At 39.2% G+C, this 119,158-nt stretch overlaps 1 protein-coding gene across 7 annotated transcripts; it reads right to left on the bottom strand.

Moving 5' to 3' along the window:
* Positions 1-26,696: 26,696 nt before the first annotated feature.
* PHF6 (PHD finger protein 6) lies at positions 26,697-82,315 on the bottom strand. 7 transcript variants are annotated; one of them, XM_003317700.6, is made up of 11 exons: positions 82,085-82,315; positions 77,799-77,982; positions 77,449-77,550; positions 61,849-61,982; positions 61,530-61,573; positions 41,804-41,970; positions 41,495-41,638; positions 40,344-40,448; positions 38,161-38,294; positions 30,163-30,292; positions 26,697-29,832 (listed from the first exon to the last, which is right to left on the bottom strand). In XM_003317700.6, exons 2-10 carry the CDS (start codon positions 77,934-77,936, stop codon positions 30,163-30,165), a joined length of 1,098 nt encoding a protein of 365 aa, XP_003317748.1. In that variant the 5' UTR covers positions 77,937-77,982; positions 82,085-82,315; the 3' UTR covers positions 26,697-29,832. The 7 variants fall into 7 exon arrangements, with proteins under 7 accessions (XP_003317748.1, XP_009437928.1, XP_063660378.1 ...); XM_009439653.5 differs by having other exon boundaries at positions 41,804-41,973; positions 82,085-82,295; XM_063804308.1 differs by having other exon boundaries at positions 81,874-82,136.
* Between the last annotated feature and the right edge of the window lie 36,843 nt (positions 82,316-119,158).

Here is a 119,158-nt window from a genome sequence, read left to right as displayed (position 1 = left end):
TCTTCAGACCGCAGGCCTACACCTTCAGATTTTGGACTCAACAAGCCTCCACAATTGCGTGAGCCAATTCCTTAAAATAAATGAATCTCTCCCAACCTCGCATATAGACATATAGATAGATCGAGATAGATCCAGGTACATCCTGTTGCTTCTGTTTTTGTGGAGAACCCCGACTAATACAACTGATTTTCTATTGGAACCATCTAAAGATATCAACATTAAACTGGCATCATTTAACTGTGAAGTTCTGCTAATAGAGCTACGCATTACAAGTAGTGCTTCACTTTTCATCATGTACAAGGCAACATAAAATGGAAAATGAGCCAATGAATTTTGATCTAAATAAGTCATTTGATCTAAACAAAAGTCCTTCACAGAGCAGTATGTAAATACCTCTCTGCAGCTGTACCTCTTTGGCCACAGTCTTAAAATAACTACAAACCGGCCTGGCGCGGTGGCTCACGCCTGAAATCCCAGCACTTTGGGAGGCCAAGGCGGGTGAATCACGAGGTCAGGAGTTCGAGACCAGCCTGGCCAACATGGCGAAACCCTGTCTCTAACTAAAAATACAAAAAATTAGCTGGGCGTGGTGGCGGGCGCCTGTAATCCCAGGTACTTGGGAAGCTGGGGCAGGAGAATTGCTTGAACCCGGGAGGCAGAGGTTGCAGTGAGCCGGGATTGCGCCATTGCACTCCAGCCTGGGCGACAGTGCGAGACTCTGTCTCAAAAAAACAAAACAAAACAAAAAAAAACGACAAACTTTTGAGGTAGATGCTGATGCTTTCTCTGCAGATTTATGTCTTCTGATTTTCATGTGGTCAGTGACATCATTGTGCCCTGTGATAAATGCGGACAAATGATTTATGCATGTTATACATTTATCATCAACTTTCTTGAGAAAGAGATTCAGTATTTACTTTTTCATTAATTATGCACTTTAGTTTTTGAACTTATATGCTGGAAAAGTTGTTTCCAAAATTTAAAAAAGCATTATCAAACAATAAAATAGGCCAGGCACAGTGGCTCACACCTGTAATCCCAGTGTTGGGAGGCCAAGGCAGTAGGATCGCTTGAGGCCAGGAGTTCAAGACCAGCCTGGGCAACAATGTGATACTCTGTTTCTAGAAAAAAAAATTATTATAAACGTGAGTTGGGCCAGGTGTGGTGGCTCACTCCTATAATCCCAGCACTTTGGGAGGCCGAGGTGGGTGGATCATCTGAGGTCAGGAGTTTGAGACCAGCCTGGCCAACATGGTGAAACCCCATCTCTACTAAAAATATGAAAATTAACTGGGCGTGGTGGCGGGCACCTGTAATCTCAGCTACTCGGGAGGCTGAGACAGGAGAATAACTTGAACCCAGGAGGCAGAGGTTGCAGTGAGTCGAGATGATACCACTGCACTCCAGCCTGGGTGGAGAGTGAAATCCCATCTCAGAAAAAAAAAATAAAAATAAAAAAATAAAAACATGAGTTGTAGATACACATTGTATAATGAATAACTGTTATACCAAAAGTATTCAGACTACTCGATATATGTTCTATGGCAGGACTCCTCTGCCTTTATTTCCTGAATATATTTTACATACATGTAAATCTATAATTTCCTGCATCCACTGACTTACCAACTGGTGGCCTGGCAGCTTCCTGTATCTTGCAGGCTTTGGCATGGGGACAGCTGGCTGGTACACCACATATTCAGCAAGGCGCACAATGGTGAATACTCCTCTCACTCCCACCTGGGAATAAAATGAGTTCGTTGTCCCTAACCCCTAGTGCCTGATTGCACTTGCTTTGTTATCAGTGAACCCCCTACATGCTATCCTTGAGCGGGAGGTGTTAGTTATATTGTATTTGGAAAAGATTAGAGAAAGGGAGAAGGGTTATCACTGGTTGTCTTTTAGGTTTAACCCTGTGTTAAAGTGAGAACTTGGTTCTCTGTATATGCATCTCACAAACTAGTAGATGAGACCAAGGCAGAAGTTGGAATTAAAAAGTTGTGGTCCTAGGCTGGGCAAGGTGGCTCACCCCTGTAATCCCAACACTTTGGGAGGCTGTGGTGAGAGGATCGTTTGAGGCCAGGAATTCCAGACCAGAGTGGGCAACATGGCGAGACCTTGTCTCTACAAAAAATTTAAAAAATAGCCATGCATGGTGGTGCGCGCCTGTAGTCTTAGCTGCTTGGGAGGTTGAGGTGGGAGGATCGCTTGAGCCCAGGAATTCTAGGTTACAGTGATTGCACCACTGCACTCTAGCTTGGGTGATAGAGCGAGACGCTGTCTCTAAAAATAAAAATATGGTGGCCCAATAGACTCATCCTGGCTTATTTAAATGCAACTATTAATACTTAAACTTTGTTAGAAAATGAAGTTTGGGACAAATGCTAAATTAGACAAAATGTTAGAATAACATGTAAACTGGGACTGTCTCAGGGAAACTAGAATGTATAGCCTCCTACAGTGGTATAAGGTATGGGGACGCTTTCCAGTGCTGCTCATGGCAGCCCTTAAACTGTAGTATCCTAATCTCTGACTGCGAATTGCTTCCTCTCCGGTTCTCTCTAGCCACCCTAATTGTGCTTCAGATTCATGGAGATCTCCAATTCTACGGTCTCCCACCCTGTTCCTGACTTCCTTTACTTACCAGTTCTGTTTGGATCCCACCTGAATCACTCTCCCTGACTCCTGGAAGCCCTTTGTACCCTATGATTCAGCTCTGCCAAGATGGCTAAGCCACACCCTGGCTCAAAACACACCCCATTTTCTCTGTCCATATACTAGGCTGCTGAGTACTGCTGGAGAAAACCCCACAACCATGGAGACTGGTACAGATTCATGGGCTCAGATCTCAACTTGGCTCTAAACACCCCTCCACGGTCCTGTATAAATCCTCGGTCAGCTCCCTTTGTTATTCCCACCAGTAACGTTCTGAATAGTCTAAGGCCATACCTCCCTGAAGGAAAAAAAAAAGATTAAAAAAGGCAAAAATGTTTTGAGACAGGGTCTTGCTCTGTTACCTAGGCTGGAGTGCAGTGGGCATAATGATAGCTCACTTCACTGCAGCCTTGACATCCTGGGCTCAAGTGATCCTGCTTAGCCTGGCTATTTTTTTTTTTTTAGAGACAGGGTCTTGCTATGTTGCCCAGGCTGGTCTTGTACTCCTGGCCTCAATGGATCCTCCCACCTTGGCCTCCCAGTGTGTTGGGATTACCAGGTGTGAATCACCATGCCTGGACCAAACCATGACCTTCCCTCCCTCCCTCCCTTCTTGCCTTCCTTCCTTCCTTCTTTCCTCCCTCCCTCCCTCTTTCCTTTCTTCCCTCTCTCCCTCCCTTTTTCCTCTTCCTCCCTCCCTCCCCCTCTTCTCTCTCTCTCTCTCTCCCCCCTTTCTCTTTCTTTCAAGACATGGTCTTGCTCTGTCGCCCAGGCTGGAGTACAGTGGCACAATCATAGCTCACTGCAGCCTCGACCTCCTGGGCTCAGGTGCCTCCCACCTCAGCCTCCTGAGTGGCTGAAACTATAGGCGTGTGCCACCATGCCTGGCTAATTTTTTAAAAAAATTTTATAGAGGGCCAGGCGCAGTGGCTCATGCCTGTAATCCCAGCACTTTGGGAGGCCAAGCATGGAGAAACCCTGTCTCTACTAAAAATACAAAATTAGCCGGGTGTGATGGCATATGCCTGTAATCCCAGCTACTCGGGAGGCTGAGGCAGGAGAATTGCTTGAACCCGGGAGGCGGAGGTTGCAGTGAGCCGAGATTGCACCATTGCACTCCAGCCTGGGCAACAAGAGGGAAATTCCGTCTCAAAAAAAAAAAAAAATTATAGAGACGGAATCTCACTGTGTTGCCCAAGCTGGTCTTGAACTCCTGGGCTCAAGTGATCCTCCTGCCTCAGCCTCCCAAAGTGCTGGCATTACAGGTGTGAAGACTTTTTAAAAAGTAATGTAAACATGCATCCCCATTCAACCTCCACCATCCTCACTGTAGAAAAATAGACTCAACCCATTAGTTTATGAAGAGATTGAAGGATTCAAGTGTGAACCACATCCATTTCTTTCCATCCACATCTACACTGCTTCTTCCCCGCTTTCCTCCAGGCCCAGGGGTGAGGTGTCCCTTCTCTGGCCAGCAGATCCATCTGTGCCCTGCATTCCATCACCTTTGGTACTTGCCTCTATCAAATGCTGATTTTATTCTCCCATAGCTTTTGTTTATCCTTCCTTCTAGTTTTTCCCCTTAGGTTTGTAAACACTCAAGTTTTTCCTATCCTAAAAATAAGGTAAGTAAACAAATAATTGAATGAATGAACATGTTTAAAGCCCTCTCTTGACGATGCATCTTCCTCTGGTTACAGCTGGCTTTTTGAGTTGTCCTTACTTGCTCTATCCAATTCCTCATTTTCCATTTTCTCCTCAAACTCTTTGTGATCTGTCTTCTGCACCCACCATTGTACAAAAACTGTTGGCAAAAGACATCATTGACTGCGTGACTGCTTTCTTGCCAAATCCAGTGGACACTTTTTTGGCCTTATATAACTGTCCTTTCTATTGCATTTGATAAAATTTACCACTTTGATCTTGAATCTGTTTCTTTGGCTTCTGGAATGCCACCTTCCTGATCCTCCTTCTGTACTTCCCTATTTCTTCCTGCTCATGAGTTCTCACGCTCACTCGCTCTCAGACTTTTCAGTTTATCCTTCTTCAGTGTTGTTAACATCCAGTGTAAACGGGCCGGGTGCAGTGGCTCACACCTGTAATCCCAGCACTTTGGGAGGCCGAGGCAGGAAGATAATCTGAGGTCAGGAGTTCGAGACCAGCCTGGCCAACATGGTAAAGCCCCATCTCTACTAAAAATACAAAAAATTAGCCAGGCATGGTGGCACATGTCTGTAATCCCAGCTACTCGGGAGGCTGAGGCAGGAGAATTGCTTGAACCCAGGAGACAGAGGCTGCAGTGAGCCAAGATTGTGCGACTGCACTCCAGCCTGGGCGACAGAGAGATACTCCATCTAAAAAACAAAACAAAACAAATAAAACAACAAAATTTCATGTGTTCCATTTTGGGCCAGAAATACAACAGTAGTAATAGTGTGCCTGTCCTTCACAGTGCTTCATATTAGGAGGCCCGAGATGTCAATTTGTTTCATTAACGATGATGTTAATCTGGATTACTTTGTCAAGGCAGCCTCTGCCAGATATCTTCAGTATAAACATACTATTTTTCCCTTTGTAATTAATATGAGGAATGATAGTTTGAGACTGTGTAAATATTCTGTTCCTCATCAAACTTTGACCCACTAATTTTAGCATCCATTGATGATTCTTCTTGTGTGTGTACTTTTCAATTTAGGAAGTGAATTATAGGCCGGGCACAGTGGCTCATTCCTGTAATCCTAGCACTTTGGGAGGCCAAGGCAGGCAGATCATCTGAGGTCAGGAGTTTGAGATCAGCCTGGCCAACATGATAAGGCCCCGTCTCTACTAAAAATACAAAAAATTAGCCAGGCATTGTGGCACATGTCTGTAATCCCAGCTACTCGGGAGGCTGAGGCAGGAGAATCGCTTGAACCCGGGAGGCAGAGGTTGCAGTGAGCTGATCTTGCGCCACTGCACCACTGCACTCCAGCCTGGGCAACAGAGTGAGACTCTGTCTAAAAAAAAAAGAAGAAGTGAATTATAAGAAAGTTGAATTCTGAAGCTGTGGTCATGCATTTGAGAGGAGAAATTGAGAAACAATGGAATGGACCTTTTTTGTTTTTGTTGTTTTGTTTTTTTGGAACGCACCCTTAATCATTACATTTAGAATCCTTTGGGATCACACACCTGTAATCCCAATTACATGTAGAATCCTTTCTGCATTTAGAACTCTACTGTGTACCAGGTAGTTTACTAGAAAGTATTTTAAATATTTTATTTTTACTTTTATTTTTTATTTTCCCATAAGTCTTTTGCACTTGTATTTTTAATATTTGAAGCCAGAAGTTATCCCCTAATCTTTATATCTATGCTCACTGTTATTTTCCATGAAAATTCATTTTTTTCAATTTTATTTTGACAAATAATTGTATATATATTTATGGGGTGCAATGTGATGTTTTGGTATATGTTGTGGAATGATTAAACCAGTCTAACAAATCCATCAACTCACATACTTAACATTTCCATTGATGATTCTTGCCTGAAATAACTATTACCAAAGTGTTGAATGTTGATTTTTCCATTATCATCATTCTTTCTTCATTTATTAGATGGAATGTTACTGCAATGAAGCAAATTCCCTTCTCCCCGTGTATTTATTTATTTATTCATTTTTCAGATGGAGTCTCGTTCTTGTTGTCCAGGCTCGAGTGCAGTGGTGCAATCTCGGCTCACTGCAATCTCTGCCTCCTGGGTTCAAGCAATTCTTCTGCCTCAGCCTCCCGAGTAGCTGCGATTACAGGCACGCACCACCATGCCTGGCTAATTTTTATATTTTTAGCAGAGATAGGGTCTCACCATGTTGGCCAGGCTGGTCTCGAACTCCTGACCTCGTGATCTGCCCCACCTCGGCCTCCCAAAGTGCTGGTATTACAGGCCTTTTTTTTTTTTTTTTTTTTTTAGTTTTAGTAGAGACAGGGTTTCACCATGTTAGCCAGGATGGTCTCGATCTCCTTACCTCGTGATCCACCTGCCTCGGCCTCCCAAAGTGCTGGGATTACATGCGTGAGCCACCGCGCCCGGCCAACAGGCCTCATTTTTTTAAATGAAATTATTTACATCATCATGAACTCAGGGATTCTGATTTTATCCTATAGGGAATGATCCATTAGTAGTACTTAATACTTTGTTGCCCAGGTTGTCCAAGATTTGGCTACTGGGCGTCCCTCCATGTTGGCTCCTGTGTCCTTTCAATATGTCCTCATCACTCTTTGAGCACTTACTTAATTTCTGGCACCACAAGATATTCCAGTCTCATCTTTTACTTTTCCTGCCTTAGCCTTGGAGTCAGCCATTTTTACAAAGAGCTCTGTTTTTTTTTTTTTCTGTTTTTGTTGTTGTTGTTGTTGTTGTTTTTGTTTAAATTATAAACGCTGATGCTATTATAAAAAATGGTGGCACGGCACTTTTTATTTTCTTTAATCAGAAAAATAAGCCCTGAGCTTCTGGGATGGAGGCCCCAGGTGAGCTCCGGAGGAAGGGGCCTGGGTGGGTGGGGAGTGAGGGGACCAGGGGCCAGAGCAGATGCTGCACCAGGAGCTCTGGTTTCTTATATTGGAAAATGGTATTATTAGAAACCAAGCTCTGGGCAGTAGTTATAACATTTAAATTATGATGTAAAAAAAAATTTTTTTTTGAGATGGAGTCTTGCTCAGTCGCCCAGTCTGGAGTGCAGTGGCGCGATCTCGGCTCACTGCAAGCTCCGCCTCCCGGGTTCACGCCATTCTCCTGCCTCAGCCTCCTGAGTAGCTGGGACTACAGGCGCCAGCCACCACGCCCGGCTAATCGTTTTTTGTATTTTTAGTAGAGACGGGGTTTCACCGTGTTAGCCAGGATGGTCTCCATCTCCTGACCTCGTGATCCACCTGCCTCAGCCACCGCGCCCAGCTATGATGTAAAAATTAACAGTGTCTTATAATAAGCTTTTTAAGAGTAACTGTATTTTAAAACTAAGGTTTAAAGCTTAAATAATGCACCCTATCATTATTTAGTATATGTATGTTGAAATTCGTATATTTAAATATGTATATATTGAGGTATATTAAATTCATTTAGAAAAAGAGAAACATATGTACAATAAAGAAAACTAGTAGCTCATCAATAAAAATATTGAGACTGCATTGAATACACAGTTTTTTCTCAATGTAAGACAATAAAGAATTTACTTTCTAAGGTGGTGGATATACCAATTACACTGATTTGATCTTTACAAATTATATGAATGGGCTGGGCACCGTGGCTCACGCCTGTAATCCCAGCACTTTGGGAGGCTGAGGCGGGTGGATCACCTGAGGTCAGGAGTTCGAGACCAGCTTGGCGAACATGGTGAAACCCCGTCTCAAAATACAAAAAATTAGCTGGGCGTGGTGGCGGGCACCTGTAATCCCAGCTACTCGGGAAGCTGAGGCACGAGAATCGCTTGAACCTGGGAGGCAGAGGTTGCAGAGAGCCGAGATTGCGCCATTGCACTCCAGCCTGGGCAACAAGAGCGAAAACTCCATCAATCAAAACAAAACAAACAAACAAAAAACAAAAAACAAAAAAAAAAACACTCCAAAGAAAACAAATTATATGAATATATTAAATTATCACATGAAGGCCAGGCACAGTGGCTCACACCTGTAATCCCAGCACTTTGGAAGGCTGAGGTGGGAGGATTGCTTGAGCCCAGGAGTTTGAGACCAGCCTGGGAAACATAGCAAGACATCATCTCTGCAGAAAATAACAAATTAGCCAGGCGTGGTGGTGGGCACCTGTGGTCCTAGCTGCTTGGGTGGCTCAGGCATAAAGATCACTTGAACTCAAGAGGCTGAGGCTGCAGTGAGCTATGATCCTGCCACTGTACTCCAGCCTGGGCAACAGAGTGAGATCCTATCTCAAAAAGAAAAAAAAAATTATGACATGTATCCTGAAAATATGTACCTCTATTATGTATCAATTTTTAAAATTCCTGGTCAGGTGCAGTGGCTCGCGCTTGTAATCCTTTTTGGACTTTGGGAGGCTGAGGACAGAAGATTGCTTGAGGTCAGGAGTTCCAGACCAGCCTGGGCAACATAGAGAGACCCTGTCTTTACAAAACAATTTTTTTTTAAATTAGTGGAGCATGGTGGTGCACGCCTATAGTCCCAGTTACTTGGTAGGCTGAGTCAGGAAAATCGCTTGAGTCCAGGATGTCGAGGCTGCAGTGAGTTATGACTACGCCACTGCACTCCAGCCTCGGTGACAGAGTGGGACTCCGTCAATCAGGCAATCAATTACTGTCTTTTTTTTTTTTTTCCTTTGGAGGCAGGGCCTCGCTGTGTTGCCCATGCTGGTCTCAAACTCCTTGGCTCAAGCCATCCTCCCACCTCAGCCTTCTAAGTAGCTTGGACTACAGGGGCACACCACCCACCCCCAACAGAATTCACTTTCCACATAGAAAGCAAAGAGGTTTTACCTCCCCTAACTTAAACGTGTACTCTTTAAAAGGTCTGCATTCTGCTGAGAAGTCTAGGGAAAAAGAAAAATCTAAAACCTTAAAAAATAAAAAATAAAAATAAAAAAATATATATATATCTGCTAGTTTTCATGTTTACATGCTGCATTTGAATGCTTCTGCTATAGAAAACTATACAAAAATCAGCAAACAAAACAATAGTAAGGGTTCCTAACTTCTAGAGGAGCTAAAATCCTTAAGGTTATGTTACCTTCTCTTGTGGTTTTCAGAAAGCATCGTCACTTTGGTTATTAATATAGATAAGGCTGTGGCTACTTGGAGTTTTCAGGTATCTGTATTCTGACCAGACATCTCTTTAGAATGTTGCTCTTTTTCAGGATCAGGCCCCAAATTCAGAATAAAACTGACAAGGTATCTGTAGTATGATAAATATATTTGGTCTTTGTCCCTGGTTCCTGACAGAGTACCCAAAACCCTTAGGATTTCCTAGTGATAGGAATGACTTTTGTTATTCATGAGCCCCGCCCCCTCCCCGCACCCCTTTTTTGAGACAGTCTCCCTCTGTCACCCAGGCTGGAGTGCAGTGGTGCGATCTTGGCTCACTGCAACCTCCGCTTCCTGGACTCATGCGATTCTCCTGCCTCAGCCTCCCAACTATGGGACTACAGGCGTGCGCCAGCATGCTGGGCTAATTTTTGTATTTCTAGTGGAGACAGGGTTTCATCATGTTGTCCAGGCTGGTCTCGAACTCCTGACCTCAGGTGATCTGCCAGCCTTGGCCTCCCAAAGTGCTGAGATTACAGGCTTGAGCCACTGTGCCTGGCCTCATGAGCCCCTTTTGATCATACCTGAGTTTAGGCTAAAAGATGACTTTGGATAGAGCTCCTAGATAATCTCAGGATGAGGCTGGTCACCTGAAAGACCAAGTGATTAGAGGGTTGGAATTTTCAGCCCCACCCCTGGCAGGTGCAGAGGGGTGGGCTAGAGATCAAGCTCTACAAAAACTGAAAGATTTGATAAGCTTCTGGGTTGCTGAACATGTGGAGGTACTGGAGGATAGCACCAGTTGAAGGCATGGGGCTTCCATGCCCTTCCCCGACACCTTGCCCTGACACTCTTCCATCTGGCTGTTCATTTGTATCCTTTGAAATATCCTGGTAAATGTTAAGTAATGCTTCCCTGAGTTCTGTAAGCTGTCCTAGCAAATTAATTGAATGGGAACCCCCAGTTTACAGCTGGTTGGTCAGAAGTAAAGGTCACAACCTGGGACTTGCAATTGGCGTCTGAAGTGGGGTGGGGGCAGTCTTGTGGGACTGAGCCCTTACCTTGTGGCATCTGATGCTATCTCCAGGTAGTGTTAGAATTGAACTGAACTGAATTATAGGGCATCTATCTGGTGTTTGCTGGAGAATAGCTTGGTGTGTGGGGAAAACCCCAACACATCTTGTCACAGATGTGTTCTGTGCTGAGTAAGAGTAGAGAGTAGGAAAACAGGTTTTTTTGTTTTTTTGTTTTTTCCTATTACAGTATCTTACGCCCAAACCATCTTTTGCATTCTCCTAGACGGCTGCTTGCTTCCTCATCCTGTGACCCACAATGGCATCACAAGCAAAAATGGGGGTAGGACATGTATTAGAAATAATTAGGGGCCAGGTCAGTGGCTCACGCCTGTAATCCCAGCACTTTGGGAGGGCGAGGTGGGCAGATCACTTGAGGGCAGGAGTTTGAGACCAGCCTGGCTAACACGGTGAAACCCCGTCTCTACTAAAAATACAAAAATTAGCTGGGCATGGTCGCACGCGCCTGTAATCGCAGCTACTTGGCGGACTAAGGCAGAATAATTGCTTGAACCCAGGAGGCGGAGGTTGCAGTGAACTGAGATTGTGCCACTGCACTCCAGCCTGAGTGACAGAGTGAGACTCCATCTCAAAATAAATAAGTAAATAAATAGGTATGATAGGTCCGCATATATATATAGATAGATAGATAGAGAGAGACAGAGAGAGAGAGACAGGGTCTTGCTCTGTCACCCAGGCTGGGATGCAGTCGCGTGATCATGGCTCACTGCAGCCTCCACCTCCTGGGCTCAGGTGATCCTCCCACCTCAGCCTTCTGGGTAGCTAGGACTAAAGGCATGCCCTACCACACCCAGGTACTTTTAAAAAGATTTTTTTTTTGTAGAGACAGGGTCTTGCTTTGTTGCCCAGGCTGGTCTCAAGCTCCTGGACTCAAGCAATCCTCCTGCCTTGGCCTCCCAAATTGTTAGGATTACAGGTGTGAGCCACCTCGCCTGGCCGCTTCATTTTCTTTATGAACTCTATAGTAAACTTTTATATTTCAGGCTCACAATATAGGGAAAGCCATCAAATTAAAAAAAAGGTTCAACTTTCTTTAGGTTAATTTTGTGTAGGTAAAATATTATAATGAAATTATATCTTTTCAAGCAGGGTAGGACAAACTCACGTTCACATGTCAGGGCTAACAAAGTAACTTAACAAATCAACTTGTAAACATGTGATTGCTAAGTTTAAAATACTTCTATTGTTTGCTACTAATCATAGTACACTCTGTACAGGACAGATTCTAACACCCTGAAGATTTCACTAGGCCTTCTCTGTTCCCGTGTTCTTGCCCCCATGGTTATCACAGACTAAATAGTTACAGGTAGGCCCATTCATTGCTTCCATTTGGATACTTTTGGTTACTATAAGCAAGAAGCCAGAACAATCTGGCCTTTCAGTAGGCGGTCTCTGCTTTCCCTTCACAATGGCCTAAATGTCCTTGCTAGAAAATTAGAGCTGTGCTGCCCAATATAGCAGCCACTAGCCACACACATGGCTATTTAAATCTAGGTTTAAATTAATTAAAATTAAAATGTTACATTTGGTTCCTCAATCCTACTGGCCACATTTCAAATGTTCAATAGCCACTTATAGCTAGTGGTTACTGCATCGGACAGTGCAGACATAGAGCATTTTCATCATTGTGGAAAATCCTGTGCAGCAGCCCTGGGCCAGAGAGTCAGTCTTCTGGAAAGAATGACAAAGAATAGTCTCAGAACCTCAGGAGGAAGGACTATACTAGAAACAGGCTTCTCAGTGTAAGCTGATACTGCTACCAGGTGCATAAAACTGACAGACTGCTCCAGTGCACCTAAGACTCAGGATTTCCAGAACTATTTTAGCCTAGAGGCAGATGGCTTCATGAAGGTAGACTGCTACTAAAATTGGAAGACGAAGTAGGGCTGAGTAAATCAGTAACAGAAATCTAGTTGTGGTTGCCTGGGAATTGGTTTTTATGTTCTATTTTCTGACAGGCATAGACAAAGCCCCTTTCTTTCTTGCTCCGCTTCTTTGTTGTTGTTGTTGTTGTTGTTTTGAGAGGGTCTCATTCTGTCACCCAGGCTGGAGTGCAGCTGTACAATCATGGTTCACTGCAGTCTCTACCTCCTGGGCTCAAGCAATCCTCCCACCTCAGCCCCCCAAGTAGCTGGGACTACAGGTGTGCACCACTATGCCCAGCTAATTTTTCTAATTTTTGTAGAGACAGAGTTTCACCACGTTACCCAGGCTGTTCTTTCTCAATTTCTAACGCTCAGTTTTATAGTCTGTAACAATGCCATTGGGACGAACACATTCTCTCAAAAGTTCATTACCAGTAGACCTCCAACCAAAACTTAAACTTCTAAACTAAAAGCACAATTCCTTCCTTGGTTGGTATGATATTTCGGTTATCTGATTTTTGGAAGGGGTGCACTTAAAGAAAACTTATGAGGGAGGACGCGAAGTGGGATAGGGAACGGTAGAGAACTGAGAAAGGACATGGTCTTAGATACAGTTTAGCCTTGGCGTCCACAGCGGGAAACATTTGCAGTAGTCCTGCTTGAGGCAGGGGCCAGGGATTTTGTATCCCAGAATCATTCATTGGCTATAAGGGGAGTATAGCTTCCTAGGTTCCCATCAGGCAAGGGCAGATAATCAGAGGTCGCAGAAGTAAGCTGCACTTGAAACAGATGTGGGATGGGGTGCTAGCTGGTGAAGAGAGCCGGGCAGGGCACCAATAGCATCTACTACACCCAGGTCCACAGGCTACATCAAATGGATACTACTGAACATAAGTCACCATGGATATATTTGGAAATACCTTCATAATATAAGAAACCAGTTTAAAGGAATAATATCTGCATGAATATAATGCTAATAAAGACTATGTGTACTGTATAATTAAGACTACGCCTATTTTCCACCATTTGTTAGAAATTTATTTATTTATTTATTTTGAGATGGAGTTTCACTCTTGTCACCCAGGCTGGAGTGCAGTGGCGCAAATTCGGCTTGCTGCAACCTATGCGTCCTGGGTTCAAGTGATTCTCCTGCCTCAGCCTCTCAAGTAGCTGGGATTACAAGTGTGCACCACCATGGCCAGCTAATTTTTGTATTTTTAGTAGAGACGGGGTTTCACCATGTTGGCCAGGCTGGTCTCGAACTCCTGACCTCAGTTGATCTGCCCACCTTGGCCTCCCAAAGTGCTGGGATTACAGGCGTGAGCCACAGCGCCTGGCCCATTTGTTAGAAATTTTAAAAGCCTTGGCTGGGCTCAGTGGCTCATGCCTGTAATCTCAGCACTTTGGAAGGCTGAGGCTGGTGGATCATTTGAGGTCAGGAGTTCGACACCAGCCTGGCCACCATGGTGAAACCCCGTCTCCACTAGAAATACAAAAATTTGCCAGGCATGGTGGTGGGCACCTGTTATCCCAGCTACTTGGGAGGCTGAGGCAGAAGAATCACTTGAATCTGGGAGGCAGAGGTTTCAATGAGCCAAGATCACGCCACTGCACTCTAGCATGGGCAACAGAGCAAGACTCCATCTCAAAAAAAAAAAAAAAGGGAATTTAAAAAGCCTTTTAAAATAGCTTATTTTAATAGGTGAATCTAGATAAAACTATAAAAACTACATGATATAGAAATGTTTCTACTTCCACTTTGTGGGTGGACTTTTAAAGACTTAATACCTGACATCTTTTTCTTTTTCTTTTTTGGAGATGGAGTCTCACTCTGTTGCCCAGGCTGGAGTGCAGTAGCACAACCTCAGCTCACTGCAACCTCCGCCTCCTGGGTTCAAGCGATTCTCCTGCCTCAGCCTCCTGAGTAGCTGGGACTACAGGCATGCGCCACCATGCCTGGCTAATTTTTGTATTTTTAGTAGAGATGGGGTTTCACCATGGTGGCCAGGCTGGTCACGAACTCCTGACCTCAAGTGATCCACCTGCCTTGGCCTCCCAAAGTGCTGGGATTACAGCCATGAGCCACTCCACCCGGCCTCCTGACACCTTTTTCTAATAATTATTTAGCAATTGTCTTTTATCTGTTATTTTGATTGCATCTCCTAATATTCTTAAGTGTCTTTGGGAAGTTTAAATTAGTATAAAACTAGAATAATGAGCATTTGATTTGATACAGTCTACCAGAATTGCCTGTAGTATATGCCTATATTCATACATATCTTTACATATATAAATTGTAATATATATGACAAATAATATGTAGATAGTAAATATAATGTGAATTTTCACCTCGATTTCAAAGAAAACTCCAAGAACATGCATTTGCTCCTCCCACCATCTGCAGGGATTTCCATAACAATGGCAAACACTTAATAGCATTCACCATTGGAGAAATTTAAACACCGGATGTTTGAAGACAACCAGAGATGATTGTTAAAAATTGGTGGGGAAGGGGTGTTCAATAATAGTATTGTGATTGCATTTTTTAAAAGTATGCATCTTAGAGACATATAATGATATATATGAGGATGAAATGATGTCTTTGGAATTTGCTTCAAAATAAACCATGGTGTGTGGGGACAGGGAATTGGGAGGAATATATATGAAACCAGATGGGAAATTAGTTCATAATTGTTGAAGCTGGGTAATGTGTTCATGGCAAAAACTTTCTGCAGGGCATTTAGTGATATGAATCAATGGACTTTAAAAAATATGTATAAAACTTTGGTGGCCAGCCGCAGTGGCTCAGGCCTGTAATCCCAGCACTTTGGGAGGCTGAGGCGGGTGGATCATTTGAAGTCAGGAGTTCGAGACCAGCCTGACCAACATGGTGAAACCCCGTCTCTACTAAAAATACAAAAATTAGCCGGGCTTGGTGGTGCATGCCTGTAGTCCCAACTACTCAGGAGGCTGAGGCAGGAGAATCGCTTCGACCCAGGAGGCGGAGGCTGCAGTGAGCCGAGATCATGACACTGCACTCCAGCCTGGGTGACAGAGTGAGACTCCATCTCAAAACAACAACAACAACAAAAACTCTTTGACTTGGGAATTTCTGTTCTAGAAATTTATCTTAAGGGAAAAATCAGACAAGGGCAGAAAGCTCTATGTACAAGAATGTTCATCTCGGCATTGTTTATTTTTAGATGTTTATTACCCATGTGTCCTATAAGGAAAAAAGAAGTGTTACTTCAGCAAAATGAAAAAGGAATCTAAGATAGATGAGGACAGGAGATACAAACAAAACAAAACAGTCACAAGTTAAGGGTGAAAACAGTGCAGAAGGTCAATTTCCTCTATTTTGAGTGCACTTCAGTGGAAAAGGTTGAGAATCATTCTGAGTACTGGGGAAGAAGAATGTTCCCTCTAGCTCATCTGAACCAAATAGTTTGTACTCTTTCCTTCAGATGGCTCTTTAGTTAAATATCCTGATGACCTCCTCAAGGCTTATTCCTGTTCCTTGAGTTTGCTGACCCTAGTTTTGAACTTCTTCAGACTCCCTTGGAAAGAGCTGCTGTTTCTGCTGGTGTGTTTAACTTTTAAGCAAAATTGAAAAATTATAGAAAAGGTGCTGGGCGTGGTGGCTCATGCCTGTAATCTGAGCACTTCTGGAGGCTGAGGGAGGAGGATTGCTTGAGCTCAGGAGTTCGAGACCAGCCTTGGCAACATGGTAAAACCCCATCTCTACAAATAATACAAAAATTAGCGGGGTGTGGTGGTGCGTGCCTGTGGTTCCAGCTACTCGGGAGGCTGAGGTGGAAGGATGGCTTGAGCCCAGGTAGTTGAGGCTGTAGTGAGCCACAATCATGCCACTGCACTCCAGGCTGGGTGACAGTGCAAGACACTGTCTCAATCAATCAATCAATCAATAAAATAAAATTTTAAAAAGAAAATTATAGAAAAGTTGCAAGAAAAGCACAAATAATTCCTGTATATCCTTCACGAAGGTTCACCAACTTGTGACATTTTGCCCCATTTGCTTTATCTTTTCGTATATACACACACATTTTTTTCCTGAACCAGTTAAATTGTAGACATGACACTTCATTACTCCTAAATACTTCAGTATGCATTTTCTAAGAATAAGGATATTCTCTTATATAACTACAGTACAATGATTAGAATCAGGAAACTAACATTGACACAATATTATGTAATATTCAATTCATATTTACATTTAGCCAATAGTCCCCAAAATGTCCTTCAGAGCAAGGGTTCCCCCAATCCCGAATTGGCATCCAATTCAGGATGAAGCATTACTTTTAGTTGTCATGTGTCTTTAGTCACCTTTAGTCTGGAACAGTTCCTCAGCCTTTGTTTCTCAGGACTTTTTTTTTTTTTTTTTTTTTTGAGGAGTACAGGCCAGTCGTTCTGTGGAACATCTTTCAATCTGGGAGTCTCGGCTATTTCTTGGTGATTAGATCAGCACTATTTGCAACAACAAAATGGCAACCATAAAACCTGGAAACAACTGTCCAATGATAGGGAAATGGTTAAGTAAACTATGATACGTCCACAAAATGGACTATTATGCAGCCAATAAGAATGACAGAGTATACTGACCTGGTAAGATACTTCCAATTTTTAAGTGAAAAAAGATTATAACTTAATAGGTATGAACCTATTTTTTGTAGAAATGTCTGAAAGATTTTACAAAACATACAATTGTGGCCTACGGGTACTAGAATTACGGGATATTTAAATTTTTTATTTTTACTTATCTGTATAATTTATGTGTAATAAACATCAATTCACCTGTTAATAGTAAAAAAAAATACACTTAAAATGAGGCTAGCTTCTTGATTTTATATGTGAAGGATCACGGTGTGGAAAAGGGAATACAAATTACTTTTCTGTTAAAAAAAGAATAAAAACGACTTACTATTACGAACCAGCTAATTTCACTTACAATCACTTTATCTTCTATATTCCTTAAGACAATGCAGTGGTTTAAGGGATATCACCCCCATTTTGACAGACGGGGTGGTGGCTGAGGCTGAGAGAAGGGGAATGGTACCTTGCTTAGAGTTATCAGTTATGAGTGGCCAATCTAGTTTTCAAACCCAGGTCTTTCAGACCATAAAACCCTTATTTTTCTCCACCTCACATTGCTCCTGTGTAGCCTCCTGAAAGGCAGGGCTAGGAGAATCAACAGGTGGAAGTTGCAAGAAGTTGATTTTTTTTTTGAGACAGGGTCTTGCTCTGTTGTCCAGGCTGGAGTGCAGTGGCGTGATCATGGCTTATTGCAGCCTTGACCTCCTGGGCTTAAGCGATTGTCCCGCCTCAGCCTCCCCAGTAGATGAGACTACAGGCACGTGCTGCCATTCTCGACTAATTTTTTCTTTTTTTGAGATAGGGTCTCGCTTTGTTTTCCAGGCTGGAATGCAGTGGCATGGTCTCAGCTTACTGCAGCCTCACTCCTGGGCTTAAACAATCCTCCCACCTCAGCCTCCCGAGTAGCTGGGGCCGCAGGTGCATGCCACCATGCCTTGCTAATTTTTGTATTCCTTGTAGAGACATGGTTTTGCCATGTTGCCCAGGCTAATTTTTAAATTTTTTGTAGAGATGAGGCCTCACTATGTTGCCCATGTTGGTCTCAAATTCCTGGGCTCAAATGATCCTCCTGCCTCAGCCTCCCAAAGTGCTGGGATGACAGGCATAAGGAGGCGATTTTTTGAACAGCAGAATTGAAGAATTGTGAAATGGGCTGAACTCTCTGTACCTAGAAATGTTGCAGTAGAAGGCAGATGTCATTGAGGGATGTGGCAGAAAGGGCTCCTGGAGAAGAATGGCAGCACCATTTTTCAGCTGTCTGCTGCCTGACTCCATCTGGATATGGGGCTTGGAATCTTGACTAAAATTCTCCATATTTTGGTCTCACAACCTTTCATCTGGTGATTTTCACAGTTTCATAAGAAGGTATGTGTTTCAACGGTTCTTTTCTTGACTAGACAAGAATTACATATGTCTACATATGTACACAAATGCATTTTGGTTTCCCAATGCACCTCGAGCTTTGAGTTGTCTCTGCCATGTGGCATTTTTCATAAGCAAATTGGTTAATCACCTCCATTACCCCTGGATATTACTGGCCCCAACCTCCCACTTTTCTCAATTCTCTTCTACCCTTTCACCTCCCTGTATAGTTCACCCCACCCTTCATCTAGACATTTTACCTTTGCCAAGGAAATAGCAGAATTTATGTAGAGTCCTATTAAATTTCTGCAAGCAGGGAAGCGGGTGGGTAGATAGTTCAGGGAGGGTCCCAGCCAGTGAACTTTGCAACGTTGGTTTTATTATTAAATGTGTTACTTCTATTCTTGGGTCATCTGCAAGAGCAGATTAGCAGAGGACCAAACGACAGCACTTGGATTGTCAGCGACATCAAGTAGAGTCAAGATGTAAGATAACTGGCTGGGCGCAGTAGCTCATGCCTGTAAACCCAGCACTTTGGGAGGCTGAGGTGAGAGGATTGCTTGAGCTCAAGAGTTTGAGACCAGTCGGGGCAACATACCAGAACCTCATCTCTACAAAAATTTAAAAAAAAAAAAAAAAAGCAGGCTGGGCGCGGTGGTTCACGCCTGTAATCTCAGCACTTTGGGAGGCTGAGGTGGGAGGATCACAAGGTCAGGGGTTCAAGACTAGCCTGGCCAATATGGTGAAACCTCGCCTCTACTAAAAATACAAAAATTAGCCAGGTGTGGTGGCACGCGCCTGTAATCCCAGCTACTCAGGAGGCTGAGGCAGGAGAATCACTTGAACCCAGGACGTAGAGGTTGCAGTGAGCCAAGATCACACCATTACACTCCAGCCTGGACGACAAGAGCGAGACTCTGTCTTGAAAAAAAAAAGGGCTAGGCGTGGTGGTACATGCCTGTAGTCCTAGCTACTTGGGAGGCTGAATCAGGAGGATTGCTTGAGCCCAGGAAGTTAAGACTGCAGTGAGCTGTGATTGTACACTGCACTCCAGCCTGGGTGACAAAGCAAAACCCTGTCTCAAAAAAAAAAAAAAAAAAAAAAGAACTGGAAAAACACCTATTGGTTTTCGCAACAGTCATTGGTAAACTTTGCTGGGGCAGTTTTTGTGTAGTTGAGAGAAGTGAAGGTGGGGAGACAGAAGTGAGTGCAGTGGGTTGATGAACAAATAATAAAAATAGAGAAATGGAGATATCAAGTGGTAACTTGACTTTCAAGAAAATTATATGAGGAGAGAAATGGGAATTATATAAGAGGAGAAAAGCTAGACTTGGGAACACAGGTACAAAGGCCAATGTATTGGGGGATGGGAGAGTCTTGGGTCTATGCTCACTCCGTTAATCCTCACAAGTCTATGAGTGAAATATGATTTCTATCTGCATTTTATTTATTTAGAGTTATTTATTTATTATTTTGAGCTCTGTCGCCCAGGTTGGAGTGCAGTGTTGCAGCGTCCGCCTCCCTGGTTCAAGCAATTCTCCTGCCTCTGCCTCCGCCTCCCGAGTAGCTGGGATAACAGGCACTCACCACCACGCCTGGCTAATTTTTGTATTTTTAGTAGAGACAGGGTTTCACCACGTGGCCCTGGCTAGTCTCAAACTCCTGACCTCAAGTGATCCGCCCACCTCAGCCTCCCAAAGTGCTTCGATTACAGGCGTGAGCCACCGCACCTGGCCCCCTGAATTATTTAAGGAAATCTCAGCTATCCCACCACTTTACAATAAGTATTTCAGTATGTATATCTAAAAGATACACTCTTATTTCTAGTGTTTTCCTCATGATCTTTAAAATCTCTACTACATCTATAGTAATGTTCTGTTTTATTTTTAATATTGTTTATGCCTTCTCTTATTTCCTTTTTAAACTTTAAATTTTGATGTAAGGTCAAACTTACAGAAATGTTGCAACAATAGTACAAAGAATTCCTGAATACCCTTTGCTCAGATTCACCAGTTTTAAAAAATCTTGTCCCACTTGCTTTATCATTTGCCTTCTCGCTCTGTCTCTCTACCGGTATGTGTCTGTATATATATATTTTCAGAACCGTTTGTAAATTGGAGCTATTGTTCTCCTTGACCTGTGAGTATTTCAGTGTGTATTTTCTAACAAAGACATTCTTTTACACACCAGAGAACAATCAGAAAATTTAGCCTTGATGTTACTACTGTACTCCAATCTTGACAACTGTTTCAATACCATCCTTTATAGTTACTTTTTTCACAGTCCAGGATCACACATTAAATTGTCTCCTGAATCAGGAAGAGTTCCCCAGACTTTGCCTTTCATGACATTGGCATTTTTGACGCATATAGGCCAGTTGTTTTGTAGAATGTCCCTCAATTTGGGTTTGTCTGATGCTTCCCCACGAACAGACTCAGGTTATGCATTTTTGGAGGACTACCACAGAAATTATATTTGTTCTCAGAGCAGCATAGCAGGAGGTAAATAGCATCATTTTTTTCCCATTATTGTTGATGTTCTTTCATTATCCATTTACAGTGGTGTCTTGCCATTGTAAAATTACTACTTTTCACTTTGTAATTAACAATTTGTGGCTTAGTTTGGGGGTAAGTATCCTATTCCTCATCGAGCCTTCACCCACTACTTTTAGCACCCATTGATGACTCTTGCCCAAATCAGTTATTACTACGACTACATGTGTGAGCCACCGTGCCTTGCCTCTATCTGCATTTTAAAGATGAGATCATGGAAGTGGAGAGAGGCTTAATAAATTAAGCAAGCTTCCATGGAATTTGAATCCGGGCCACCAAAATCTAGAGTCTGCACGCTTATGTTTGTAATAGTTTCTAGGTACTATAATGGGAAAGACAACTAGGTAAAAAGGACAGAAGACTGATGTGGAGAACCTGAGACCAAATGCCAAATGTCTGCGGTGGCATCAGTCTGCATTGTTGTGGTTTTCTTTAGCAGGTCATCTTCCCCAGATATAAGAGTGGGGTGAATTCTAGGCATGGGGAGGTAAAATGAGAGAAGTGGGGAAGCTGAGGTCAGTAGTATCAAGAAGTAATTAATGGACGGCTGGGTGCGGTGGCTCACGTCTGTAATCCCAGCACTTTGGGAGGCCGAGGCGGGTGGATCACCTGAGGTCAGGAGTTTGAGACCAGCCTGGCCAACATGGTGAAATCCTGCCTCGACTAAAAATAAAAAATTAGCTGGGCGTGGTGGTGCACGCCTGTAATCTCAGCTACTCGGGAGGCTGAGGGAGGAGAATGGCTTGAACCTGGGAGGTGGAGGTTGCAGTGAGCTGAGATGGCACCATTGCACTGCAGCCTCGGCAACAAGAGTGAGACGCCGTCTCAAAAAAAAAAAAAAAAAAAAAAAAAGTAGAAACCACACTAGCTTATCAGCAATAAGAATGGAGAGGATGGATCCAAAAGGCAGAGTGGTAGATTTTGTGGAACTTAGCAAGTGGATGTGGAAATCCAAGTAGACCAATTGTAACCCTACTGACTGATGGTGTCATTAACAAATAGATAAAATTCAGCTCAGGACAACTTAGTTTGGGACTCACATTTGGGTAGCCACCAGATTGGGTAGACATGTCCAGAAGAAGTGTTGAGACTTAGCCTGAAGCTGCAGTGAGTGGAAGATAATCATGTGGAACACACAGGTGGCAACTGTAAGCAGATCGTGGTGATAGGGAAGAATAATCCAAGATGGCAAAGACCAGAACCAGGTGACACTTATGTTAGGGGTAGGGAGAAGAGTCAGAAAAGGAGTGGTCTTGAAGGGGTGGTACAGATACGGGAACTAAGGAAAGAGAGTTTCCCGGAAGGCATCAAAGGAAAAAAAGAATAAAGTTGTGACTGAAGTTTTGCATCAATCTTTCTAGGAAGTGGCCTATAAACTGTAGGGTGCATTTCCAAGTTCCATGCAATGGTGTGTCCCCAGTTATTAAATGCTCCAAAGACCACAGTAAAAGCTGCCTAAAGTTTTTCTCTCCTACCCTGCCTCTTTGCTAAGCAACATACGTTTTCTTTAATGCTTTTTTCCCCCCCTGCATCCCCAGCACACTGGCTAGCTGCCCTAAGCTGTTTGGGCACATGGAATAGGTTGAAGCGCTTAATAACAATTCTTCTAAGGGACGTCCAGAAAGAATGTTGTATTTAAGGATAATGCCAAAATACCAGCTCTTTGATCTGGAACTTTCAGAAACTGCTTATCTTTTGTGCTTGCTCTCTAACCAGGAACATATGAGAACAGGGTCCAAATAATTATTGCTTCCTGGTAATACTAAATCAATACTAAATATAGAACATAAGCCTATTGGGCTTAAGGATCAGGAACGTTTGAAAATAAGCCTTTGTGTTAAATTGTCTGGCTAGCCTCTGAAATAAAAATAACAGCAGTCTCCATGACTGCTACAGTTCTAAGTTACAAACCTTTTTCAATAAAATTGTTGCTTGGCTAATGTTATAAATACTAATTAGCGCCAAATGTGATTTTGAGAATTTTAAAACTAATTTTCATGTAGCATTAATTCATCCTTCACTACATTCAATTTATTCTTTATTTTAAAACTTCCATGCTGACTGACCAGCATAATTCAGTACCCATGTTATTTTTACCAATTTATTTTCAGACATGCAGGTGACTGTTGCTTGAAATTGCTAAATGACAAAAATAATAGCTCATTTTTGGCAAATGAGCTGAAAGTATCTTGACAATTTTTCTGATTAGGCTTAGATTTTATTCATAAAAGGACAAAACAACTACTTGAAGTGAAAACTTCAGATGATTTCATCTTGTTTCATGTAACTGACCATTTGTTAGGCACAGTCATAATTTTGGGAATAAGAACCATCATATGACAGATAAAGGTCATAGGAGTTCTTCAACAAAACAGTACACAGCCCCTTCAGGTGTCCTGAACTGAGCTACATATGACTCTGGACACCGGGCAGGTCCATCTGGAAACAACAGACAGTGATGAGCAATCTGTTACTTTTCAGAAAGCAGGAAGGGAAGTGATTCACCAGCTACTGCTGTTAATACATACGAAATAAACCTTTCAATTTAGCCTTTTCACAAATGAAATGTAGTGCCCCATTTCTCAATGATGATTCATATGTCACTTTCAGATATAGTCTATATGGGTTTTACAATACAATCAAACCCCATAGAATTTTCTGGAGTGTGTGTGTTTTTTCCTAAAGGCACCACACTTAAAAGCACTCTTCTGGAATGGAGAAGTGGGCAAGCTTAATCCCTGGAATGGATGGGTAATTTTTTTTTTTTTTGAGGTAGAGTCTTGCTCTGTTGCCCAGGCTGGAATGCCGTGGAGCCAACACGGCTCACTGCAACTGTGACTTCCCAGGCTTAAGCGATCCTCCCACCTCAGCCTCCTGAACAGCTGGGACTACAAGCGCATGCCACCACGTGTGGCTATTTTTTCTGGTTTTTTTTTTTTTTTTTTGTAGAGATGGGGTTCTCACTATGTTGCCCAGGCTGGTCTTGAACTCCTGGGCAATCCTCCTGCCTCAGCCTCCCAAAGTGCTGGGATTACAGATGTGAGCCAAAAATGGACGGCTGGCAATTTTTATCAAAACTTTAAATGTACATACCCTTGACTTAGCAGTTCTACTTCTGGAAGTTTATCCTAAGAAATTACTTGCATAAAGGATATATGTAAGGCTGGAGAGAACAATTTCAGTTCATCCATACACTGAAATACCATGGAGCTATTTAAAAAAAAAATTGAGAAATCTAGAGGTACTGACACCTTGTAATGTTGTTCAAGTAAAAAAGACGAGGTGCAGAACTGTATGTATGATTCTATTTATGGTAAAAATATTCTATTTTTTATGCATGATTCTATTTATGTTATGCATGATTCTGTTTATGTAAAAAAAGTGTTTATGTTATATATGTACAGAAGCATTTAGAAGAATATGTATCAAATACTTCTAGGGAGTAGACTTGTACAGAAGGGGGGGTTTTCACATTTTGCTTTATATACCTTTGTATTTTAATTTTGTAAAATGGCTACATAGCACTTTAAAAATTGAGATAAAATTAATATAAAATCCACTCTTGCCGGATGTGGTGGCTCACGACTGTAATCCCACCACTTTGGGAGGCCGAGGCAGGTGGATCACCTGAGGTCGGGAGTTCGAGACCAGCCTGACCAACATGGAGAAACCCCCGTCTCTACTAAAAAAAAAAGAAAATTCGCCGGGCACGTAATCCCAGCTGCCTGTAATCCCAGCTACCTGGGAGGCTGAGGTAGGAGAATCGCTTGAACCCGGGAGGCGGAGGTTGTGGTGAGCGGAGATCGGGCCATTGCACTCCAGCCTGGGCAACAAGAGCGAAACTCCATCTCAAAAATAAATAAATAAATAAATAAATAAATAAATCCACTCTTTTAAAGGGTATAATTTATGATTTTTAGTATATTCACAAAGTCGTGCAACCATCAACCAGTACCTAATTCCAGACATTTCACCACCCCCAAAAAGAAACAGTATAACCAATAAAAGTCATTTCTCATTCCCCCATGTTTGCAGTCCCTGGGAACCATTAATCTGTATTCCATTTCTATGGATTTGCCTCTCTGAACAATTCGTATAAATGGAATCATACAATATGTGACCTCTGTGCCTGGCTTCTTAGCATAATGTTTTCAAGGCTCATACACACTGGCATATGTATCAGTAATTCATTCCTTTTTATGACCATATATTACTTTAATACAAAATCTGTAAACAGGTCTGATTTTTAAAACACTCAGAAACAACTTACCCTTCTGTACCAATTACTTTATAGAAACTCAACAACAACTCTAAATCCAGTCTCATATAAAAGCATAGTTTCTGTCTCCCAATTCCTAATACTGTCTTCAATATCTGGTTTCTCAGGTTCCATTTAAAAGGCTACCCTCTCAAACAGTACTCTTGTTTTCATTGGAATATTATCGTTCACACAGTAGAGCTAGCTAGCTCTTTGCCCAGCTACATTTTATTTTCCCTATCTCCCCACCACTGCCCCACAACCAGCATAAAAACCCACTTACAGCCACTGAGAGGTATAGGCAAAGGTATAATTTGGATGTTTACGGATCTGCTGTCTTTTGACAAGGATGCAGGTCTGGCTGACTGACTTCAGTACACTGACCGTATGTAGAGCATGTCTGCTATCGTGTAACACTTTCCAAATGCCACCATTAACTTGTACAGTAATTGGTTATTTTATAGTTTTCATCTTCTGAATAAAAATCACAAATACATTTTTGCTTTACATCATTAATATTCAGTTACCTCACTATCTGAACAAGGCAGTATTATGTAACATTGGTTGATGTATAAAGCACCATTTTGCCTACACAACTGAGGACTTAGTCTAATATGTAAATGTAAAAGGGATTGGGTTTTTCTCTTAAAAAGATAAACTAGCCATCTGCTGGCCATAGAATTTTCCTAAGAAATTCTACCAGGTCCATCCTTTGGAGTAACCTTAGCAATTGCTGGTGACTGCAGCTGGAAAAAAAAACAAAAACAAAAACAAAACCCAGCTTAAATAGTTTCAATTAGCTAAAGAATAGCACATAACTCCCCATCTCCATATTTTTATGGCAATTAAAATGAGACTTTAAAAATTGGTGGCAATTAAAATGAGACTTAATAATGGATTTTAAACACACACAGGCACATATGTGCCAGGCACTACTAGCTAACATTTGCAGTGAAGTACACTATCCTATGTTCCTGAGTTAATTAGAACATGTTACTTGATTTTTTCCCCCACTCTGCAGGTTAGGAATTGTGTGTATGGAATCAGCATATCCTACTAATTACAACTTGATTTCTGCCCTGGATGTGACAAACCTCAATATATGAGCACTGTACTAGAAGCACACTGTCCATGGTAATGGGAGTACATTTAAAGATATAAGGTAAAATCCCTTTATGACAAGGATATTAATCCTGCACCCATATTACCAATCTGATAAATAGTACTAGGAGTTTTGGTTTATTTTCAAAATAACCTTCTAACTAGGTTTCAGAGGATCTGATTTAAACGATGGGCATCTGAACCATGTAATAAAAAAACCAAGATGTAATGCAGTTCGATTGTACTTACAAGATTGCAGTTTCTCTCCATGATAAAACTTTTATATTGTGAAACTTTGAACTGAATTCAAATTCACACTTTTTTTCCTCCCATACTTGTTTAATGAAAAGTTATTAAGGCATTTTACTCTGAAATAAAGCAAGACTAAAAGGAACACAATACTATTGCTGTTATCAAATAAGCTTCAGTATACACTTTCACAAAAAAGACAAACAAATATGAAAGTCATAAGTCATTTATTGAATGAATAGTATATGCAAGAATACCAATAAAAGGAAACTAATACTACAAACTACAATTTTGAAAATAAAGCCAATATAACAGGAACAAAATATACATAACATGAGAGGAATGTTTGATTTTTGACCCATAATGCATTCCTTATCTTTACAATTAACCTAAATGTCTGTTAGAACAAAACTGTATACCTTGGTCTAACTTCAGCGCTTTTTTTAAAAAAAGCAACAACACTCTAGAACACTTTTTCTTTTGCTTTGAGATATTTGAGATTCACACATTTGTTCAAGTACACAGATTCTGATTCAATAGCAGATCTACAGATCTTGTTATCTCTTAATATCTTGAGTAGCATGTACTTCTGAGCAAGTACTATCTGAAATTCTAAAACTGCTGATTCTTGAAATAAAATTTACTTCAGTTGTGGGTTTTTAATAACTTGAGATGAAAGTGAAATTCACCCCCTGCCCCCCTCCCCCAGGAACAAAGAGCTCTTCTTAAAAGTATAGAAACTCAAGTCTATCTTTCTACTCTAAAGAACATTTCCTACTAACATTTCTGGTAAGGCAATAAATGCTCCAGAATAATCTTCAATATACGCTTGCAAAGATTACACTGTTTAATATCAATAACAAAAAACAAAACAAAAAAAGAAAAAAGAAAGAAAAAAGACGCTTCAAAATTTCAGGCTAAAATATGCATAAAAGACAGTAACGGCAGTATTTTTTGAAATGATGTAAATGTTATATACTTATCAAATAATGTCATGCTTATTAAAACTACAGTTAAGGACTTAAGAGATGTACAGTAAATACACTGCTGAGGTCCATTTTTCTAAATATTAATACCACAATGTAATTACTACCCAGAAGATGATGATGCTACTTGGGAACATAAGTACTGTACAATTTTTACATTGTAAGGCACTTTTACTCAGCATGTGACGAAAACATGATTAGAGAATCAAAACATTGGAGGTTTACAACCAAACATGATTTTTCATGTGAATTCAATTTACATTTGAATTTTTAATGCAAGATTGTTTAGCCAATCACACCACAGTGAGAAAAACAGGTAGTTAGCCACTTATCTAGCCAACCAAAAGGTAAAGTGCTATTCTGGTTGCTAGTGGCAGAAAAAGGGCTGAAGAAACCCATACAAAGTCATACATTTTACTACATAACAAATTTATCAACTGACAGCTATAGTATTTGAACTACTTTATATAATTATTGACTGGCCATGATTACCCCCCGGCACCTTCCATTTTTCCTAAAAAAAAAAAAATGATTACAGTAGTTGTCCAAAAATGAAGGAGCTCTGTTGTCCCATGGGTAAGTCTATGGCACACAATGTAAAAAATGATCTAGACACAGTGATTTAAGGATTTTAAAATAATGATTTTCAAGCTGTTGTAAGGAAAGAAAGTACAGATCCTTTGGGAGAAGTCACATAGCTTGGTAAACAAACATCTAGATCTGTCCTTGCACTTCAAGTCATGAATTTTGAAAATCACGTACACACAAAAACCCAATGGCATATTAAGAGCAAAAAGAGAAAACATATAGGGCAACCCACTACTAAAGCTAGTTTCCTTCTAAAAATAGTAAAAGATGGTTAAAATAAAAGCAAGCATTGAGTCCCTTGATTTAAGTAAATGTGTGAATACACACTTGACAAACGTGATCTTAAGGGACTCGCAGTTTAAAAAAAAATCAGTCATTAAGCACAGTGTAATTTTCCACCTGTTACATTTTTTAAATGCTGCTCTATCAGCTGCAGAATATCTCAATGTACAGTCAAGTTAACATTATTATTTCTTATTTAAAAATCTGCTTTATTGTGGTGGCTTAATAATTCAACTAGTCAAAATCCCTCCCCTTGGTACTGAGGTGCTATGGTAGTATCAGGCAGACCACAACTAAAGTTATTTGGTTTTGCCATAAAGAAATGCATAAATGTGCTTCAGCAGGTAAGTGGAAGAAAATATCACTACCTAGAAATGCCAGTGTGAAAATCCTTTCTAAAAAGCTGGGTTCTTAGGCTTTCAAAAACAATTCTGACAATCGATAAAACACCACCAAGCCCTACAAGAAGAAAAGTAGGGCACAAAAGCCTATTTTATAGATAACCAAAGCAATGACTGAAAACATTAAAATATTAAATAAAGTTTCTAAAATAGTGGTCACAAAAGTAAAAATAAATACTGTTTTATGCAAAGACTTTTTTACTCCTACAGCACATGAGACCTCCTTACGTACTTTGCGCCAATATGTGAAGTGTTCCACACAACAGGGCACTTGAGAGGAACAGGTTTCGGACATGGTGTCTGAAGTCCTTAGCAAGCGGTAACCCTTTCTTTACATCTTAAAAACGTTTAATTTGCTGTTGCCAAATGTTAGTTTAAACTTGAAGGACTCAATCATTTTGCCAGAAGTCCTTTGTATAACATGGAAAGAGAGGAGGTGTGCTGTCAAGAGAATTTTGGCAAAAGCACTGGAGCTCATAGCTTATCATTACCAGTTGCCTGAGTCCATGCTGGTCAGTGATAACAACTTTAACAGGAACCAAATGAAAAGCTTTAGCATACTTCTTGGAAGAGATTTTTAGCATGTGCTGTCAAAGTCAAGAGAAAAAGAAGGTTCTCTTCATTTCTAGCCTCCATTACTTGAGTATGAAAAAAAAAATCCACAAATTACCATGTGCTGCCACCAGTGGCATGTTTGCATTGTAAAGGAAAATTTGCTTATGCTTTCCTTTGAGTATGGATCCACTAAACAAACTTAAATGCTCTAAACAGCAGAGCTTTGTTCAGTCCAGAAATATAGCTTACTTCGTTTCGTCTGCTTTAACTGTTGACACTATACACAGGGTTAATAGTGTTTCAATTGCTTCCCAGAAACTGCAAACTATAGCTACGTAATACCAACATGTCAAACTCAGCCTTCTAGTGAGGGCTCATAAAACAAACAAGACATTTTTAGGCAGTTCAATGAAGGATCTAAGAGTTGGGCAGTAAAAAGTTACAAACCCTTTTTGATTTTAGAAAACAGTGAAAAAAGAATAGTAGTTATGGATGTCTTATTCATTCCCAGTTTTCTAACTCTGTCCCATGAACCTGTTTAAAAGATGATAAAAAAATGTAAAATACGATGCTTGAGGGGAACACAATCAATATAATGTTATTGAGGAGTGTGAATATCTTATTGATTTGACATTACAACTACACTTATTGATAAAGCAGATAGCTTGTTTTTATGGTTACAAAATCAGCTAGTTAAAAAACAACTACTATGCAAGCCTACAAAATCCTCAGCATTTTAGTAACATGCTCTTAACTAAACATAATAGGATTAAAAAAAATCTTACTGCATACCATTACTTCAACATGTATATATCAGTGTGTATTGTATCCTGACAACAGATCCCATATAATTAACTTTCATACCTAGTTTCCATTAAGTTGCTGCTGAGTTAGTTGTTGCTGATCAATTTCTACTTTTCCTCGGCTTTTACTCTCTCGTTCCTCATCTTCTTCATCTCTCTCATCATTTCCACTATGATTTTTACAGTATAGTCTACAATGATGAAAGACAAAAATCTCAAAATGCTTTGTCACTGCTGATGAACATTCCTGCCAACATTAGTGGATGAGGCTAGTGCCCATTTAAAACATGGGTTTCCTCATCCACACTTTAAAAAATACTCCCCAATTAGTTACAGACCCATTTTTATCTAACAGATAGGAAAACACACTATTATTGAGGTAATACAAGTTCATCTGAAACAAAATCTCTGGTTTAGGATGACAGTTATCATAAAGCAATTCCTCATTTTGCCCAATGAGATTAAAAGCAAAGTTTTGGCCAACTTAAAAATACCAACCTTCAGGTATATTGATGAAATAATCAAATTCTATAAATTTGTTTCATATATTTAATTTAAAATCACATTTCAGGAAATATATATTCTATCTATACTGCTGCCTTCTGCTCACATTTGATGAAACAATTTTACTCAAACTCTTCAAATGGTTTTTCATTATTAGCATCCTAGCCTTCACTGGAATACCTACATGAGCCATCCAACAGTTTTCCGGCACTGCATTTGGCTATGTCTCTTTTAATCTAGACTGGTCCTTCCAACTTCTTGTTTTTACACAACACTGACTTTTTAGGATGAGATTAGACCAGACAGTCTGTCAACTGTAGCAAATTCTGGACTTGTCTAATTGTGGTACTGTTTTATTTGGTTCTCTCTCGCCCTGTATTTCCTATACACTGGGAATAAGGTCTAAAGGCTTGGTTAGCTTCAGGTTCAGCTTTTCTTTTTCAGTCAAGACACTCTGTAGGTAATCCTGCATATTTCAGGAGGCATCCAATTTCAAAATGTCCTGCTACTGGGTGACACTATGTTTGATCATTTGGTTAAAGTAGTGGTGATGACCAGCTATCTCCATTGTAAAGGGAGGTTTTCCCCTTTAAATCTGGAAAGTTATCTCTGGAGTGCTAATTTGATATCATGCTTGGTTCTAACCTTTTATTTGGGTATACAGATTGTATATTTAAAATTCATTAGGTTTTAAATAAAAATCGTAATATAGGTGATTTGGACAATCAAACAAGGGCAGGCTGATTTGAGCTCAGTTTTTTTTTTCTTTTTTTTTTTATTATACTTTTAAGTTCTAGGGTACATGTGCACAACGTGCAGGTCTGTTACATATGTATACATGTGCCATGTTGGTGTGCTGCACCCGTTAACTCATCATTTATATTAGGTATATCTCCTAATGCTATCCCTCCCCCGTCCCCCCATCCCACGACCGGCCCTGGTATGTGATGTTCCCCACCCTGTGTCCAAGTGTTCTCATTGTTCAATTCCCACCTATGAGTGTAAGGCGATTCCTCAGTTTTATGTCTATTATACATAAGACGACAATGAAAGAATGCTTAGAACATGTTCACTGGATGCCCTCTTGTGGTCAGCAATAGATGAAAAAAATCATCTAGGAATTCACATGTTACAAATAGATTAACTAAACTAGGTCTATTATTTGAGTAGAATAAAAGGCAGGGGTGGGGTTCAGGACACAGTGGACAACAATAACAACTGACTTTAATCTAGTTTTGTTCATTATTTCTCTTTTTAGTCTTAAAACATTTTCAATAACTTTCAAAAAGCTAGGGAGAATTTGTACACTTCAAATACTACACATTGGGAACTACCTCTTTTTAAATTTTTAAATCATGAGTTTAAATATCAAGAGTGAGATTCCTACACAATGGCACCTACGAAGAATCTTCCCATAAAATATAACCTGAATCTAATTAAACTTCTGAACCAACCTCTAGTTTACAAGAAATGGGAGAGAGGGATAGACACACAAGTTAAATGGCATCATGAAATGGCAAAGAGACAAATCTAGAATGTGGGACTTAGGACAATTTATCGAGGCTCTTCAATAAGTAAGGGGACAAGTATGTCCGTATTTAGACTTAAGAGACATATCAAATGCAATGGATGGACCTTGCATGTATCCACATTTCAACAAATTAAGTCTAAAATGAGATTTTTTTTATACAACTGGGCAAATGTGAAAATGGATTGGGTATAAGATGATGCTAAGAAATAATTGTTAATTTTACAAAGTGTGATAATGGAATAATAATTATATAATGACAAGACATCTGGGATTTTGCTTTAATATATATACTTCAGGAAAATAAACAATATACTTTAGGAAAATAAACAATAGATAAAGCAAGTGTGGCAATAACTTGCTAACTGCTGATATGAGGACTTGTTATACTATTCTGTTTTTGCTTACATTTGAAAATCGTCTTTTTAATAGGAAGTTCCCTCTAACAGGACAAGTGCTTTGTTGTTGGAGCAACTTTTAATTATTTTATGGGATTATTTTTTACTTGCAGAATATTTCCCATAGGCCCTTATATGGCCTTCACTAGTCTAGGTGCTAAGGTTACAGGTGTCAACTGGTCAAACAAGGTCCCTGCTGTCACAGAACTCCATTTTTTATGGTGGGAGGCTGACATTTTAAAAAAATCCATATTGAAATAGTTAAAAATACAATAAAGACAATAAAACAGGATAAATATAAATAAAAATTATTATCTATCCCTCCCTAGTCTTTCGAATAGGAATACAGTCAGGACCCAGAAAGGGCTGGTAAGGAAGAAAAGCCATAGTTAGGAGACAGGGAAGCCACTTCATTCAGAAATATTCCTCCCTGCATTTCCTCTTATTTGTCCCTTCTTCTCTCCCCAAACTACCCACCTATGGGCTCTCATTTGAACTCAGTTGTGTCTATCTGGAATCCACATTACAAATGGATTGCAGAAACACATCTCAATGGGAGAAAAGAAAAAGAGCAATTCAAATCATTACGGATCCAAGTACAAATATTTTTGTTTTGTCACTGAAATATGGTTGTCTAATAGCTAAAAAGCAAAAACAACCTAGATGTCTGAAAAAGGAACCAACAGAATAAACTGATATACCTATATGATGGAATATTATGCAATCATTAAAATGGATGTAGGCTGGGCACAATGGCTCATGCTGTAATCCCAGCATTTTGGGAGGCTGGGGCGGGTGGATCGCTTGAGCCCAGGAATTTGAGACCAGACTGGGCAACATGGTGAAATCTCGTCTGCACAAAAAAAATTAGCCGGGTATAATGGGGTGCCCCTGAGGTCCCAGCTACTTGGGAGGCTGAGGTGAGAGGATCACATGAGCCTGGGAGGTTGAGGCTGCAATGGGTTGTGATCGCACCATTGCACTCCAGCCTAGGCAACAGAGTGAGACTGTCTCAAAAACAAACAAACAAACAAACAAAAAACAAGATGTAAAATTGTTTAATGTCACACAAAAATGTCTCTGATATAGTAAGTGGAAAAGAGATTATAAAACAGCATAGATAAGAAAATCTTTTTTTTTTTTAAAGAAAGCAAACGAATAAAAGAATGGCTACCCCATAGACAGAGCAGCAGAAAATCTTGTTTTTATAAATACACACACATAATCACATAAACGTCTAAGAGAAAACATTCCAAAAGATTTAAAATTATTACCTCTGCATGGTAGAGTTAAAGTTGACATTAAGTATTTTTTCTCATCTATATTTCCATTTTTCTTCCAAAATGAAAATGGAAATATTTAAATGTTTTCCATTTAAAACTATTATAATAAAATCATCTAAAAGTTACATTTTTAAATACAATAATTCTCCATACAATCTGATTTTGGATATTTAAAATCAGCCTGTTATTTTAAAATGTTAAGGGCTACTTTAATAATAATATACTTCTCATGAAGATATTCAAACACCACAGAATCCTATCATGGAGAATATAAACTTGCCTCTTCTCCTCCATCCTTATGCAACTAACGAGAAGTAATATAACCATTAAGCTTGTTGAATATGTTTCTAGAGATTTTTCTGCATACACAAAAACATACACACACATATGTGGAAGGAGACCTTAAGGAGGGGTGAGCAGAAGGATGGTGATGTGGGTCTTTGATGACACTGAAAAATTGCCTACCACATCTGTATTGCTTTCCTCTGCATGTCTTTTAGGTGAGAAAGCAACCCTCTATCCTGTTAAGCTGCTATTTTTTTTTCTGTTATATAAGGTAAACACAACCATTAAAAGTGAAAATTATATCACATTTAGCCTTCTAAATAAAACTGCCAAAAAATTTGGATTTGATCAAAATTATACTAAATTTATACATTTGGTGAGAATAGGTGTCTTTTGATGCTGAGTTTTCTATCAAGGAACATAATATATTTCACCACTCATTTCAGTCCTTTGTAAAATGTAATTTTTGGCCAGGCATGGTGGCTCACAGCTGTAATCCCAGCACTTTGGGAGGCTCAGGTGGGTGGATCACTTGTGTCCAGGAGTTTGAGACCAGCCTGGACAACAAGGTGAAATCTTGTCTCTACAAAAAAAAGCAAAAATTAGCCAGGCATGGTCACGTGTGCCTGTAGTCCCAGCTACTTGGGAAGCTGAAGTGGGAAGATCACCTGAGCCCAGGAGGTCGAGGCTGCAGTGAGCCGTGATCATGCCGCTGCACTCCAGCCTGGGTGACAGAGTGAGACCCTGTCTCCCCAACCACACCCCAAAACAAAGCTTTGTGTGTGTTTTTTTTAAATGGAAAAAATTCATCTTTAGTGTATGTGTGTTTGGCAGGGTATGGCAGGTGGTTTTCCTTTACATTTTCTAACTAGTTATTACTGGAATTGTTTTTTAAAAGTCATCTCATATTCAGCAATCTTACTGAGCTCTTACTAATTTTAATAAATTCAAAGTTGATTCCTTTGAATTTTCTTGGTAGACAATGATATGAATAACAAATATTGATCATTTTATTATACACTTTTATTTCTTTCTTTCTTTTTTTTTTTTTTTTTTGAGACAGAGTTTCGCTCTGTCGCCCAGGCTGGAGTGCAGTGGGGCGATCTCGAAGCTGGTCTCAAACTCCTGACCTCGTGATCTGCCAGCCTCGGCCTCCCAAAGTGTTGAGATTACAGGCGTGAGTCACTGCGCCCGGCCTTCTTTTATTTTTAAATTGAGACAGGGTCTCACTATGTTGCCCAGGCTGGTCTCTACTTCCAGGGCTCAGGCAATCCTCCAGTCTGGGCCTCCTGTATAGCTGGGGCTACAGGCGTGTGCCACTTTGCCTGGCTAATTTTTAAATGTTGTGTAGAGATGGGGTCTCACTATGTTGCCCAGGTTGGTCTCGAATTCCTGGCCTCAAGCAATCCTCTTGCTTTGGCCTCCCAAGTGTGGGATTATAGACGTGAGTCAATGCACTGGGCCTCTTTCTTTTTGTCTTGCATCAGCTTAACCCTCTAGAAGAATGTTAAAAGTCATGCTAGTAGTTGGCATCCTTGTCTTCTTCCTAATCTGAATTAAAGTATAGTCTAATGGTTCTCAATTAGAGGGGAACGTAAGAATCACCTGGGGAGTCAGAAAAGTGCATGGTTTGGGCCCCAACCCAGACCTACTAAATTTAAATCTCTACAGGTAGGGCTTAGACATGAACATTTTAAAAGAGGGCCTTATCCACCCCACAGTGATTCTGAGGCTCACTCCTGGTTAAGAACCATTGCTCCTTCACTTTAATAATAAATAAGTTATTTGCTGTTGTTTTTCTCATAAACACCTATTAAGATTCCTAGCTTACCAAGAGCACTTGTTACTTTAAAATTCAGAAATTGATGTTGAATGTTATCAAATGTCTTTTCACCATCTATAAGGAAGGTGATAAGATTATTTACTCTACTAATTCTAATAAATTATATTAATATATTTCCTAATTTTGAACAGTCTTTTTTCTTTCTATTTTTAAAATTATATAGAGATGAGAGTCTCGCTTTGTTGCCCACACTGATCTGGAACTCCTGGCCTCAAGCAATCCTCCCACCTAAGCCTCCCAAAGTGTTGAGATTATAAGTGTGAGCCACTGTGCCCAGCCTGAACAGTCTTTCAATTCTTAGAATACAGAGCTGGATTTGATTTACTAATATTTTATTTAGAATTTTTATATTTATAAAAGTGAGATAGTGGCTGGGCATGGCTCATGCCTGTAATCCTAGCACTTTAGAAGACTGAGGCAGGGAGAAGGCTTGAGCCCAGGAGTTTGAGACCAGTCTGGGCAACATAACAAAACCCCTCCTCCTCCTCAAAAAACAAAACAAAAAAAATTAGCTGGGCATGATGGCATGTGCCTATAGTCCCAGCTACTCGGGAGGCTGAGTTGGGAGGATCACGTGAAGGCAGAAGGTCAAGGCTGCAGTGAGTCATGATCACACTACTGCACTCCAGCCTGGACAACAGAGTCAGATCCTGTCTCAAAGCAAAAAAAAAAAAAAAAAAAGGGAGATTGGTCTACAGTTTGTTTGTTTTTCTTTTAACGTATCTTTGTTAGGTTTGGTACCACAGTTATGTAAGCTTTACAGAATGAATCAATAAGTTTTCCATCTCTTGCTATGTGCTGGACCTCTTAAATAACATTGGGATTATTTGTTCCTTAAAGGCTTTATAGAACTCACTTGAAAACATTTGTGCCTTTATTATTAAACAGAATTTGGCAAATTTTATTATACAGCATAGCGCCTTATGTAGGCACCCAAATGACTTGGTGACTGCTTGTGTACATTGTCTTTTACACAGAATACTAGACCCGGAAGTCATTGGTTTATTGCATTCTAGGCATGTGAGAGTAAGGAAGTGCTTTACAACTCTGGATGGCAAATCAAAACTTCAAGAGTCCCTACCAACTTATACTCCAGTCGATTAAACACATGGAACCATTACAGATATACATTAACACCACCTAGCCCAAGGCAGCACAGGTAAGTGGAAGACCCATAAAAAAGAGGGTGACCCCCAATCCCAAATCTTCATACTTTCCTTTTTCACCATCTTCTCAAGAGAATCTTTTGCCTTCTGTCTACCATATCCTATTCTAAGCTACCAATAATTCTCACCTGGACCACCAGCACTAGCCTCCTAACACATCTCCCCATGTCCACCTCTGCTTCTGTCTCACCCGGGGCTCTTGCATATGCTCTTCTCTCTGCCCAGAATACCTCCCCCCACCAAGGCTCACCTTTGTCCTTAACATCTCAGCTTAAAGCTGAGCACTATTTCCTTCAGAACATTCTTAAATACTCCCCACTACAGACTAGGTTAGCTCTTCCTTCTTATACGCTCTCATAACACTTTGTAACTTCTTTAGAACACTTACGCTGCTATGTTGTAATTGCATATTTGGCCACTTAAATAATAGGTCTCTCCCAATAGACTGTAAGCTTCATGAGGAGAGTATATGTAGTGGTTTTTTTTTGTTTGTTTGAGATGGAATTTCACTCTTGTTGCTCAGGCTGGAGTTCAATGGCACAATCTTGGCTCACTGCAACCTCTGCCTCCTGGGTTCAAGCGATTCTCCTGCCTCAGCCTCCCGAGTAGCTGGGATTACAGGTGCCTGCCACCACGCCTGGGTAATTTTTGTATTTTAGTAGAGACGGGGTTTCACCATGTTGGTCAGGCTGGTCTCGAACTTCTGACCTCAGGTGATTCACCCGCCTCAGCCTCCCAAAGTGCTGGGATTACAGATGTGAGCCACCGCACCCGGCCCAGTGTATGTAGTTTTGATCACTGGCATATGCCCAGCTTCAAGCACAATGGCTGGCACATAGGAAGCCTAACTAATATTGGATGGATGAATGCTAATCCAGGGATATGTAGTCAGAGGAAAATGCCAATTGTAGTACTCATTCCTTACATAATGTGCTCAGTATTCTATACTTAACTAAACACCACTTAAGAACAGAGATTGAGTAAACTAATGTCATCTATTTAAGGACGGTTACTAACATCTTTAGGGAAATAGACAACTGTTGTTTTCTTACTTGTAAATTCCTCGTGACATATTTTCAATGTATTTAGCTTTGTCTTGTACTCCACAGTGGTAATGGTAAGTCTTAACACAGGCTTTTATTTCACATCCAATAGTAGCACCAGGCTGACTGCAAAGTGTACATTTCTGTATAAGGAAAGAGAAATAATCGTAAGCAGTATTTCAAGAAAACAGCAGCTATTTTCTATTGAAAAAGAGTACACTGAAATTATCACATAGCATATAACTGAAATAATGCTGCAACTTAAACCATACTTTGATAAGCCCTCTAATATTGTCATCCCCTGATGTTTCCCTTATTTAACATTTATAAACTGCCGGCTTATTAGAAAAACTACTGACCATCCCAGGTCTGACATCTAAATGTAGATAAGATTCTCCTCAATGCTGCCAAATACACAAAAAGAATGATGTTGTATATCTTAGTGGTTGGCTTCTTTTCTTCCCTAAGATCAGATCCTTTCCTATTATGATTAGGGGAAAGAATAAGAAACCAGAAAAGCAATCCTCCCACAGAGGAATCGCTACCAGTAGACAAAAGTACAGAGGGAGACTAAAGGGGCTGAAATCTTTTCAAGACTTCTCAGTTTGGCCTAGATAAACCTTGCCTGAAGAATGTTCGGAGATTAAAAGGTACCTGTTGAAAAGGGGGTTTCAAGTCAAATAAGTTTGAAAAAGGATAGGTTAAGCAGATCACTTTATTGCAGGACTTCTCACAGCCTTTTCTCCAAGGGAGGGGGCACAGAGTAAACAGTTTTCAAGTTTATTGAAATCTAGATGCCCTTTTATCTCTGGAGGGGTGGGGGAACATCTTGATGGACTAACTTCCTTTGGAGCACACTTGGGGGAAATGCTAGGTTAGTGTTTACCCCAATCCTCAATGGTACAGAGGTAAACAATAAGTTGGCAAGATAATTGAATTGTTATCTTAGTCACCTGTTTGGACTTTAGCTGTATTATACAACACTGCTCTGAATAATATGATGAAGTGGTTTTTCCTTTTTTCAGTACTACAGGCTCTGTTACGAAAGTTTCATTTTTAGCCGGGTGCTCACGCCTGTAATCCCAGCACTTTGGGAAGCCGAGGTGGGTGGATCACATGAGGTCAGGAGTTCATGACAAGCCTGGCCAACATAATGAAACCCTGTCTCTACTAAAAATACAAAAATTATCCAGGCGTGTTGGTGCATGTCTGTAATCCCAGCTACTTTGGAAACTGAGGCACGGGAATCACTTGAACCCGGGAGGCAGAGGTTACAGTGAGCCGAGATTGCGCCACTGCACCCCAGCCTGGGCGACAGAGTGAGACTCTGTCTCAAAAAAATAAAAAAATAAAAAATAAACAAAAAAATTGTAAGGTATAATGACATTGTGGTTAGGTAAGAAAATGTCCAATTATTAAGAGATACATACTCAACTACATGGAGGTATGGTGATATGAAGTCTGAGGTCTGCTTTAAAATACTTCAAGCAACAAGAATAAAAGGCCTATATGAAACAAGCGCCACAAATTTAGGTAACTGATGAAGCAAGATGATGGATAGATACATGTTACTAGGCTTTCCAATTGCGGTATGTTTGAAAATTTTCCCAACAAAAAAATTTAAAAATTAATTTCTAGAAATAACTGACATAGCATTCATTAAGTGTTAAAGGAGTAAGCGATCAATAAAGATGCCAACATTTCTTAGAGCTACTTGTTGGTAATTCAGTATGTTTAACAACATGAGACTAAGGCGTATTTTATATTATTTTATTTAAAAAACCTTAAAGCTATGACAAACATTTTAAGAGGCAGCCCTGTGTATGTGTACTTTAAACAGAAAGCCCTGAAAAAAATTTCCTTTAAGCAAGCTTACACAATGTAACATTTTAAACTTAATGAAGTTTGTCACATTCATATCTTCATTTATTTTATTAAACGGCTTGCAAATGCCTTGAAATGTATATAAATCTTCTCAGTATAATTCTCTTAAAGTAATGAAGTTACATAGAGAAATAAGTTTCAGTAACATCAGCATCCTTTATTATATTACAAATAAGTCAAATATATACTTTGCTTTAACATACGAACTACTTTAAATTTTCTGATGACTGGATAAATTTGGGATGTACTCTAAATTTAAAGCAGCAAATCAAGTGTAATGTTGCATAACAAATATAAAAACTACAGACCATTCTTTTTCCTCGTTTAATCTCCTGAAGTACAGTTTTAATATCAAAGTCTCCAAATTCTGCTCTTGATGTTGTTGTGAGCTGGACTGTGCCAGAAGAAAACAACTAGAGAAGAAAAATGCAGGAACATTAACATTCAGAATCCTTATGAGAGAAACATTAAATGTGATAACAAGTGTGTTATATTTAATTTCCAAAGAAAGATAATCTTTCCTTAATAATCAAGTATCTGCTCAAATATTTTTAATATATTTACATGTCTGATTAAAATATAACCAAAATTATGGACATTGAAATAAAATGAGGACTGCCAGTGTGGAGCCAAGATTAAATAGCCTGCTTTAAGCAATGAAAATTTCAACAATGTCACTCTATTCTCAACTATTTTACATTTCCACAAAGTTTTAAAAAATAGTTTAAATTGGCAAATTTCAACCATAGATGCAGATTAGAATCACTCGCGGATTTTTTTTTTTCAAACTAGACATATACGAGATCTATTCCACAGGGTGCCTAGATGCACATATTTTGGAAAAAGCTCACCAGGTAAATCTGACATGCACTCTGGTTAAGAATCTCTGACATAAATAATGTAATTTTAAAAACCTTATCAATGGGATGAGTCATTCAATACAATCTAAGTCAAAGATATTTATGTGTACTGTAAGTCAGGCATGGACCTAAGGATGTCAAGATAAAAACTTATTCTTATCTTCAAGGAATTTAAGAGTCTGTTAGGGAAGATAAGTTCATAAATGAATAATTGTAATATAGAGTGTTAAGTACAACAGAGATAATTATTAGGTTATAGTGAAAGTCTAAAATATATTTCATGACATGCTTATAAAGACAAAATTTTTATAGTTATGAAATAATTAATTACAGATTATCCTAACTACAGTAACTATAATCAGAATTACTTCAAATCCTACTAAAACATAAAGGCTATAATTTAACAAAATCTAAACTTAAGATTTGGGATTATAAGATATACTGTTTATAACTCTAAAATACTAATGCTGGTGGGGGGAAATTTTTTGGTTACTAGCTAAATGATTTAAAAAAAAATCATTTGGGCTTTAGATCACAGGGGAAACAAAGAAAAACAAACAACAAAAAAACAAAATTGGGCTTAAAAGAACCATGCTTACCATGCACTTATAATGGGCAGCTGCCTTCTTGGCATTAAATATATGCAGTTTTCCTCGTGCTTCATTTTCTTCCTCCCCTACATGGCAAAATCCACATTTAGGCCTGGTGTCACTAGGGCTGCTTCTGTGTGGAGACCTATCTCTCTGCAAATGTAAAAGAAAAAACGAACTTAAAAAAAATCATGAAAATATGCTATCGGTATTTCAAGCTTACTTAACATTTCAAATGATGAACTTTACCTATAGATAGTTTAAATGAAATATTCATGGTGCAACAAAAGTAAGAATCCAACAGTTTTTTTTACTTACATAGGAACTACTTTCCATTTCATCTGTTCCATGGGAGGATGTGGACCTGGTATCTTCTGACAGCCCTTTAAAATTAGTTTTTCTTGGCCTTCCTTTGCGACTTTTCTTTTTACTTTTAGGTGATGAGGGCTCCAGTTCATGTTCATTAAAACTTTCTTCTAAATCAGCTGCTTAAAAATGAACAAAAACTTTTTATGGACCAATCTCAAAATAAGTATTAGTTCATGGGTCTTTAGGACATATGTTTCTCCTTAGAATGAAACTGTCTCCAGAAATGAGGAGAAATGGTCTGTGGTATGTTCAATAAAGCCACCCAATGTTTCAGATAAATGCAATAAAAATCAAATACAAATAGTTTAGTAAATTAATTTTTAGAGTTTGCTTTTGCATTATTATTTTTTTTTACCATAGGTTTCAAAGAGTTTGTAAAATTAGAACACTTACCTAGAAAATACACTTACTGTAACTTGGAAAACTAAATGAAAATAAAGTAGATATATCTGTGCTATTCAATGTAGTAGCCACTAGCAACATGTGGCTTTAAAAACTTTAAGTCAGTTATAATTAAATAAAATTAAAACTTCAGTTTCTTAGTCACACTGACCGCACTGCAAGAGCTTATTGGCTACATGTGGCTAGTTGCAACTGTATTAGACAGCACATATACAGGACTGTTGCCACTGTCACAGGAAAGTTTTATTGGATAACACTGGTCTAGATTACTCTTCAAACGATCATGAAAACTGAATGAACAAATTCAACAAGGAAGTCATTTACAATTGAACTAATGGATCAAGTAATTAAACAAATATTAAGTACAAAAAGAATTTCTAATACAAGCAGTAAAAAAAGTATGTTGCAAGTTAGTTGCATATGCTTTAATGAATTAAGCAAAACTTACAGAAATTTGAGAACTGCATTTCTCAGTAATCTGAAAAGAATTTCTACCATAATGAAAGGTGTTTCATCAGTAGTTTACTATAAATATTTTATTTATTGAAGGCCTCTGTATAAGATAATGTATTAATATTTAGTGTTTAAAAGGGTAATAAAAACCAAATGTTCACTTGCCATAGGCTCAAACTATGGAAAGTTTTAGGCACAGCTCTAATATTTTTGCCATTTTTTCCTTTACCATGTTATTGATTATAATTCTAGAGACTAATTTCTCAATGAGAAAGCATATCAACTCCTATGCTCAGATGTTAATATCTTTCCTACTACTTTGAAGGTTGTTTATTAGAAATGAAAGCACATTTATTACAAGAAAAGGGCAATTCAGTTGGTATACTTGAATATATACATAAATTAAGGGAACTACAAGTATTAGGTTGTTTGCAAAACAGTTAATAACAATTTACATGAGTGCAACTTCACATAGCTCTGGTGGGACTTGAGGGAGTTAAAGGGAAAAGGTAAAAGTTATTGCATAGTGTTTTATAGGCAACAAAATAAATTCACGTGAATAACTTCCTGTGAAGACAGAGAAGTCAATTAAAGATGTTGTCTCTCCTTAACACGATAGCAAACTTCATGTCAGAATATACTACTTAATTTAAATATTCAAACTGACAATTTTTAAGACATGGAATTTCACTAAAAGCTGTTAGAATTACTTGCACTTGGCTGGGCGTGGTGGCTCACGCCTGTAATCCCAGCACTTTGGGAGGCCGAGGTGAACAGATCATGAGGTCAGGAGTTCGAGACCAGTCTGGCCAATATGGTGAAACCCCATCTCTACTAAAAATACAAAAAATTAGCCGGGTGTGGTGGCGCACACCTGTAGTCCCAGCTAATCGGGAGGCTGAGGCAGAAGAATTGCTTGAACCCGGGAGGCGGAGGTTGCAGAGAGCCGAGATTGTGCCACTGCACTCCAGCCTGGGTGACAGAGCAAGATTCCATCTCAAAAAAGAATTACTTGCACTTGCCAAATATTAAAAATTCTCAAAATGAAAAATCATAACTGTTTCAATCATTCTAAGACATCTATGTGTATGTATATATAAAACATTGTTTTATACGTATGTATACACATAATATATTCAGTTATCTATTATGAAAATAAGCATCACTAACACCATACATAACACTATTAAATAACATTTAATAGTTGTTTAATAAATAATAAACAAATAAGATGTTTAATAAATAACATTATTAAACATCTATAACATTTAATAATGTTATTTATTAAACATCTATAAAAATTACTTAAGAACTGATTCCATTATCAAGCCAACATGATTAGTTTCCCACATGGCATATTTGTTCTAAATATGAAATCATTCCACAAAAATTTTTAACAACTTTAACATCAATAGTAAAAGTCACGAAAGATTCATATATTTAACTATATTAGACTTTCAAACTGAAAAGTACAAATTAAAAAGTGGTAAATTTGAGCTGGGTGTGGTGGCTCACACCTGTAATCCCAGTACTTTGGGAGGCCAACATGGGCAGATCACCTGAGGTCGGGAATTCGAGACCAACCTGACTAACATGGAAAAACCCCATCTCTACTAAAAATACAAAACTAGCTGGGCGTGGTGGCGCATGCCTGTAATCCCAGCTACTCGGGAGGCTGAGGCAGGAGAATGGTGTGAACCCAGGAGGCGGAGCTTGCAGTAAGCCCAGATCGCGCCACTGCACTCCAGCCTGGGCGACAGAGCAAGACTCCATCTCAAAAAAAAAAAAAAAAAAAAAAGTGGTAAGTTAAAAGGCGAACAATAAACTGGAAAAAGGCCGGGCGCAGTGGCTGAGGCAGTTGGATCACTTGAGGTCACAAGTTCGAGACCAGCCTGGCCAACAAGATGAAAACCTGTCTCTACTAAAACTTCAAAAAAAATTAGCTGGGTATGGTGTCGCATGCCTGTTAACCCAGCTACTAGGGAGGCTGAGGCAGGAGAATCACTTGAACTCGGGAGGCAGAGGTTGCAGTGAGCCGAGATCATGCCACTGTACTCCAGCCTGGGTGACAGAGCAAGACTCTGTCTCAAAAATAAAATAAAATAAAATAAAACAAAATAAAATAAACTGGAAAAATATCTGCTTCTGCTGTACCTCTGACAAAGAATTAGTATCATTATGATATGATAAGCTCATGCAAGATTAAGACCCAAATGGAAAAATAGATCAAGGATATAATCAGATAATTCTCAGAATATAAGTAGTTAATAAGTATAGTTTAAAAATATTTAACTTCTCCAGCATCAAAGTGCAAATTAAGTGATATATCATTTTCACCTATCAAAACAGCAGACTTTAAATAGTTATTAAAAGCTAAAATAAAAACCACAATGAGATACCATCTCACATCAGTCAGAATGGCTATTATTAAAGAGTCAAAAAACAATAGATGCTAGTGAGGCTGTGGAGAAAAGGGAATGTTTATACACTGTTGGTGGGAATGTAAATTAGCTCAGCCACTGTGGAAAGCAGTTTGGAAATTTCTCAAACAACATAAAACGGAACTACTATTTGACCCAGCAATACCATTACTGGGTATATATTCAAAAGGAAACAAATCGTTCCACCAAAAAGACACATGCACTGTTATGTTCACTGCAGCACTATTCATTATAGCAAAGACAAGGAATCAACCTAGGTGTGCGTCAACGGTGGACTGGATAAAGAAAATGTGGTTTGGTGTGGAATACCCTGCTACATGGAATATCCTGTAGCCATAAAAAAGAATGAAATCATGTCCTTTGTGGCAATAAGGATATGGCAGGAACAGAAAACCAAATACAACATGCTCTCACTTATAAGTGGGAGCTAAACACTGGGTTCTCATGAACATGGAGATGGCAGTAATAGAAACTGGGGACTACTAGAGGGAGGAGAGAGGGAGAAGGGCAAGGGTTGAAAAACTAACTATTGGGTATTATGCCCAGTACCTGGGTAATGGCATCATTCATACTCCAACCTCAGTATCATATCGTATACTCAGGTAACAAACCTGCACGTGCACCCCCCTGAATCTGAAGTTAAAAAAAAAAAGGTACAATAAACCCAACAAAATATGTGTTAGAAAGAAAATATAAAACAAGTGCCCCTAAATGGAGAGATAGACTATGTTTCTGAATGAACATGATACACAGAAAATCAGCTCTCACTAATCTGACTTAATGAAATGAAATTTAAAGTTGATTCTGTGGTTTTCTGGAAAATGGACGAGAATACACAAGATGAAAAAAAGAATACACAAGAGTATCCTTTTGAAAAGAAGATATCAAAATATACTATAAAGCAATAGCAGTTAAACCACTGGCACAAGAATAGACATATATCAGTGGAAGAGAATCTCCAAGTTTGAAAACAGACCCACGTGCACATGAAAATTGAAAATATGATAATGGTGGCATTTCAGATGAGTGGAAAAGACATAATGGCACAACTGGATATCCATTTTTTAAAAATGGATACCTCATACTATATGAAAAAGTTAGGAGATGTATTAAAAATCTAATTGTAAAGTAAACTATGAATATAATAGGAGAAAATAGCGGAGAATTTTAAAAAATAATCTTGGATCAGGACATATAAGAAGCCCTAAAGGAAAAGACTGGGAGATTTGACTAAAAATTAGTAACTTTTGTACAGCTAAAGGCACCATAAACTAAGTTAAAAGAAATAAATTGGGCCCGGTGCGGTAGCTCAGGCCTGTAATCCCAGCACTTTGGGAGGCCGAGGCGGGCAGATCACCTGAAGTCAGGAGTTCGAGGCCAGGCTGGCCAACATGGCAAAACCCCGTCTCTACCAAAAATACAAAAATTAGCCGGGCATGGTGGCAGGGCGCCTGTAATCCCAGTTACTAGGGAGGCTGAGGCAGGAAAATCGCTTGAACTTGGGAGGTGGAGGTTGCAGTGAGCCAAGATCGCACCTCTGCACTCCAACCTGGTGACAAGAGTGAAACTCTGTTTCAAAATAAATAAATAAATAAATTGGAAGATCATTTGCATATAGTGGCAGAATATCTACATTATAGAGAACACCTGTATATCAATTTTAAAAAGACAAACCCCAAGAGAAAAATGCACAAAGCAAAGGAAAAGGCAATTCACAAAAGAAGTATAAATGACAAAAAAACATGAACAGAGGCCCAACCTCACCAGTGATAATGGAAATTAAAATTAAATGAAATAATCAGACAAAAATTAAAGACATAATACCTAGCACAGGTATGGGAATTAGACACTGTTGGTGGGAACGTAAACTGGGTAAACAGTTTCAGAAGCCACGTGACAGTACTCATTCCCTGTGTTAAATGCATAGACCCTTTGACTTGGCAACCCCATTTCTAAGACTTTTATCTTACAGAGTCACTCGTATAAGTACATAAGTATATTATGTACAAGGGAAATTGTTGCAGTATTATTTGTAATGATGAAAAAGCAGATATAACCAATTTTATTAATAGATAAATCCTTAGGCCTGGACACAGTGGCTCACGCCTGTAATCCCAGCACTTTGGGAGGCCAAGGCGGGTGGATTGTTTGAGGTCAGGAGTTCAAGACCAGCCTGACCAACATGGTGAAACCCCGTCTCTACTAAAAATACAAAAATTAGCCGGGTGTGGTGGTACATGCCTGCAATCCCAGCTACTCGGGAGGGTGAGGCAGGAGAATCACTTGAACCCGGGAGGCGGAGGTTACAGTGAGCCGAGATCACGCCACAGCACTCCAGCCTGGGAGACAGAGCGAGTCTCAAAATAAAAATTTAAAAAAAGTGAAAATCTTCCTTTCACCTTCTACTTCCACCTGCTCTGTGCTCCTGGTTGGCTCCTCAGTCTCCCTAACCTGCCTCCCTCCCTGACCTCCTGACCTCCCACCCAGAAAAGCACTGTTAACTGCTTCTTTTCTCAACCTCAGTGTATAAGAGCCTCAGTTTGAATCTTGGATCTTCCACATACTGTGTATCTTTGGACCTGAAACCTACGTCAGGGGGTTCTTAAATGAATTACATGAATTAGTGCATGTAAAATACTTAAAACAGTGCCTGGCACATAAGATGCTTTCAATAAATGCTATTATTTTCTCTGCATATGCACGTTTTTTAAAATGATATACACACAAATGGCATTCTAAGCACACTATTCTGCATCTTGCTTTTTCCACTTAATATAGCTTGACAACTTTCCATGTCAGTATATAGGAATTTACCTCCTTCCATATAAGAGCTAATAGTAATCCATCGTATTTAACCAGCCCCCTATGGTTATGACTTGTAAGTTTTCAGTGTTTTTGCTGTTACAAATGTGATGAACACTTTCTCCATTTATCTTTGCTCACTTGTACAGTATCTTAACAGCTTTCATTTGTAAATATGTGTGTATAAGTTGGAAATAGAATAGTAAGAGCTAACATTTGAGCTTTTAAGTTTTCACTATACCAGATATGCTATGTGGTTTATATGCATTATCTCATTTGAGCCTCACAATCATTCCACAAAGTTGTAACGGTCATCTTCCCAACACCCCCTCCACCCACCACCACCCTGTTTTACAGATAAGGAAGTTTAGAAAGGTTAAGTAATTTTGCCCAAGGTCACAAAGCTAGAGAATGGCAGAGCTGGGACAAATATATATGTCAGTGAATAACTACAAGTATGCTCTTAAAATAGTAATATTCATTGTCATGGAAATACACATTTCCATATGCTCCTGGATGTTAGAAAAAGAACAGTTATGCTTATGTATGCACATAATTGGTCTGGAAGGATACACAAGAAACTCACAGATAGTAGTGTTTGCTTTTAGCAAAAGAATTCAGAAACAGATACAAGGGCACGGGTGACAGGAAAGCCTGATTTTTGTACAATGTTCATGTATCTATTCAAAATAAATACGATAAAAAGTAAAACTTTACACTTATATTCACAGCTGCAATTTCTAAAAATCCAGGCTGATAAGGCAGGCGACAAAATAGGGTTGTCCTCCTTCCCGAGCCACCAAACATTCCCAGCCTCTTATCAGCACAGCTTGCAGATGTCTGTGTCACGTTAGAATGGCCAGGCCCCTTTCTATTACCCTTCTGTTCTCCTCTGGTATGGCCTCTATGGGGAGGGGAATGCCCAACGTACCAGGACACCAACTCTCTTCCTAGTATTGTAAAGCCCTGTCTGTCCCTTTCCTGATTCTCTTCTCTTAGTAACCAATGTTTTCCTCATCTTACAACTTCCTGGTTTATGCTCCACCTTCCTCCTCCTAAGTTCTCACATCAGTTAACAGTGTGAAGTAGAAAGGATATCTGGACAGAACATCTGAAATTGCCACTTACTAGGTCTTAACTTGGTTAAGTTACTTACCATTCACAAGTGTCTTCATGTGTCAAATGGGACTAATGTTAATACCTTTCTTACAAGGCTGCTTTAAGAAATTACTTGTGAAAAATGCTTTGTAAACTATAAAATTCTATTTAATTGTTAGTTAATACTCTTGGCATATCTTGTGTAGACTGTAAGCTCTTTGTCCACATGGGGACTTTAATTCTCCAAGGTGCTCACACCTTGTAGGTACTCAATAAATGTTTGTCAGAGTTAAAAAAAAAAAAGAAAGAAAGAAAGAAAGAAAGAAAGAAAGAAAGAAAGAAAGAAAGAGGACAGGCATTAAGATTGAGGCAAGCATCACCACCTCTGCTTTGAATCTTCATGGTTGCTGCAAAAGGAAAACTGGAGGATATTCGCCCTGCCTTTTCCAGTGTAAATGTGATGTGCATTTACTCTGTATGTGCGGAGTCATTTGTGAACTCAGCTTCCTGCTTTTTCAGGAAAGGTATCAAGTAAATGATTTATATATATATAAATCATTTATATATATATAAATCATTTATATATATAAATGATTTATATATATATAAATCATTTATATATATAAATCATTTACTTGATATACTTGATATATATATATATACATACACATGCACATACAAACATGCATATATACATACACATGAATATACAAATTTGTAACATACACCCAAAATATATTATTACTAAAGTGTGCTAAAATGAAATCTGATGTCTGGGATTACTTCGAAATAATCCAAATGAAGAAAGTGAGTGGGGGGTAAAGATGAAACATTATGCTGTTATTTCTACTTTTGCCTAAGTTTGAAATTTCCTATAATGAAAGCTTGTACAGTGTGCTAAATCACAGATGAGCATACACAATGCCTAACACAGTACTCTGCACATGGGTGAATCAGAAAGAATATGGAGTCGGCCGGGCGCGGTGGCTCATGCCTGTAATCCCAGTACTTTGAGAGGCTGAGGTGGGTAGATCACCTGAGGTCAGGAGTTCGAGACCAGCCTGGCCAACGTGGCAAATCCCTGTCTCTACTAAAAATACAAAAATTATCTGGGCGTGGTGGCAGGCACCTGTAATCCCAGCTACTTGGCTGAGGTGGGAGGATCGCTTGAACCCGGGAGGTGGAGGCTGCAGTGAGCCGAGATCGCACCACTGCACTCCAGTCTGGGCGACAGAACGAGACAGACAAACAAAAAAAGAATATGGAGTCAGTTTTACATGGTGCGAAGACCACAATATGAATACACTACTAAAATTTTCCAAGTTAAAGTACAAAGAATTTAAATTCCATTGTCATCTAAGGAAGTGCACATGAAAAAATGGTGATAAATGCAGGTGGAAGTTTAAAGGAATAATAATGATATAGAACACAGTATTTACAGACATCTTCAAGATATCGTGGGTTTGGTTCCGGACTACCACAGTAAAGCAAGTTATCGCAATAAAGCAAATCACATGAATCTTTTCATTTCCCAGTGCATTTAAAAGTTATGTTTACACTATATTGTAGTCTACTAAGTGTATAATAGCATTATGTATAAAAAAAGGGTATGTACCTTCATTAAAAATACTTTATTGCTAAAAAATGCTAACAATCATCTGGGCTTTCCAGTAAGCTGTAATCTTTTCACTGGTGAAGGGTCTTGCCTTGATGCTGTTGGCTGCTAACTGATCAAGGTGGTGGATGGCTGAAGGATGGGGTGGCATGACAATTTCTTAAATTAAGACAACACTGAAGTTTGCCGCATTGATGGACTCTTTCTTTTGTGAAAGATTTCTCTATAGAATGAGATGCTGTTTGATAGCATTTTACCCACAGGAAAACTTCTTTCAAAATTAGAATGAATCCTCTCAAACCCTGCCACTGCTTTATCAACCATGTTTACGGAATATTCTAAATCCTTTGTTGTCGTTTCAACAATGTTCACAGCATCTTCACCAGAAGTACACTCTATCTCAAGAAACTACTTTCTTTGTTCATCCATAAGAAGCAACTCCTCATCTGTTAAAGTTTGATCATGAGATTGCAGCAATCCAGTCCCATCTTCAGGCTCCACTTCTAATTCTAGTTCTCTTGCTATTTCTACCACATCTGCAGTGACTTCCTCCACCGAAGTCTTGAACCTCTCAAAGTAATCCGTGAGGGTTGGAATAAACTTCTTCCAAATTCCCGTTAACATCGATATGTTGACCTCTGCCCTTGAATCACAGATGTTCTCAATGGCATCCAGAATTATGAATCCGTTCCAGAAGGTTTTTAATTACCTTGCCCAGATTCATCACAGAAATCACTATGTATGGCAGCTACAGCCTCATGAAATGTATTTCTTAAATAATAAGACTTGAAAGTCCAAAGTACTCCTTGATCCATGGGCTCTACGAACTGCGGAATGAATGCTGTACTAGCATGCATGAAGACAACATTCATCTCCTTCTAGATCTCCATCAGAGCTCTTGGGTGACCAGATGCATTGTCAATAAGCAGTAATATTTTGAAAGGAATCTTTTTCTCTGAGCAGTAGGTGTCAAGAGTGGGCTTAAAATATTCAGTAAACCATGCTATAAACAGATGTGCTATCATTCATTTATAGAGCATAAACAGAGTAGATTTATTGTAATTCTTAAGGGCCCTAGGATTTTTAAAATGGTAAATGAGGATTGGTTTTAAAGTCACCAGCTGCACTAGCCCCTAACAAGACTCAGACTGTCTTTTGAAGCTTTGAGGCCAGGCATTGACATCTCTCTAGCTATGAATGTCCTAAATGGCATCTTCTTCCAATACAAGGCTGTTTCATTGATATTAAAAATCTGTTGTTTTGTGTAGGCAACTTCATCAATGATCTTAGCTAGATCCTCTGTATAACTCAGTATAGTTTCTACATCAGCACTTGCTGCTTTCACCTTGCACCTTTATTGTTATGGAGACTTCTTTCCTTAAATCTAATGAACCAACCTCTGCTAGCTTCAAACTTTTCTTCTGTAGATTCCTCACCTCTCTCAGCCTTCATAGAATTGAAGAATTAGAGGCTTGCTCTGGATTAGGCTTTGGCTTAAGGGAATGTTGTGGCTGGTTTGATCTTCTATCCAGACTACTAAAACTTTCCCCATATCAGCAATAGGGCTGTTTCACTTTCTTATCATTTGTGTGTTCCCTGGAATAGCACTTTTAACTTCCTCCAAGAACTTTTCTTTTGCATTCACAACTTGGCTGTTTGGTACAAGAGGCCTAGCTTTTGGCCTGTCTCAGCTTTCGACATGCCTTCCTCACTAAGCTTAATAATTTCAGCTTTGGATTTAAAGTGAGAAAGGTACAACTCTTCCTTTTACTTAAACACTTAAGAGGCCATTAGAGGGTTATTAATTGGTCTAATTTCAATACTGTTATGTCTTAGAGAATAGGGAAGCCCAAAAAGAGGGAGACAGATGGAGAATGGCTGGTTGGGGAAGCAGCCAGAACACACACCACATTTATCAATTAAGTTCACTGTCTTACATGGGCACGGTTCATGATGTCCCTAAACAATCTGCAATAGTAATATCAAAGATCATTGATCACAGATCACCATAACGGATAAAAAAATGAAAAGGTTTGAAATATTGTGAGAATTACCAAAATGTGACAGAAACAAAGTGAGCATATCCTGTCGGAAAAAATGATGCTGAAAGACTTGCTCAATGCAAGGTTGCCACAAACCTTCAATTTGTAAAAAATGCAGTTATCTGTGAAGCACAATAAACTGAAGTGCAATAAAATAAGGTATGCCTGTACTGAGCCATTGTTTAGAGTTGTACACGCATTATTTTTCATTTAATCCTTAGAATAATCCTATGAGGTAGGTTTTTAAAAAAATCCCCCAAATTTTACAGATGCAATATCTAAGGCTCTCCTCTGAGAGCGATCAAATAATTTGCCCCAGATCATGTGCCTAGGATGTGGCAGAGCTAAGATTCAAATACAGACCTTATTTCAAAGCCCATACTCTTAACCAGTGTATAATACTGCCTTCCCAGTACTTCATAAGTCTATTCAATGCTACTCAACTTAAAGGTTTTTAAAGAGCTTAATACCAACATCAGAATCTCCCTATATTTCCATTTAATAAAAGTAATGCAAACTGTGGCCAGGTGCGGTGGCTCACGCCTGTAATCCCAGCACTTTGGGAGGCCAAGGTGGGCGGATCACGAGGTCAGGAGATGGAGACCATCTTGGCCAACATGGTGAAATGCTGTCTCTACTAAAAACACAAAAATTAGCTGGGCGTGGTGGCGCTTGCCTATAATCCCAGCTACTCGGGAGGCTGAGGCAGGAAAATCACTTGAACCAGGGAGGCAGAGGTTGCAGTGAGCTGAGATCGTGCCACTGCACTCCAGCCCGGGCAACAGAATGAGACTCTGTCTCAACCAAAAAAACAAACAAACAAACAAACAAAAACAACCAATAAATGAATATTAAAGCAGGTAAAGGCTTCAAATCTACATAAATTATAACATTTTTAAGATACTTTTAATATAATTATGGTGACCCTATTTCCTGAAACATAAACTGAGTTATATCATTTGACAAGCAATTTCTAATATAAAGTTTCAGAACTGTTCATTAGGGAATCCACCAGGTCCTTGAATAAAATACAGACTATAGCCTCCAAGGTTAGGCACAAAAGATTCCTTTACACCATCTCAGAAAGCATGGGATTTTGTGGTCACTGTAATTCTAACACTTATCACCACTTTATCTTTTTAAGTAATTTCAGACTTATAGAAAAAGTTGTCATAAAAATTCCTGTATACCCTTCACCCAGATTCTAAAAATAATATTTTACCACACTTGCTTTATCATTCATTCTCTCTCAATATCCATACACATTTTTTCCTGAAAGGTTTAAGAGTAAGATGCAGCCATGATGTCACCACTGTATTTTAATGTTTGTCACATATCTGTCACTTAATTATGTCCTCCCCCACTCCCCCTAAACAAAAATTATATATATATTAGTCTCATTTGATACATGAGGACACTTTGCCTTGTGAATAAGTTAACCAAGTTAAGACCTAGTGGGTGGCAGTTTCAGACTTTCTGTCCAGATACCCTTTCTACTTCACACTGTTAAATGATGTGAGAACTTAGGAGGAGGAAGATGGAGCATAAACTAGGAAGATGTAAGATGAGGAAAACAGTGGTTAAGAAGAGAAGACAATCAGAAAAGGGACAGACAGGGCTTTAGAATACTAGGAGGAGCGTTGGTGTACTGGTAAGTTGGGCATTACTCTCTCCAATTTACCACACTCAAAAACCTTATAATCACATAAAATGGTTCTATTTCTGACATCCCTATGTCACACTCTGGGACCACAAATGCTTGTTTTCCTAAGTACTTTCATTCTCATTGTTCTTCAACCCTATTAGGACCTCCAGTCCACTGATACCTTCTTGTTTCTTGTTCTCCTGCTGTCACTTCCCTCCCTATCTTGCTCAAACTGCTCTCTTGCAAATATCCTAAACTCCCATATCCCTTTACTTCGTTAAACTCACTTGGCAAGATCCCAATTTTTATTTACCCAACTAGCCACTTTCTCTATGCACATACAGGATCCTGAATTACTGGTGGAAAAGTCACATCACTTGACTGTTGGGAACCACTACATAAACTCATGGGTACTAACCTCAACAGGGCCCTCAACCTATTCTGGAAACCTTACATTTCTCCAGGCAAACTTCCTCTCCCAGTCTTCAGAGCTATTCTTTCAAACGGTTCTCTTTCCTTCAGCTTCCAACTCTCACACCTTTTGCTACATTCTCCTTCACAGAGAAGGCAGACCAGAAAGGAGCCACTTATCCTCTTCGTTCCCTCTTATTACAGTGGAAATGCCCTTCTATCACAGGCCAATTGTTTTGCTTGGGTGCTGAATCCTTTTTCCTTTACCTTCAATCTCTTCCTGCCCATAGCATCCCTTCTCTTAAGGGTCTATGTATCAATTAATTCTCCTCCTTTAAAAAAAAAAAAAAAAAAAGCAAAGGCTGGGAGGGTGGCTCAACGCTTGTAATCCCAGTACTTTGAGAGGCTGAGGTGGAGGACTACTTGAACCCAGGAGTTCGAGACCAGCCTGGGCAATGTGGCAAGACCCCGTTTTTACAAATAAAAAATGTAAAAAAAATTAGCCGGGTGTGGTGGCACATGCCTGTGGTTCTAGCTACTCAGGAGGCTGAGGTGGGAGGATCACTTGAGCCTGGGAGGTTGAGGCTGCAGTAAGCCGTGATTGAGCCACTGGATTTCAGCCTGCGTGATAGAGTGAGACCCTGTCTCAAAATAATAAATAAAAATAAAAGGCAATTAAGTGAAAGAGGCCAATCTGAAAAAAGCTATACACTGTATGATTCCAACTATGACATTCTGGAAAAGGCAAAGCTATGGAGACAGTAAAAGTATCAGTGGTATCAGTATCAGTGGTTGCCAGAGGTTTGGGAGGGAAAAGGTGGAGCACAGGGGATTTTCAGGGCAGTGAAATGATTCTGTATGATACTGTAATGGTAGGTATGTGTCATTATACACATGTCAAAACCCATAGCATGTACCACACCAAGAGTGCACTAATTTAAACTATGGACTTTGGGTGATAATGATGTGCCAATATTGCTTCATCCATTGTAATAAGCGTACCACTCTGGTGTGGGATGTTAATAGTGGATAGGCTGTGTGTGTGTGTGTGTGTGTATGTTAGGGGTTGGGGAACAGGAGATACACAGGAACTCTGTACTTTGTGCTCAATTTTGCTATAAACCTAAAACTGTTCTAAAAATAAAGTCTATTAATTAAGGGAAAAAAGCCACCCTTTAACTTCCTTCTAACTATTCCCTGCCCCTTTACAAGCAAACGTATTAGGAGGCTTACCCGTGTTACTATTAACATCCTACACCAGAGTGGTACATTTGTTACAATGGATGAACAAATATAGGCATATCATTATCACCCGAAGTCCACAGTTTACATTAGGGTACTCTTAGTGTGGTACATTCTATGGATTTTGACATGTATGTAACATGCCATGTCACAAATCTCCAATTTCTCACTTCCCATTTATCGAGGTGCATATCAATACGGCTTTTGCCCCTATTACTCTACCCAATCTATTTTCTAAGGTCACCCATGGCTCCGTTGTCACTGAATCCAATGGATACTTTTTCAACAGCCCATGAAGTTGACCATTTGGTTCCTTCAGGAACTACTCTCTTCCTTCCTTTGGTTTCCAGGATGTAACACTAATCTGACTTTCCTCTTACCTCTCTAGCCATTCTTTTTCTCTCCCTTTGCAGGCCCATCCTTCTATACCAAGCCTTTAATTGTTAAAGTTCCTCAAGGCTCAGTCCTAGGCCCTTTCCTCTTCTGAACGCTCTCCTTAGGGGATTTTTCCTCCACTCACAAGGATGCAATTATCTATACTCACACTTGGCAAATTTCTATCTCTAGCCAAGATCTCTATTCTGAGAACAAGAACCATATAATCAATCCATCTGCTTCTCTGATATCCCCACTTAGCTAGCTCATAGGTACCTCAAACTTGATCTTTCAAACTTAACTCATCAACTTTCCCCATAAGCTTACTTTACCTCTCCTGTTATCTAAGCAAGTGGCACCCTCCGTCACCCATTTGCATACGCCAGAAACCTTGGAGTCATCTCCAATATCTCTTTTCCCTTATCCCTATATTGGATGCACCTACTAAGTCCCATCAATTCTATCTTCAAACACCCTCTCAAATTTGTCTACCTCTGCTCATCTCCGTAGTTACAACTCTAGTCCAAGCCTTCTATCACTACTAACCAGGATTCCTGCAACAAGCCATTCTCTTTGCTTAAAACCCTCAATTACCTCTTGCTGTTCTTAGGATAATATTCAAAATCCCTACCATTGTGGCCCATGTATTCTTCTCCCAACCTCATATGCCACTCTACCTATCATTTTTGTTTGTTTGAATAAGAGACAGGGTCTCACTCTGTTGCCTAGGCTGGAGTGCAGTGGCATGATTGTAGCTCCCTGCAGCCTTGAAATTCTGGGCTCAAGTAATCCTCCTGCCTCAGCCTCCCGAGTAGCTGGGACTACAGGTGCACACCATACTCAGCTAATTTTTAAATTTTTTATAGAGAGAGGGTCTTGCTATGTTGTCCAGGCTGGTCTTAAACTCCTGGCCTCAAGCCATCTCCTCACTGGAGCCTCCCAAAATGCTGGGATTACAGGCATGAACCACCATGCCTGCCTCTATCTATCTTTTACTTACATAGCTTTCTATCAATTCCTTGGAAGCATCAAGTTCCTTCCTGTCTAAGTCTTCAAAGATCCTGTTCCTTCTGCATAGAATGTGCCTCCAATCCTCTTTAGTCTTTTAAGACTTAATTTAAATGAAATTTCCTCATAGGTCCCCCCAAACATTTGCTCATGGCACTCTAATTTCTCATTCATGGCATTTATTACAATTGTAACCTATTAATTGTGCAACTATTTATTTAATGTACATCTCTCATATTAGACTTCAAGCTCTTTGGGGCAGAGACCCATCTAATTTATCCCTATATCCCCAATTACCTAACAGGCCTGGCAAATAGTAGCTGAAATATATTTACCAGCTTGTATATAATTCTGGAAGGACTCTGTCCTCAGTTAACTGTCACCATTGATAGGGGAGATTTTTTTTTTTATCAGAAATGCTTTCTTTTTATTTTGGAGACCAAGTCTTGCTCTGTCACCCAGGCTGGAGTGCAAATGGCGTAATCTCAGTTCACTGCAACCTCCGCCTCCTGGGTTCAAGCAATTCTCCCGCTTCAGCCTCCTGAGTAGCTGGGATTACAGATGTGTGCCACCATACCCAGCTAATTTTTGTATTTTTAGTAGAGACGGGGTTTCACCATGTTGGCCAGGCTGGTCTCCAACTCCTGACCTCAGGTGATCCACCAGCCTTGGCCTCCCAAAGTGCTGGGATTACAGGAGTGAGCCACCACGCCAGCCCAGAAATGCTTTCTTATATGTTTCGAATCATTTTATAGGCAACTTATCTAAGCCCATCACCACTAACAGGTAAATACATACAGTTCCTGGGATGGGCATTCTAATAACCTAGTGACATAATGATAGTTATAAACTCCATATAGATTTTTAAAATTGCTTTTCAAATTCACAGTCCATTTTTTCCTGAAGCAAAACTGATGACATAGGTTTTAGGTATTTAATATTCAATAATATTTTATTTGTGATGGGAAAATTGAATTGCTATATTATGCAATTATTCTCAAATTTAATATTTCAAAACAGCTCATTTTATATAAAGCTAACATGGCAGAATGAATTATATATTAATAGCATTTATCATATTAAGTATTAGCAAAGTAAGTATTGAGCCACAGATGGCAAATGACCAAGACATTACCATAGATATTAATTCATCTTTGTTCTGGAGACTAGTGCAGTACAATTCTTTTTTTTTTTTTTTAGTGCAGTACAATTCTTAAAAGACAGTCCCTGAAATACAATCCTATAACCTCCCATCATAAACCATGATCGTAAAGGAGAACATATGTTTCCCATTAGAACAATGGAATAATTGGAAGTTCTGTTTCTGACAAAGCACTCAAAATCAACTAAATTTGAGCTAGATCAATGTGATAAAAGCCAGAAATCAATAAATATAAAGCTTTAATACTTTAAATTATAAAATTATTCTTTCAAGGTCCACAATGAGTATAAACACACTATATATAAAAACGATACAAGTCCCCCCGCCCATTGTTCTATAGACGTACACATCGAATCCCAAATTCAAATTAATTGTAGCACAAGTCTGAAGTTATAATAATGCTGCCAGTTACATTAAAAGAAAAGTTGTGTTGAAAAGTATGAATTTAGATCTCTATTAAGTGTCACAGTGCTAAAACATGGCCAAAATTATTCTACTTTATATAGTTTGCAGTGACTTCTCCCTACCACTAGATGGTACTGTCAGCTTCAGAAATCCAGGGAATAAAATGGGAGCTATCTACATAATCAGTATATATTAATCATCCTTCTTAATTATCTCAAATATCCTGTCTCAGTGTGCTCATACTTGTATTCATCAGATCATGAGTCTCAATCCTCAGCTTAACATACAGCATAACATAGTCTCAATCCTCAGCTTAACTTGGATTGTTTGAAATAGGGATGGATACCCCATTCTCCATGATGTGCTTATTTCACATTGTGTGCCTGTATCAAAATATCTCATGTACCCCATAAATACACACCTACTCTGTACTCACAAAAATTAAAAATAGATTAAGAAAAAAACCATATAGGGCCACTACAGTCTTAAAGAGAATGAAATAAATGCACTGTTAAAATCTGAAATAATGAAAGGTGGAAAAGCGTACTCAATCTTTCACAAAGGATTTTCCAATTCAATTCTAGAATTCAGTGAGGAGAAAACAGAAGAAAAGCACTACTAAGGTTTTTTCCGTCATATTTTATCACCTCAAAAAAAATTATTATTTATCCAGCATGTTTACCTTAAAGACTAGATTTTGCTAACGACTGTATTTTTAACCAACACTTTAAAGTATCTGGACTAATCTCGAGTCCAGAAGTGGAAACAATATTGTTTTGTATTATAAAAGCCAAGATCTAGAGATCAAAAAGGGCCACCAATTTTAACATGCGAATACCAATAATTAGGTAAATCTTCATAAAAGAAACAGCTTCCTAAAACAACAGTGCTCAAACCATTATAATTCTAAGCAACATATTCTCAAAAGCTAACAAAAATTTTAAAGATCTCTAATCTAAATGAAGGGATAGAACAATCGCAGATTACATCTAAGCCATTTTATATTGCTAGTAAAAGTATCAAAACCATCTCTTTGAAAAGGTTTGAAACAAGTCAGAACTCAGTATCAGAGTTTTCCCATACTTTTTACAGACCAAGTTCAACTTGGCTAACTATATATAAACATGACTAACCTGGTTTTATATAAATTTAAGTAGAAACAAACTATTAAGTAATTTTTAAAGTTTGTATTTTAAATTTGGTTACTTATTAACACATTGGCATTTTTTAAAGTACTACAGATGTGAATAAAAATATAACAGAAAGCCTGGTGATCACAAAATGTATTACTATTACCAAGCTCACATCATTTATAATATGACAGTATCAAGGATCCCATTTATCATCCTTAAAGAAACACGCAGCTAGCCGAGCACAGTGGCTCACGCCTATAATCCCAGCACTTTGGGAGGCCGAGGTGAGTGGATCACCTGAGGTCAGGAGTTCCAGACCAGCCTGGCCAACATGGTGAAATCCCATCTCTACTAAAAATACAAAAATTAACCAAGCGTAGTGGCGGGTGCTTGTAATCCCAGCTACTCAGGAGGCCGAGGCAGGAGAATCGCTTGAACCCAGGAGGCAGAGGTTGCAGTGAGCCGAGATTGCACCACTGCACTCTGGGCAACAGAGCGAGATTCCGTCTCAAAAAAAAAAAAAGAAAAAGAAAAAGAAAACAGAAAAGAAACGAGGCCGGGCGCAGTGGCTCACGCCTGTAATCCCAGCACTTTGGGAGGCCAAGGCAGGCGGATCACGAGGTCAAGAGATCAAGACCATCCTGGCTAACACGGTGAAACCCCATCTCTACTAAAAATACAAAAAATTAGCCAGGCGTGGTGGCGGGCACCTGTAGTCCCAGCTACTCGGGAGGCTGAGGCAGAGAATGATGTGAACCCGGGAGGCGGAGCTTGCAGTGAGCCAAGATCGCGCCACTGCACTCCAGCCTGGGCAACACAGCGAGACTCTGTCTCACAAAAAAAAAAAAAAACACAAAGAAATGAAACACGCAGCCACCAGCATAATTTCTTACTAAAGATAGATTTTCAGCATATACTTTACAAGGACTTTGGGGTAAAAGTTTTCTTAAAAGTTCAGATCTTGGTCGGGCACGATGGCTCACGCCTGTAATCCCAGCACTTTGGGAGGCTGAGGCAGGTGGATCACGAGGTCAAGAGTTCAAGACCAGCCTGGCCAACACAGTGAAACCCCGTCTCTATTAAAAATACAAAAATTAGCTGGGCATTGCAGTGCACGTCTGTAATCCCAGCTACTCAGGAGGCTGAGGCAGGAGAATTGCTCGAACCTGAAAGGCAGAGGTTGCAGTAAGCTGTGATCACACCACTGCACTCCAGCCTGGGCGACAGAGCAAGACTTCGTTTCAGGAAAAAAAAAAAAAAGAAGTTCAGATCTTTTTCACTATGCACATTAGTTTATCCTAACACTTTTCTCAATTCTTCTAAATGTACTGAATGTTGAGATATGTCTTATGGTTAAAATTAATATAGTATAATTCACTAATCTGTACTCAAATTTCTTCTTGAAACTGAAAAGTGGCTGAAACGTGGCTAAATGATGTACCTTCGGAGTTATGTGCAGTTTTCTTGTGTTTTCGGCAATAGACCCTATAAAAAATGAAGAAATCAAAAATTAGTAAGCAAACTAAATTAAACTCACTTTTCAAATTAAGAAAACGAGCAGTACACTTCACCCAATTCACTAGCTGGATTCAAAATATATTATTAAACTTCCTGTACTATTTCTCTAAGTATTAAATTTCTTATCAAAAACACCCTTTATGATGATGATGAAATGCTTTGAAATGGGAAAAATTTTTACAAAAGCCCAAAGAAAGTATTATTGTTAAAAAAAAAAACTTAAAGAGAAGTTAAATAATTACATGTAAATTCCTTGTGAAGGTTTCTCTCGTATTTGAGCTTTATCATGCAATGCACAGTGGTAGTGGTATGTCCTGTGACATGTTTTCACATCACAACCAATTGTTGCTCCAGGACAATGGCACAAAGAACACATCTACAGCAAAACGACAAAATAATATTATTAGTATGTGACTTTCTAAGGCTGTATATCAGATTAGAGGCATATCAATTTCTGTCAAGGAAAACAAATTGGTTATTGAAAAGTTTTGTAATTAATGCTACTTTTCTTGTTTTCTCTCCTTAGAATAACCGAATAAAATTCTTCTGGGGTATTTTTTTCCCATGTTAAACACTGACAAAATTAACAGAATGTTATTAATGTCTATTGTTTCATTATGGTCAAGAGAAAATTTGAAATACTGTAATTCAGGAATGTGAGCTGTATATAACATTATAAAAGAGACTTTTTATGTAATCCAGATCTTCCTAGGTACAAGTAACTGGAGAAAATGTCTCATACCAGAAAAAAAAAGTTTTCCTTAAAATTTCCACTTAATTGCTAGGTGCGGTGGCTCATGCCTGTAATCCCAGCACTTTAGGAGGCAGAGGCAGGCAGATCACAAGGTCAGGAGTTTGAGACCAGCCTGGCCAATATGGTGAAACCCCATCTCTACTAAAAATACAAAAAAATTAGCTGGGTGTGGTGGCGCATGCCTCTAATCCCAGCTACTTGGGAGGCTGAAGCATAACTGCTTGAACCCAGGAGGTGGAGGCTGCAGTGAGCCAAGATCGTGCCACTGCACTCCAGCCTGGGCAACAGATCGAGACTCCGTCTTAAAAAAAAAAAAAAATCCACTTAATTAATGAGACTCTGTGGGAAAAATATCTCACATAACTTACTATTTGAGAACCTGGTAAAATCCATTTAAAGTGAGGGAAGGAGACAAGGTGAAAGAATTAGGTAGTTTTTTTAATACCTTGAGCTCTGAGACTATTTTGTGATGTCAAGTTGATTATATTGTGAAAATATGCACAGTATTTCAATTTAATCTATGTCACTTACCTCTTGCACTACGAATTCAGGCAAACAAATAAAAGAACAGATTCTTTCAATGTATTTTATTATACCTTACCTTTTGAATTTAACGGATAATTCATATTGATTAACTAGCTCATGCTCTACATTTAGGAAAAAAGTTATCTTTAAAAAGTTACATAACAATGACTTTCAGTGGTTTTGATTAACATAATGTACTGTACCAAGTGAACTTTTATAATGAGGCCATTTAACTGTACATGACATGCCAAAATAGATTCACAACAAGCTAAATCTAAAAAACTGTTCATTTGCTTCTTGGTTGCTGGACACCTTGTTCTAAAGTGTTCTCATCCCTCTTTTTATTAATTTGAACATAAAGAACACTTAGCATTCCTAACTTTTGGATTACTCGGCCTCTAAGCAATATTGGTGTACCAAGAGGCTAATATAAATTCCAATAAAATTTCTTACATTTCTCTAAGCAAGTCAAACAGTAAAACTCTCATTCAGGCTATCATTTAAAAAATATTCATATGTCAGAAACAGAAACAGTCTCACTACAGCTGTTTCCCAGAAAACATGAGGGCCAGTGCCCATTATTGACACAAGAAATACCCCTTTCTTCCTTAAATAAATACAGAAACTTCAAAGTATTACTGTAAAAAGAAATACTATGCCAAATTATCAAGAGGGCAAAGCTTTTGGATGGCTTATAAATTCTTAAGAAGGTACAGCATTTGAACTGTAGCTTAATTACAAAGTTCTATTATATTAAAGAAATTCTGGAAAACAAAAAAAGCACAAAGAAAAATTTTAAATCACTCATACTCACCAAGCAGAGATGCCTCACAGTGTTACAATGCTTAGTGAAACGTAATTCTACACATACTATTTTGCAATCTATTTTTTTAACGCATCAAACATTATCCCACTTCACTAAGAACTTTAGGGAAAGTAGTTTATCTTGAAACTTACATCCAAAACAGGTTTAGATGGGTACATTTTGAAAAAAATATATTAAATTCAATTAGCGAGCAAAACTGAAAAGAGAGGTGCCATTTAAAATACTATATTGAGCTCAACATTGACAAGATACAGTTAAGATGGGCACTGTTGTATACAGTTGGAAATTGGTACATACTCTCTAGAATGCAATTTGCCTTATTCAACAAGGTTTTTAAAAAATTTGTATTCTCTAAGCCAGTAATTTTACTCTATAAACCTAGTCTAAAAAATAATCACACTCAAGCAATTAATGCACAAGCACATTCATTGTAGAATTATTTAGAACAGTCTAAAATGTAAAACCACCTATCAACAATTGAAAAATATTTAGGTCCGGGTACAGCAGCTCACGCCTGTAATCCCAGCACTTTGGGAGGCTGAGACGGGCGCATCACCTGAGGTCAGGAGTTCAAGACCAGCCTGACCAACATGGAGAAACACCATCTCAACTAAAAATACAAAACTAGCCAGGTGTGGCGGCACATGCCTGTAATCCCAGCTACTCGGGAGGCTGAGGCAGGAGAATCACTTGAACCTGGGAGGTAAAGGTTGCGGTGAGCTGAGATTGTACCATTGCACTCCAGCCTGGGCAAAAAGAGTGAAACTCCATCACAAAAAAAAAAAAAAAGAAAAAAAGAAAAAGAAAAATGTTTAAATAAATTATAGTATACACATATGAGAGAATGTTCTACAGCCACTCTTTTCAAAGAAATTGGAATGGCTCAGGAAGATCTATGTGTAATGTTAAGTTAAAAAAAATGAGGCAGGATACAAAACTATGTGAATTATGAACCCAACTATGTTTATAACATAGATTCTTTAAAACAGGTACAAGTAAAAACAGCAAAATGCTAAGTGGCTATCTCGGGGTGGCTGGTTTTCTTCATAATGCCCTGTATTTTGATTTTTCTACAATGGGCAAAAGTACTTTTATATGCAAAAATATTATTTAAAAAACAAATTAGGAAAACTCTAGTAAATGCTTTCAATACCCGTCTCTCAGTCTGGTGAGAATAAGGTGGGAACCAAAAACCCAAATATACCAAAATAGTTTTTGGCTGGTTATAAATTTAAATCTGCCCAAAGTAACTGGTTTTAAGCTGCTATGGTGAAATACATGCATTTTGCAAATAACCAGTTAACTACAGCAACTCAGGACAGATAATTTTTTTAAAGCTTACTTTATTTTTATAGTCAGTTTCACTCAAGAAAGACAAGAAAGAGGAAGACATACCAATAAAAAATATTTTCGGAGTGGAAACTTCTTTACAAGGTTAGGAGTTGGAATTTTGCTAAATTAGAATTCCCAGGACCTATTTTATGCAGCATTCACATACAAGCAGTCAAATTTCTGGCAAGGTACTAACAAAATAGCAAAAATTATCCATAATAAAGCCAAAATACAATGTTTACATTTGCTTGCTTACCTATGAATACAAAAAGGGAAAATTATCTTAGTCTACGATGCTATATTCCAACCTCTAAAATAATCCTTTTTCTCTAAACTCCTATGGGACTCAAGATATATACTGTTCATTTTGGCTCTTATCATTTTACTCCATTATATGGCTGATTATCTTTATAAATACATAAATTTTATCAATCAATTCATTCTAGACAGAATTTTTTTTTGAAGAGTAACACTGTGCCTTAAAAAGTAGTGTTCAGTAAGTATGTCATCGCAAACATACTCTATTATTGAAGATCTTAATCTTATGGCATATTTTTTCTCATTCATGTTTCTAATATCTGCAGATTTAACATAATTATCTTCAGCTACTTCTAAAAATATTTAAACATTCTGATCTATGACTGGGAATGGTGAAATTGGGGAGATCAATCCAGTTGGAGGAGCACAGAATGAACGTGGCAAGAATGTTTCAGGGAAAAGATTAGCCCCGCTAGAAACAAGGTTGAAAACTAAGATGAGATAAAAAGAAAAATTAAAGAAGCTGAGAAACCAGATAGGTGGCTAGTCCAGCTTAAAAAATGTTATAGGAAATAAAAATAAAACAAAAAGGCCTTCCCTAGAAAAAGGTGAAGTAACTGGAAAATGGGGACCCCTCTACCACAAGGCACCTGGTTGGTTATACCCTAATAATGGCTCCAGTATCTCCCTTTACACAAAACATTTGCTCTCCAATTTACCACAGTCCCTACTGGGCCTTCAGCAGAATGACTGTCAGCTGCCATGTACCATCATGCTTGCACAGTATCCATGGCTCCCTCAAACGTGGGAAAATGAAAGTTAACCTGACAGAAACATGTTTTTCAAAAACAATGGAAGACCTCTCCCCAACTCCCCGCAAAAAAGGCCTGCCCCATGTATCAGATATTCTGTTGAGGGCTAATTTCCTGCCTCCAACATAGGCATACATGTTAATTCTCAGCTTATCCTGCTTGTATCCTGATTTCAAGTTCTTGATTTAGATAGAGGTGAAAACTTCTTCATTAATAATAATTTTTCTCTTACTCCCCTATTCAGTTTGCTACCTAGTCGACCTAGTAAACCTTAATAATAATTTTTCTCTTACTCCCCTATTCAGTTTGCTACCTAGTCGACCTAGTAAACCTTAATAATTAATTACCAGCTTCAAATTAGGGATACTGGAAAAAGAGGTCCTGTCTTATTACAGATATTTGCATGGCGTCTCTATCGTATTGTTAGAAGCTACACTAACTTAAGGTTAAATTGTGCAACATAAGCAGAGTCTCAAGGAGCTGACCCACTGATGAAAGAGGAACTAAGTCATGCATGAGAGGAGACACAAGGAACTAAACGGACTGAGACTTAGCTAATGTCGGGTAGGAGCCAGAGGCTGGGGCATACCTGCTCCTCAGTCAACTTAACTAGGACAGGACAGAAATTCAGTTTGCAAAAAGAAGTCTTAAAGAGCAAAAGGAAAAATATTACTTTCTCAGTAACTATAGGGAAGTAAAATGAAAATGAGATTGCCAACTTCTACGACAAGGCTCTTGGGGGAAAAGCTGGAACCTAATGGTCAGATAGAGCCATAAGGAACTGATGATGGAAAGGCTGTCTGCAACTTAGCTTTGTCCAGCTTCATCGTCCTATATCTAATATGTCTGTCAGTAACTGACTATCAGTGTATAGATACACATTCTCACAGCCAAGCAGTTAACTGTTCTGAAGAAACCTGCTCCCAGAAAACTGCTACAAATGCACAGACAAGGCAAAGGAGGGTACAAAAAGAGGTCACGTTCTTGAGCCTGTAGGCAAAGAAAAAAAAAATGCCAAAAGCTCTTGGAGTAGGGAACGCTGTACTGAGGATATTTGCACAGGAGATACGAGCCAAAAACAAAGTGAAAGCAGCTTACTTTACGCAGGTGCTTGGCTTTTTGTTTTAATAACAGGTAATACTACCTCCAATAAAAACTAGAAAGTGACAGTACAGTTAGGGGCAAGTTTTCAGAGATGCCCCAAAAATGCTCCTTAACTCCAGCTTCATTGCTTTATTTATAGTAATACCTCACATATCCAAATAACTAGACAACAGAGTGGCTCTGAATTATCTGGTTAACTGCTGTTTTAGTTTTTATTTGTTAAATTTATGTGTTAAAAATTCCTTAAAAAGTGCCACTTCATGGGAGGGTGGAATACGAACTCATAACTGTTTCTGCTTGATCCTTTAGTTACTATTTTTTTAAAATACAGCATTTTGAAGGAGGTCTCATAAGAACACAAACTAAACACTACTTTTAAGGTTTAAATGGAAAGCCAGAAAACAGTGAAATCTGAAAGCTGTCAGTCACTGAAAAGTGACAAGTTGCTTGAAAAACAGATTAGGACCTTAAATTCCAGGTGCTTCTAAAAAATAGGGCCACTGAAAAGTACTCATTAAATTTTTACTAGATTTAACAGACTAAATCTAAGTAGTTACTGAATAGATTATTTCAGATGTCTTGGAAATTGGAGGGAAATGAACTAAGCCTTAACCTCATCTCCTGACCTTGCTCAGAATATCACATACTCCAACTCTATCTGACTTTCTGCATCATGATTGATGAGGAATATAAATTATCTTATTGGAGTTTCTGAAGTTTCTTTTTGTGTATCTGAAAGATTCAGACAGACATTTTCTGAGCTCAGATTTTTATGTCCAAGCTTTTCTCGTGTATGGGTTTTTCCAGCTGAGGGTACTCTAAACTGCTATGCCGCTTGCTATATTTAGTCTGTGAAGAACACCTCGTCCACACCTATGCTCAAATAAGTACCAAGACAGCCCCCAACACCAAGAATACATTTTGTTTATATTATTGGTTTTGGATCTCCTCCATTAGCAAAAATAAATGAGGATTTTATAATGAAATTAATTGACAGTATTCCCAGTTACCAAAAAGTATTAAATGGAGGCAAATAAAAAAATTATGCATTAAAAAAATGTATTCAGTAATAGCCAAAGACCCAATTTCCTCCATCATTATTACACTTCCAAGTTTCTCTTTGACCTTACATTCATTCTCCTTTATCACCTCAAAAGTAAAGTTCATTTTAATATAAATGACTGGTAAAATATCTGCATACATTAAAATTAATCTGCATGCCATAACTGGAGCTTTTAAAAAAAATCACATTTATATGAATACATTCACAATGCATGTACGCTTAGCTACACAGATGACAATGAGGCCACTGAATAAATCTTCAGGAAGAAAATTTACCTCTTTTCCTCCCTACAGAAGGCATCCTGTGGGCCTAATCCACGGGATTTACAAACTTTGTTTTATTTACAAAAAAACTTTTTGTAAATAAAAAGTTTAATTAAAACACAGCCATGCTCATTTCTTTGTGTATTGTCTGTGATTTCAACTGAGACAACATAGCTTACAAAACCTTAAATATTGTCTGGTCCTTCACAGAAAGTTTGCCAACCCCTGACACAAGGCAATGGTCCATAACCAGGGTTGTTCATCAAAAATCACCTGGGAGGCCAGGCACGGTGGCTCACGCCTGTAATCCCAGCACTTTGGGAGGCCGAGGCGGGTGGATCACAAGGTCAGGAGATCGAGACCATCCTGGCCAACATGGTGAAACTCCCAACCCCGTCTGTACTAAAAATACAAAAATTAGCTGGGCGTGGTGGCATGTGCCTGTAATCCCAGCTACTCGGGAGGCTGAGGCAGGAGAATCGCTTGAACCAGGGAGACGGAGGTTGCAGTGAGCCAAGATCACACAACTGCACTCCAGCCTGGCGACAGAGTGAGACTCCGTCTAAAAAAAAAAAAAAAAAAAAAATCATCTGGGAACCTTTTTCAAAAGATTGTGTCTGCAACCCAACCCTCACCCCTGCCCCTTTTCTGATTTAGTAGAGTTGGTTAGGTACCTCTGCTCTAACGATTTAGTAGCACCAATAGTCATCCAGAATCTTCAGCTTCTGTGATTGCAGAAAGCAAAGTGGCAGCATTCTATACAATGTGGGTATTCCATTTTGCCCCTACTGAACGCCAAGTAAGTCACACAATCTACTATAAATAGCACTGGCATTTAATACTTATTTAATATTTTTTGACCGCTTCTTCCTCCTTGAAATTGTTTGTCTTTGACTTCCATAGCATCACTCTCCTGGTGGAACACATTTCAACTCTCGTTTTCTATGGAGCCTTCTGACTTCTCATAATTAATTGTGATCCTCTTTCCCAGCTCTCCTGTGCCATTCTTTAAATACTTCTAAGGTTAAACCATATTTATTCATGTTTACATTCAAAGTACCTAGCATTGTGCTGGTAGAAAATGGGCACTAAAGTATTTGATAAACAGTTGAATTCTAAACTCTATACTATATGGGGCCTTGAGAAATATAATACCTAAGGAAACAACAAACACAAAACCATACTGAGGGAGTGAAGGCTGAAGAAACATGAAAACTCTCATGTTTGAGGCATACACAGCTCTCTACTCTCTGGAAAAAAATAACCAACCTCATTTTTCCCTCTAAATTACTCTCCTCCCTTTTCAAACTGCTCAAGTTGTAAACAACACTAAAATACTAATTAACCAAAAGAGAGGAATTTTGTGCTACGCCATGACTTCCCTGTTCAATTTATACCTAGCCTGTTATTAAGGCTTCACACTATTATCCAGCTGAAGCCCTTTCCATCTTCAAAGTCCACCAACAATGAGCACCCACTTATTTATTAGAACACTATTGAGCACAAAGAAGACATCAAGCACCATATTAAGAGTTTTCTATGCATTATCCCCACATCATGCTAGGCTGGGCAAAGAGAATACAGTCTTACTCTCCCAGAGTCAACAATACAGTGGAGAAAAAAGGCTTGCACATGTGTATCAAATACAACGCATATTGTGTTATGCTATATGACAGAAATGAAGTGTGAAGTTTGAGCTGGATCTCAAAAACAGACAGAACTTTTGAGAGGCAGCTAGGAGGAAAAAAGAGCCGCAAGCAGAGGTGAACATCAGTACAGGCACCGCAGCGGGGACAGAGACAGGATGCTTGGAAAACCTAGAGGAGAGAGAATGAGATAAGGATGGAAAAAGTGGGTTAAGACAAGACTTCTGAATGGCAGGCTGAGGCCTCTGGACATTATATTGTATGCAGTAAGAAATCATGAAAGGTTTCCAGTTAGGGAGTGGCATTAGCTTTTAAAAGCAGAGATCAAGTAACTACCAGTAGTATGTTGGAAGGGTGGGAGGAGCAAGACTGGACACAGGGTAGCATTAAGAAAGAAAAGGCAGGCTGGGCGCAGTGGCTCACGCCTGTAATCCCAGCACTTTGGGAGGCCGAGGCGGGCGGATCATGAGGTCAGGAGATCAAGACCATCCTGGCTAACACGGTGAAACCGCGTCTCTACTAAAAATACAAAAAATTAGCCAGGAGTGGTGGTGGGCGCCTGTAGTCCCAGCTACTCGGGAGGCTGAGGCAGGAGAATGGTGTGAACCCAGGAGGCGGAGCTTGAAGTGAGCCGAGATCGTGCCACTGTACTCCAGCCTGGGCGACAGAGCAAGACTCCGTCTCAAAAAAAAAAAAAAGAAAAAAAAAAAAGAAAAAGAAAAAGAAAGAAAGAAAGAAAGAAAGAAAAGGCAGAGATATCCCACAAATAGAATTGACGTGACTGATATGGAAGAAGGACGAGTTGATGGTAAAGGATTCAGAAGAAGAATCAGGTTTCAGGGAGTGGGCGTGGTGGGCGGGGTGGTGATGAATACTGGTTTAAGACAGGTTGAGTTTAAGATGCCTGCAGGACATCTATGTAGAGTAGACAAATATGCTGCCATTATTATACTTCATTCTCCACAGTGACTATTGTATATCACCTGTCTCCTGAAAAATCCTGCTTTTACCCTTCCCCATCCCTTCCTATCTGAGTTGAAATTCTTCTCTAATGTTGGAAGACCCTGCAATCATCCCACCTTACTCAACTGGAATGGGTCTCAAAGACCTATTCTGGTATGGCTAACCTATTAATATTTCCTAGACTCATTCCATTTTTTTAACCTTACCAGCTCTAGGAAGCAGTCTGAACTATCTCAATAGGTAAGACTCCTCCCAGACAGAAGACACCCTGTTTCTTTAAAATGCTAAGTACTCCAGTGGTACTGAGTAAATAACAAAGTGAAGACTATGTGGAAATGGTCTTTTTATTTTCAGAGGCTAAAAAGTATCTGGAGGGTAATAATCACAATATTCTTACATAGGATGTGTATAGGGTTTTTGTCCTAAAAATTAACAAGATATTACTATTTAACAGAACATATTAATAGGAGTCTGATTATGTCCTAAATTCAGTACTATTTCCATCTTTATTAGAAAACTGCTAAGCTGTAATCCTTATGTTTCTTTAAATGTGATTTTGGAGTGGGTAGCTTAAAAGATAGTCTAGCATAACCTGGTGATTAGGAGTTCTGGCTTGGGAGTCAACTGACCCTGGATTCAAATCCCAGCTCTGCCACTTACTAGCTACAGTCAGGTTACTTAACTCATCTGAGCCTCAATTTCCTCACATGTAAGGTGAGAATACTTCTCTATCTCACAACATGATTATCAGCATTAAAAAGGATCATATAATTAAAAAACTTAGCATAGTCCCTAGCACATGTTAAGTGTCTAACAAATGTTAGCTATTTCTATTTCTACTACTAGAAAAAGCAGGAAAACTGTTCAGAGCATTTCATAAGACACGAGTAAAATTTAGTGTGAAAAAAGGGAACGTTTAGGAGTGACCTGAGGACAGTCATCAAGTATATGAAGGGTTTTTTAATAATAAAAAAAAAACTTAAATATTTATTTAATGGAAGGAGACAGATCTAAAATGGCTTTAAATTAAGAGAAATACTTAATTTATACAGAAGGATGAATTTCTCAACTCTGAAGAGTGTTATATATTACTGGTCTTGTTTCAGGTTACTTGGGTAGAATTACAATTTCTTGATATATTTAAGAACAGGGCAAAAAAAAATTTTTTTTTTTGAGACAGGACCTCACTTTATCACCCAGGCTAGATGGATACAGTGGCACAATCATAGCTCACCACAGCCTCGAACTCCTGAGCTTACACAATCCTCCCACCTCAGCCTCTTGAGTAGCTAGGTCTACAGGAACACGCCACATTTCAAAATTTTTAAATTTTTTTGTAGAGATAGGGGTCTCACTTTGTTGTCCAGGCTGGTCTTCAACTCCTGGCCTCAAGCAATCCTCCCAGTCGGCCTCCCAAAGCACTAGGATTACACGTGTCAGCCAATCCTTAGGCCAAAAATCTTATCTTGAGTGGCTTGTAGGAAATCTTGCATAGGGGTAAGACAGGTGAACTAAATGGCCTTCTGAACTCTTTCTCTTCTTGTAATCTGTGATATAATCTGACACCGGTACCAATTAGAATAATAGCTATCTGCAGAGGCAGGCGGATCACCTGAGGTCAGGAGTTTGAGACCAGCCTGGCCAACGTGGTGAAACCCTGTCTCTACTAAAAATACAAAAAATTAGCTGGGCGTGGTGGTGGGCGCCTATAATCGCAGCCAATGGGGAGGCTGAGGCAGGGGAATTGCTTGAACCTGGGAGGCGGAGTTGCAGTGAGCCGAGATCACGTCACTGCACTCCAGCCTGGGCAACAAGAGGGAAACTCCATCTTAAAAAAAAAAAAGAAGAAGAATAGCTATCCAATGTAGATAGTAGATACCCTTAGTAATCTCACCAGCTAGCTTCATCCAGAAACGGTAAATTCTTCAAATATCCTTCTTTCAAGTATCTCCTTAAATTCAAAAAAGCAGTGCTAACTCATAATTTTACTTGGAAATTTGCATTTCTTGGCTAGATGACTGGAGTTAAGTAAGAATAGATGGTACAGATGTGGTATCTCCATATGGCTTCAGTAGAAACTGGAAATCATACTGGAAAAATATATATCTGTCTAAACTGCAAAAACAGGGCATCAAATCATAAAAGCCTTAGTACTCTGGCAAATTTTTCCTGGTCCATCTTGGTGCTATATAATTAAAGACCGTGTAAAGGAGATGAAAATGTTCATGCAGAATGGCTTTCCTCCTTTGATCCTTGTGGCTGACATGAACCTTGGAAAATTGCCTGTGGCAGCAAGAACATAAAAACCAAACACTCACACCTCCTGCTCTACTGAGCCCTCTCATCCTCAACTCTGACCCACCTGGCTGTTGATACGTACACTTTAACCTCAAGCCCTAGCCTCCTTATCTCTCTGTTCTTTTCTTTGGGGCAAGCGAGCAACTTTGGAGTCAACACCAGGTACAGATTGAAATTTGTCTTGAAAGCACTCAGGGTTCAGTACTCCAGTTTTCGATGATTTTGAATGAGTGTTCATGACCTACTTTTCACCTAGAAATCCAGATGAACAGGAGCCAAAGCAAACAGGCTCACGGGATAAAATGCCTTAAAAAGTCAATTAGGGGCCAGGCATGGTGGCGCACGCCTGTAATCCCAGCACTTTGGGAGGCCGAGGCTGGTAGATCACCTGAGGTCAGGAGTTTGCGACCAGCCTAACATGGTGAAACCCCGTCTCTACTAAATACAAAAAAATTAGCTGGGCATGGTGGCGCATGCCTGTAATCTGAGCTACTTCGGAGGCTGAGACAGGAAAATCGCTTGTACCTAGGAGGCGGAGGTTGCAGTGAGCCGAGATCGCGCCATTGCACTCCAGCCTGGGCAACAAGAGCGAAACTCCATCTCAAAAAAAAAAAATGTCAATTAGGGAAGCTGATTACCTAGTTTATATGCAGTTTATCTAGTTACATTAAGCTCTTCACTCTTTTTTCCCCCCTCCTATTTGATTCATAGCCCTTTTATTGCTTAGACAAATTGACACAGGGAATAGTAGAGAATCAAACTTAAATCTAGAATTTTGGTTACCTGATAGCACATCATGTAAAAATGATATAATGAAAGAAGCAAAACTGAAGGCTAAAAGGAGTTTCAAAAATTATTTCAAACCTAAACGTACGTTACATTCCTATCCCCTATATAAGTTGTTTAAACTGACATTCTAAGGGAAGGAAACGGAGCAAAAGTTCTTCCCTTCTGCCACTATTCCTCAGTGCTCACACCTGGAATCCCCGCACTTTGGGAGGCCGAGGCGGACAGATGGTCTCAAGTGAGGAATTCAAGACCAGCCTGGCCAATGTGGCAAAACCCTGTCTCTACTAAAAATAAAAAAAAAAATTAAAAATTAGCCAGGCATGGTGGCACACACCTGTAGTCCCAGCTACTCGGGAGGCTGAGGCAGGAGAATTGCTTGAACCCAGTGGAGGCTGCAGTGAGCCGAGATCGCACCACTGCACTCCAGCCTGGGCAACAGAGCAAGACTCCATCTCAAAAACAAAAACAAACAAAAACAATAAGTGGTGGCTACTATTTATCAAGTCCTAACCATGTGCCCAGCACCACCTTAAATCCTATATACTTCCTCTTTTAATTCTGGCAATAATTCTGGGAGGCAAGTACTGTCATTATCTATCCCCTTTTGCAGGTGAGGAAAACATGGCCTGGAGAAGTAAATAACTTAATCAGGATCACCTAGCTAGTAAATGACAGAGCTGGGATTCAAACTCAAGTCTGTTACTAAAGCTTGTGTTCTCAATTCCCAGTATTGTTCCATTCCCTAGATCAAGGGAGAACAAATTTCGTTATTTGTAACACACTACATTTGGGGAAAAAATTATCTCCCTACACTATAACACTAAAAATTAATCAAAACAATTTATAATAGTAAAACTCATACAAAGCTCTGATGCTTTAACAAATAGGTCCAAGGCCGGGCGCGGTGGCTCACACCTGTAATCCCAGAACTTTGGGAGGCCGAGGCAGGTAGATCACGAGGTCAGGAGATTGAGACCAAGGTGAAACCCCGTCTCTACTAAAAATAAAAAAAATTAGCCGGGCACAGTGGTGGGCGCCTGTAGTCCCAGCTACTTGGGAGGCTGAGGCAGGAGAATGGTGTGAACCTGGGAGGTGGAGCTTGCAGTGAGCCGAGATCATGCCACTGCACTCCAGCCTGGGCGACAGAGCGAGACTCTGTCAAAAAAAAAAAAAAAAGGTCCAAATAAATTGAATCTCCACTGAACTTGGCAATATTGACAGATGTATGCTGTTGCTTCACGTAGTGTAACACTAGGCATTGCATTTGTTAATAATGTTTCAACATTAGGGACCAAAACTGCTTTTGTTCTGACTATACAAGCTGTGTCAAGTGACAAAATGCTAACAAGTCAGGATACAGAAATATTTTCCAGGGATAGTCATAATGTCAAGCAATAAATAAAGGGGTAATAAGGTTTACAGCACAATCACTTTCAAGTAAGTATCATTCTTTTTTATATCTGCATTTATTTTAAGGACTAGGAAATAAAAACATAGTGCTATGGTTCTCAGAAATCAGCACAGTAACGTGAAGAAACCTAAAACCACCAAATAAAATTCACATTTGAAAAACAGGGCTTTCTAGGCTGGGCGTGGTGGCTCACACCTGTAATCCCAGCACTTTGGGAGGCCAAACTGGGCAAATCACCTGAGGTCTGGAGTTCAAGACCAGCCTGACCAACATGGTGAAACACCGTCTCTACTAAAAATACAAAATTCGCCAGACATGGTGGCGCATGCCTGTAATCCCAGCTACTTGGGAGGCTGAGGCAGAAGAATCACTTGAACCCAGTAGAGAGAGGTTACCGTGAGCTGAGACTGCGCCACTGCACTCCAGCCTGGGCAACGAGAGTGAAACTCTGTCTCAAAAAAAAAAAAAAAAAGAAAAGAAAAAGGAAAAAAAAACCCCAGAGCTTTCTATTAATATCTACAGTTTTGGGGATGGGGAAGATAAACATTTTCACAGTTAAGGTCTCACTACAACAGAAATGGTTTGACCTCTGAATTCTCATTTGTACTAACACTGATACTAGGATTTGAGACTATCCTAAAGCAAATCCCAAATGTCATTTTTGAGCCCATATTTCTTCATATTGCTTTTTATGTAAAACGATTAATAGAAGACTACTTTTCAAAACATATTATTCCTGATCATCAAAATGATAGCCCCCCTCTTCCCATTACCATTTCATCCAAAAACTACCATCTCAGAGTCTTTGTGAAATAAGAGGTTATTTAGTAACTACAAACACAGTTATATGTTTGGCAAAACGCATCTTTTAAAAAATGAAACTGGATAGCAAAGCTATTAAAGGTGCATTTATGGACGTAATTTTAATAAAGTGTTCAAATGAGAAAAATAAAAATAAATCTTCCCATTAATTGTTTCAAAGTAGCCGGGCACAGTGGCTCACGCCTGTAATCCCAGCTCTCAGGGAGGCAGAGGCGGGAAGACAGCTTGAGCCCAGGAGTTCGAGACCTGCCTGGGCAATATAGCGAGATCCCATTCTCCACAAAAAGGAAGGAAACAAAAAAGACAAAAAATAATCGTTTCAAAGTAAACCATAATGTGTCATAAGTACCAACTGAGATGACATTACTATTCCAACAGAGCAATGTAATATCTTACTAATATGGTTATTGGTAGTGAAGACAACTACAGGAACATTACTCTAACGCAGCTTCAGAAAAGCTCCTGTGAAATTCACTGAAAGTTATCCAAAGTCATAAATGTTGTGTTATACAGCTGAACTACAGTAAAATACTTTGTTCAGCAAGTGCTAACATTTTCCTTTTGAGAGGCTACTGTCATGTTCATTTGTAATGACCATAACTTTATGATGGAGATAAAAACATATCAGAATTATGAAAAATAAACTTGAATGAAGACTTTAACACAATATATACTCAAATTAACCAAACCGTTTGTTTTCTAAGTAAACAGCCTCCAAAAAGATTTTAATTCTCTTTGAAAAGCAAAAAAAATTGAATAGTATAAATATTGACTCATTCCTTTTTGTTGAGTGGTAAATAAGATAAACCCGGCCTTGGATTTTGCTGGCTCAGAAAAAAAAAAAGAAAAGAAAAAAAAAAAGGCTGCAATTTAAAATTATACTCAGTTAATAATGCAATACACTCTAAAATAAGCAATTTCCTCTTTAATGAGTTTAAATAATTTTTATTCTCAAGAGGCAGAAATACCAACTTACCAGCTTCGTGCCTCTTTTAATTTCCTTTTGGACATCTTCAATAGAAAATCCACCAAGACTTTCATTATCAGAGTGTGATGATACCAAAGCAGATGAAAAGAGCTATAAATTACATTTAAAAAAAATTAAGGTTCATATATAAATTAATTACAGTAAAACAGTAAATAAGATGTCAAATTTAAATGGTAATTTTCTAGTAAAAATGGCATAGCATTAGTGATAAACCATTTCTTAAAATTTAACTGAGTTTTTTTTGGTTTTTGTTTTTTTTTTAGTATTCAGGAACATTCATGTGTTATTAAGAGTCTCATGAATCGTTTCAAGGTCTCTGTTGCTGCCGGTATACTTACCATGCACTTATGGTGCGCTGCCACCTTCTGGTTTTCAGATATTAGTAACTGTCCACATTCCTTGTCTCTATTTGACTTACAAAAGCCACATTTGCGCTGTCTTGTAGGCCCTTTTTTCTGTTCAACTGAGCTTGACATGATTTTTAAATTGCCTTTAGAATGCCACTTTAAGCCTCAAGAAATGCTACAGAGAATAAGAAGGGCGACAATGTTAATTTTATTTTAAAATCAGTTTATACATATTCATGAAAGTTGTTAAAAATTTGACCTAGGTTTTAATATACACATTTTTAAATGTTTATTTAGTATAGACAAATTAAACCACTCTAAGCCCCAAGAAATGCTACAGAGAATAAGAAGGGTAACAAAGTTCATTTTGTTTTAAAATCAGTTTATACATACTCATGTAAGTTGTTTGTTTGACATAGGTTTTAATATATACATTTTTAAATGGTTATTTAGTATACATAAATTAACATTAAAACCTAAGATGCCTCCGTAATAAATACAGATAGATAGATAACAGACAGCTAAATGAAGTTTAGAGTAATTGAGAAAAATCAAACTGCTTCCAAATTGGAGGATATGTGAAATAATTGACACTAGTTCTGTGTGGAGAAAAATGTACAATGTATAATATTAAATGATCCCCTGCTGGCATAATTAATGTAAAATATTTTCATGTGTAACTAGGTGCCCTTTCAAGGCGATAAAGAATTATACCTCTTAAGAACACGGTAAAAGCTACTAAGGAAACTTCAGAATACTCCGTGGGAACAGAATTCTGTAATTGAACAATTTCTTAAAGTTCACATATTGATAAAACAATAAAAGTAAAACGAATTTACCTAACTATGACTTTGGTGCACTTTAAAAATTATTTCTGAGTTTAAAAAAATCAGGAATATGTCTTTAATAAATTAATTTTTGCTATTCTATTCCATTTTCAAGTAAATAAAAAGTTAGGCTTCTGACAGTCTATTTAAAAATGCAGACTTTAAGACCCAATTATTTATAAAACAACCATATTATATGACTAAGATTTACTCCAAGCCTGCTTATCAATTAAAGTCACAAACTGATAGTGGTCTTCTAAATGTAGTAACTTCCGTACTTAAATTAGTAATATTGTGTAAAGGAAGAAATTTTTTTCTGAATGAGCCTTAAATTTGGTCACATTTTAATTATAGGTAGTACAGTGTAGTCAAAAAAAGGGAAGGAAAGCTCTAACATGAAAGGTTTCAGATTTAGATCATCAATCTTAATATGGATTCTTCAGAAGAAATTTAAAACCAGTTACTTGATTTGTACAGTTTTCCCAAATCAACAGGACTAAGCAGTTCAAGATCCAGGTTGCCACAACACACGTCACAATCAAGAAAAATCTCAAACTTTTGTCTTAAAATTAATTTACTAAATTCTTTCAATTTGTCTATACATTTGAACAGTTTCATAATACTATGTTGAAAAAAAATTGTCTAACACTACATTGCAGCTGAGAAGCATTCGTTCACCAACAAGAACAGTAGCAGCTGTATGCTAGGAAGGTAATATCTACAAACTATTCAGTGCTTTTCAATACAAAATTCAGATACTTAATCAAAATTTCACCTGAAGCCACAAAGAAAACATGTCTTCTCATCCATTTATGTCTAGAATTTTCTTTTTAACACAACTTCAAAGGCCCTGACAGTCTCTGCTTTGATAGGTTTAACAAACTCTTAATGCTATCTATAATTTTAAATCTCAGTCGTCCAAATGACAACGGATACTTTACCATAGTACTGTATTCATAGCACTGGCTATAAACCGTGAAACTGATTGAAAACAGGCAGCAAATACTTTTAGGATTAAAGAAAAAAAAAGGACATAACAGAGAAACAAAAGAAACAAAAGGGAAGTGTGTTTGCATTTGCTCAGGCAAGTATCTGTGTTCGGTTGCTTTATCAAGAGTATACCTGCCCAAATTTTTAGAATTAACTATGCAAAATACCAAAATTCATAAATAGCATCAGAATTTGCTATTATATTTTGAGTTCTAAATTAGTTTCTTTACTACTATGCAATGAATAGTACGCAGTCTGAAATCACCATAATAATGTATTCAGCATTACTCCCGGTCATCCTGGCCAGTTGAAAGGATGGCACAGTATAAATCAAATCCCGTACAGACATCTTTAATGTGTAATTTCCATACAATCCTAGCACTGGCTATAAAGCTGGCTTAAGATAAAGAAAATTTCTAGAATGGAAAAAATCACTTCGTATTCTTAAAATTAATTCCGAAATGGCATCCCCAAAATTCTGTCTATATTTAATTCTGCCTCTTCCAATTTATAAACAGGCTAATTTCTCATCCTAATTTTGAGAACCTGCTTTTCTAGATATCAAAGACCCCAAAAATCTAAAAGAGAAAAAAGGTACACTTTATTTTGCATTAAAAAATATTCTAGTGTATTTTTTCTGTAATCAGCTTAAATTTAATTTGTAAAGTAAGAAGAGCCACAAAAAAAGTGCACCAAACCAATTAAAAACTTTCCCCAATGTGCAATGACTAAATGGATTTTTCCACTAAAATTCAAATAATACATCTGCGCATATCTTGGTAATTTTTTTAGTCTCCTTGTAAAACATGAAGTGGAGAACATCATGGAAACAATGACTCCTAGCAAAAATGTCTTTATCATAAAAGTACAGATTTTTATCTAATGTTGTCACATTTGTGGTCTCTACTTAAGCAGAATAAGGGCATTCCAAGGACCAATACTAAGGGGTTCATAATGATCCACAGCTATATGGCATTTTAATTTTAGTCTAAAAGGTTTTTCAGGCCATGCGGAGATCAAAGTTTGATGCTTTCACGCAACAATGAAGCCTTTTCTTTAAAAGAAACATCGCATTATGGAAAATACTACAAAGCAGAAATAAAGAGGCAACAATAACAGCGTGAAATACATAATTTAAATGCCTGGAAAAAAAATAAAAGCTAGATTAGTTAAGCTGAAGCAATCAATGCATTTCTGATTTTCCAAGATGCTGCGAAGCACCAAGGTAGAAATAACCTGAAACATCAGAGAGAGCATTCAAGAACCAACTCCAGAGCTCATCAATGCCTGGTATCTGAAAAGGCATTTTCACAGAAAAACAAACAAAACAACAAAAACTGCAGTTCCGGAAGATGAAAACATTCCACGCGAAAGCAAGCTGAAATATACAAATCAAAATAGATAACAAACGTGATTCCCCAAAGAAGCAGTATTTCTAACAGGAAAGTTACAGTGGACAGAAATAAACGAATAAGATGTACCGGAAGGGCACCTGAATTTGGTTGCACGATATTATTACATGCTTCGCACTGCTTTTTGCGGTTATTCAAAAGGAAACTAAAGGAATTTTCCAGTTGTTTCAAACCCAAGGGTAGAGGAAGAATTTGAACAGTATAAATAAGACCTGACATTAGGTAGTAAGGCGATGAAAATAAAAGATTTTCTAAAAACAAAAGATTTTTTAACTTCCACGCAGAATATCAAAACGAATGGAAATTGGAAAAGAATACCGTGGTGTTCATCCATATAATGAAAGACGGTACACATAAAGTACCGGATCCTCTCCGTTATTTATTCCCCCAATACACACTAGACTCCCAAGATCTCCCTCTAATCAAGCGCTAAAGTCACAAAACTATCTTCCTCTAAAACACTTCAGCAGGTTCCTTTCCGTCGTAAAGTCAGGGTCCCCTAATCGTCCTTTTCCAATCCTCCCGAATCTAGGAAAATATCATCCTACCACTTTCTTTATGCCCCCTCCCCCAAGAGTTAGCCCTCTCACAGTCTTCGTTGTAAGCTTCCCCTTATACCTCAGTTTCACCCCTAATTCCCCCCACCCCGGAGTTTTTCCTCATTCCGTAAGGCTCTCTCTCTTGCCATCCTAACAATTCTTCCTCTTACTCTTCCCAAACTGGGAGTCTCCCTCCTTCCCAAATATGTTCTAAGCAATGGCAAAAACTAAAAATTCCCAGTTTTTTCCCTCCTCAAATGTTGCGCCCCCTCCCCCGAAGTCTAGGCGTAAGCCTAACCTCTCCTTCTGCACCTCCAAAGCACTTTCTCAGCAGCCTCTCCGCCAAGCGCCTACAATGAGCGGCGCTTCTGGGGTCCCTGACAATAAAGCGAGACCACCAAGAGTCCCCTTTAACAACGGGCAGGGGCGGCGGCCTGGCCACCGCCATCCTCCTTGTCTTCTCCCGCCGGGGAGAGAATGGGGGGCCCCAGGGTTCCGTGGGGACTCACCGGCAGGGCCCAGAGGCGGACTGCAGGAGAGAAGCGCCAATGAGGGTAAAGAGAAAGAAGTCGGTCTCGGTTCTCCAGCAGTGCCTGAGAGCGGGGCTCTGTCGCCGGAGGTTGTTTCCTTTCATTCGAGGAGAGACGGGCTCGCGGAGCGCCCTTACGTCGCCCCCCTCGCACGCACACGACCCACAGAGCGTTGATACGTCCCGAGCGCGCCGCGGGCCCTGATTGGCCGCAGAGAGGGGGCAGCTGAAGCCGCAGAGCCACAGCGCATGTGCAGAAACCACCCCCTGTACGACTGAAGGCGGCAGGCCCCGCCTCCTGTTCGCGCGCGGACCTTCTATTCTCCGCTCCGCCGCTCCGCCGAGTGTTTGGGGGCAGGATCAGAGGAGATAGAGAAAGAGATTCAAAGATATCGCTGTGGGCTGGGCGGAGAAGGGGCAGGATTGGGACGGAAACCGTTGGACAGGGGCCCTGGGTAACCAGTTCACAACAGTGATTCACGTAGACAGGCCTTATCCCTTGCACTTGTTCGCCGAGGCCTTTTCACATCCATTATTTCATTGTACTCTCATGGCATCTCTTTGAGGTCCTCCGTTCGTTTTATTGCCAGGAATGACTGAGAAGCTTGTAGTGGAGTCACCCTGCCTGCATTTCAATCCTTGGGCGAATCGTTTTAACCTCTATACCTTTTTTTTTTTTGGTCTTTAAAATGGGGATAAAAATAGTGCCTCACGGGTTTGTGGTAAGGAAGAAATGAAATAATGCAACTAAAGCGTGTTATTAGCATCCCTGGCATATAACAGACTCTCCATAAATGCTGGGATTATCACAATCAGAAAAGATAGGGTGATTTTCTTTATAATCTATACATGTAAACCGACACCTAGACGAGTGCTTTCCTCTTTGGTGTATTGGAGCCATGCTTGGGTTTGAACTCCAGCTCCGCCACTTCTAGCTCTATGACCTTGATCGCTTTCTATTACCTCTCAGTCCCTCAGTTTCATCCTGTCCAAAATGGAGATCATAATAGTATTCGTCTCAAAAGGTAGTTGTGAGAAATGAGATAGTATATGTAAATCACACAGAATAATGCCTAGGCACATAGTATGCCCTATGTAAGGGTTAGCTTTTGTTATTTTCTATGGGCTTCACAGACTTTAACAAAAAAAAAAAGCCTTAAACCAGTGAAAATTTAAAGATGCTCTTCAAGAGCCATTTTTCCTGTAGTGGCGGTGGATTTCCACGGTCTTGATCCAATGCTGTTTCTATACTGTTTCGTCAATCTTTTTACTTTTCTCTGCAATGTCAACTTTAAAGTGTAAGTTCCCAAGCAAACAGTGACCATGGTGGTGTGACGTTGAACTCTTCAAATAGATACCTAATAAGGGTGGACAAATCAGCCATTTAGCTGCAAGGAACCCTTAGCCCTTTAACCCAAGGCCCTATGCTGTGAAAGGGAGTGGCTAAAGATTTGCATAAGAAGATCCAGAATGTGTATTCCAAACATTTATGGTGTATATGAAGACAGGTTCCCCAGCATCATTTTCTACCAGCTTTACACACTTACTGATGCCAGGATGAGACAGATGATTGTGTAACTGACAAAATGCAATGCCTATGCAGTATGCCATCTTTTTAAGTTTCCCCCCAAATCCCCACATTTTGCTATCTTTTATTCATTATTTCATCCATGCATTCATTTCAACAAACTTTGATTCAATAAACACTTGCAAAACTATTAAGTTCCAAACACAATGGAGACCTAGATCAATACAACTCAATCCCTGCCCTTGAGCTCATGGTCAAAAAGAAGAGACGGCAAGCAAACATACACAGTATGATGTGATAAATGCTGTATTACAGACTATGGCTGGTACAGACATCTTCTGCCTATTATGTACAAAGCACTATGCTGAGGTACGACACAACAGTAACTAAGACACAGCCCTTGCCTTCAATTGTTTACAGTCTACCAAGAAAAAGATAGTTACAATAGGAGATAAAGTGCACTGAGTGCCTTAAAAGGTGGAAAGGAAGTGCAGAGAGAGTTCAGGAGAGGGAGATATCAGCGGCTCCAGTTACTTCCAGGCCCCAAGTCTGGTAGCCAGCCCCAATTAGCATGGCTGATAGATGTAGCCTGTTATTTCAAGGCCTACAGAAAGGAATTGGATTGTGATAACATGCCCTTAATGCCTGGGGATATAGCATGAGATCTAGTCATCTCTTACTGATTCACCAATACACTCTCACCAACACTCTTCCAGTTTTTTTCTTCAAGCTCCAGATCTCACTTTTTCCACCTCATTCTCAGCAAAGGCATTAACTTTATGACTTAATTTAGCAAAGGGCCATCTGAGCTAAGCTACTCTATCTTATACACCTACCCTCTCATGCTGCCTTCAAGACTCAGAGAAAGAGCTGTCCCTCTTGCTTTCTAAAGCTTTTCAAAGCTGTGCTTTTAATTACATCTTTTCCATGCTCTGGAGGATCTGATTCCCTGCTTATTACCTGCTCCAGCAGCATCTACTGCCCTGCTCTCATTTGCCTTCAAACTATGGGATTCATCTTCTTTCACTGCCAGACTGCAGTTGCTCCTTTGCCTCCAATTGCTCTCCAATCATTCATTCAGCAGGCATTTACAGACATCTTCTGTATGCCAGGTATTATGCCAGACCCTGGAGATTTGAAAAGGAACAAGATATGGCTTCTTATCAAAACACCAAATTGTATACATTAAATATGTACAATTCTTATTTGTCCATTAGATCTCAATAAAGCTGGTTGGGGATGGAGAAAGAGATGAAAAAAAAAGGCACAGCTTCTGCCTTCAATAAATTCTCAGTCTAATCAAGAAGAAAAACAGGTGAGCAGAATTTTAGTATAATAGGTGAACTGCTATAATAGAATTATCTACCACAGGGATTGGTGGACTCAGTCCAAGAAATACATCACTGGGAGGCAATGTTTTTAGTTGAGTCTTGAAGGACAGGTCAGGGCCCAGAAAAATCTGTATTTTATCATCACAACTTTACAAAAAATATACTCCAAGGCCACAGTTGATCTTTTTGCCAAATTCAACAGCTTTTCTCTATCTTCATTTTTTTTAAATTGAGACAAAGTCTTGCTCTGTAGGTTGGAATGCAGTGGCATAATCACAGCTCACTGAAGTTTCGACCTCCTGGGCTCGGGTGATCCTCCCACCTCAGCCTCCTGAATAGCTGGGACTAAGGGGCACAACACCACGCCCAGCTAAGTTTTGTACTTTTTTTTTTTTTGTAGAGACTGGGTTTCGCCATGTTGCCTAGGCTGGTCTGTCTTCATTCTTGACATCTCTGTTACATTTGACATTTTTGGCCATCTACTTGTTCTTAAACTTTCACCCCCCTTGACTCATAACAACAATGCCCTGACTCTGGCTCTCTGGCTGCTCTTTTTTTCTTTCATAGGTTTCTCTTCTTCTTACTTTATAATATTAATATAAGTCTGACTCTTCCCCAGATACAGTCTTAGACCTTCCAGGCCCAGTAGTTCTTAAACTTTGGAAGTGAGAATTACCTAGAGAGCTTGTTATACGTGCAGAATTTTTGTCACTGCCCCCGCCTTTTTTTTTTTTTTTTTTTTTTTAGATTCAGACAGCCTCTTGACTTTCACTACCCTGTAAACCAATGCTTAGCAACTGCATCTGCTCTGCTTAGATCAGCCCTGCTCTTGACTTCAAATCACCAACTCCAGTACATGCAAATCATTCTCTTCAGCAACTAGGAAGTGACTCCTTTGCCCATTTTCAGTATTTCCGTATAAGATACCGCTAGCATTTCTGCTCCTGCTTAAACCAACAACTAAATTCACCGACATGTGGCCTCCTGGCTATAATCAACACCAATAGATCACTCATGTATTCATTAAATACATGTTGATCACCTACTATGTGTTAGATAAAAATTGATATGATTCATTTTGGTGTAGTAGAGGAGATGGGCCTAAATCATGTAATCACATATGCAAATGTAAACTTGCAAACATGACAAATACAAAAAGAAAATGAAGTATTATGTATTTGCATTTTGTATATGGAATACATTTTGTATTTTTTATTCTTTATTTTTCAAGTGGATGGACTAAGCATTTTAAATGTTTCTGTGGGGGAAAAAAAGCTATTTATTTGTATGAAATGCTGTATAAGATTCAGATGTCCTGAGTATTAATCACTGGCCTGCCACTAACTAGCAGAGGTTACTTGGGTGATTCATTTGCTGCACTTAGCTTTAATTTACACATCAATTAAATGAGAATTGCAAGGTTGTTATGAGACACAAGAGAGATAATGATGATTGTGAATGTTCTTGTCCCAACAAATACGAAGGATGGTTTTTTGAAATATATCCCTTAACTCTCATATCATCTGATTGATCTACCTACTAGTGTGTTGGTTCCCAGCGTCTATTTAGTTTTTGTTGTTTATTTTTTAATTTTCACTTACTGTATTGGTGAGGCTTTATAACATTCTTTTTTTTTTTTTTTCTTTTTTGAGACGGAGTTTCACTCTTGTTGCCCAGACTGGAGTGCAATGGCACGATCTCGGCTCACTGCAACTTCTGCTTCCCAGGTTCAAGCCATTCTCCTGTCTCAGCCTCCTGAGTAGCTGAGATTACAGGTGCCCACCACCATGCCTAGCTAATTTTTTTATTTTTAGTAGAGACGGGGTTTTACCACGTTGGCCAGGGTGGTCTCGAACTCCTGACCTCAGATGATCCACCCACCTCGGGCTCCCAAAGTGCTGGTATTACAGGCATGAGCCACTGTGCCCTGTCAACATTCTTAATTCTATCCAGCCTATGGAACTACTCAGCTACCTAATTGAGGAGCTGGGGACTCTGATGTACTTTGTTGTTGATATCTCTTCCTTGTTTAGCAATTTGAGGCTGGGTATGGTATAGACACAGCTCAGGAAACTAGCAACTGTGGCAGGGGAAATGCTTTAGAGACACAGCAACATCTCTAGAACATTGTTTATTGAGTGCCGAATAAACACAGAAGCTGAACTTAATTTAATACTTTGATGGCAATATTGCAGAAGTAACTAAACTTCACAGTACTCGTGCAATCATGAGTCATTTCAAAAGGAGTTAACCCTGACTGCAGACAATGTATCAGGCACTGCACTCAGTACTTTATGTATATGATCTTATTAGATCCTTACAATAGCACTGAGAAGCAGGGAATATTATTAGTCCCATTTCACAGAGGAAGAAAGTGTTGAGCAATTAAGTAACTTGCTCAAAGTCAACCAGGAAGAGGAAGGACCATGTTTCAGGGCTACATTTGTTTTAGCTCCAGAGCACAAGCTCTTAATCACTGTGCTGTACTGCCTTTTATTTACTTGTTCGTGTGTTTATTATCTGTCTCTCGACTAGAATGAAGCTCTATCGGAGCAGGAGCTTTGTTTTGTCGTGTCCACTGCTCTATCCTCAGCCCATAGAACTCTGTGCCTGGTTCATAGTAGGCTCTTAGTAAATATCTACTGAAGTGAGGCCCTGGAGAGAGAAGGAGAATCTAATGAAGAATGGGGAGAAGTGGAACTGAAATGGAATGAAATCATTTCACGAATTTGTTTGTAATTTAGCAGCCCAATTCCTACCCCAGCAACTCTGGCATATGTGTGAAATGGGGCCCAGAAACTATATATTTAAAACAAGCTCCCCAGGTGAGATCATGATATACACAAATATATGAGAACCGCTGACCTGCAGCCATCAAAGTGAAAACAGAAAAAAAAATAACATGGCTGTCTCATCAGTTACATTGGAATGTCCAAGAGACTTCATTCTGATTAATATCGTTTTTAGGCATATATTTTAGTGAGGACACACAGGAATAACTAGCTTTGCCACTGGGTCTCCAGTGACCTTGAGAACTTTTGTTCCTTTAACCAACAGCCCTATTTTGGTTGTTGGTTAAATAACATGATCAGACAGATCTACACTACTCTCAAATATTATAATAATAAGTCTAAAAGGTAGAGTAATTCCATATGGATAAGATTTGTGGGAAGCTAATATTCACAATAGGACATAATCCTGACAGGGAGGCAAAGAACCAAATGGCCTGGACACAAATCCTGGTTTCGGGTTAATTTCTCAGTGTCTTCATTGTCTCATCTGTAAACTAAGGATGCTAGGAGTACCTTTCTCAAGGATTTCTATGAGGATTGTGTGAAAAACTTAGCACAATTTCTGGCTCATAGAGTTTAATAAAAGTTAGCTACAAGAGCTAGTTTATAATCAGTGATACTGAGTGGTTTTTATCTTATTTCACTTAGGAATAGCTAAGTTAATTGTCTCCAGTTTTCCTGATAAGGGGAATAGGAGACAAAAGGTCTTTGTTTCTTTTCGGGGGTTTTTGTTGTTGTTGTTGTTGTTGTTGTTGTTTGTTTGTTTTGAGATGGAGTCTCGCCCTGATGTCCAGGCTGGAGTGCAATGACTCAATCTCGGCTCACTGCAACCTCCGCCTCCCAGGTTCAAGTGATTCTCCTGCCTCAGCCTCCCGAGTAGCTGGGATTACAGGTGCCTGCCACCATGCCCAGATAATTTTTGTATTTTTTAGTAAAGACAGGGTTTCACCATGTTGATCAGGCTGGTCTCGAACTCCTGACCTTGTAATCCACCCACCTCAGCCTCCCAAAGTTCTGGGATTACAGGCTTGAGCCACTGCGCCCGGCCTAGGTCTTTGTTTTTTATTCATGCTGTTCTTGCTTCCTAGAACTCCTCTTGGCAACTTTCTTGGATTAGCTGAGACCTAGTGGCCTTGAAGATTCAGTTCACATGTCAGTGTCCAAAAAGCCTTGACCTTATCCTTTGATTAGGTGAAGCTGCCCTCCTCTTTGCTTCCATAGCGCTCTGGCCAGACTTCTATTTCATCATTTACTGTATTATATTTAAATTAAAAGTATTTCGTCTGTCTCTCCCACTAGATCTTTGGGAGAAGGGACCATGTCTTATTCTTTGTATATCCCTAGGCACCTAGCACAGTGCCTGCCCAATAAATATTTGCTGAGCTTTCTCAGATGAACATGTGAGAGATCCGATGGTTACTACTGTTGGAAGATTTTGTCCTAAGATAGCTGTCCATACTCTGGGCCTTGGCTCCTGTTCCTCCCTGTTGCACTTACAGTCATGCCATGCAATTTAGCACTTAATTATATATCGTATAACATATATTATTCTCTAATTGCTTCATATGTTAATCCACCACTTATTTCCTCTTCCTTCAGGCACTAAGAAGTGATTATAAATTGAAAGTGGATGATCCAGCTGTAAGCCACACCCAGCTGTCACTCAACTCTGCTTACTGAATGCCCCAGCACTATGAATACAACTATTAGTCACCAGAGGTGAATGCAGATGAAAAAGTAGCATGATTTAAAACTACTGCCTGCAGCAGTATGTTCACACAGTAGGCACTCAAGAAATATTTGTTGAATGAATAAATGATTTCGTAAAAAGAGCAGTGCACTTGGTTAGGCTAGAGATCGGGAGCCCTGGCTTCTAATCAGATTTCTATCACTTCATTTTGAACTTGGAAAGTCACTTCTTGTTTCTGGGACATGCTTTTATATTCTGTAAAGTATGAAGGAAGACCAGAAGATCTTTAAAGTCTCTTTCAAGTTTATTTTCTATTTTTATTTTTATTTTATTTTATTTTTTGAGACAGAGTTTCGCTCTTGTTGCCCAGGCTAGAGTGCAATGGTGCGATCTCATCTCACTGCAACCTCCGCCTCCCAGGTTCAAGCCATTCTCCTGCCTCAGCCTCCCAAGTAGCTGGGATTACAGGCACCTGCCACCACGCCCGGCTAATTTTTTGTATTTTTAGTAGAGATGGGGTTTCACCATGTTGGCCAGGCTGGTCTTGAACTCCTGACCTTAGGTGATCCCCCAGCCTTGGCCTCCCAAAGTGCTGGGATTCCAGGCGTGAGCAACCGTGCCCGGCCCTCTTTCAAGTTTAATATACAATTCTTCCTCCAAATAGTTTGAAAATTCCTCGAGTAAGCACAAATATATGTCTTATGTACATCTTCATAGCACCTAGCACGGTGCTGCGCACACAAGAGGATTTGATAAATACCTAAAAAGTTAGAACCATCACGCTCAATAGCCACCTATAACCAACATAAAAATGAAACAAAATAACCAATGGACACTAAACTCTACTGTGAAACATACCTTATCTCTAAAAATGAGCCCTAAGAGAAAAATAGGAGAAAACCTGAAAATCTCTTCTAATTGTTGCATTTCAAAATCTTTAAGATATTTGTGATTTAAAATCCTAACTTAGGTTCCAGTTTACAATCAAATTATTTCATTAATCCAAGTAAAAATTGAGTGCATACAGAGTAACAATTGCAGCTTAATCTTAGGCCCTCTCTTCTCTCTTCTTGGTAATCATTCACACCCATCACATTATTTACCATGTTCATTATCACTGGGACTGATGACACACTTGTTTATCTCTCCAGCCAATATCTCTCTAGCCAACATTTCTCCCCTAAATGCTAGGATCATATATCCAACTGCTTATTTGAAATTGCTTAGTTATCTCAAAGGCATCTCAAGCTCAATATGTCTAAAAGAGAACTCATGATCTTCTCCCTGGTACTGGCCCACTGTTTCCTAACTCAGTGACTACACCTCTATCCACCCAGTTCTGCAGGCCAAAGACCAGGGAGTTATTTTTGACACTGCCCTCTACTTCACTCCCCACATTCATCTCCACTTCATCATTAATCATGGCAATTTTTCTTTTTCTTTTTTCTTTTTTTTTTTTTTGAGACGGAGTTTCGCTCTTGTCACCCAGGCTGGAGTGCAATGGTGCTATCTTGGCTTACTGCAGCCTCTGCCTCCCGAGTTCAAGTGATTCTCCCGCCTCAGCCTCCCGAGTAGTTGGAGTTACAGGCGCCTGCCACCACGCCTAGCTAATTTTTGTGTGTGTGTATTTTTAGTAGAGGGGTTTCGTCATGCTGGCCAGGTTGGTCTTGAACTCCCGGCCTCAGGTAATCTGCCCTCTTTGGCCTCCCAAAGTGCTGGGATTACAGGCTGAGCCACCGCGCCCAGCTTGCAATTTTGCTTCTTAACTAAATCTTGAGTCAGTGTATTTTTCATTATCTCCAGCATCTCTACCATCTCTAATCTGGACCATTCTACTAGCTTACTAACTAGTTTATCCTAGTTTGATTATTCTCTCCTCCAGTCTATTCTCTACATTCCTTCAAATGTCATTAATTGATTTAGTCATCAAAAAATATTTATTTAGTGCCTACTATGTATCAAGTACATGGAATACAGCAGTGAACAGAACAGACAAAAATCTCTATTTTCATCAGGTTTACATTTTAATGAGTCAGAGACACACTAAAAATAATATGTAAAATACGTAATAGTGTCAGAGATTCACTTCCAGCATGATGAATTAAGGAAGTTAACAGAGCTCCAAAAGCAACTACTATAAAGCTGGACAAAAATGTTAAAAACAATTCTTTCGGTGCTCTGGAAAGCTGCCAAAGGCATAGTAGGGTGACCAATCATCCTAATTTCCTTGTTACTATCCCAGTTTTAGTGCTAAAAACCCTGTATTCCAGGAAAGCCCTCCCCAGGATGCAAAAAAGTCTCATTTTTCAGCAATGGTTGCTCAAGTTTTAGGGCAAAGGTACCAAACCCATACCCTGTCTCCCAAAATAAGGGTTGAAAGCAACACTGTTTTTAGTGTCAAGTGGATATGGCATAGATACCCGTAGTCACTGTCACTGTTTTTGTTTTTTGTTGTTTTCAGATGGAGTCTCACTCTGTTGCCCAGGCTGGAGTGCAGTGGTGCGATCTCGGCTCACTGCAACCTCTGGCGCCCCGCTTCAAGCGATTCTCCTGCCTCAGCCTCCTGAGTAGCTGAGATGACAGGTGTGCACCACCATGCCTGGCTAATTTTTGTATTTTTACTAGAGATGGGGTTTCACCATGTTGACCAGGCTGGTCTCGACCTCCTGACCTCAGATGATCCGCCTGCCTCAGCCTCCCAAAGTGCTGGGATTACAGGCATAAGCCACTGCGCCAGGCCCTGTTACTGTTTTTAACCCTGACCACTCATGATGGCAACCATGATTTGCAGTTCACAATAATGGATTATCCATTGTTGCATTGCTCCAAGGGATGCAACTTAAGTGTGCAATTTCTGGACATTGCAGTCGTGAACAGTTAACATTGTATCTTTGACTTTGCCTGTGGATTACCTGGTGTGATTTGTATGGAGATAGGGCTACTTTGATTTTTAACATTATAAATATGCTAACCATGTGTTCTAAGTGTTCAGATAAAAAGAGAATTATTATAATACTAACCCCAGCTTGACCTAGAAATTACCAAAAAATAAGGCTAATTGACCATGTTGTTTTAATAATAGATAGAAGGACACATACAACTTGCATTAGGGAGGTAAACAACCAAAACAGAGCATACTGGGCAATAAGCAGAAAACAAGTTGGGACTAGGCATGACAGAGACAGAGATATGAAAGCACATACAGAAACTGAATCTCACAGTCCAGGGTGAGACAGATAAGTACTATAAACCAATGAAAAGCTTTTGATCTTCCCCAAAGACACTAATGTTAACTCGAAATTGATGGCCGCTGATTTAGCCTAAATATGCCACATGCAGAAACATGTATCATTGTATCATTCATACATGAAACTGAATAAAGTTACATTTCCTGTTTAAGAGGTTGCAACTTAAATGTCCTGTGGGTGAACAAAAGGGTAAATTTGGGTACGATATGTGTTTGCCTCATACAGTGTAGCTCTGATTTTGTCAGATTTTACCAGATATCATGCTTTGTACAGTAGTATATCAAGCGACTTGTCAAATCACTGTTTCTCCTACCTTTTAGGTACTTTGATTTGAAAAATAGAATTTCAAATCACCTTCTTGATTTCTATGATGATCAAAATGAAACTGCAGAAAATATAAAACAAAAAAGATTGTTGATATCTTGTCTAAAAACAAAGTAAACTTTGCTCATCTATTTGCATATTCAGCAGACAGTACAAATGTAAATTTTGGAAATCAGACAGCTTTAGAACGCCAAATAAAATGTCACCAGAAAAGGACAGTCAAATTAAATAGAACTTTCTCAGTTTCCTTACTAAACCACTAACTTATTTGGAATTCAATTTTGATTTCACAATTACAAGTTATTTCTGTACTTTAAAGCCGTTTTCTCTAAGAAAGAGAGGATTAACTTATGATGGCATCCAATGTGGTTTGCAGTGTTTAAAAATGACGGACATTCCAGACACAAATGAATCTATATGATTAATTTATAGATGCTGAGAACCTGATTGACAAACAGCTGGTCTACCAAAAGCAGCCTGACACTATAAAGCGAATGAATATTTTTCAAGAGCTGGGAACTAATTCCTAAAAGTCTAAAAACCTGATGTTTTTGCTTAATAAAATATATATATTCCATGCTCAAACACTTTTGAGAGGATATTTTAGCTTTTACATTTAAGCCTTTGATAAATTTGTGTTAATTTTTTTATATACTGGGAGGTAGGGATTCAATTTTATTCTTTTGCATGTGGATATCTAGTTGTCCTTGCACCATTTGTTGAAAACACCATTCTTTCCCCTGCTGAATTGTCTTGGCACCCTTGTTGAAATCAGTTGACCATAAATGTGAGAGTTTATTTCTGGACTCTCAGTACTATTCTATTGATTGATATCTTTAGCCTCATGCCAGTACCACACTATCTTCATTACTATAGTTGTGTAGTTAGTTTTGAAATAAGCAAGTGTGAATCCTCCAACTTTGTTCTTTTTCAAGATTGTTTTGGCTATTCTGGGTTCTTTGAATTTACAGATAAATTTTAGGATCAGCATATCAAAATCTGCAACAAAGCAAGCTGGGATTTTTATAATAGATGGCATTGAATCTGTAGATCAATTTGGGGAGTATTGCCATCTTAACAATAATAAGTCTTCTGATCCATGATGGTATGCTTTTTCATTTTTTAGGTCTTTAATTTCTTTTTTGTTTTTTTTTTGGAATGTAGTAAAAGAGATATGTGCCACTACACTCAGCTAATTATTATTTTTTTTATTTTTGAGACAGTGTTGCTCTGTCACCCAGGCTAGAGTGCAGTGGTATGATCTTGGCTCACAGCAACCTCCACCTCTGGGGTCCAAGAGATTCTCATGCCTCAGCCTCCTGAGTAGCTGGGATTACAGGCATGTGCCACCACGTCCAGCTAATTTTTGTATTTTTAGTAGAGACAGGATTTCACCATGTTGGCCAGGCTGATCTCAAACTCCTGACCTCAAGTGATCCACCCATTTCGGCCTCCCAAAGGATTACAGGCGTGAGCCACCATGCCCGGATTAAAATTTTTTATAAAGACGAGGTCTCACTATGTTGCCCAGGCTGGTCTCAAACTTCTGAGCTCAAGTGATCCTCCCACTTGGACCTTTCAAAGTGCTAGGATTACAGGTGTGAACCACTGCATCTGGCCTTAATTTCTTTCGGTACTTTTTTGTAGTTTTCAGTGTACAAGTCTGCTCTTCTTTTGTTAAATTTACTCCTATGTATTTTATTCTTCTTGATGCTATTGTAAATTGAATAATTTTAAAATTTTTATTTTCAATTTGTTCATGACTAGTATATAGAAATCCTGTTGAGTTTTGTATGTTGGTCTTGTATCCCCAACCTCACTGAACTCACTTAAAAGTTCTAGCATTTGTAGTGTATTCCTCAAGATTTTCTATATACTAGATTATGTTATCTGCAAATAGAGACAGGTTTACTTCTTCATTTCCAATCCGGATGCCTTTTTCTCCTTTGCCAAAGCTCTCATTAAAACCTCTAATATAATGTTGAATAAAAGTGTTGAGATGAGACAAGCATGTTTTGTTCCTCATCTTAGGTGGAAAGTTTTCAATCTTTCACCATTAAGAGTCATATTACAATAGCTATGGGTTTTTCACAGTTGTCCTTTATGAGGTTGAGAAAGTTTCTTTAATTCTTAGTTTGTTTAGTTCTTTTATCATTGAGGTGGTGAATTTTGTCAAATACTTTGTCTACATCTATTGAGATGATCATGTGGTTTTTGTCCTTTATTCTATTGATATGGTGCATTACATTAATTGATTTTGGGTATTAAAACAGTCTTGTAATCCTGGGATGAATCCCACTTGGTCATGGTGTATAATCCTTTTTAAATGTTGCTGGATTACTTCCCTAGTATTTTGTTGAGGATTTTTGTTCCTATTTTCATAAGGAATTTTTGGTCTTTAGTTTCCTTTACTTGCTATGACTTTGTCTGGTTTTGGTGTCAGAGTAATATTGCCTTATAAAATCAGTTAGGAAGTATTCCCTCCTCTTTTATTTTTTGGAAGAATTTGTGAAGGACTGCTGTTCATTCTTTAAGTATTTGGTAGAATTTACCAGTGCAGCCTTTTTTTTTTTTTTTTTTTTTTTGAGACAAGTTTCACTCTTGTTGCCCAGGCTGGAGTGCAATGGCACAATCTCGGCTCACTGCAACTCCTCCTCCCAGGTTCAGGCGATTCTCCTGCCTCAGCCTCCCGAGTAGCTGGAATTACAGGCGTGCATCACCATGCCTGGCTAATTTTGTATTTTTAGTAGAGATGGGGTTTCTCCATGTTGGTCAGGCTGGTCTCAAACTCCCGACCTCAGGTGATCTGCCTGCCTCGGCCTCCCAAAGTGCTGGGATTACAGGCGTGAGTCACTGCACCTGGCCCAGTGCAGCCTTTTTTTTTGTGAATACTTTTAAAATTGCTAATTTAATCTGTTTACTAATTATAGGTCTATTCAGATTTTCTCTTACATCAGTTACAGTTTGTGTCTTCTTAGTAATTTGTCCATTTCATCTAAGTTATCTAATTTGTTGGCATACAGTTGTTCATAGTACTCCCTTATAATCCTTTTTAGATTGGAAAGTTGGTAGTAATGTCCTCTCTTTCATTCTTGTTTTTAGTGAATTGACTTTTCTCTCTTTTTTTTTCCCCTTGGCCAGTCTAGCTAAATGTTTTCAATATTCTTACTATTTTCAAATAACTGATTTTTTGCTTCATTGACTTTCTCTATTCTTTTTCTATTCTCCATTTCATTCATTTCCATCCTAATCTTTATTATTTTCTTCTACTTGCTTTGAGTTTAGTTTACTCTTCTTTTCTAGTTTCTTACAGTGGAAGATTAGGCTATTGATCTGAATCTTCTTTTTTAATGTAGGTGGTTATAGCTACAAATAATATGTTAGCTGCATTCCATAAATTTCAATATGTTGTATCTACATTTTCATTTACCTCAAAGTATTTTGTAATTTTCTTTGTGATTTCTTATTTGGTTCATTATTTAGGAATGTGTGGTTTAATTCCCACAAATTTGTGAACTTCCCAATTTCTTTATGTTGTTAAAGTCTACTAATTTTACTGCATATTGATCAGAAAACATACTTTTTGTGGTTTTAATATTTTAAAATGTATTAAGGCTTGTTTTATTGCCTAACATATAGTCTATCCTGGAAAATGTTCCATGTGCGCTTGAAAAAAATGCGTGTGCTTTTGTTGTTTGGTGTGTTCTCTCCATATACATCTGTTAGTTCTAGTTGGTTTATAGCATTTTCCAAGACTTTTATTTTCTTTTGATCTTTTGCCTAATTTTTCTATCCTTTATTATCATTATTATTTTTTGAGATGGAGTCTTGCTCTGTCACCCAGGCTGGAGTGCAGTGGCACGATTTCAGCTCACTGCAACCTCCGCCTCCCGCGTTCAGGCGATTCTCATGCCTCAACCTCCTGAGTATCTGGGACTACTGGTGTGTGCCACAACACCTGGCTACTTTTTGTATTTTTAATAGAGACAGATTTTCACCACGTTGGCGAGGCTGGTCTCGAAATCCTGATCTCAAGTGATCCGCCCACTTCGGCCTCCCAAAATGCTGGGATTACCAGCAGTGAGCCACCTCGCCAGGCCGACTATCTATTATTGAAAGTGGGGGTACCGAAGTCTCCAGTTATTATTGTTGATTTATTTAATTTCTCCCTTTACTTCTTGTTTTTGCTTCTTGTATTATTTTGGGGCTCTGTTGTAAGTGCATATAAGTTTACACTTGGTGTATGTTTTTGGTGGGTCAACTCTTTTATTTATATAAATATCCTTCTTTGTCAATAGTAATGATTTTCGTCTGACATTAGTATACCCCCTCCAGCTTTCTTACGGTTGCTGTTTGCATGATATATCTCTGTTCATCCTTTGACTTTTAACCTATTTGTATCTTTGAATCTAAAGTGTGTCTCCTCCAGTAGACAGCAGATAGTTGGATCTTGTTTTATTTTGTCCAGTCTGACATTCTCTGCCTTTAGATTAGATTGTTTAGTCCATCTATTCTAAATTTTATTATTGATATAGTTGAATTTACATTGCAATTTCACATTTTGTTTTCTATATATCCCATGTCCTTTACATCCCTGTATTCCTTCTTTACTGCTTTCTTTTGCACAGCATGAATATTCTCTAGCTTAACAATTTCATTCCTTTGATGATCTTTTTCACCGTATTTTTTGAGTTTTTTATTTTTATTTATTTATTTTTTTAGTGGTTGCTCTAGGGCTTCTTGTGTACATCTCAACTTAATCAGAATTTACTTCACATTTATACTGGCTTAATTCCAGTGACATATATAATAAGCATTACTCCTATGTAGCTCTATTCTCTCTTCCCCCTTTTTGCTGCTGTTATACATATTACATGTATGTGTGTTCCAAACCCAAACATACAATGTTATAGTTGTTAGAATATGTAATTTTGGCCAAGAGTGGTGGCTCACGCCTGTAATCCCAGCACTTTGGGAGGCCGAGGCGGGTGGATCACCTGAGGTCAGGAGTTTGAGACCAGCCTGGCCAACATGGCGAAACCCTGTTTTTACTAAAAATACAAAAATTAGCTGGGTGTGGTGGCAGGGCGCCTGTAATCCCAGTTACTCAGGAGGATGAGGTAGGAGAATCGCTTGAACCCAGGAGATGGAGGTTGTAGTGAGTCAAGATCGTGCCACTGCATTACACCCTGGGAGACAGAGTGAGACTCCATCTCAATATATATATATATATACACACACACAATTTTATGTCTACTAATGAAGCTGAGAAAAGAAAACAGGTATATATTTATGGAGTTTACTTTCTTATTTACCATTTCTGGTTCTCTCCACTGGATTCTGTGGATTTGAGTTACCACTTAGCATCATTTTTTTACTCCAATACAACTTGCTCCCACCCATCTGTGTTGTGCCCTTATTGTCAAATATATGCCATTTTTTTGTTATAGGTACAACAATATAATTATACACATATTGTTTAATAAAATGATTTTTAAATTAATTAAGAGAAGAAATGAGATGAAATATACATTGATACTGTCTCTTATAATTACATATTTATAAAATTACCTTTATTGGCGCTCTTTGTTTTTTCAAGTAGATTCAAATTACCATCTGGGGTCACTTACATTCAGCCTGAAGAACTTCCTTTAGTATTTGTTGTAAAGTAAGCCTGCTAGACCATATCTTGGGTCAAAAAACAAAACACATTTGGTAGAATTGAGATTTTCGTTGACTGTAATAAAGAACTAAAGTAGAAATCAATTCCAGAAAGATACGAACAAACCCAAAAGACTCTCCAAGCTCTTAAAAATTCAGCAGCAGATTTCTATACAATCGATGAATCAAAGTGGAAATTTGAAAGTAAATTTGAAATTATTTTGAATGAATTAAAATAAAAAGACAACATATCAAACTCTGTGGGATGTAGCTAAAGCAGTGCTAAAAGGGAAATGCCTGTTTAGGTTGTTTGCCCATTTTTCTACATGATTGCCCTATTCTTAATTATCTGCAGGAATTCTTTTTTTAAAATTTTATTTATTTATATATATATATTTATTTATTTATTTTAGAGACAGGGTCTTACTCTGTCACCAAGGCTGGAGTGCAGTGGTGTGATCATAATTCACTGCAGCCTCAAACTGGGCTCAGGGGATCCTACTGCCTTTCAAGTAGCTGGGACTATAGGTGCACGCCACCATGCCAAGTTAATTTTTCAAATTTTTTTCTAGAGATAGGATCTCAGTATGTTGCCCAGGCTGGTCTCGAACTTCTGGCCTCAAACAATCTTCCTGCCCCAGGCTGCCAAAGTGCTGGAATTACAGGCATGAGCCACCGCGCCCAGCCAATTTACAGAAATTCCATATATATTTTGAACAGAAGTAAGCCCTTTGTCAGCTAATTTACAAATATGGTTTCCCACTCTGTGCCTTACTTTTCATTATCTGCATAGTATCCCGTAATAAAAATAATGTATTAAATTTAATTTAGTCCAGTTTATCAGCTCTTCTTTTATGGTTAGTGCCTTGTTTTGGTTTGGTTTTTTTTTTTTTTTTTTTTTTTTGAGATGGAATCTCCCTCTGTCACCCAGGCTGGAGTGCAGTGGTACAATCTCGGCTCACTGCAACCTCCGCTTCCCGGGTTCAAGCAATTCTCCTGCCTCAGCCTTGCAAGTAGCCGGGATTACAGGCGTCCACCACTACGCCCAGATAATTTTTGTATTTTTAGTAGAGACATGGTTTCACCATGTTGGCCACGCTGGTCTCCAACTACTGACCTTGGATATCCTATTAGATTTTTTCCCCTAATTATTTGATTTTTTGATACTATTGTAAATGATATCTTACAAATTTCGGCTGGGTGTGGTGGCTCACGCCTGTAATCCCAGCACTTTGGGAGGCTGAGGTGGGTGGATCACCTGAGGTCAGGAGTTCAAGACCAGCTTGGCCAACACGGCGAAACCCCATCTCTACTAAAAATACAAAAATTAGCTGGGCATGGTGGCAGGTGCCTGTAATCTCAGCTACTTGGGAGGCTGAGGCAGGGAGAATTGCTTGAACCCAGGAGGCAGAGGTTGCAGTGAGCCAAGATTGTGCCACTGTACTCCAGCGTGGGTGACAGAGTGAGACTCCATCTCAAAAAAAATTTTTTTTCATTTTATATTTATTTAATGCTGACATATAGAACTATACTTGATCTTTTTAAAAAAGATAAACCTATCTAGCAGCCTTGCTAAATTTGCTCATTAATTTTAATAGATTTTCTGTAGATTATTCTGGATTTTCTTTGTGTACAATCATGTTGTCTACAAATACTAGTTTTATTTCTTTCCTATCATGTACTCTTTATTTATTGCTTTTTCCTGTCTTATTGCACTGGTTAGGACACCAAGTTTAACGTTGAGCAGAAGTGGTAATAACAGTTTCTCATTCCAGATCTTAGGAAACAATGTTTGAATAATTCATCATTAAAGAAAATGCAGTACATCCAAACCATGGAATACTATGCAGCCATAAAAAAGAATGAGATCATGTATTTTGCAGGAACATGGATGGAGCTGGAGGCCATTATCCTTAGCAAACTAATACAGAAACAGAAAAATCAAATACTGCATGTTCTTACTTAAAGTGGGAGCTAAATGATAAGAACTTATGAACACAAAGAAGGAAACAACAGACACTGGGGTCTACTTGAGGAGGGAGGCCGGGAGGAGGGAGATGAACAGTAAAGATAACTATTGGGTACTGGGCTTAATACCTGGGTGATTAAATAATATGTACAATAAACCTCCATGACACACATTTACCTGTGTAATAAACCTTCACATGTACCCCCAAACCTAAAATATAAATTTAAAAAATTAAAAAATAAATAAAAATTCATCCTTAAGTGATGTTTAATGTTGATTTTTTGTAGATATACTTTATAAGATTAAAAGCATTCCTTTCTATTACTAATTTGCTATGAGTATTTTTTCTAATCATGAATGAATGTTGTATTTAAAATTTGTTTGGCATCTATCAAGATGGTCATAAGATTTGTTCCTTTTTCTGTTTATATTGTAAATATATTTGTTCATTTTAAAATGTTAACTTTTACCTTCCCAGAATGAATTCATCTTGTTTCTGATGTATTATTCTTTGTATGTAGCGCTTGGTTTCTTTGATAATATTGTATTTAGGAATTTTGAATCTATGCTCATAATTTTCTGTAATTTCCTTTTCTTATAATCCTTGTCAGGTTTTGAGGAAAATGTCATTTTGGCCTCACAAAAATAATTTAGATGTGTTCATTTTTTCTATTTTCTGAAAGTGTTTGTGAAGGTTAACTTTCTTTTTTTTCCTTAGATTTCTAGAAGCATTCATTTGTACAGCCATCCAGGTTCTGGGGTTTTCTTTGGAAAGGTGCTTAATAAGGTGGTTCAATTTATGTAATGGATAACTAGATTTCCTATTTTTTCTTGTGTCAATATCTTAGTTCATTCCTGCTGCTATAACAAAATACCTTAGACTGGATAATTTATAAACAACAGAAACTTATTTTTCACAGTTCTGGAAGATGGGAAGTCCAAGATCAAGGCACCAGCAGATTTTTTAATTCCTTTTTGTTTTTTCATTTTTCATTTTTATGTATTTATTTTCACAGACATCACCCGTTAGAGCAGATTTGACGTCTGGTGAAGGCTTGCTCTCTGCTTCCTAGATGGCAAGATCTTGTTGCTGTGTCCTCACATGATGGAAGAGATGAAAGGGCTAGACAGCTCTCTGAAGCCTCTTTTATATAATCATTAATCTCATTAATGTGGGCTCTGCCCTCATGTGTTAATCATATCCTAAAGGCCCCATCTCTTAATACTATCACATTGGCAATTGTTTCAACATATGAATTTTGGGGGACACATTCAGATTATAGCAGTCACTTGTGGTAAGTTGTGTCACTTTTTATTTTTTATATGAGGTCTTGCTATCTTGCCCAGGTTGGACTTAAACTCTTGTACTCAGCAATCCTCCTTCCTCAACCTCCTGAGTAGCTGGGACTACAGGTGTGCACCACCGTGCCCAGCTTTAAGTTGTGTTTCTTGAGCAATTCATTATTTCATACAAATTGTCAAATTTATTGGCCTTAAATTTTGTTCGTTATATTCTGATATTATTTTTTCATATTTATAGGACCTATAGTGATGCAAGCTTTTTTATTCTCATATTGGTGATTGGTGTTTTTTCTCTCTTTTTCTTTGATTAATCTTTTTTTTTTTGAGGCAGAGTCTTGCTCTGTAGCCCAGTCTGGAGTGCAGTGGTTCAATCTCGGCTCACTGCAAGCTCCGCCTCCCGGGTTCACGCCATTCTCCTACCTCAGCCTCCCGAGTAGCTGGGACTACAGGCGCCCGCCACCACGCCTGGCTAATTTTTTGTATTTTTAGTAGAGATGGGATTTCACCGTGTTAGCCAGGATGGTCTCGATCTCCTGACCTTGTGATCCGCCCACCTCGGCCTCCCAAAGTGCTGGGATTACAAGCGTGAGCCACCGTACCCGGTCCTTTGATTAATCTTTCTAGAGGGATATAAAATTTATTATCGTTTTCAGAAAACCAATTTTGTGTTTATTGATTTTTTTCGATTGCATGTTCATTTTTTAGTTAATTATTTTTCTTATTTTTATCATTTCATTCTTTCTTCTTTTTTGGTATCTATTTGCCATTCTTTTTCTAGCTTCTTGAGATGGAAGACTAGATTACTGGTTTTCAGCTTTTCTTCTTTTCTAATGTATGCATTTGAGGCTATAAATATCCTTTTAAGCATTGCTTGATTCTGGAAGTTTTGAAATGTTGTATGCTCATAATCATTCAGTTAAAATGGTCTCAAATTTTCATTGTGATTTACTGTCTGACCCATTCATTATTTAGAAATATGTTGCTTACTTTCCACATAGTTGAGAATCTTCCTTCCTTCCTTCTCTCCTACCTTCCTTCCTGCCTTCCTTCCTTTCTTTTCTTTTTTTTTTTTTTTGAGACAGGATCTCACACTGTCCCTCAGGCTGGAGTGCAGTGGCGTGATTTCTGCTCACTGCAACCTCTCCCTCCTGGGCTCAAGTGACCCTCCCACCTCAGCCTCCCGAGTAGCTGGCACTACAGATGTGCACCACCACATCTAGCTGATTTTTGTATTTTGGGTAGAGGTGGGGTTTTGCCATGTTGCCCAGGCTGGTCTCGAACTCCTGAGCTCAAGCGATCTGCCTGCCTTGCCCTCCCAAAGTGCTGGGATTACAGGCGTGAGCCAACGTGCCCGGTCAATAATTTCCTAGTCACCTTTGTGTTATGGATTTCTGGCTTACTTTTATTGTGGTGAGAGAACATACTCTGAATAATTTGAATCCTTTGAAATGTGTTGATACTCGCTTTAGGACCTAGTATACAGTCAATTTTGGTAAACGTTACATTTGCATTTGAAAATAATGCATATTCTGTTGTTGGGTAGAGTGTTTACGTGTGCGTGTGTGTGTGTGTGTGTGTGTTGTGTGTGTGTGTAACAAAATTAACAAACCTCCCTCTCTGTCTTTCATTCCATATACAGTCATGTGCTATTAGGTGATTTTGTCATTGTGTGAAAATTATAGAGTATACTTACACAAACCTAGATGGTATAGCCTACTGTATACCTAGGCTATAGGATATAAACTATTGCTCCTAGGCTACAAATCTGTACAGCATTTTACTGTACTGAATACTGTAGGCAATTGTAACACAATGGTGAGTATCTGTATATCTAAACATAGAAAAGGTACAGGAAAAAAAAAACAGTTTAGGCCAGGCGCAGAGGCTCACGCCTGTAATCCCAGCACTCCGGGAGGCCGAGGTGGGCAGCTCACCTGAGGTCGGCAGTTCGAGACCAGCCTGACCAACATGGAGAAACCCCGTCTCTACTAAAAATACAAAATTAGCTGGGCATGGTGGCGCATGCCTATAATCCCAGCTACTCGGGAGGCTGAGGCAGGAGAATCGCTTAAACCCAGGAGGCGGAGGTCGCGGTGAGCCGAGATTGCACCATTGCACTCCAGCCTGGGTGACAAGAGCAAAACTCCATCTCAGAAAAAAAAAAAGTTTAAAAGATAAAAAACGATACAACATCCATGGCACTTACCATGGATGGAGTTTGCAGGATTGCAAGTTGCTCTGGGTGATTCAGTGAGTGAGTGGTGGGTAAATGTGAAGGTCAAGGACATTGCTGTACACTACTGTAGGCTTTATAAACACTATACATTGAGGCTACACTAAATTTATTTTATTTTATTTTATTTTATTTATTTATTGAGATGGAGTTTGCCCAGGCTGGAGTGCAATGGCGCGATCTCGGCTAACTGCAACCTCCGGCTCCTGGGTTCAGGTGTTTCTCCAGCCTCAGCCTCCCAGGTAGCTGGGATTATAGGCGTGTGCTACCACGTCCGGCTAATCTTGTATTTTTAGTAGAGACAGGGTTTAATCATATTGGTCAGGCTGGTCTCGAACTCCTGACCTCAGGTGATCCGCCCACCTCAGCCTTCCAAAGTGTTGGGATTACAGGTGTGAGCCACCATGCCTGGCCTCACTAAATTTATTTTTAAAAAGTAATTGTGCTGTGATGTTATGATGGCTATGCTGTCACTAGACAACAGGAATTTTTCAGCTAGGTCCGTTATAACCTCATGGGATCACTGTCATATATGTGGTTCATTGTTGATCAAAATGTTGTCATGTGGCACATGGCTGTCTCTATATATACTTATAATATATATAAAATGAGGGAGAGAGAGAAGATGGTTAATTTTGTTATTTAAATATCTTTTTTTTTTTTTTTTGAGATGGAGTCTCGCTCTGTCGCCCAGCCTGGAGTGCAGTGGCACAATCTCGGCTCACTGCAAGCTCCGCCTCCTGGGTTCACGCCATTCTCCTGCCTCAGCCTCCCGAGTAGCTGGGACTACAGGCGCCCACCACCACGCCTGGCTAATTTTTGGTATTTTTGGTAGAGACGGGGTTTCACCGTGTTAGCCAGGATGGTCTCGATCTCCTGACCTTGTGATCTGCCCACCTCGGCCTCCCAAAGTGCTGGGATTACAGGCGTGAGCCACCGCGCCTGGCCTTATCTTCTTAATAATTTTTTGTTTCCTTGTTCTATCATCTACTAGAAAGCATCTGTTTAAACTTTCTATGATGGTTGTGGATTTGTCTATTTCTCCTTTTAGTTCCATTAATTTTTGCTTTATGTCTGTTATGGGTGCATGTAGCTTTAAAATGTGTTGTATTTCCCTGGTGGATTGATTCTTTTATCATCATAAAATATTATTCTTTATCTCTAGTCATGTTTTGTTTGATATTATAAATAGTACAGCAGTGTCAGCTTTCTTGTGGTTAGTACTTGCAGGATATATCTTTCTCCATTCTTTTACTTTCAACCTTATATTTAAGGTGTATCTTCTGTAAGCTGTATGTAGTTGGGTTTTATCTTTATTCAGTCTAATAATTTTGATTGTTTGGTATATTTAATCCATTCACTTAAAATTAGTTTTATTTTTTATTTTTATTGTTTTTTTGAGACAGATTCTCTTTCTGTCATCCATGTTGGGTGACACAGTGGTGCGAACACAGCTCACTGCAGCCTCGACCTCCTATGCTCAAGCAATCCTCTCACTTCAGCCTTCTGAGTAGCTGAGACCACAGGCACATGTCACTATGCCTGGTTACATTTTTTTTTTTTTTTTTTTTTTTTTTGCAGAGACATGGTCTCACTGTGTTGCCCAGGCTGTTCTTGAACTGCTAGGATTAAGTGATCCTCCCGCTTCGGCCTCCCAAAGTGCTGAGATTACAGGCATAAGCCTCCACATCTGGCCTTTTGTTTTTCATTTTTTAGAAACGGTCTTACTCTGCTGCCCACGCTGGAGTGCAATGGTGCCATCACTGGTCACTGTAACCTCGAACTCCTAGGATCAAGTGATACTCTTGCCTCAGTCTCCCAAGTAGCTGGGACTACAGGTGTGCACCACCACCCCTGGCTAATTTTTTAGTTGTTGTTGTTGTTGTTGTTGTTGTTGTGTGTGTGTGTGTGTGTGTGTGTGTGTAGAAACAGGGTCTCACTATGTTGCCCAGGCTGGTCTTGAACTCCTGACTTCAAGTGATCCTCCCACCTCAACCTCCCAAAGCCCTGGGTTTATAGGTGTGAGCCACCACACCTGGCCCTCATTAACTTTTAAAACAGCTTTATTGAGATACAATTCATATGCCACTCAACTCACCCATTTAAAGTGTATAATTCAATGGCTTTTAGTATAGTCACCGAGTTATGCAAGCATCACCACAATCAATTTTAGAACGTTTTCATCACCAGTCCATTTACTTTTAATTAGCAATATATCTGGGGTTTTTAACTCCCACATATTTTTCTTTTTTTCTTTTTCTTTTTTTTTTTTTTTTTGAGACGGAGTCTCGCTCTGTCACCCAGGCTGGAGTGCAGTGGCGTGATCTCAGCTCACTGCAACCTCCGCCTCCCAAGTTCACACCATTCTCCTGCCTCAGCCTCCTGAGTAGCTGGGACTACAGGCAGCCGCCACCACGCCTGGCTAATTTTTTTGTATTTTTAGTAGAGACGGGGTTTCACCATGTTAGCCAGGATGGTCTCGATCCCCTGACCTCATGATCCACCTGCCTCAGCCTCCCAAAGTGCTGGGATTACAGGCGTGAGTAACTGCGCCCAGCCAACTCTCACATATTTTTCTGTTTGATCATACTGTTTTATGTTTCCTTCACTTTTCTTTTTCATTTTCCTTTAGATTAATCTTTTATTGTTGTTATTCAAGTTTTCTCTTCTATTAGCTTGATTGGTTGTACATTTTTTTTTTGACTTTTTAGTGCTTACCTTAGAGATTACACATGCATCTTTGACTTCTTGGGGCCTAATACAAATTATTTTTTCCCACTTTCCCAATAATGTCATATTTTCCCACTTTCCCAATAACGTTATAATCCAAAAGCTCTTTAACTTCATTTATACTCTCATTTTCCATTATTGTGTTCACTGTTAAAAAAGAAAGAAAGAAGTTGACACATACACACAAATTTCAGAGGTAGGACTAGGTTCAGATATGGCTGGATCAAGGAGCTTAAATCCAATATCAATCTCTCTCCAGCTATCATCTCTGCTTCCTTCTGTTCTGGATTCATTTCAGATAAGCCATCTCACTGTTACATTAAGATGGCCCTTGGAATCTCGAGGCTTACATCCTGCTGTTTAGCAACCCCAATGAAAAAAGAATGCTTACATCACGATACTTTTGATTAGTTTTAGGGCTGGTACTTGCTGGTTCTTATGGCTTCATCTTTGGTCATATACCCCTCACTTAACCAGTCATCATGGTATTTTATTGGCCAGGTCAGTATTGTATGCCCAACTCTGAAATGAGGGATTGGGATGAACCCGGTCCAAACTCCATGGTGTTGTCATGCATTTTAATTCTATGAAAGTTTACTATTATTGCTTTCTACAATCAAATTGATTTCTTTTTACCCACATATTTATCTGTCCATTGCTCCTCATTCCTTCCTGCATTTTTTATTGTCTACCTGGGATTAGTTCCCTTTTGCTTGAAGAACTCCATTCAGTTCAGGCCAGCTAACTATAAATTCATTCAGATTTTGTTTGCCTGAAATGTCTTTATGGTACTTTTATTTTTTAAGAGTATTTTCTCTGGTTATGGATTTGTGATTTTGCAGTCATTTTTTCACACTATAACAATGCCATTACTTTGTGTTTCCTCTACCATTGTTTCTGTTGAGAAATCATGTTTTAAAACTAATGTTTTGGCCAGGCGCGGTGGGTCATACCTGTAATCCCAGCACTTTGGGAGGCTGAGGTGGGCGAATCGCCTGAGATCAGGAGTTCGAGACCAGCCTGGCCAACATGGTGAAATCCTGACTCTACTAGAAATACAAAAATTAGCTGGGCGTGGAGGCAGGCACCTGTAATCCCAGCTACTCAGGAGGCTGAGGCAGGAGAATTGCTTGAACCTGGGAGGCAGAGGTTGCAGTGAGCCGAGATTGCACCATTGCACTCTAGCCTGGGCAACGAGAGTGAAACTCCGTCTCAAAAACAATAAAATAAATAAATAAATAAAAATAAAAAGTTTTATTTGCAAAACGCGTGATTAAAATGGCATGGTGCTTACACTTTTTTATGTACCAACACTTTAGAACTGACACTTTTCACTCCAAATGTGTTATTAGTTACAAATGCACTCAACATTTAATATCCATATTTTAAAAAAAGTCTTACATAGTACATTGCTTTGGCATTCTGTGGCAATACGCTTCCATTTATAGAAATTTGAATTTACAAATCCACTTTTTCAAGTTCTTCAAAGTGAAACTCTTTAAGTATATATCTCTGTGTGCACTATTGTATGTGTGTGTGTGTGTGCATTACTGAGGCTTTTTAGAGACATCTTCTTTTGACCTCAGTCTTAACTTACCCAAAAGCAACATTATCTAGCATTTTGTTCTCAACCTTCTACATCATAACTGTTCCAATCATCCAGGATTAAAACTTTGAAATTATTTTGGAATCCTTCTTTTTCTCCATCTATTTATTTTGATTTTGAATTTGATTTTGATTTTGATTTTTTTGAGACAGGGCCTTGCTCTGTCACCCAGGTTGAAGTACAGTGGCGCAATCTCAGCTCACTGCAACCTCCATTTCCCGAGCTCAAGTAATTCTCCCGCCTCAGCCTCCCAAGTGACTGGGAATACAGGCATGCACCACCACACTTGGCTAATTTTTAAAAAAGATAGTGAGACCGCCAGTTAGAATGGCGATCATTAAAAAGTCAGGAAACAACAGATGCTGGAGAGGATGTGGAGAAATAGGAATGCTTTTACACTGTTGGTGAGAGTGTAAATTAGTTCAACCATTGTGGAAGACAGAGTGGCAATTCCTCAAGGATCTAGAACCAGAAATACCATTTGACCCAGCAACCCCATTACTGGGTATACACCCAAAGGATTATAAATCATTCTACTATAAAGACACATGCACATGTATGTTTATTGTGGCACTGTTCACAATAGCAAAGATTTGGAACCAACCCAAATGCCCATCAGTGATAGACTGGATAAAGAAAATGTGGCACATATACACCATGGAATACTATGCAGCCATGAAAAGGATGAGCTCATGTCCTTTGCAGGGACATCGATGAGGCTGGAAACCATCATTCTCAGCAAACTAACACAAGAACAGAAAACCAAACACCACATGTTCTCACTCATAAGTGGGAGTTGAACAATGAGAACACATGGACACAGGGAGGGGAAGATCACACACCGGGGCCTGTTGGAAGGTAGGGGAGTAGGGGAGGGATAGCATTGGGAGAGATACCTAATGTAGATGACGGGCTGATCGGTGCAGCAAACTACCATGGCCCATGTATACCTATGCAACAAACCTGCACGTTCTGCACATGTACCCCAGAACTTAAAGTATAATAATAATAATAAATATATAGTGAGACAAAGTCTCACTATATTGCCCAGTCTGGTGTCAAACTCCTGGGCTCAAGCAATTCTCCCACCGCAGCCTCCCAAAGGGCTGGGATTATAGGGGTGAATCATCATGCCTGGCCCCTCTATCTCTTTATATTGTATCAAAGAATAAAGGGAACAGACAACAGAATTGGATGAGGAGAGATGCTTATGTTTTAACTATTTATATTGAAGTGTATAGAATAAGACTGCATAGTGAAGCAAACTAGACATAAAATGTGAATGTAATTCCATATTTCTAATAGTCTTCTTGATAATTTTGCGCCAGGCACGGTGGCTCATGCCTGTAATCCCAGGACTTTGGGAGGCTGAGGCAGGAGGATTGCTTGAGGCCAGGAGTTCGAGACCAGCCTGGCCAACATGGTGAAACCTCGTCTCTACTAAAAATAAAAAAAATTAGCCAGGCATGGTGGCGCCCGCCTGTAATCCCAGCTACTTGAGAGGCTGAGGCAGGAGAATTACTTGAACCTGGGAGGTGGAGGTTGCAGTGAGCCTATATTGTGCCACTGTACTCCAGCCTGGGGAACAGAGCGAGACTCTTGTCTCAAAACAAAAAACAAAAAACAAAAAAAACAAAAAAAACCTTTTAACTGACTTTTTCATATCTAAGTACAGTGTTTCAGTCTTCACCAGGACATAGAGATGAAGAAGCGCTTATACTGGGAGAATGAGAAACATTTGCTTTGCCATTTTCTCGTTTGTTTGTGCTTACATTATTGGCATTCATTTCAATTCATGGGCTCTTTGTTTTGAGATGGAGTCTCACTCTGTTGCCCAGGCTGGAGTGCAGTGGTGCGATCTCAGCTCACTGCAACTTCTGCCTCCTGGGTTCAAGTGATTCTCCTGCCCCAGCCTCCAGAGTAGCTGGGACTACAGGCCCACACCATCACGCCTGGATTATTTTTGTATTTGTAGTAGAGAAAGGGTTTCGCCATGTTGGCCAGGCTGGTCTTGAACTCCTGACCTCAAGTGATCAGCCCAACTTGGCCTCCCAAAGTGCTGGGATTACAGGCATGAGCCACTGCACCCACCTTCCATGGGTTCTTTTTAAAGGTCTGTTCAAATCATTTTTACATTATATTAGGATTGGTTTAGCTAAAATTAGATAATATGCATGAATACATTTAACCCTTGTCTTTGTCTTTTCACAGTTCTTGAGTCTGGGACTCCTAGATCAACGTATGGGCAGGTTCAGTGTCTGTTGAAGAACTGATCTGCATTTCCAACGTGGTGCCTTGTTGTTGCATCCTCTGGAGGTGAAGAACTCTGTGTCCTCATGGTGGAAGGTGGAAGGGCAAAAGAATGCTCCCTTCAATGTCAAGCCCTTTCATAAGGGTGCTAATCTCATTCATAAGGGCAGAGCCTCATGACTTAATCACTTCCCAAAGGCCACACCTCTTACTATTGTTGCATTGAGAATTAAGTTTCAACATGAATTTTGGAGGGGAAGCCATCATTCAAACCATAGCAATCCTCCACAGGTAAATTGCAAAAACCAAGGCGTGTGGTAGAGTACTATTGGCAAGCCATTTGCTTTGTGGAACTCTCCCTCTTACTCAAGAATCCTCTAGGCCTTGTGTGTGATCATCTGATATGTGGATTTGGGGAAGTTTCTGATGTCAATATGCACATTAAACATTAGTAAAGCTGACTTTTATAATTTTATTTGAATTAGAAGAATTATAGGTAGAAGTTCTAATATTTTCTTACAGCACAAATGGAACACCTTGTATCTCCTCTGGGTGTATTATACATTTTGAGGATCATTACTATCCACTCTGCTGTAAGGATGACCCATAAATAGGGGAGTGGAATCTCACCACAGATGGTCAGACAAAATGACAGTCTGCTTTCCGTTCACTTTTTCCTATCCCAACTCTAAAGTCCTTGGTGCAGAGAAGAGGGCGGAGAAAGCAAGAGAGAAGGAAACTCCCTACTCTGGTCTAGACCCCTGTTGGAAACTCTTTCCTGCCCTACGAAAAGAGTGCTTTCAATGGAATCAAAGAGTGAAGCTTAGAAATCGGCATGATTGAATCTTAGTTACTAAACTGAAACAATGCTACTTACTAAAGGAGACTGAAAACTTGTGGGAAAGGACTGAGATGCCATTGAGACAAGTGCAAGGTGGAGAAGAAAGGAAAGTTCAAAATACAGTGGAATGGTAACTACATTAAAAGACAAAATCACAGGGAAATATCATAGTTTGGGACTCCAGAAGCATTCATATGCAAGTACAAAGATCAGAGTGAAGAAACCATGGAGTAAACTGAGTCAGGCTAATGGAAGGAGGCATGGAAGTGGTGCCACTGTGGGGTATAACACAGATCTTTCATGTGGACTGTGTGAACAGACTTGCCAAGGGCCATGGCCAGCCTGGCATAGGCAAGCGGTGGGGGTCATCTAACTAAGCACAAACTTCAAGGTCAGGTACCTATTGGATTGGATCTTGGCTCTGCCACTCTAAGCATGTCACTTAACTTCTTTAAGCCTCAGTTTCCCCAGTTGTAGAGTGGAAATGATAATAGTTCTTGTTTTATAGGGCTGCTGTTCAGGGTAAATAAAGGTAAATTGGCACATAGTGACTGCTCTAATAAATGGTAGTTAGAGTCATCATGATCACCATCATACTCTTCATCATCAGATGGTGGAAGTTGCTTCTCTTTCTGTAGAAAGTGAAGCATCTGGTAAACTGTTTACTTACTCTGCTGAAAATTTTACATCTTAAAAGAAGATATTGGGAGGCGGTGCATGTGTGGGGGCAGGGGATATATGGGAAATCTCTCTACCTTCCCCTCAATTTTGCTGTGAATCTAAAACTGCTCTTAAAAAATAGTCTGGCTGGGTGGAGTGGCTCACGCCTGCAATCCCAGCACTTTGGGAGGCCGAGGCGGGTGGATCACCTTAGGTCAGGAGTTCAAGACCAGCCTGGCCAACATGGTGAAATCCTGTCTCTACTAAAACTAGAAAAAAAAAAATCAGCCGGGCGTGGTGGCTCATGCCTGTAATCCCAGCTACTCGGGAGGCTGAGGCAGGAGAATTGCTTGAACCCTGGAGGTGGAGGTTGCAGTGAGCTGAGACTGCACCATTGCACTCCAGCCTGGGCAACAAGAACCAAACTCCGTCTCAAAAAAAAAAAAGTCTTTAAAAAAGAACAAAAAAGAAGATATTGGCTACCTTCATAGACCTTTTATATCATAATGGCTACTGTGCTCAAAGTATTTCTTACATAATTGCTATGCTAACACTAACAGGTGGATTCTGTCTACATTTTACAGATGACAAGCATCACCGAGGTTTAGAGAAGATAACCAACTTGCTCAAGGTCACACAGCTCACTAGAGGCAGAACCATGCTGTTTCTGTCATACTGCAATGCCTCCCACTGAGTATGCGCCTCGCTCTGAAGAACCTGTTGATAATATGGAAGTGTTGATAGCATTGAAAGAAAGCGACTGTGTTGACAGTAAGCTGGAGTTGTAATGAGAAGAACTAAAGGCATAATCATAAATGTATCCCTGATTTTAAGTGAGTTGATTTTAAAATGCTCAAAGGTGGAATGGAGAAGTCAGTTTTAAAACTTATTTTGCTTTATTGAAGGTAATTTGTTCTTTTTCTTTTGGCCTCTTTTGAGATTTTGTCTTTGCTCTTCAACAGTTTTATGATGACCTGCCTATATGTATCTTTTTGTATGTGTGTATTTGTTCTGTATGTGGTTCACAGAATTTCTTGGACATCTTTACTCAGTTTAGAAAAATGTTCATTTTCTCTTCGAAATTACTTCTGCCCCATTTGTTCTCTTTCCTCTCCTTCTGGGCCTTAAATTACATGTATATTAGACATTTACAATGTGTCCCATATGTTTGTTCTTTTCTAAATATTTTATTCTTTTTTCTCTCTGTGCTTTGCTTTGACTTGGGCGCTATGCATTTAACTGTCTTCCAGGTTACCAATTCTGTCTTCTCCCAGGTGTATGTTGTTGTTAAATGCCTATATTTAGTTCCTAATTTCAAATACTGGCTTTCAGTTCTAAAATTTTATTTTATTATTATTTTTGAGACCGAGTTTCACTCTTGTTGCCCAGGCTGGAGTGCAATGGCATGATCTTGGCTCACTGCAACCTCTGCCTCCCGGGTTCAAGCGATTCTCCTGCCTCAGCCTCCCGAGTAGCTGGGATTACAGGCATGCACCACCATGCCTGGCTAATTTTTTTCATATTTTTAGTAGAGACGGGGTTTCTCCGTGTTGGTCAGGCTGGTCTTGAACTCCTGACCTCAGGTGATCTGCCCACCTCGGCCTCCCAAAGTGCTGGGATTACAGGCGTGAGCCACCGTGCCTGGCTATTTGATTATTTTTTAATAGATTCCAATTCTGTGGTGAAATTCTCCATCTTACTATCTATTTTATCAATTTTCTCTGTTTTCTTCAATACATCAATCATCTTTATTTTAAAGTTTTTGTTAACTCAATTTTCTGGATTCCTTATGGGTCCATTTCTATAGTTTTATTTCTTGTGACATACCTAGTAATTTTTAATTAAATGCTGGACGTTGTATCTAAACATTGTAGAGACTCTGACTCTTGATCGTGTTCTTTTCCTTCAGAAAGTGTTCATCCTTTTCTTAGGGCTTTTCTCTGCTAGCCAGATAGAATGAGTGATCAATCATCTTATCCCAGTCTGATTGAAGAATTGTGGAGAAGAGAAATGTCTTGCAGGAGTGGAAGAAGGCAAAGGAGCCTGGAGGAATATATTAGGTTGGTGCAAAAGTAACTGCGGTTTTTGCCATTTAAAAATAATGACAAAAACTGCAATAACTTTTTTCACCAATCTAATATAAAGTCATTGGAAGTAGACAACACTGTGATGAATCCTTGCTCTGGTTGTCAATCATCTTATCCTAGTCAGGGGCTTAGCTAGTTAAGGTTGGTTGCAGTTTGGGAATGCTTGGGCTGGTTTGCTTCTCACTTGTTCCCAGAGCAGACCCCTCCAGGGCCTGCAATACTTACCAGGGCTCTCCCCTTGGAGAGTCCTTAATGTTGCTCTTTGCCTCCTCAGCAACAGGAGACTAGAAAACCCTGCTTTGATTTTCAGAGATTTTTCTCTTAAGTTTTTAGCCTCCTACCCCATATAGCATCTTCTTCGCTGGTCTTGACACTTCCATTCTTCATACCCCCACCCAATTCATTCTCCACCCTGCTTTCAGATTGACTAGAAAATAAGACATTCATCTCATGCTACTTCCCTGCTTCAAATCAATCAAACACTTCCTATAACTTTCAGGATAAAGTCCAATCACCCTAGCATAGTTTGTGTATAGTTTACGAGGTTTTGCATGATTGTGATCTACATTACTTTTTCCATCTCCAACAAATGTACTCCTCTGCTTTCATCCTGTATTTCAGCCACACCACATTATTCATATTCCCTGAAGTCATCCAACTCTCTTTTACTTCTGGGCCTTTGAACATTTTGGCCCTTCTAGTGTGAATCACTTTCCCTGACCTCTCCTCCAAGCCTAATAATAATCCTTTAAAATTCACTTCACATGTCGTTTCCTGGAAGATTTCCATGGTCCTGCTTTACCTCCCTTCACTTATCCTACCATGCACCTTTAATAGGGTTAAGATTCGGTTTCCCTCCTCTAAGCTTTCACAGAACTCAGTGGTTTACCCTTATCATAGCACTTTTTCCATTGTAACACAATTGTAAAACAGTTGTCTTCTCAACTGTTTTTCTCACTAGATATAAACTCCATGAGGACAGGAACGGTGTTCATCATGCTAAACACCATACTCTCAGTGCCTAACCCATATGGTACTCAGTTAACATTTGCTGACTGAAAAAAAATGACGGAATGAAAACAAAAAGGGAAGGACATATAAGCAAAAACAAATACATAAAGGGTGGCATAACTAATTTTGAATAGTGACAAGGAGCTCTAAAAGATCTGAAACTTGCAATAAATGCTGCAAACTTAAAAAGCCTCTTAGGAAATTTATATTCAGAGCAGCAGGAGGAGGAATATTAGGAAAGATATATACCTAGTGCTTTGAGCTGATGATGCAGTTTGATAGATGACATAGAGAAGGACCTAACTCTTCAACTCTTATTGTGTTCCTTTCTTCTCTGATTGAAGAATTGTGGAGAAAAGAAATACCTTACAGGAGTGGAAGTAGGCAAAAGAGCTTTGAGGAATATATAAAGTCATTGGAAGTAGACAACAATGTGATTAATCCTGGCTCTGACTCTTACTATTATGTGACTTTGGTTAAGTCACATAAATAATTCTCTGAGACTCAGTTTTTCCCACGTGTAAAAAGAGGATATACCTAACATGCAAGATAATGATTTGAATGATGAATGCTAGGTGCTTGATACTTAATACACTACAGAGTATTTTCGCCCAAAGACATGTTTGATGTTGACACAAATAAGATTCTAGCAAGCATTATTTAAAATGTTTTTGAGTACTTGGATAGAGAAGGGACCAATTTGAATATTATGTATATATATATAATTTCATTTCTTTCTTTGGCAGGGTAATTTAGGCAGATTTGACTGGATTACCACACTGCTTGATCATGTAATATAGGTATAGTGCTCTGGACTTCAGCAAGGCATTTGACAAGGGCTGTTTGACAAGTGAACAAATATGGGTTGACTGGCTTTTAAAAAATGTTAAAATACGCGAAACATGAAATTTACCATTTTAACACATACAATTCAGTGGCATTAAGTACAGCCACAATTTTGTGAAACCATCACCAGTCTCCATTTCCAGAACTTTTTCATCAATCCAAACAGAAAATCTGTACCCATTAAACAATAACTTATTATTTCCTCCTTCCCCTGGCTCCTGGTAACCTTTATGCTACATTCTGTCTCTATGAATTTGACTAACCTAGGTATGTCATATAAGTGGAATCATACAATATTTGTCTTTTTGTGATTGGCTTATTTCACGTGGCATGTTTTCAAGGTTCATTCATATTATAGCACGTATCAGAATTTCATATATTTTCTAAGACCGAATTTTTTGTATGCATATATCACATTTTGCTTATCCATTCATCTGTTGATGGATACTTGGGTTGCTTCTACTTTTCAGCTATTGTGAATAATGCTGCTATGAATGGGCTGACTGTTTAACCAATCTTGTGAATTGGCAACTGGCTGAATGATTGTGCTCAAAGGGTGCTGATGAAAGTGAAAGTGAAATGATGGCACCCTTGAAGGAAGTTTCCAGTGGTTTGCCACAGGGGTCTTCCTGTAGACTTTTTCTGCCCATCAATTTTCTCAAGAAGATATAGAAAGTACGATTAGCTAATTTGTTTTGCAGTCAACACAAACATGGAGGAATGATAACTGTATTAGTTAGCAAGATTCAAACTCAAAGAGATTGATGAGTTAGAGAGACTGACTAAATATCAAGAAACAAGAATTTCACAGGGGAAAAATACAAGTTCATACACTTGAGTTCAAAAAACCAATGGCCTGAGTATAGTTTGAGAATGCTGCCCCTTTAAAAGAGTAAGCTGAGGCCGGGCGCGGTGGCTCACGCCTGTAATCCTAGCACTTTGGGAGGCCGAGACGGGCGGATCACGAGGTCAGGAGATCGAGACCATCTTGGCTAACACGGTGAAACCCCGTTTCTACTAAAATTACAAAAAAAATTAGCCGGGCGTGTTGGCGGGCGCCTGTAGTCCCAGCTACTTGGGAGGCTGAGGCAGGAGAATGGCGTGAACCCGGGAGGCGGAGCTTGCAGTGAGCCGAGATCGCGCCACTGCACTCCAGCCTGGGCGACAGAGCAAGACTCCGTCTCAAAAAAAAAAAAAAAAAAAAGAGTAAGCTGAATGTGTGCCAATAATGTTTAAGTGTCCTTTCAAACATTAAACTGATGTGTTAGGTTATGTTAGTGGAAATGCAATATCGAAAATGGAGGTGCTGGTCATACTTTACTGTGTTCCACACTTGAGGTGTTGGTGTTCATTTTCGAGTTACACCTTTAAAAACAGAGAATAGTGTAATATGAGCTTTATTGTCATTACGCTGCCATACGTCAAAGTCCCATTTCATTATCTTTTTTTTTTTTTGAGACGGAATCTTGCTCTGTCCCCCAGGCTAGAGTGCAGTGGCGCGATCTTGGCTCACTGCAACCTCCACCCCCCGGGTTCAAGCAATTCTCCTGCCTCAGCCTCCCGAGTAGCTGGGATTATAGGTGCCTGCCACCGTGCCCGGCTAATTTGTGTATTTTTAGTAGAGACGGGGTTTCACCATCTTGGCCAGGCTGGTCTCAAACTCCTGACCTCGTGATCCACCTGCCTCGGACTCTCAAAGTGCTGAGATTACAGGTGTGAGCCACCACACCCGACCCAGTTTCATTATTTCTAAATCTATGACTTTAGGCATGTGACTTAACCTCTTGATGTCTCAGTTTCCTCACTTGTAAAATAAAGATAATAATAGGGTTGCTGTGAAGATTAAACGAAGTAACACGTAGTAAGTACTTCATAAATATTAGTTTTTGAAATTACATAGACAAGCTGAAATATATTCAAAGAATAGTAACCACTTATTTATTCATTCTGCAAATATTTATTAAGCACCACCACTGTCATAGGAGGAACACGTGAAGAAGCTAAGGGTGTTCAGCCTAGTGATGCCATGTTGTGGAGGATATGAAAGCTGTTTTCAAATATTTAAGGAAGAGGCATTAATCTCTTTCTGAATGAGTTCATAAAATAGAACTAGAATTAATTGGTGGAAGCCACAAGATTTGAATCAATGTCAGAAAACTGGAATTGGCTTTATTAACGGTTGTTGCAGGTGTCTAAGCAGAGGCTAGACAAATAGTTTGTGATGGTGTTATAAAGGATATTTTAGCATCAGATGGGTGATTTGAGTAGATAATCTTTAAGTTTCCTTAATTATTCCAGACTTGAAAAGTCTATAATGATATGAAAATGCCTTCCCTCTTTCCTACCCTAGAGACTGTAGAAGGTCTATTCACCTTCTACCTTCCAATTTCTTCACCAAACCTCATTTGGACCTAAACAAATGCAGGTTGACCTAGGAAACTTTAATTTCTTTTTCAGCTATTTAGTTTACAAGTGACTCTTTTGTAATCACATCAGAGACCCCAGCCTCTACTCTAATTCCTTTATATCATTACAGAGAAAAATAGTGGGCCGGATTTCCTGGATACAGAAGGCTGAGGAAAGTCTGATGAATAATACAACAAAATTTTGAAATGTTCCTAAGTGCTTCTTAAAGCAAATATCATTTCAGGGAGAAAAGTAAACTCAAAATTTTAATCTTAGATTCAGGAGTGACATCTGAGAACAAAATGTAAAGTTTGGTTGAATTTTTAATGGAGTTCACAATGAATAATAAAGCTTTGTACTTTCATAGACTTTTATTGACTAGTGCTTAGGAATTCACAGACTGTAACTGCTATAATGAGAAAGCTTGAGTCAGGGAAGTTTGACTCAGTAAATGTCCTAAACATCCTCATTTTTTGGATCATTTTAAATAAAATGTGAAACAGAATGAACCAGAAAAGAAAGTTTCATAGAAAAATGTA

The sequence above is a fragment of the Pan troglodytes genome, chromosome X, assembly GCF_028858775.2.
Source record: "Pan troglodytes isolate AG18354 chromosome X, NHGRI_mPanTro3-v2.0_pri, whole genome shotgun sequence".
Classification (NCBI taxonomy): domain Eukaryota; kingdom Metazoa; phylum Chordata; class Mammalia; order Primates; family Hominidae; genus Pan; species Pan troglodytes.
The sequence above is the reverse complement of the archived record's forward strand: the minus strand, read 5'-3'. Positions and strand labels throughout refer to the sequence as shown.

Bases quoted from the DNA above. Each gene is read 5' to 3' on its own strand.
- PHF6 (XM_009439653.5), bottom strand. From the start codon at position 77,936: ATGTCAAGCTCAGTTGAACAGAAAAAAGGGCCTACAAGACAGCGCAAA. The intron at 61,574-61,848 runs GTAATTATTTAA...CATTTTTTATAG, and splicing joins CCTTCACAAGGAATTTACAT to GGTCTATTGCCGAAAACACA. The intron at 38,295-40,343 runs GTCTGTAGTTTT...TTCCTTATACAG, and splicing joins TTAAACGAGGAAAAAGAATG to AAATGTACACTTTGCAGTCA.